This window comes from Euprymna scolopes, chromosome 43, assembly GCF_053919585.1.
Source record: "Euprymna scolopes isolate OS-2025 chromosome 43, ASM5391958v1, whole genome shotgun sequence".
NCBI classification, from domain to species: Eukaryota; Metazoa; Mollusca; class Cephalopoda; order Sepiida; family Sepiolidae; genus Euprymna; species Euprymna scolopes.
In genome coordinates, this window is record NC_136524.1 from 8,445,616 (window position 1) to 8,589,794 (window position 144,179).

The window sequence follows — 144,179 nt, forward strand, 5'->3', positions numbered from 1 at the left end:
ATTGAACAGTTCATTTAGTCTAAATGTAATTCAGATAATATAGGCCACCCATTAATGGGGGTAGAGGGAAGCCGATGTACAGAAATCCATTGAGAGGAAGGTTCTGAAATGGTGCATATTTCCTCCTGATTATCCCATATTATCTGGAAGCTCAAATGAAATACTCAACAAGTGAAAAATAGCCAATAAACATGATTAGATACAAGTCTACAAGTTAAGTTGTTTCTTCAAAAAACGGTCAGTATCTTCTGCTTTATAGTGGGTTTCTGTTACTGTTCTGGTTGTAAATATCATTATATGTATGTGTGTGTATATATATATATATATATATATATATATATATATATATATATATATATATATAAGGGAGATTTTTTTTTTTTTACATAGGCGTCACCACTTATCAAGGCCGATAGGCCACACAAGGATAAGGGTTAAAGAGTGTAGAGTAGTCAAAAGGCCAATATAGTAATCGATAGTAATGGAAGTTCGGTAAATTTGTTAACTTAAGTGGAGCAGCTCATCAGAAACTTGTTCACGTTGGACTTGAAGACAACCATATTATAGACAGCTGGAAAGCAAGAAAACGGAAGACAATTCCACAGGCGTGCAGTTCTAAGAAAGAAGCTTTGATCATGGAATCTATGTTTAGGTTTAGGCACAGATAAAGAGTGGGGAAAATTATTGATAATGTTTTCAGCTAGTCTAGTGTTTCTTGTGAAAGTTTGGCGACGAGGGACCATAGATTGAAGCTCAGTTGAACACTTTCCATGAAAATAACGATAAAGCAGAGACAAACTCGCAACATCGCTTCTGTGAGATAGAGGTTGCAGCGAAGAGAAAAGGACATCTACCACCAGGCCACGAAGTCTATTTTGAACCCTATCAAGGCAGGACAAGTCTTTTCTAGCAGCTTCTGCCCATATGTGGCAACAGTATTCCATCCTTGGACGTATCTGGCTCTTATATAGATAGAGAATTGCATCAGCAGTGAGATATCTAATGGATCGATAGAAGGATCCGACCATTTTTCCAGCGGCCTTAGCAACAGATTTGATGTACGTATTCCATTTAAGATCAGGAGTAAAGGTCAAGCCCAGAAGCTTGTCAAAACTTGAGGCCTCCCCAAGACAAGAGCCATTCATTTCAATTGATGCCAGATGGGGATCAGAACGTTGATGATGTAAAGATAGAAGCTTGGTTTTAGATGCATTAAAAGTAACCAGCCACTCCTTTCCCCATTGTACTACGTGATCAAGATCAGAGGAGAGAGAATCGGAGAGAACTTGGTCGTTTAGTCTTAGATGTGCTACCATAGATGGTAGTGTCGTCAGCAAAAATGTCTACGAATGATGTAAGGATGTGATTTGGAAGATCATTAATGTAGATCAGGAAAAGAGTTGGGCCCAGGATGGACCCCTGAGGGACTCCAGCATTTATACTGTGAGCTTCTGATTTTTGCCCATCAACTACTACTCTTATGAACCTATCAGAGAGAAATGATTTAATAACTGAGAAGATATTTCCAGCTATACCATAGCTGGAGATCTTGTGAAGTAAACCTTTATGCCATACCCTATCAAAGGCCTTTGATATGTCAAGAGCAATTGCCCTAGAAAGGTTGCCTCTGTCGAGAGATTCGCTAATCCTATGAGATATAACTGTAAGCACATCTGCTGTAGATCTAGTAGAATGGAAACCATATTGTGTGTCACTAAGAATGTTATTTTTGCTGAGATGGTTGATTACTTCTCTATTTAACACAGATTCCAGCAACTTACTCATGATGCACAGGAGACTTATTGGCCTGTACTGAGAGGGGGATGAACGATCAACTGAATTCTTAAATACAGGGCATACTGATGAGATTTTCCAGGGTGATGGGAAGCAATTCTCCTTAAGACAACGTTTAAACAGTTTTGTAAGTATGGGTGCTAGTTCTGGTTGTAGTTTTTTGAGTACTATAATTGGAATACCGTCAGGGCTGGCTGCTTTACTGGAATCAAGGTTTTTGATTAGCTTGGCAACATCATGTACAGATATTGTATATCACATAGTGTGTTTTCTGATACAGGAGGAAATATTGGGGGTTGGCAGCCTTGGTCGCAAAGGGTAGAATTGGCTGCAAAGTTCTTGGCAAAGAGTTTGGCTTTGTCTGATGCTGATGAGATTAACTCAGGTCCATTGATGATAGTTGGGATAGAGCACAGGCTTCTGTTCAGGATTCTGTTTGCTATTTGCCAAAACTGGTGTTGTTGGTATGAGAGGCGAGGGTGATGAAATGCACTTGTGGGAAAAGTTGGCCAGCCTGTGGGCAACTCTTCCCACACGGAACACAAAAAAATAGTAAAAATTAACAATGACAGACACGTTTTAAGAAATATGCTAAAAGATAGGCTTAATGGGAACTCTTTACAGATGAAAAAAAAACAAAAAACAACAAAACACTGACAATGTCATCAAAGCTACTATGGGTTTGAAAGTAAAACTGAAAAATTGAAAAAATTACCCCCAAAATGAATTAGTGCTCCTCTCAGCCATGTGTCAAGGGAAGTAATCAACAGTGGACCAGTTATTCCACCTACAGAAGAGCTCTCCAGAAAAAAAAGCTAAGAATTAATTTCATACTTGGGTTTTAATTAGAGACAGAGGTGACCAAATGTCCCCACTGGCTAAATCTCCTACCATGTCTCCTTCTCCAACATCAGGGGTCTACATTCGAACCTTCCAGAGGTTGAAGCCCAATTACAGGAGACTAAACCAGACCTTTTATTTTTAAGTGAAACTGGAATTGGACAGACTATTTCCCTAAATGAGTTCGTAATTAAAGGATACTCTAACCTAACTTCCAAATCTGACCCCCAAGATCGCCATGGGCATGGAATATGTGCCTATATAAAAGATGGCTTTCCATATGGTAGGAACATCTCCAGAGAAGATCCTAACTTACCCTATATGTGCTTCTGAGTAGCACTAGCTCACACTACTGCATTTATATTTACTCTCTATCGCTCCCACAACAGCGGAGTTACTATCTTTAAAAGCATATCTGAGAAAATTGACCAAGTTCTATCAGCATATCCTTCAGCTAACATTCACGTATGTGGAGACTTCAATGTTCACAATGTGGAATGGTTGACTCACTCAAACAAGACTGATGATGAGGGGAAATTCTGTCATGATTTCTCCATTGCTTATGACCTCACTCAGATTGTTCATGAACCCACCCGTGTGCCCGACAATGACGGCCAGTATGCAAGTCTCCTAGACCTTTTTCTCACAACTTGCCCTGAACTATGTTCAGTTTCCGTTCTGTCTCCTCTTGGATCTTCCGACCACTCAGTTGTATCAATTAAGATAAAAATGAAATGTAATAAGTCCTCAGACGTACCTCTTCATCATACAGTATATCGATACACTATGGCTGACTGGGATAGTTTCCGTACATTTATATCGGATCTTCCTCTGCGTTCCATGTTTAAAAAGGATGTGTCGTCTATAGTATCAGACCTGACGGAATGGTTAATTATAGGTATAGACAATTTCATACCCTCTAAAAAGTTCCAGCAAAAACCTTACAGCCAGCCATGGTTTTCTCCAGAATGCTTACACTGCATGAACTTCACCCCCTTTATCCATTAACAAGTAAATAGCATGTCCCTAAATCACTTTGAGGAGTGTAACTAATCAGTAGATATAATCCCCCACAAACTAACCCAGTAACACTAACAACGCGGGGTCGCAGAAATACCTGGATTAGAACCTAGGCGCGGAGAAAACCCTCTCAGGGCTGACGGACCCAGTAGGTCTTTCCAGATCATCCGTCTAGGAGAAGGAAAACTCTGAAACTAAACCAAAGGGGAGAGAGGCCTCTTCAGTCTTGGATGACAACCTTCCTAGAGCTGGTGACTCAAACAAATTCAACGGTTTGCAAACCTAAATTGCTTAAGGAGTAGATAGGCTCTGTCTATCTCCCGGCTTCCATACTCCTTCTTTGCCTATTAGTCAAGCGCAGAGACACTATCTCAGTGATTCGACAGAAACACCCAGCGGTAGATCTTGTTTCCTGGCTAGGGCAATGAAGCCGTTCTTCCCCATTCCCAGCATGCCCCACCCCTAAAACTGAACATTTGGGAGTGCTTGAGTATAAGATATGCCTGAGCGGTTAGATTGGGTTGACCTTCTTCTAAAGGGTTGAGGGTACCGGATTGACAGTTCCTGGCTGCTGTTCCCGACTGGTAGTACAGGAGCCCTAACTCTTTGGTAGCGCTTAGAGCGGCTGCTCCATCAACAGTTGAATAATATCGGGTTGTTTGCAGTGCCATGACGCGCATGGAAAGGGACCCTGCACTCATCCCCGGTGGGCTTTCCTGAGGCCACAATCCTAATTGGAGAAAGGTCAGCTGATGGTCTACTTGTGATGCATGTCTGAAGCTCTGCATAACCTCTTGTTTAGCTCCCCCTTACCGAAACTCTTAAAAAAAATATGACGACAGTACAATCTAAAAATAAGCTTAAACCAGGATTAGGGACAAACAAATTCAACTTGCCTCCTCCCTTGAGGCTCTCATTCACAAATATCCGTGGGCTTAGAACTAACTTAGCTGATGTTGAAGCATTTCTCTTTACAAATACCCCGGATATCTTAGCACTAAGTGAGACTAACCTACACTCCTCCATTCCCTCTAACCACTTTAACATGCCTGGATATCTCCCACTCTGCCGTAAGGACTCTGACAGACATATGCACGGACTTGGAGTTTACATTCGTAATACCCTTCCCTTGACTAGAGAAACAAACCTAGAAACAGATGATCAAGCCTTTATGTGCTTTAGACTAAACGTGCAACACAGTATTAGCTACTATTATTTTCTCTACCGCTCTCCCTCGACTCAGGACTGCTCCATAATAAACAAAGTATCTGACAGCATAGACACGGCACTGTCCCTCGACACTAGTGCACAAATACATGTGTTTGGTGACTTTAATGTCCACCACAAAAACTGGCTTGGATTCTCTACTCACACAGATGCAGCGGGCAGCACAACCCATAGCTTCGCTATATCTCACTCCCTATCACAAATTGTTATGTTTCCAACCCGTTTCCCTGACCAGGAAGAACAACACGCATCACTTCTAGATCTGTTTTTGACCACAGTTCCCGATGACTGCATAGCGAAGGCCCACAGCCCACTCGGGAACGCTGATCATGCAGTGATAATGGTTGAAATCGCCCTAAACTCTAGACCCAAAACTGAAGAGCCAGTGCTCAAAACAACGAGATATTATAATAAGGCTGACTGGGGAAGCCATCAGGGAACTAATTAGAGATGCTCCATGGAAAAATATTTTCTCTCTCCCTGCTGAACAGTGTGCAAACGAGACCACTGACTGGTTCAAAACTGCAATCGAAGCGCATGTTCCCATTCGGAAATTTTATAGTAAGCCCCACTCTCCCCAATGGTTTACGTCGACTTGTGCAACTGCCATTACTCAAAAGCAGCATGCATACCGTAGGTTTAACCGACATAAGTCCAGTTCAAACAGACTGAAGTATATAGAAGCTAGAAATAACGTTAAGAAAGAAATAGCGACAGCTAAGAGAGAATTTACGGAAACCACTAAAAAGCGCATCGAAGCACAAAAACTAGGAACTCGAGACTTCTGGAAAATCTACAACAGTGTAGTAAATAATGGGCAATCAACAATTCCCCCACTAACCAACAATCACGAGGTTGTCTCCTCAGCAACCGACAAGGCTAACATGCTTGCCAGTCGGTTTGCCTCAAACTCCACACTGGACCCTTCCAACCACCCCCTACCTGACTTTCCTATGCGGACAGACGCCACACTAGACGATCTGAAAACCACCCCTGCTCAGGTGCATGCTATCATAAAAAACCTTGACACCTCAAAAGCATGTGGACCCGATCTTATCCCAGCTGTGCTATTAAAAAAGTGCTCAGCCGAAGTAGCTCCAGTTCTCTCCAAACTCTACAACAAATGTCTTAATGAAGCTTGCTTTCCGGGCTGTTGGAAAACTGCTTCTGTTGTACCAGTATTCAAGAATTCTGGCGAAAGGACAGACCCATCAAATTATCGCCCCATTAGCCTCCTCCCACTTTTTGCCAAAATATTTGAGACCATAATTAACCATGCTCTAGTCCATCATCTTACAGATGCTAAACTACTGACTGACAAACAATATGGATTTAGACAAGCCCGTTCCACAGCAGACATCCTCACCGTGATCTCTGAACGTATATACCAATCACTGGACAAAGCGGGGGAAGGCAGAGCGGTAGCTCTAGATATATCTAAGGCTTTTGACAGGGTATGGCATGAGGGTCTCCTCAGTAAAATCAGATCATACGGTATCACTGGTAGAATACTTAACATAATTAAATCCTTCTTAGATAAGAGAAAAATCCAGGTAGTCCTCGACGGTCGCACATCTAAACAATATGATATAAATGCGGGAGTGCCCCAGGGTTCTATCCTTGGACCTCTATTGTTCCTGATATTCATAAATGACCTCCCCGACAACATTGCCTCTGAGATGGGTATATATGCTGATGACACTACACTCTATGGCAGACACGACAGGAAGACGAATGAACACATTTCTAAAGAAATGGCAGAAACACTAGAGGAAGACCTCCAATCTGTAGTGGAATGGGGACAAAAGTGGTTGGTCGCGTTCAATGCTGCCAAGACTAAACTAGTTTCATTCAATAATTACAAGAAACCCTCTCTACCACCAATAGCAATGGCCAACGACTCTTTATCTGAGAGTCCATCTTTCAAACTCCTTGGCCTAACGTTCACAGGAAACATGAGTTGGAACAATTACATTGAAGGCATTGCCAGGGCCGCTGCAAGAAAGGTAGGCTCTCTCTACCGTGCTAGAAAACTACTAACACCCGAAAGTATTCTGTACCTCTATAAGGCCACCATTCGCCCATGTATGGAGTATTGCTGCCACATCTGGGCTGGTGCATCTGCTACTAGTCTCTCGCTCCTTGACAAGGTTCAAAAGAGAGTCGCAAATCTGATAGGCCCCGAACTGGCATCTAAGCTTCAGCCTCTGTCCCATCGACGAAATGTTGCATCCCTCTGCCTGTTCTACAAGTATTTTAGTGGTGAATGCTCTGATGAACTGCAATCACTTGTGCCCCCACGACGCGAGCACCCTCGACAAACCCGACAGGCTACTAGATCCCACCCCCACACTGTAGAGGTCCCTAGATGTAAAAGATCTTTTTACTCCAATAGTTTCTTCCCCAGAACCGCAAGACTCTGGAATTCCATTCCAGGTCCCTGCTTCCCCAACAGTACTGACGTGCAGAAGTTCAAGTGTAACGTGAACCGACACCTTGCTGCCCAAATCCCTACATAGTACCCCAGTAGTTGTTGCCCCTGATAGTAGCCCCCTACACCAAAGTGGCAATTTGCCTTGTTTGGGGTGAAAATGTAATAAAAAAAAAAAAAAAAAAAAAAATCTCATTCATATAATTTTGTTCGATATATGTTTTATACATGTTTTGTTGAATGATATACCAAACAACTCCTCAAAGATCCAAAGAATTTATTTTGAGAAAAGGACCAAAGGTAGAAGTTATGGAATTCTTTTAAGACTATAAGAGTACAAAATTAAAAACCTAATTATATATATATATATATATATATATATATATATATTCAGACAGATGTTGTTAAATAGTACAGAGTGTTTTCTTTTGTTTTGTTTTTTCCATGTTTCAAATGGTCTTTCTTATGTCTCAGTCAAATTGTGTCAAAAATTAAACTAACAGTTAGAAACCAAACTAATGATAACCAAGGAAGCCATCCCCACCCCATCAATAGATTCTATCGCAACCAGCTACACCACAACTTTAAATCAGATGAAAAGATACTATTACATGAGGAAGAATGCAAGATAGTCTTTTTGGAAAAGAGGTGTTCCCACATAATAGTCCCTCATGAAAGACATTCCTGCTGGAACCTACTACATCTCTTCCTTCACAAGAATTTTGTCATTCTGATTTTTTTTATGTGAATTTATAGAATTAATAGAGTTGATCGTATCAATGAAGTTGAATGAGTGCCACTCATGTGTGTATGAGCCAGGAGGTCTCACTTCCCTTCCAGATCAAGTCATGTAAGTGTTGTCTGCTGCCCCTGTAGGTGGTTGATACACATTATTTTCTTTTTTTTTATCACAAGTTTTGTCATCAATTTCAAAAGATGCTGATTTCACATGGAGCTGGTGTCGGTTCACTTTTGTCCCGTTTCATGTAGGATTTTGGTTCCTCATACAGCGTGGAACAATGGAACAATAAAAGTATCACTCTAAAGAAAACAACACTACAGCTTTATTTTAAAACTTTTATTGAAAAAATCAATTCAGGTAACTTGATTATGCAGTAGAGCTGACATCTATTTAATGTAGCCGCTTTCAGCCTCAATCACCACCTTGATACGGATCCAGAACTAGGAGTATGCCTTTTCCACAAGAGCTGGCTGGGGGTGATCAGGCTGGCTTTGGTATTATGGGAGGTCATGGTGATGTTCTCGATGTATGACCAAACAAAGTAGTCCAGCAGGCTCAGGTCAGGGGATGAGGGGACCAGTGAGAGAAGGGCACAGTCGTAGCACTCCTTATAAAGCCAAGCCTGGGTATCATGAGCTTGTGGGACAGTGCCAAGTCATTCTGCCACATCCGGGGTCTGCTAGCGGCCACCTGATTGCACCAGGGGATCACCACACTCTTCAGCACATCCAGATACACTTTGGCGTTGACTTTCAAGCCGACTTTGAAGATGTGTGAGGTGGCATGATGTGGCCCTTACTTGAAATCACACTAAAGACCATAACCGTGGCCCGAAACTTTATTGAGGTGTGCCCTCAAACATTAAAACGTCCGGATTTGCATTTTGAGGGTGCTGGCAATGGTTCTGCTGTCATAACTTGGATCGGTAGAGGGCATAAGTTTTACAGTGGCATATCTCTGATCTCGCTTGTCTTACTCTCAGACATGATAGAAGGCTTCTATCACTCTTGGGATTTGTACACAACTGGCCAACTAGTAGATGGGGTGCAACAAAAAAAAAGAAGAAAAATGGTTTTCATCAAATGGAAATGGAACCATGTCGTCTTTTCTAAGGTGACAATTTTATTGTTCCACCCTGTAGATATTTTGTACTTGGCCAAACTTCCACTTTTTGGTGCTTTGGTCTTGAATGAGGATTTGTTGTCGTTTGTATAATAAAAGTAGATCTCTAACAGTTTTGTTGCTTGTGTGCATAGGTAATGTTGTTGCTTGTGTGCATAGGCAATGTGTCCTTTACATTTTTGTTGAAGAGTTGTTCACCAGGACTAAGCAGTTTATGGTCAATTGGCATAGTTCTGTGCACTAGCAAAGTCAGTTTAATATGCTCGCTGGCTCTTTTGGATTTCCTGAATGTGATTTTGATTGTTAGAACTTGTCTTTCAAAAACATCCGTTGCATCTGAGGTAATGTGGTGATGATGCTGTATGTCTGAAATCCCAAATCTGATATGAAATTCCAGTATTCAGCATTGTTGTAGTGAAAACCAGTCAAACAGTGGATGGTATGTCATATTCCAGAAATATTTGTTTAGTTGCGATCACAATTTTTTAGCTCAAACAGTGTTCTGGTAGTTTCCATACCATTATGTATTTACTGTAATAATCTGGAATGACCAGATAGCTTTTGCCATCCAATGAGAAGAGGTCTGCCCCTAGATAGTTCCATGGTTTGGTTGGCACCTTATCTTGTAGCAGACTTTTGTGCTGCTGATTTTTGGGAATTCCTGACATTGTTTGCACATGTCAGTTATGTCTCTATTGATCTTGTGCCAGTCTGCTGAATGTCTGGCTTGCAGGATTATTTTGTCATGCCCATGTGTAACTGTTCAAGAGTTTTCTTATGGAGGGGTTTTGGGATAAGGACGCATTTTCCTCTTAGCAGCATACCGTTTTCTACAGAGAGCTCATCTCTGAAACTTCAGTACTCACGTAGATTTATGGTTACTTCTCTCATGGTATCAGGTCTCTCTAAATGATCATCTCGATGAATTGGTTGAGCACTGGTTCTGCTCTCATTAGGCTATGCACACAGGAGATCTTCTGCCAGGAGAACTGTGCATGGTCTACCTGCATATAAAGGTTGATGGCTTCCTTGCTCACAGGATTAGGAAACCAGCTCAATGAATCCGGTAAAATGAGTATCCTTCCAGGTCCATATTCTATTGTGAAATTTTATCCTTAAAGCTTATGATATAAATTTCACCTGTCTGTTTAAATGTATGTATGTATGTATGTATGTATGTATGTATGTCTGCCTAAAACTTTCGATAGAGGTGACAAATTTTCACGAGATTGGTATCGTTTGGAAACTTGACCCTTCAGATGACAAATATCAAAAAATTGGCCAAAAACATTAATTCCTTCACCCTTAACGGCGGTGGTGGTGGTGAAAACAGACATATTACAGTATTAAGCAGAAATAATTGGGAGTACTGCAATTCCACAGTCCTTTACACGAGCTGTCACTGCTTCTACATAAAATTGTTTCCTAATAATTTTGGGAATGATAAAACCCATTTCAAACAATTTAGATCATTTTGACCTAGTTTATGGTCCAGCAAGCAACAAACACACATCTCTTTTTTTGTTATAAATATCTACATTGTATATGAAGAGCAAAAAACCGTTTAATTATACTCACATACAAAACAAATAGGTTGGATCATGAAAGTCATCATTTGACAACTTTATTTTATTTAAAAAAAATTATTATGGCATTTTTTTATTTATGAATCACTCCCACCATCACCAAAAGAAATGAATTTCAATGTTCAATTAAACAGCATTCATAGTATTATTAGTTGTTCTATTTTAACTAGGCAATAACGAAATATTTTCTTCATTTGCATTTCAGAACAAATATGAATAAAACAAAAAAAATGAAAATTGTTGATTTTGTACATAAAGATGAATTGTTAAAAAGAAATGTGAAAATTAGTTGTGATGAAAAATGAACATATAAAAAATATGGCAAATATTATTGCAAAAGTTTAAAGTTGTTGCGAAATGCATGATTTCACGTGATTTGAGGGAAGAAGAATTATCTCTTTTGATAAGATGTTGCCATCTTAGGTTAAAAACCGACTATATCTATTGCTAGCAGGAGGACCTTCTGTTGCCCGGGATTGAATGATGATCAATGAATGCTTCACACTTCCATATTTTTATGTTCATCAAAATCTGTGAAATTGACCATTTTTCAATCAAATCGATTGATTGCCTGCTCTAGTTGGGGGCTCATCATGGTGCACTGGGGAGGAAGCTTCACATAGCTCTCACAGTGATTTAGTTCACAATACATTGTAGTCTATATTGCACCATATCTATTGTTTATTTTATAAAATTATTTTTTATATTGCACCATATCTATTGTTTATTTTATAAAATAACTGTATATATATAATGGCTTGAATTAAAGTTTAAAATGCAAAAGTCAAGTATCTTGGTTCAATTGTGCTCGAAATAAACATTCATTTCCAACATGCACCTATTATATCAAAGAACCTACTGTTGATGCCAAGCCTTACTGCCTGTGCAGTGATAATAGCTTGAATTTAAGTTTAAAATGAAAACATCAAGTATCATCGTGCAATCATGCTTTAAACAGAAACATTTATTTCAAACATGCCCAATCCACCTCCATCGCCGTTTTCTGATGATTAGGCCCATATCTTCTTGATGGCATCTCCGTAGTAGTTCTTCATTGGAGATCTCCTCAGGCCAGAATATCCTCAGTATTCGTCGAAGGCAGGTGGCGTGGAAGGATCAAAGCTTGATGAAATCTACTTCCTTTGTTTTCCAGCATTCAGATCCATATAGGAGTGTTGATACTACGCAGCTCTGATAGAGTTTGAGCTTGGTGTTGGTGTTGTATTGCACAGATATCCAGATGTTGTTCATTCCCCTAAACATGCTCCTTGCCTTGCTCAGTCTGCTTTGTATGTCCTCCCTTGTGCCGCCCTCAGGTCTAATGATGTTGCCCAAGTAGGTAAAGCTGGCTGTCTGGCGCAAGGCCTTTCCATTCACCTGGTCCACTTTCACTACTTCTTATTACGTTGTATGGACCAACCTCCAAAAAAATTCTATCTTGAGATGCAACCAAAATATCCTAGGCTGTTTGAGCCTTGGGTTTGACTTCAACAAGAAAACTCTAGGATGTAACATGGATTCAGTTACACACGTAGACTTAAAGTTACACACACATACACGCACACAACCACACACAATACCTACATGCACACATGGACACGACCTGATTTGTATGTAAAAATATTTGTACCTTTGTATGTAAAAATACATATACCGATATACATATATTCATATATTCTTATATACAGATACCTTTGTATGTAAAAATATTTGTACCTTTGTATGTAAAAATATTTGTACCTTTTGTATGTAAAAATATTTTTGTATATGAACTCTTTGCTTTCTTGACAAACAGAAAATTCAAGCATATTCTTATATATGAACAATTTTCCTCTCTTTACAAATAGTACAATCCTGATATCCTTCATATATGAACCATTTTTTCCATAAAAATGGGACATATATATAACGTGGCCATTACGTTTGAACCTTGTCCGTAGATTTCAACCACTATCTGCCTGATACTTTGTCGCAAATAAACAAACAAACAAAAAATAAAAAATAACCAAATAGAAATTCGACTCAGCATTTAAAAAAAAAATGCAAATAAAATGCAAATAAAAAACATTTATTTGTGGTTCTTCCAAAATAATGCATTTCATTATCTTTCAGAAATCTTTCCACACACACGTGTTTTACAACATTCTACCATATTACATGTGCTTTTTAAAAGTCTCTCTCTCTCTCTCTCTCTCTCTCTCTCTCTCTCTCTCTCTCTCTCTCTGCTGCCTCACAATAGCCATAGCCAGCACTTTTCTGTCATCATTTTGTCATGTCCATCTTCCCCGGCATGCACATTGTTTCTCCTCGACCACATAGTGTATTTTTCTCTCCTTTTCTTGTCATGCATATCGCTAAAACGGCTGCTGCTGCTGCTACTAATATTTTCACTAGTCAGCTATCCTATGGCTACTGCTGATTTTCTCTCATGTTATGTCACTCATATGGACTTTCTAACCTTTTCACCTTCGTCCATTCTCACATCATTCTATTTTTATTTGTATGTTAATGAAGATGACTTATCGTAAAAAAGTTGTTTTAAATGTTAAATTTTGTCTCTTTGTTCTACATTTTGGTGACCTCTGTATCCAACCTGAGAGGGTGGGGGGGGGGGGAGGATACAGCTTCCCTTGTTACATACTGGGGACTTGATGCCAGTAAGTGGCGATTAATTTAGCTAGTGTGAATTTTGACATGGGATAATTAAAATCTGTAAAACAGAACAGTTCTCAGGATTAAATCAAAGACATGTGACAACGCAGAGGTCAAACATTGAAGTCATAGGAATGAGACACAGCCAATAATGTAGAATAATCTAAGATAAATGTTGCTTCAACATCTGTCCATCTGTGCCACTCATTTCTTAAGTAAGCAAGTCAAGAAGCAAATAATAATTTAGTTACTTCGTCTCTCCCCTCAATCCATTCACTCAAATAAAACCTTGAAGAAACTCTTTGTGTCATCTTTCTGCATAAAAGAAGCATAAAACAATGACAAAGAGAAACAGAAAAGTCAGTCAGTAATGAAAAGAAAAGAAGAAAAAATGGTAATTCTCATTTTACATTTATATCATGCTTATATATTTTATATCTATATCATATATATATATATATATATATATATATATATATATATAGAGAGAGAGAGAGAGAGAGAGAGAGAGTAAAACTCCTTTAATTTGAACTTCCTCTAAAGTTGAATTTCCTCTCATTTGGACTTCCTCTCATTTGGACTTCTTCTAAACCTGGACTTTCTCTAAACTTGAACTGTCTCGTCATTGAAATTGTATTAGCATATTTGATGCGGAGTTGCAGTAAAACTTTTTACATGGTTTAGTCAGATATTGCGCAGAAATGTTAATGTTGGTACTATGTAATTAATGTAGATTAGCTATTGATAATTAATTTACACTAACTAAATTTTTTTTTTAGCTTGCTATATTTGAAATAGTGTAAAACAACCCATCACAATGGGTTTAGAAAAAATTCTTGAAACCAAACGGTTACCGACCAACCACGCTGTTCTTAAATCACTTAATGCAAATGATGTTGAAATGTGGGCGCAACAAGATGAGGAAACTACTGATCAATATCCTGAAGGCAGTAATGGTGATGAAAATAGCAACAGCTCCCATTCTCTTGACCCTAATGTAAATAACCAAGAACACTCTGATGAAGCAATATCATGGGATGATGCAGAAAAGTCTATGGAGACGGTTATGAAATTTCTAGAAAAAAGTCCTTACTTTAGTGACAAGTATGTTTTGCAAGCAATGTCACTCTGAAGAGATATAATCATAAAGAAGCTACAGAACCAAGAAATTGTAGATTTTCATGATCACTTATGGAATACAATGGCAGCGCACGAGAGCTCAATCGATGAAAATAGAAACTGCAATGAGTCTCATTCAATGAATAAATAAAAAAAACTGTATTTTACATAAATGTATGATTTCTGTAGATGATAACTTAGGTAATAAATACCTAACAAGTAAGAGTAGATTTAATTTGTTTTCAATGTTTTTGTTCCTGGTAATAATATTTAAAAATTCTTACTTGCAATATATCGTAAACTCAACTTAACATATACTTGAAGTATCATATAGCAATGAATTTCATTTACTATTTCTTCATTCTTAGAAAAGTAAAGTTAACTGTAGCACATTTTTTTATCACGAAACTTGAACAGCATCCTCTAATTTGAACGAAGCGAATGTTCAAATTATAGGAGTTGTACTGTGTGTGTGTGTGTGTGTGTGTGTGTGTGTGTGTGTGTGTGTGTGTGTGTGTGTGTGTGTGTATATATATATATATATATATATAATTATTTTATTTTTTTTTTTTTTTACTATAATAATTAAATACCTACAGACACTAGTGTTTCATCCTTTCGGGATTCTTCAGTGCAGGGTGTCACGATTACTACCAGTCAAACGATTCGAACCCCGCGACACGAGACATCTCTGGCTCGATTAGTGGAGGCCGAATCCATTCGGCTACTATTAACCGTGTGAAATAGCGTTGAATTTTAAACATTTTAATTTAAATGTTCATTACGTCAGACAGACAGTGATCAAATCGTTATACGATGATCTACGCATAAGAGCTATATATATATATATATATATAACAACTTTCATTTGTTCCTATTTACTTTCCTCCCCAAGAGGGCAGACACAAGGTTGGTTTTTAATTTTGGGGAAAATCCAGCTCCCCCAAAATGAGCCCTGTAGATGTAAGAGGTAAGAGACAGAAAGCCATTCTTTAATAAAACAGAAATCATCTAACTCCTCTACTGTGGCAAATAAGTGAATAAAATTTTGATTAAAAAAAAAAAAATTAATTTACTATTCACAAACTCACGTAATAAATAATTAAAAATAAATAAATCACAAACTGTGAACGTGTATCATCTTCATATTAGGAGAAAGAAGAAAGAAGTTAATCTTCTATGAATAGCTTGAATTTATTTTTCTATAATTTGAATTTTTTTCTCAAAACAAAATCGAAAAATGCAAGAAATTTTTATCTGCATTTTTATTTCACTTTCTAATTTTAAATTAACTGAAATTCTCCTGGAAACTATATGATAAATTTTGCTGGGAATTGTTCCATGTGGTTTCTTTTCCAATGGACATATTTCTAGTTTCCGATATACTGACAACCTCGCCTCCTCCCAGTCTTTCTAACATAAACATGGATTTAAGCAATTAAAACAAAACAAGGAACTGTCACGTCTGGGAAAACAGATTTCCTTAAATTTCCAAATTTATAAAAAAATAATAAAAAATAAAGTAACACAGACAGGAATTAGAATACCTTGACCTCAATCTAAAAACTACAACTGACAGTATTTATTTATTTATTTATTTATTCATTTATCTATTGTGGACCATTATCCTCATCTTCATAGTTGTTGTTCTTTCACCACGTTTCAGCCAACTCTGGCCTTCTTTGGGGTCCATGGTACAGTGGATAGAGGCGTTGAGTATTTATGATTCCAGGTGAGCATTGTCTAAAGGTAGCGGTTTCAATCCAAGCAGACCAGAGGATTTTTTTTTTTTAATTCAATTTCACCCCAAACAAGGCACATTGCCACTTTGATGTACTACTATCAGGGACATAAGCTGCAGGGGTACTATGTGGGGAGTTGGGCAGCAAGATGTCGGTTCACGTTACACTTGAACTTCTGCATGTCAGTACAGTTGGGGAAGCAGGAACTCGGAAGGGAATTCCAAAGTCCATCTGTTCTGGAGAAGAAACTACTGGAGTAGAAGGCTTTCTTACATCTAGGGATCTCTACTGTGAAGGGGTGGGATTTTGCTGCTTGTCGAGTTTGTCAGGGGTATTTACGTTGAGGGGGTACAAGTGCTTGCAGTCCGTCAGAGCATTCACCATTAAAATACTTGTAGAACAGGCAGAGGGATGCTACATTTCGTCAATGGGACAGAGGCTGAAGCTTAGATGACGATTCAGGACCTATTAGGTTGGCGACTCTCTTTTAAACCCTGTCTAGGAGTGAGAGACTAGTAGCAGATGCACCAGCCCACTCTGTTTTTCCAGAGGTGGCAGTTTCTCATTTTGCTTTAATTGCTTAAGATTAGTTGGCCAAAACGTGGTAAGATAACAACAACTACGGAAAGTAATTAATGGGTATACAATTACAAGATTCAGAATTACTATCCTGTCGTGGCTGATCACCTGAAGAAGGCCAGAGGATAAGTTGGCTGATTCGTAGTGAAACATCAACAACAACTATGAAGATGAGGATAACAGTCCACAAAAAAAAAAAATAATAAATAAATAAATAAAAAAAAAATAAATAAATAAATACACAAATTACTCATCTCAAAGGATTCCAATAAAAATAATATATACAACTGACAGTGCTTCTAGAATAGTACTCATAATAGATGTGAGGATTAAATTTGTATAGATTGGTCATTTGTAACATATCATATTTCCTGTTTGTTATTTTGTAATGCTGCAAGAAGGAAAATATGCTCAAAACTTTCAAATGAAATTATTGCTATCAGGCAATACCCCGTTTACTAGTAATACTATATGATCTGAGGTAGCATATTTTTTCCAGTATATCATCATACAGTGCAAAAAATGGATAAGATAATTCCTAGGATGATGGTATCACGACCACAGAACAGATATTATACTAACCCCTTCTGCTTTTTGGAGAAGGTAATGCCTGAAAGGATAGTATTATGATAAACACACATATACTTCACTGCTATCACCAAGAACAAGGTAATACTTGAGAAGAAGGTATCATGGTGGATGAACATATATTACACACCTTCTAAAGGAGGAGGAGGAGATAATGTATGGCATATTGAAAATAGAACGCATACTATACTGCCCTCCCCTAAAGAAGACCATAATGCTTCAGTAAATGGTCTATTGATCAGAAGACAAATATTACACTACTTCCTATCTCCCCCCCCCAAAAAAAATAAAGGAAACGGTAATGCCTGGGATGATAGTATCGCAGTAAACAAACACATACTACACTACTACCCCCAAAGAGAAGGTAATACCCAAGAGGAAGATTGTGAACCCTTAGCCATCCCTAATCGGGATCTTCTTTATCGCATATGAGTCAAACCTTGGTCACGAACCCCAATGTGACTTGTGCTTGTTCTTCGCAGAGGACTCAGTCGATCTGGTCGGAATCACTTCGCCTTTGGGTTGATAGGTTGCTGCTTTGTCAGTCTGTCACACTGGAAATGAATCAATTTTATGCACATAAAAGAAAGACAGACTCAGATATATATATTGTTATGTCTCTCAAAGTGACATCAATTTGTCGTTTTCAGCAAACAATCAGATTTATATGTCGGTTTCATAAAAATAATAAAATTCATAATGTAGCCCTTCCCTTCAGCAGGGTCGGCTGCTGTTGCCCAGGCATACGATAATACTTAACTAATAAAACAAGCTTATTTGCCTCGCATTTTCCAGTGTTTTGGGAGTCTCAACCTCCCCCAATGGGGAGTCCTACTGCTCTCGAAGACGGTCATGTCACAAGATATCATGACAGACAAATATAGATTACATTACCTTACCTTTAGATGACGATTATTTCAAAACATTTTTAAACATCTTTTTCACCTTAGACAAGGCATATTGTCACTTGGAATGTAAGGGGCTACTATTTGTGAATGTGTTTAACAGGAGACTGTGGTTAGTTGAGCAGCAAGATGTTTGTTCAGATTACATTTAAACTACTGCATGCAGGGGATTCCAAAGTCTAGCAGTTCAAGGGAAGAAACTATTAGAGTAGAAGACTTTCCGGCATCAAAAGATGTCAACATAAAAGAGGTGGGATTTGCTGCTTGTCGAGTTAGTTGAGGGGTATGCATATCGAGGGGACACAAGTCCTATAACAACAAGGGGACACAAGTCAGAGCACATTCCATTACTTGTAAAACAGGCATAGGGATACAACATTGTAGCAATGGGATAGAGGTTGAAGCTTAGCCAATAGTGTAGGCCCTATTAGATTATTCGTTTTTGGACGTTAAGAGTGAGAGACCAATGATAGATGTACCAGCCCATTGCCGCCCGGACCAAACTACATGAAATTAAAAGATAAATTGTAGCAAAGTATATTATTATATTCCTAGCTAGCAGGAAGACCCAACGTTGCCCAAGATTGAATGATGATCAATAAATCCTTCCCGCTCCCATATATCTATTGTGATCGAAATCTGTGAAATCGACCCTTTTTCAATCAAATTGATTGATTTCCTGTTCTAGATGTTGACCCATCATAGTGCACCGAGAGGAAGCTTCACATGCCTCCGCGTAGTGACTTAGTCCACAATACATTGTAGCCTACATTGCACTGTAGAGAACCTACTGTTAATTTTATAAAATTATTTTTACACATAATGGCCTGGATTAAAGATTAAAATACAAAAGTCAAGTGTCATGGTTCAGTTGTCCTATAAACAGAAACATTAATTTCGAAAACAATCCTGTCATATCAAAGAACCTACTGTTGATTTTATATGCCTGGTTTTTCTGCTTGTGCAGTGATAATGGCTTTAATTTAAGTTTAGAATGAAAAAGTCAAGTACCATGTTGCAATTGTGTTTTAAATAGAAAACATTCATTTCGAACACGCCCCTATCATATCAAAGAACCTATTGTTCATTTTATATGTCAAACCTTTTAACTTGTGTGACAATAAAGTTTCTCAAATGCACTTGTGATATTAGGCTGTGTAAGGTATTAACTTTGGTGAAAATTACCTGTTTCTTCTTTCATTGGATTAATTCAATTATTGATACTTATTGAAGACATTTTGATACAAAACCTATCTCAGAACCTTGCCAGGCGAATAAAGTACCTTCATGCGAAATTTCATTAAAATCGGCCCAGATGCTTTTGAATTCATAGGAAACACACACAAACACAAACAAACAAACAAACGAACAAACAAACAAGCAAACAAACAAACACACAGACACACTGTTTCTTTTATATAATAGCAGAGATAACAAATAGAGAATTGGCTTATTAGCTTAGCTTTGAAACTTTTTTTTTTACTTATATGTTTTTATGAATTTGTATGTGCAGGATTAATTCCTAAAATAATTAACATTAAAAATAATAATAAAATAATTAATCATTATGAATTCTAGAACATAGTCGTTAGTCTCAAGAGATTGCAAAGTGGACTATATTTAGTTCAACTTAGTTTTATATAAAGGAAGCAAAGAAAGTGTTAGTAACTTCCTGAAAATTCAGTTAACTCCAACATTTGCGATATTTTTCCAAGGGATATTAGACATCAAATAATGTATATTTTACACATAAAACAGGTTTTAAATTGAATAAGATGATAGAATGGACGAAAGTTCTTGGGTTAGTAGATGTAGAACAGTTGAGGTATCAGGGCCAATTGGCAGAGGACAGAGGAAAGCCAAAGAAAAGTTGTGAGAAAGCAATAAATATGCATTTGAAATAGAGGTATATATATATATATATATATATATATATATATATATATATATATATATATATATATATATATATATATATATATATATATATATATATATATATATATATATATATATATATATATACCTATCTTTCAAAAGACCTGGTCAGTGATAAATTTGTTTGGAAGTCAATTTCAGCATGTAAAACAGATAAAAACCTTTGTGATGTTTGTATCTTTTGTCAGATTTCATTTGCTGACTGGTGTATCTGTGTTTCATCCTCATCACATTATTGATGCAGCAACTCATTTTTTGTTGCAATTCAAACCCGACAGCTTACTTCTTGACAAACGTGTATGCGAAATGCTAATATCCTCAACTCTTCTACTATCTCATAAAACTTCCATATATTTTTGGCCAAAACGAGATTGTGGACTTTTTTGGTGTGTTTTGGGACAGTAATTTGGACAATCCGAGAATTCAGCATCATTTCTACCTGTATGAGTGCATTTAAATTCTAACCATTGTTTCTGACAGAGCAGCATCAAAATAACACTTATCAAACCATTGTTTTCTTTGAATAGTATTTTTGCCATCAAAAAGTTAGGTTGATAGATTAATTCAGAAGTAAATTTCTAAAAGCTGTCAAACATGTAAAATGGTCATTAAACTAAAATTGATGATGATAGCACGAATTCAAATTTTTCCATTCTTTTAAAACTTGCATAGTAGCTTAACTTAAACAATGGTATTTGTAAAGGCATCAATTATTTCAACTTTTAGCTTTGAAATGTGGATGAAAGTTTGAACATGAGTCAGATAGTTTTTATTGTATGCATCTATGAATAGACTTGTGCATTCGTTGAGCGACGGGTATATGTTTTACTGGACACTATATCTAGAAGTCCATAAAAGGTTTCTTATCATCTCTTGGGGTCTTTTTCACTAGGGACCAGAATTAGCTTTTAAGGACCCACATATGTTGGCTAGGAATTAAAAAAATAAAGAGAGTTTGGTTAGAGGATTGATGCCAGCTGGATTGTAACACAAGCATGCATGTTCTCTAGGAAAGATTTGGAAAGATGTTGTGTTCAGTTTTTTTTTTTTTTCTTTTTTTTTTTTTGTACTACATATTGGCTTTCTCTGATAAGCTGAAAATGTTGAATGATTTTTATCGAATGAAATATCATATTTACTGTGCCGTTGCTCTCAACAGCTTAAAAATACTTAATTATAACGTTTTCTTTTATAGTTACTACCAAATATAATTTTATGTAAAAATTTTGAAAAAAAAAAAAAAAAAATAGTAAAACTTTTAAAAAATCAATAACATTATTGGAGCTAAAATGATTCAAGAATTTTCGTTCGTAACATTTTCACTAATAATTGCTTTCAAGTAGATATTATTTGTAAAATAGTAAAGAAAAAGACAAAATACAAAAAACCTTACACAATATTTGAAGATTAAACTGTTTAAAAGAATTAATTATAACTTTTTCTTAAATGATTACTAATCAAATAAATATTTTGATAAAATAATCAGAAAATACCAAAATTGAAGCCAAATTAAAAAAAATCCAAATGCAATTTTTGAAGGTCAAACTGTTAAAAAAAATTCTTTTTTTTAAGCCAGTCTGGCAACCCTGCCTCAAAACTAGTAGTGAAAGCCACGGGAACGGCTATTACCCCCGCTCCCATATATTTTATCAGTAAAAGTTTAGCTTGGGTATTTCTCTTCTTATCTAACTTAGGAGTGTTCGTGTGTGAATTGTTCTAATGAATATATCATTTCTTTTCAAACACAAATGAAATGAAATTAAAAAATCCATCCATGCATTTTATTTATTTACTAGCAGGGAGACCCGACATTGCCCGGTATTGAATGATGATCAACAAATATTTCACACTCGCATATTTTTATTGTCATCGAAATCGGTGAAATCGCCCATCTTTCAATCAAATCGATTGATTGCCTGCTCTAGTTGAGGACCCATCTCCATGCACCGGGAGGAAGCTGTGGTGACTTTGTCCACATTACAATGTAGTCTACATTACAATGTAGTCTACATTACAATGTAGTCCACATTACAATGTAGTCCACATTACAATGTAGTCTACATTACAATGTAGTCTACATTATAATGTAGTCCACATTACAATGTAGTCCACATTACAATGTAGTCTACATTACAATGTAGTCTACATTACAATGTAGTCCACATTACAATGTAGTCCACATTACAATGTAGTCTACATTGCAATGGAGACTACAATGTATTATGGACTAAGTCACATGAAAGTTTAAAATGTAAAAGTCAAGTATAAGCATCAGTCGTGCTTTAAACAAAAACAACCATTTCTAATGCACCGCTATCATATCAAAGAACCTACTGTTGAGTTTTATATGCCTGGCCTTACTACTTGTGAGGTAATATAACTTCTCAAATGCACTTGTGGTGTTAGGTTGTGTAAGGTGTTAACTTTGGTTAAAACTGCATGTTCCTTTCATGTTTCTTGCATAGGATTATTTGAATTATCGATTGTCAATACTTATTGAAGGAATTCCAATACAAAACCTATCTAAGAATGCCACTCATAAAGTACCTTTCTGTGAAATTTCATAAAGATCGGCTCAACCATTTTCGAGTCCATAGGAAACCAACTCACAAACGCACACAAAGTTCCTTTTATATAATGGTAGAGATTTTTATCTATTACTTATTTTATTTTATTTTATTTTATTTATTTATTTAAAACAACTTTTTTCCAGCTCTTTAAACTGCAGAATAAACATTAACTTCGCATTTACTTTTATTCGCAAATAAATTTACATTTATATATATATATATATATATATATATATATATATATATATATATATATATATATATTTTTTTTTTTTTTTTTTTTTTTTTTTTTTACAATTGTGATAGAGCGTTAGTGGGTTAGTGGAGCCTGATGGCAGGAATGCCAGATTGGCCTTTTTCAGGCCAAATTTAGTGAGTTTGGCGTTTTTTGAAGTAGTTTGGACTCCAAAAATTGTATTTGGCCTTTTAAAAAATTTGCCTTCAATTTTGGCTCTGTTTTGCTGATTATTTTACAGAAATATTTATTTGAATGTAATTATTAAAGAAAACGTTATAATTAATTTGTTAAAAATTTTATCTTCTATTGTGTAAGACATTTTAAATTTTGGCTTTTTCTTCGCTATTTTAGAAAATATATCTATAATTCCTTGACAGAGTTCAAAATAGACTTTGTAGCTTAGTGGAGGATGCCCTTTTCTCTTCCCTGCAATCTCTTTCCCACAGAAGAGACGTTGCGAGCCTGTCTCTGCTTTATCATTATTTTTATGGCAAGTGCTCGACTGAGCTCCAATCTATGGCCTCCTCCCACCAAACTTTCATGAAAAACACTCGTTTAGCCAAAACCACTATCAATAATTTCCTACACTCTTTATCTGTGCCTAAACCTAAAAATAGATTCCATGAACAAAGCTTCTTTCTTAGAACTGCACGTCTGTGGAACTCTCTTCCGATTGCCTGCTTTCCAGCTGACTACAATCTAATTGTATTCAAGTCCAGCGTAAACAAGTTCTTGATAAACCGTCCCCCTAAGTAACCCAATTTACAAAAGTCCCACTACTTATGTTTACTATGCTATAATCATATTGACTAATGTGTACCCATTAACCCTTATCCTTGAATGGCCTTGATAAGTAGTGATTCCTGTGTAAAATAAAATTCTATATTATGAGTGAAAATGTTACAACTAAATATTCTTGAAGCAGTTTGGACTTCAAATGTTTTATTGCCTCTATGATTTTTTTAATTTTCAGATATTTTTTCCAATGATTTTACGCAAAAATATATTTGGTAATAACTATTAAAGAAAACTAAATTAAATATTTTTTTAGCTGTTGAGGATAACAGCACAGTATATGTGATACAACCCTTCATTAAACAAAATCTCCATTTACAAGTTTCTTTCGGCTAATTCAGAGAAAGCCAGTATTTAGTATGAAAAGCTAAAGCCATCAGTTTTCTCTATTATTCATTGAAGGTGAAATATTAATTGGCTAACTTGAATTACCATCTTATCAAATGTAGGAGTTCAAAGTATGTTATTAACTCATAAAAATATGATGTAAAATACATCCTTATCAAAAGAGGTTGATTTTTTTGTTTCAAAGTGACAAATAATTGGGAATTAACTATAAATTACACCTATAAAGAGTAATTATTTCAAAATAAATTCTTAATCAAGTGCTCGACTAAGCTTCAATCTATGGTCCCCCCTCGCCAAACTTTCACAAGAAACACTTGTCTAGCTGAAAACACTATCAATAATTCCACTCACTCTTTATCTATGCCTAAACCTAAATGTAGATTCCATGAAAAAAGCTTCTTTCTTAGAACTGCACGCCCGTGGAACTGTCTTTCGTTTTCCTGCTTTCCAGGTGACTACAATCGGATTGTCTTCAAGTCCAACGTAAACAAGTTCTTGATGAGCCGTTCCACTTAAGTTAGCAAATTTACCGAACTTCCATTACTAACAATTACTATATTGTTCAATTGACTACTGTACACTCTTAACCTTTATCCTCGAGGGGTCTTTGGGCCTTGATAAGTAGTGATGCCTATGTAAAAAAAAAAACAAATAATTAAATATTTGTTCCTAACTTTTCCAAAAACATGGTCTTATTTTGATTTCGATTTCCGTATATCTTAAATGCTCTCATAAAAGTTAATTCAAACGGTGTGTACATAAAATGTCGGTTCATTTGATTTGCAACAAAAATTGACAATAAATTGAAAATAACAAGAAGTTGTTTGGTGGGTTGAGGAGGAGGGGGGAGGCATCGATAATCATATCACATTTTATCTTACAATGTTTTAAAGCTTGTTCTAAACTAATTAATCACCTGAATAGCGCATTCACTTTATGGGCCTAATCCTACTTCAAATATCCTATTTTAAAATTAATTTTATATAAAAAAAACGGCATCTAAGCTGGAGTGAGACAAATTACAAAAAAAACAAACAAACAAAAAACAAATAAATAAATAAGTAAAATTAGATAAGGGGTAGGTTATTAAACCTATTTTAAGTGTAGCCTGCTCACTATTTACAGGATTGTAAAACCTAAAAAAACAAGCAAATTCATCTCGAAGTGGGAGTGGGAACTAGTGGGAGATAAAAGAAAAATAGGGTAGAGAATGAACAATAGATCTCCAAAAAGTTATTTTAAAAAATTACTTTATATATATATATATATATATATATATATATATATATATATATATATTATTTTTTTTACATAGGCATCACCACTTATCGAGGCTCAGAGACCACTCGAGGATAAGGGTTAAGGGTGTACAGTAGTCAATTGAACAATATAATAATTGTTAGTAATAGAAATTAGGTAAATTTGTTAACTAAGTGGAACAGCTCATCAAGAACTTGTTTATGTTGGACTTGAAAACGACCAGATTGTAGTCAGCTGGAAAGCAGGAGAATGGAAGCCAGTTCCATAGGCGTGCAGTTCTAAGAAAGAAGCTTTTTTCATGGAATCTACCTTTAGATTTAGGCACAGATAAAATGTGGGGGGGGGGATTATTATAGTGTTTTCTGCTAGACAAGTGTTTCTTGTGAAAATTTGGCGAGGGGGGACCATAGATTGAAGCTCAATCGAGCACTTGCCATGAAAATAATGATAAAGCAGAGACAAACTCGCAACATCTCTTCTGTGAGATAGAGGTTTCAGAGAAGAGAAAAGGGCATCTCCTACGAGGCTACAAAGTCTATTTTGAACTCTATCAAGGCAGGACAAGTCCTTTCTAGCAGCTCCTGCCCAAATGTAGCAACAGTACTCGATCCTTGGACGTACCTGGTTCTTATATAGATAGAGAATTGCGTCAGCAGTAAGATATCTACTGGATCGACAGAAGGATCCTAACATTTTTCCAGCGGCCTGGGCAACAGATTTAATGTATGTGTTCCATTTCAGATCAGAAGCTTATTAAAACCCAGTTTGGATACCGTGAATGTTCTGAACTTATTACTCAACTAGACTTGCATGTGGTCGTGTTAGACAAAGGCTAAAATAAAAATTCCGAGTTTTACCTTTCACTGAAGGTGAAAAAATCGATCATGACAGTTTAGAAGATAAAGAAGTTCATTACATAAAACTTTAATCATAACGAATCCAGCGGTTCCTACATTACGATTTAGTCTGTAAGTTGTTGAATAAATCCCTAAATAAGTCCATATATTCTTATAAACGTACAAAATGCACTTAGAAGTGGTGTATATTACATGCATATATTATTCTTACTATTTTCAAATATTTGCCACGTAATTAATTGGAAATCGTGAGACAGCTAAAGATTTATTTTTCTTTTCAAACAATGTCGATTTGTATTAATTTGTTGTTAGTATACAAAATGCTATTTGAATTTTTTTATGAACAATTGAAAATAGTCGACGATTGATATGCAAAATACAAAAATGGCATAGGAACAGAATAGTTAACAACGCCTTCTCCCATGTTGAGAATGAGTTTCAAAATAATAGTACTATTCAAGAACCATTTTTAACATGAGAAGGGAGGCTTTTTAAAAATATTCTGTGCCTTCTCTTTATCAAAGAATGTTCACATAAAGATATGGCCGACTATCAGATTGATTTGAAATATACGTATAATAATTATAGAAAAAGAATACTACTGATAATGCTAATAATGCTAATAATAATAATAATGCTGCTGCTGCTGATAATGATAATAATAATAATAATAATAATAATAATAATAATAATAATAAAAAAAAAAAAAAAATGGTAGATTTGTAGAATAACACCTTAAACCATCCTGCTGCAAAAAACACTAGATTATAATTCATAAGTAAACACTTTGAATTGAAAACTGTGCTGTCACTCTCTCTCTCTCTCTCTCTCTCACACACACACACACTTGCGCACAAAAAAAATGAACGTTTATTAATTTTAATTTCCCCACGCATTTATACAAAAATAAGTTCTTCCAGCAATGGCATAATTTCAAATACGCCCACACGCTTTTCTCACAGCAACAAAAGTAAAATTAACATATTTTTAGCGGACGTAGTTCAAGACAGTACCACGTGACACAAGCGACCAATGAGAAAATTTAGAAGATTGTCTTTTTTAACGCTTTTCCAAAAACCAAATACCAGCAGCAGCAATCTTGTGCTGGAGCCGGTTCAAAAAGTATTTAAACGCAACAAAACATTCTTCTTTCTTTCTTTTGTCCTCTCTTCTCGCTCTGACATGACATTAGATCATGCCTCCCATTTTCACCTTATCGTCGTTTTCAAATCTGCCGAAACCATAATTACACACGCCACGCAGGCACTCAAAAATCACACTTATGCACACACGCACCCATTCCGTACATTTTCTATAAGAATTAATAACAACGGACTACTTTCCTCATGGGACTTTTGAATAAGGCGAACTTCGCCAGTTAAAACGCAAACCTTGAAATAAGGACATTATTTTCACACAAGACTTTCACCTTCTAATCTTATTAATTTAATGAAAGACTTTCATCTAACATGATCTTTTAATATTAATAATTCCACAAAGGATTTTTCATCTGTCGCAGTTTCAAAATCACCGCCTCCATTTTTTCTCTCTCCCTCCACCTCCGCTGTTCTCTTCACCTTCCCTTACCTTAAACAAAGGACGTTATTGGCTAATGCGAGCTAACGTATGAACAATATCTGGGTTCAGTGAATACATTCACCTTCCCTTTCTTTCCATTGTCGACTTCGCTATGCATGTCGAAATTCAAATATATCAAACAAAACGCCAATAATTCAGGCAATTGCCTTTTTACTTTTTAGACGAAATTAATTTAAATGGAATCAACAAACTCCCAAGCTACTTTTGATTGCATAAATTTCGTTCTAGAATTAATTAGAGTCGTTTGTTTGTCTTATTGGGAGTGAAGCCTCTAACATCATGCTGGTCAAATGAATACAGCCAGCCTCGGCCAACCAGGCAGTTTTGGCCGGGCGCCAGACTTGGCCAGGGGAGTAGGAGGAGGCTACCAAAGTGATGACTGATGCTACCTGTCATGTTGACCGAATCCACCAGCTGAAGGATTCCCAGTAGCAGCAGTTCAAACAGCTCTTATCAAGGGTAATAAGTTTTTGTACTAATGCGATTCACTATTGCTTGCCTCCTGAGACCCTCCAGCAGCAAACTTCACTCCCAGTCTCTAGCACTTCCAGCTCACTCCAACAGCTCATTCCCGCAGCCTTTCCAGCCCTTGATGCCCCCAGCTCACCCCAGCACCTCCAGCTCACTGCTGCAGCCTTCCAGCAACCTTGCCTGCACCTCACTCCTCAAGCCTGTGACCTCGGCCGCACCTCGCTTCTCCGACCTTCAACCTCGCATGCACCTTACTCTTTCGGTTTGCAGCCTCGCCTGCTCCTGGCTCCCTACCGACCGTCCGTTCCTTAACACTGACTCTACGTTCTCAGTGTCATCCGTTCCTTAACACTGACCCTACGTTCTCAGTGTCGTCCGTTTCTTAACACTGACCCTACGTTCACAGTGTCGTCCATTCCCTAACACTGATCCTACGCTCTCAGTGCCGTCCATTCCTTAATACTAACCCTTGCGTTCTCAGTGTCGTCTGTCCCTTAAAACTGACCCCTATTTTCTCAGTGTCATCCGTTCCTTAACACTAACCCCGCGTTCTTAGTGTTGTCCGTTCCTTAACACTGACCCTACGTTCTCTGATGTCTAGCTTATCATTCCAGACCCAGCGAGCAACCCTAAACCACGCTACGTCTAGAATACCTGTTCCAGTTCTCCAGAACTTAGTCTCCAGTGACGTGCGACCTTTCAGACAACCAGCATCCAGATCATATGATTCCTTTGCAAATAAAAGGCGAACCCTCGCTTTTACCAAACAACCTGTGTCTGTCATTCTTTTTGCCTTTTTGCTGTTTACCTTTTTACTTGTGTCTATCTTGTTAGTTGTTGGGTCGATTGTCCCTGGATGACCGCCCCGCAACACACCAACTTTGAACATTCTAATCATAATTATTTCTCAAGAACTTTCACCGATTCGACCTTTGCTTGTTCATCTTGTTATTTTTGTTGAAAAATAAATGCGGTGCATTTTAAACGAGAAGGAGGTGTCGTTTTGTTTTATTCCTTTTTTTTTAATTTTTTTTTTTTTTGTTTGGGGAAGAGAGATTTAATTTCACTTAAACTTCTTTTCGCCTACAAAACATTTGCAGAAATTCTAGATTCTAAGTTATCAGTGATAACATGTAAACACTTTGGATTGAAAACATTTGCAGAAAGGAAAAAAAAAACATGGGGATTTTGCAGTATATACAAGAAAATGAAAAAGTAGTAAAAAAAGCAAATATATAACAAATAAATGTCATCAAAGGCGAGATAAGTTACTCTTCTACTTTTGTGTTTAAATGTATTTGAAAACTTTTATTTGATTTAAAAAAAAAACAAGTTGGTAAATTAAACGAATAACAGCATAGCCGACAAGAACATGCCATATTTGGAGCGTCAGTAATGGCTAAAAATTCAAAAAAATAAAACAAAATAATGATAGAAATTCATCCAATAAGCGTCACTGTGACATTTATTGGATGAATTTCTATCAGTATTTTGTTTTATTTACATCTCTGCACCCCATGTTAATTCACCCCCCCCTTCCCCCAAAAAATGTGATTCTCCAATTTTTAAGCAATTACATGCAAACAGCCTAAAAACTTCGTGGTAAACATAAAATAAAATAACAAAACATTAATTTCACTTAATGCACAATTATTTTTACTGTGCAATAATAACACCTGGCCTTTGGACCATTATCACAGTGTAGTATCTGTTCTGATACTGCACGGTCAGTAGAAGAGAAATCCTTCATGACGGAGACAATTTTTATTTTTGTTCCTACCCAGAGTGACCCTTTTTGGGAGCTAGATTTTCCCCACATTAAAAACCGTCCTTGTGTCTAACCCTGCCCTCATGGGGAGGCGAGTAAATAGGAATAATTTATATCAGTTTGAAACAGGTTAAACTTTAAAAAAAAACGCTTCTCATGTACATTTTGTCTCCCTGTTTCTACTTTCGTGAGTTCACTGCTAGTCCACTGCTACAAAATCGGAAAAGGGCATCTGAGTGAGAAAAAACAAAAATAAAAACATGAGAACCCCAAAATTTCAAAACGATAAAAAAAAAAGACAGGTACGTATGACTATATTTTAAATTATTTTTCCTTAAGTCTTCCACCCGTGCAATGCCAAATAAGCACAATTAGTTGATAATATTCAGACATACCATAGACAACCAAATGAAAGAAAAAGTAGCCAAAAAAAAAAACAAATATTATAACAAACTAACAGGACTCGGTAACTGACATTGCCCCGTGGAAGCTGGTTCACTCTCTCGCAAAAAAAGTAAACTATGGTTGTTGCTATTGTTAGTGGCCACTACTGTCGATGTGTCAGAAACTTCGTGAAAAATATTGAATAATTCGACCCTCTGTCTTTCCAAGCTTACAACTACTCGAAAAATGTAATTCAAACCATAATTTTTTTTTAATTAAAGGAGCAAGGGCCAAGGTTTCATTAAAAAAAAACAAAAAAAAAAAAAAAACAACGTGATTAAAAAAAAAGGTTTTAAACTTCGGACTTACAGGTAAATTTCTAAAAAACACTTCTTTTTTTTGTTTTAAATTTTAATATATTATTTATTGATCTTTTATCTTCAATTTATGATATATAAAACTTTGGTGAGTAAATTAATTATTTACTTTTTAATAGACATTTCAAAATGGGGGGAGGTGAATTAATTCGACCCCCTGTCTTTCCAAGCTTATAACTACTCGAAAAATGTAATTCAAACCCTAATTTATTTTTCAATTAAAGGAGCAAGGATCAAGGTTTCATTTAAAAAAAACAAAAAAAAAAAAAACAAACAACGTGGTTTAAAAAAAAAAGGTTTTAAACTTCGGACTTTACAGGTTTTCTAAAAATCACTTTTTTTTGTTTTAAATTCGAATATATTATTTATTGATCTTTTATCTTCAATTTGTGATATATAAAACTTTGGTGAGTAAATTAATTATTTACTTTTTAATAGACATTTCAAAATGGGTGGGGGGGCGTGAATTAAAAAAAAACGTTTGTCTAAAATATTATATTCGGTTTATTGGAAAGAGCATAAAATTTCACATTGACCCTGAAAATATCGTAAAAATAGAATCATTAGAAAAATTTTGATAGATTTTTAAAGTTTAAAAGTTGAAAAATACTGAACTCGTAAAATTATATTAATTTCATTACTGTTTAAAAAAAATATATATACATATATTTCTATTATTTCTTATACAACTTTAATAGTTTATTTTGGAAGAATAATCCATAAAGAAAATAAACAACCCACTTTTAAAAGAGAAATTACGAGTTTTTTTTATATTTTATTTGCAGTTTCATGTTGGGGGTGTAAAAAATTCCTACAAAAATTCTGATACACCTACCACTGCTGTCCCTGAACAATTGTGGACACTGACTGCCGTAGCTGAAATGTAATAATTTGGCTTTCACTGCGGGTACTGTTTGGATCTAAAAAAAACAAAAAATAAAAAAACAGCAAAAAAAACCCAATTAAGGTAATGCGTAAAGCAGAACTAATTAATAAAATTAAGAAAACTGGTCCATTAGAATAATAATAGAAAGCAAAAAGAGAAGTTTTAGATGCTCACTCTATATGAACTGAGTAGAATGATCGAAATCAGTGGTAGCAGTCCTATCTGTTCCTGTTTGTTGTTCAAGTCTTCCTCTTCTTTTCAACTCTTCCACAAATAGTATTAAATTAAATTCCAGTTTTATGTCGTCATTTTTTAAATATCTAAAATTACAACTTTTTTCACTTCACTTCTTTGAGTATTGTCATGTTATTAATGTTATAGACATCCCAAACTACCCCTGTCAAGAACGGCTTTCAGAATAGATACGACAAACCTCCACATCTTAAGAACAACGTTCAGAATAGACACCCACAGCATCCCCATGTGAAGAATGGCTGCTGGAGTAGACAACCTCTATTTTTTTGAGGGAGGGGGAAATTCTCCCAAATTTAACCGTGATAATTGTTGTCAGCATACCCACCTGCAAATGTTAAAAAAAAAAAAAAAAAATTGAGGGTGGCAGTGTCGGTAGGAGAGAAGTAGAATTGTTTAATGCACATGCATACAAATCTGGTAGTCAATGATCCCTAAAAGTACTTGTCTCCGCAAAATTAGAATGGGATTTCTTAATCAGCATAGTCGCAAACCCATAAAAGTTGTCATTCTAAAGAAAATTGTGGAGGTGGACCTAATGTAAAATTACCCCCTCCTCCCTGCAAATTTTTTTTCCTCATCTAGTGTGCCAAGTATGGGAGAACTGTATTTTACCCACATCTAAAGCAGACCTGTGTCTTTGTCCTCTGCCATTAAATAACTATTCACTATTGAATATTACCTAATCAATATTACAACCTTGCATTACCCCCCTCCTCCCATTTATAAGCGACTTTATATCCGCCATTTGCCGTTTAGGTTGCACCTGTCAAAAATGTCACTCCATAGATAATAGACACCCCACAAACCATTAAAATTTTACCACACAGCAACAATACACCCCCAATTTAACCCTAAAACATATACCCCTTAAACAACACTATGTTAAAGACCATATACAATCTTATATATCATACTATATATAACAAGCTTCTCTTTTATTCATTTAGAATTCAATAAAGCTTCCCCCAACATTCTATAATTCCTCTTAATCTTTTTTGTCCCTAATGAACCCTACGCTAGATGCCGCATCTTCCCCATGCTACCTAGCACCTTCTCTACTCTTCTGATGAGAAGCATTAGGCTTCGAAATGCCCTGGCATAAAGAGTCCCTTCTATCCCCAAATTTTGCTTGTTGCTTGTATTCCATTATTCAATAAATGATCCATTCTATACCTACCAATATATAGTTTTGTGACTTCATTTCATATTCTTGTTGTCCTATTATATATATATATATATATATATATATATATATATATATATATATATATATATATATATATATATATATATAAATTCCCAAAACAGTGTTTTATGGTAAACAACTGATGATCTCTGAAAACTTAGGACTATTATGAGTTTGAGAAAGTAAGTTTGTTCAGCGATTGTAGGCGATTAAATTGTTTTGTTATTTTTATATATAGCTGGTAAGTGAGAAAGTACAATGAATGCGTGTGAGATCATTGCTTCTTTTATTCAGGGGCAAACTACAGAGACATCGTTCAAGGCAGTGTAAACCCTAATTAGTTCCTCATGCAACATCTTCCCTTTTCTGAAAAAAATAAAAGAATAAAAAAAAACAAACAAAGATCTGGTAAAAGCTAACAGACAAAAATAGTGACCTAGGCATTCGTTGGGCTTGACTACCCTCTTGCCTAACAGGGATTAATTTGCCCTTTTCACTTTGGACTCAATTCACCATGTATAGTCCTTGAACCTAGCCGGATTTCTTACTAGTCTTCCCGACCGTGTCCTCCTCATTCTTTCTGAGTTTGGTTTTGATGAATGCAGTTTATTTGCTTATTGTCTCTTTTGCAAAAAAAATAAAAAAAAAAATGGTTGCATTTATTCGGTCCTTAGTGACAGAAAATGCTTAAACTGTAATTTATTTTCTAATTAGAAATATTTTATTTTATTTACTCATTGTCTCTTAAAAAAAAGTGTTGCAGCTATTCAGTTACCAGTTAGTGATGGAGAAATCGTTCTAGACTGAGGCAATTTTCCCTCCAATCAAGAGCGCACTTTCTCTTAGGGAGGAGGGTTGTATTTTTCTCGTTAAGTAAGTTAGTTAACGTCATTTACAAATTTATCCAAATAACTATTTCGGTGCTTAGCTATTTATAACCAATAATAACATAATATAACTAATAACAACTATATTTTTTCTGATGAAATTAATTTGCCAAGTTATTTAGATAACTTTTTAAAAGCGAATAATCACATTTTTCATTGGCTAATCAGAAAAAAAAACAACTTCATCATTGGCTGTTTGAAAGATGAACTTTATAATTTTTATAAAAATCTTCCCTTTCAGCGTCCAGACAAAACAAATTTGTCAGTATATATTAAAATAACGAAGTTTCTTCGTATATAAAAGAGGAAATTCGTTTCCTTGTTCTACTGATCATTTCAACGTCTTAAATCGTGCTAAATTATATGCAACAAAATAACATTGTTTCCTTAGTAAATGCTAATTATCTCCCTTAGATAAAGACAAAACCCTAAGCAAGCGATGAAGTACTGTTCTTGCTTTCTACTCTCCCACTTAATCATCTTGTTTAAATTTTAATTCTGGTTTGAGTAGATTCTCTCTAGTTGTTAACATTAAGTAAACAAATTTACCGAACTTCCATTACTATCGATTACTATATTGTCCTTTTGACTACTCTACACTCTTTAACCCTTATCCTTAAGTGGCCTATCGGCCTTGATAAGTGGTGACGCCTATGTAAAAAAAAAAAAAAAAAAAAAGTGTTTTTGTTTTTCTGGACATTAGTTTCTGTGCTGGTGATAACAGACTTTTAGCTGGTGTATTCCTCTGATCCAGCATCACTTGGTAGGGTTCAGCCTTATCATCCATCATTTTCCGGAAAAGGTTCTTTCCTGTCTTTACTGCAGATTCTACTTTTCCATTTGCCTTATTGTAAGGACTGACAGGTGACAGGTGTGTGTATAAAACACCATTTTCTTGCAAAGGTTGAAAATTCCTAGCTACTGAACTGGGGTCTATTATCAGTAACTACCTGATCTGGTATTCCATGTAATGCAAAATGATGTTTAAGTTTAGTGATCACCACCTTTGCCTGTGTAGTTGAAAGATAATCAATTTCCCAGAAATTATTCATGTAATCAACTTTGAAGAGATAGTCCCTATCTGCAAACTTGAAGATATCTGCTCCTACTTTTACCCAGGGTCTCTCAGGAATCTCATGGACCTTAAGGACTTGGATTGGCTACCTCATATTTTCTACATATGGCGCATTTTGAAACATAGTCTCTGATGTTATTGTTCATATTTGGCAAGTACTAACATTCTCTTGCTCTTGTGCAACATCTTTCGATTCCCAGGTGTGTGGAGTGCAATATTTCTTTCAACACACCCCGCTAGGCAGTTGGGAGCACTACTCAGTTTCCTCTCAAAATTAACTTGTCTTATACAGTCATTTCATTCCGCATATTAAAATATTGTCTCACCTCTCGGTCAAGATGTACTTTGTCTTTTGGCCATCCTTCCACAATTACCCACTGTAACATCTACATGTTTCTGTCTTTGTGGCTAAGCGTAATTCCAGCAACCTTCTCTCTGTCACAGGAATATATTCAGTTTCCTTGACATTGTTATCATCTATATATTCGCTATTCACTCCATGCATATATGCCCTTGATAGTGTATCTGCAAGGAACATATTTTTGCCAGGATGGTACAAAACTATCACATTGTAGGCTTGTAACCGCATCAACATATTTTGCAGTTGCTTTGGGCATTTCCCCAATTCTTTTTTCATTATTGCTTCCAACGGCTTATGTTCTGTCAGCACTGTGACCTGTCGAACTGTTGACCAAACATATATTGGTGAAACCGTTCACATACGTGTACTACTACTAACAGTTCTTTTACAGCCTGCGCATATCTGGTCTCTGTGTCTGTAAGCGCTCAACTGATATAGGTTAAAGGTTGACCTTCTTGTAGCGATGCAGCATCCATCACTTGTATCACACTTTTTTTTGACCAACAGTTTTTGCGATCATAGTAACCCAATACTGGTGCTTCACTCACCAGTGTTTTGATTTTTTTTCAAAAGCTTCTTCATGGATTTGCGATCATGTCGATGGTACATCTGTCTTTATTGAATTTCGAATTAGAGATGTGATCATCAAAGATGTGAGGTAGAAACTTTGTCAGATAATTTATAAATCCTCCCAATCGTTGCACTCCCTTTATGTCTTTTGGGCAGGGCATATCCCTTATGGCTTTTACTTTATCAGAATTAGGATGTAACCTTTCACTCGTTATCATGTACTCCAGGAATAATATTTGTCACAGATTAATTTTTTCTGCATTTAATCGCATTCCGCATTCACAACATCTCTGCAACAGCTTCTTGAGCTTTATGTCATGATCCCTAGTGCTTCTTCCATGGGTTTCACTTTTCCCATTACAACAAGATCATCTGTTTTCTTGACAATTCTCTCTAAGTCAGCCACATTGTTATATAGCACCCGCTGAAATATCTCTGGAGCCAGAGCAATGCCAAATGGTAATACCTTCCATCAAAACCAACCATATGGGGTAGCAAATTTTATCAAGCTACTACTGGCTTCATCTAATTTTAGATGCCAAACTCCATCCCACAGATCCAGGATCAAGAAAACTTTATTGTCAACAAGTTCTGGGAGTAAATCATCCAGTACAGGTAACTGGAAGTGTGCTCATTTATTTAGTGATCTTGGGTCTATACATATATGTAAATGTCCATTTTTCTTGACTACTAACGCTAATGCGCTTACCCATGGTGTTGGCTCATTTACAGGTGCAATCGCTTTTTTTTTTACGAGTTTTTCCAATTCAGTTTTCACCTTGTCCTTAACTGCTGCTGTTATTTTCCGTGCTGCTGCAACATTTGGTGTTATGCTTGGATCCACCATCAAGTGTACCTCTCCTCAGTAATTCACCCAGTTCCTCCTAAATACATCTTTAAATTCTGTTATGATGCTTCTCAGGTGCTGGCTGCTGACTTTATCCAAGTGAAATACTTTGGCAACCCTCTTGAACCTATCATGATTGTGATGAGTGCCATCTGCTGAATCGCATTAGCCCCAAATAGGGAGTAGAAATCCTTCTTTACAATAACAAACTTTACTTCATATTTCTGTCCAGTTTTGGGCTTTATCATTTTCACCCGGCACTCCCTTAATGGCTTGATTTCTGCTCCATTCCACATGACAAGAGTTTTATTTTATTGCTCAAGTGTTTTGCCCCTCACATGCTTATCATTCAATATATTGTCCTATGCTTCACTATCAAGCTGAAAAGCAATTGGCTTTCCTCCTTTCACCATCATCTCTGCTTTTATTACCGCTGGTCTTACAGAACTGTTTTTTTGTTTTTTGTGACCATGTCTACATGTCCATAGTCTGAACCACTACTAATGTCATCTTGTTGTTTCAACTGAACAGATATTCTTTTTTCTTGTGGATCTGCATTTAATAACAAAGTGGTTCTTCCCATTGCATTTTAAACATATCTTTCCAAATACAGAACATATAATTCTCTGCTCACTTCATGTTGATGTTTTTTTTTTCTTAGTTTTACAATGAACTCTGTTCACTTCCTTCAGTCTCAGGATTTTGGACTGTAGCATAGTATTTTCTGACAGCTTACATATGTCTAAATCTAATTGTCTCATTTTAATAATTCCGCTTGTGTATAGGGATTGTGTATTCCAATAATTATTTGACACAACTGTCACAAAAATTACACATTTTTATCGATGCACAAAGCAGCATAATAAATGCTTCAACAGTTTCTGATTCTCTCTATTTCCTTGTATGGAAGACGTAATGTTCATATGTTTCGTTTGTTTCCCCGATAGCATATTTATCGAATGCCTGAATTATTTCATGGGTAGTTCTCTTATCTTCAGGAGTAAAAAATTGAAATCCACTATAAACATTCAACGCTTCATCTCCCAGCATGTGCAGCAACAGTGTTGTTTGATATTTATTGGATGTTTCCCCAGATACATAATAATGCCATAATTCTGCCATTTCGTCTTAAAAAGTCTCCAATTTGCCGACAAATTCCCTTTCGCAGATAGGTGTAGAGAAGGTCTTATTCCAGCAACAGGTCCTTTTGTTTCTTCCATGCCGCTTTCAGCTATGACTTTTTTTAGTCTGCGTGCACATGAGCTAACAAAACAATCAAATGTTACTTATCTGCATTTGTCCTCTTAAAATCCATTCTCTATTACATCACTCATGCTTGAAAATCGTTTGATATCACCACTGCCACCATGCTTCATTATTATTTATATGTGGATGGTAAACAATGGAACACAATAAACATGTGTCAGATCATTGTTTCTTTACAGAGATACCGCTCATAGTGGTGTAAACCCTAATTAGTTCCTCATACAACATAAATGACTTACTGACAAAATAATTTTCCAACAAAGGACTAACAATTACATTTTTATAAAAAATTTGTTTATATAATTCTCAAGGTTAAAAAGCTTCAAAGATTATATATATATATATATATATATATATATATATATACATATATATATATATATATATATATATTGTTAAGAGAAACATTTTCACACCCTTCATATATATCAATTAAGCAGACACCCCTTCCCACACCCAATCCTTAGCAGACGGAGTCAAAATGAGGCTGGCCGAGCGACCTAGATTTCTACACCCACACAATGACCTTCAACTGTCGCCAACAAGAAAAACGCGGGAGAATCAAGGCAGTTCGACGAAGGCGGTGGACACGGAAACATGTGTGGGGGCATTCTGCTCGAAAAATGGAAACACCGCAGTTGATTCGCATGGTGAAAAAAAAAAAAAGAAAGAAAAACATCTTGTCGACTCGTATCGTGCCACAAAGGAACAATATATACCCACCTTGGCACTAATCGATTGGAATTCACGCCGTGCTGATAAGGAATAACATATATCCACCTTAGCATAAATGGATTGGAATTTACGAGAATCGATCCTTCAAACCAGCACCTCATAAAAGGGAAAGAAGCTTCGGGTGAATTGAACGTCGACTCAACAAAAGAAGTTAAGTAACTCTTTCTAAATTGTTTTTGCTCGATCAATTATGTGAACTGTTGAATGCCCCATGAAAAAAAAAGGAAAAAGAAAAAGAAAAAAAATGGGGAAAAGAAAAGCAACCCTCGAACTAAGGTTTTTTTCCTAAATGCTGAACCCCCCCCCTGTTGATCGGCCCATAAGTAACATATCATTGACTATAAAAAAAGAAAAAAGGAAGAAGAAAAAAAAGGGGGAAAGAAAAGAAAATAAAAAAATTAGAGGAAAGAGGGAAAAACTATCTCTATATCTTGAGACTTTCAGTGTGACCCCCCCCTCTCTGAGTATCACTCATATCTCGTTGATTCTCATCGAAGAGAACAAAAAGAACCTTCCTAAGACAATCGAAATATCACTCACCCCCCCTCTCCTTGTCCCAAATCATTGTCTGCATGTATATATTCTTTTATTCTTTTTTTTTTTCATGTTATTTCAGTTATGATTTCAGTTGCATGTTCTGTTTTCGTAGTTACATTTTACCCGGTTCAATTTGTTTAAATAAATTGTTGATTTAATAACTCTCATACCCGTGTCGACTTGAGTCTCTTTTGTTTGCCTTACATTGCCGCCCGTGAATGCCTCGAGTATATTCCACGACGATTCTGGTCTGAACCTGGACACTGTACCATAGAGACCACATAATTTGCAGTCGGTACCCGTCAAACTTTTCTTTTTCTTAAAACGCGTGCCCGGCCTTGGGATTTTCTCTGAGAACTCCAACCTTGGTACCGTACAGGGAGGTTCTCGTCAAGAAACAGGCTCGTGGTACCGTCACAATATATACATATATATATATATATAAGAGCCAATAGTTAATAAAACATGTTAAAAAACACTTTGAAAAAGAGTTAAAAACATATTTAATCAAGGAAACACTTAATAAGTGGATAGTCCTTAATTTGCAGAGTTTCGAAGAAATACGTTCCTTCTCATCAGGAGGTAGGAATTAGCAAAATGCGGGATCAGATTTTGCATACAAAAGTATTTGATGAAACTGCAAGTAAGTCAAAGATCTTACTTGATAACAGAAAGTGAAGCAGAGGGAATATAGTGCAGAAAAAAGTGATTTCACGTGAATGGATAGTCAGGTGAAAGGTAAGGTGTCCAATGACGGTAAAATCCAAAAATGTAAGTCCAAGAAAATTAATTTAATTTTCCATTTGCACAAGTAAATTTCAAGGAAATTGTGTAATTGGAAGATGATCCAAAATAATCCAAAAGGCTGAAATCTGTGGAATAATTCACAAATATGTACAAGGAAAAGGGGGAAAAATTCCAATAATAATAAAAGAAAAAATATAATATATATATAAAAAATATTATATATATATAGATATATAAGAACAAATAATTAATAAAACATTTTAAAAACAGTTTAAGGAAAGTTAAAAACATTAAATATTAAATTTTCAAAAATAAAACACAAATTAAGTGGATTGTCCTTAATCCGTGGAGTTTCTAAAGAAATACTTTCCTTCTCATCAGAGGGTAGGAATTATATATATATATATATATATATATATATATATATATATATATATATATATATATATATATATATATATATATATGAAGTTAACCCTGTGCTTTGGCAGATTTGTGATTTTAGGGTATTTGAAAGCCAAGTTGTTGAATCTTTTACACATGAAGTATTTTGACAATACCTTCTTTACTGCCTGCCGTGCCTGGCGCACCCAAAATCTGGAGAGCCTCAATTTAGTTAAATTTGCCCCAATGCCAAGATGCTTACATTGATCATGACAATCATTGATCACCAGTTCTGTTAATGATGATGATGTTTAGCCAATAGAATAGGATGGATCAATTCGTATTCATAAATTGAAGTTTGGGCTATCCTGCCATCTGTTCTTAATATCCCTTCTGCATCCAAGAATAGGTTGAGATCCTTGATGAGCTCAGGAGGGTTGTCCTTGGAATCCTTAAGGTAGGCGTTTTCCTTCTGGAAGGTTTGCTGCTGCATAGTTTTAAAAAGATGTACCCTTGCACAGTGGTCAGGATCTGGGGTTGGATCATTGCGTTTTAGTATATATTTAAATTTGAACACAAATGTTGTTTATCAGCTTTGACAACTTTTAGATGATATAATGGGTTCTACCTTAGAGTCTGAAACCGTGGTGTGTAGCACCGACAATTGGACTATCTCCTTGTTTTTGGAGCTCAAGCAGTCCAGACTACATTTAGGCCCATGGATGGGGTTTTCTGCTAACCATTTGGGACCTAATGTCCAGTATTGAAACATTTGTTGGAACTTATCCAGAGAGATCCCTCGTGACAAAGGATCCGCTGGATTTTCAGCTGAGGGAATATACTTAAATTGTATGTCTAGCGAATACTTCTGTTTGATTTCCTTCCTTATTTTATGCACATCTTTCAATCGGTTCCTGGTGTACTGGCTTTTTGTCTTGATGTTTTCAGATAGTAACCATAAGACCACTTGGGTGTCAACAGCAATGTATATATTATTTATTTTTACATGACTGTAGGTTGGGCAATCTTTTCACAGCTAGGTAAGATGCTAATAATTCCATGATAGGTAGTGTTTTTGCTTTCATAGGTGCCACCTTTACTTTAGTGAATACAAAGTTAAATTTTCCATTCTGCACTCCATATACCACAAATTCATAGGCATTAGGTGATGCATCACAAAAAATGCACAGAGTTGCTGGGCTGTCCTGGTTAATTGCTTGTCTTGGAAATTTCAAGTCACTTAGGCCTGCTAGATCCCCTGCCAAGGAGGACCAACGTTCCTGTAAGGGGTCCGACATCACTTCATCCCAGTCTAATTTTAGGGACCATAACTCATGCAGGAGTACCCTTTCTCTGACCGTCACAGGGATACACAGAGATAAGGGATCAAAGACTTTAGCTGTTTGAGACAACACACCTCTTTTGCTATTTACACTGTTGTCAATCTCTGTGTTAGAGATTTTCATGGTGTTTAATTTTGGGTTATATTTTTAACCTAGGACCTTTTCCCAATCACTGTCATGTTGAACAATTCTGTCATCCTTCTCCATTTGCGATTTGAATAATTCACAATTTGAGTTGCATGATCTTAAATCAAAGCCACCTTTCTGTAGACGATGAACTACTTTTATGAACAATTTGTGTAGTTCTTCTGGAGAATTGCTGGTTTTACAAAGATTGTCCGTGTAAAAATAATTTTTATCCTTTTGGTGCGCATGTCATCTTCAAACTGCTTCACATGATATCGTAGAACATACAAGAGTATGAAGAGGCTGGCATTAAAGCCAAAGATTAATGTTGTATATCTAAAGCAAAGGAGATTGTTCCCTTCCTTCAGAAAAAAAAAGCAGAATTTGTTTAACCCTAACCCCTAACTTTATTTTGGCTGTGGTAAATAAATTCTGTGCATTTGAATTTTTTTATTTTTTTATTTTTGTGAAGGTAGAATTCCACGTTTCTTTTTTTTTTTTTTAAAAAACAATTAAATGTGGTTTTACGACCTTGCCATTCGCCCTTAGGGTTAGTGGTCAAAATATTTAGTTAATTGCTCTAAATGTTAGAATGACCCGGAAATATGTTAAATTTAAATATAGGGGTCAGTTTCTTATTCGTATTTTAAAGTTTCTTTCATCCTGCTGTTTCTTAGCGTAATCACATGTAATCGCTTAAAAAAGTAGAATCTAAGTTTTTTAGGGGGGCAGAATTGGAGGATGTTAATCTAAAAAAATTAACAAAATTAATTCTTAATTTATATTTTATTAACTTAAACTTTAAAAATTTAAGTTTAAAATACATGAAATGTAAAATTAATGCTGGTAAATCCTGACATAAAGGTATTTTTAATAAATAAATAAATTTTTAATAAATTAAGTTTCTAAAACAACAAAAAAAGAAAAAGGAAATTTTAATTGATAAATCTATTTAACTTTTTTTTTGTACAGCGCAATTAATAAAATCCAATGTATATTAATATACATTATTAAACACACACACACACACACACACACACACTAACTTATTCTTATATGTTTAATTTTTCGTTTCTTTCTTTAACGCAACACGTTTTCATTCATAGTAAATTTGCCATTCATAAATATTTTGGCGCCAAAATACCTTCACGTGTTGGAGCGTCATAAAAAATTTTAAATTCTCTTATTACACTTTTACACTTTACTTTTATAAGTTTTCTTTATTTAATTAAACAAATAAATCTCGTATGTTTTTTCTTTTATGAACCCCTGTATTTGCTGTTAATATTTTTTGTTTTGTTTTTAACTCTGTAACCAATCGTAGTGTTTGGCTCGTTATTTATTTATTATCATTATTATTATTATTAATAAAAGAAATAATAAACTGCTTTTATCCATGTAAGAGACGCCATTTTTTTGTTGTTGTTGTTGTTGTTGTTGTAAATCATTAATGACAAAATACGCATGCGCAAACATCTTTCCCGAAATTAGTGCGTTTTTTTCTCTTCTCGTATTTCCCGACAAGTTCGTATTCTTTTCAGGGTAAGTAAGTCTATCTCACCACCACTCATATTTTACTAGTTGAACAAAGTGCAAAAGAACAGAAAAAAAAAGAAGAAAAGAAAACAAACACGTAAATTAAGTTTTTATTTCTCATACCCTTAACATGGTTATGTGAACGCATGCGGCAAACATGTGAACGCAACAATTACTTCACGTAATTTTTTTACGATATTTGTCCGAAAGGTAAATTCCATGTTTTCCCCTCAATATCGTTACTTAACGAAAATAAATGAGCATCGATCTCACCCGTTTTTCATTTTTCCCTTAATCATTTAAACGAGACCTCCCGGTTTATTTGTTTGAAATGTTTACATTTTCCAATCGATTTCATTGATTTTCCCGTTTTCAAAGTCGAAGTGACTTGTTAATTTACTATTTAACTACGTTTACCAGGCGTTGCCCGGGTGCATGATGACTCTAGATAATAAATAAATAATAAGGTAAAACTATACAAACACCGTGACAGCGAATTAACCCTAACCCTAAACCTAACCCTAACCCTAAACCTAACCCTAAACCTAACCCTAACCCTAACCCTAACCCTAAGGCTGTCACGGTGTTTGTATAATAATACCAATAATAAATATTGTAATGTTTACATTAAAAAAAAAAAATCTGTAAAAAGAAAACACCTATTTCATTATGATCGCCATATCTGAAATCATGAATTGTGAGCGTATTAAAAAAATCTCTTATATTAAGCCGCAAAACTTTTGGCGGCATTTCTGTAATATATTTTTAAAATTGTTAAATTCCCATTTATATATAAAAAAAAGTTTGTAATTAATTGTCAATAATTGTTTTTATTTTTAATAAAATTAAATTTATTAATAATTAACTAAATTACTGAAAACAATTTTATATGCCGACCGTGCTGAAATAAAATTATTTAGAAACCTATTCTGAACATAAAAGTGGCCGTGTTAACTATTCCTTATGTGTACTTAAACAATTGGTGCAAAGATGCAAAGAACGTTATTTGGAAATTCGTTTTTAACATGGGGAGAGAAGTATGTTTTATAATTATTCTGTACGTTAACAAAAAAGATACCGTAAAACTTGAATTTAACTTTACTTTTGAACCATTATCGAGATTTCAAAAATATGAGTCAGAGTCAAAGAAGAGTCATATCACAGCCATTTTTCTTGCTCTCGCAAAACGCTCGACATTACTTTTTTTCAACGCGAATAAACGTTTTAAAATAAGTACCAACACTAAAAACGGCGGACCTGTACGAGAGTGCTCCTCCATAAAAATACGTGTTTTACACCTTTTTTTTTTTTCTTTTTACTTTTTTTTTCCGACGATTATCATAGATTACAAACTTACTAATCATATTAGTAGGAAAAAAAAAAAAAAATTTAATGACTTTTAAAAAGTGGGGGAGGTCACTTTCTTGTAACAAGGTTCTCCTTCATTACTACCTGACTGACTGGTGACTGCCCATTTCTGTGTCACCTGATTAGAACGTTATAATGAGAACGTGACCCCCCCTTCTTAAAAGTCATTAAATTATTTTTTTTCAGAATTTGTTCTGCTAATATACTTAAGTTTGTAATCTATGATAATCGTCTGAAAAACCGTAAAAAATAAAATAAATCAAAAACACGCATTTTTAGTGGGTGGGCACTCTCGTAGGTCCACCCTAAAAACTTATTCATCTAAGAAGAAAAATAACTTACCTTGCCTTTGATAACATTTATTTGTTATATATTTGTTTTTGATCATTTTTCGTACCTTTGTCTATTATAAAACAAATCCGAAAAATACTATAAAAATAGCACGGTACCTGCATAAGCACTAAAAAATGTAATAAATATAATACCGTAAAGATGAAATACTTAAAAATCATATCTAAAACAATACGGTCCGTATTCTTCTGCATAAGTGCCAATTCCTCATCCATCTCAAATCCGGCCTAAAATATAATTGTGAATGTCTTTTTGAATAACACCGGTTCGCAATTTCCGATTTCAGATAAAATTTTCATGACAATATTTTCCATTTTACCAAAAATCCATTTTGTTTCCCCTGATTTCACATTTAATTTTAGTAGTAGTGGATATGCAATAAAAAAATAATTCAATTATTTATCCAAATTACGTGTAGACAAGAAACGCAAACATACAGGATTCTTTCTTATAGTTTTATTAAACAGAAGATACTTTTCTTTGTACTTTTCTCATCTTGTTACATTTAAGCCGATATAACTTCCGACCGTCCACAGGTGCATCTTTTTTTATCTGTCCGATCCGAGAACTTTTTACGAAATTAAAGGACTGCGTTAGAAAAGTGAAAAACTTCTTCACACGCAAAGAAGAATGGAATCTCAGAATGATTTTTTTTTAAATTTAATCCGCGGAGAATAATTTCGCACGTTTCCCGAATTCAACACGAAAAAAGATTTTCAAGTTGTCCAAGAAGGTTCCCAAGTCCGATATAAAGAAGCACCTGATGGTTAAATCGGGCGAAACGTTATGAAAAAATACATAAATAACTATTAAAAAAGAAGAATGTTAGTACGAAAAATTCAAATAATAATATTTGAAAAGAAAAAAAACATGGTCGGAAATAGAATGTTGAAATAATTAAAAATGAAAAAATATGCTGAAATGTTATTTTTACTGATTTCTTTTTCGGTTAATTCTATCTAAAAAACTAAATTAAAAATAATTTGAAGAAGATAAATATATTTTCATTAACTTTAGCTAACACAGCGAAAACAGTCTGTCACCCCACTATTTTCACGTTTGTAGAGCAAGGGATTCCGTGTGTGTGTATATATATATATATATATATATATATATATATATATATATATATATATATATATATATATATATATACACACACACACATGTAAAGATGAAAAATAGAACACACTAGTATATGTGTGTATATAGTGTGTGTGTGTGTGTCTGTATATATACACGCACACGCCACACACGCAAAGATGAAAAATAGAACACATTGGTTTGTTGTATTTTTTTTTATCCTTCCATATATATATATATATATATATATATAAGTACACTGGTTTAGAGCCTTTATAACCCCTTTTTCTGTTTGTTTTCCTTATTGAAATTAACAAATAAATTAAATTATATATACTTATAGTCGTCTTAAATTGTAATATATATATATATATATATATATATATATATATACACACATATATATATATATATACACACACACAAGCTAGGCGATTTTTTAATATTGGAAATTAGTTTATGGTAAAAATGGGTATTCTATTTTCTAGTTAATTTCTTAAAATATCTTTAAGTTTATCAGATTTTTTCAGCGCGTGAAAATCGGAGATACTGATCCGCTGAAGACGCTTAAATTTTTCTATTTACATTTCGCAAAAATATTGCATTATGTTTTGTGGTTTTTCATAAATGCGGTGTTTCTGTTTTGTGACAAAAGAATTACAACGAGTGCTTTTTTGTTTTTGTTTTTTGTTGTTATTTTTTTTTGGCGGCACGTGTTATCGGTTCCATATCTAGTTACCGAACGTTAAAGACACGATTTTTATGTTTTGCAAAGAGAAACTTTTTTATTAAGTATTTTTCCATTTTTATTTTTTCTTGACAAACGATGTCCGAACGAATCGCCATCGTCTGAATTCAGAACGCATCAGATATGATCTCACGTGTCTGTGTTTTCGTCTACGTAAATATAAATACACATTGGTTTAGGATTAAACGAATTATAATAAATGATGATTATGATGATGAAAATGTCTACATTTTGAATTATTTTGTCTCGAGTCACTCACGGGGCAACGCCGGATAAACAACTCTTAGGAGAAGGTTTCCAAATTCTTTTTTCAAAAACGCCATTTCTTCGGTTTATCATCATAGCATCTGCAATATTTTGGTGTAACTAAGAAACGAATACTCATAAGATTGACTTGAGGGTAATACTGATTTATTTGAGTCTTTTCCTTGTTTTTAATTTCTTTAAAAACAAGAGAATAACTTGAGTGTCTTTATATTTTTGTAAGCAAGTTTGAATATGTCGTTAATATTAAGCTTACGATATTAATTTGTCGAGATTTAAAAAGTTGTCAAAATATATATATATATATATATATATATATATATATATATATATATATATATATATATATATATATATATATATATATATAAACAAATAAATATTATCCAAGGCAAGATTAGTTACTTTTCTTCCTAACTGGATTTTTTTAATGTTTTTATTTAATGTAAAATGCTTGTTCGGTTCTAAAAATGAGTAATGTTGAACGCTGCCAGAGAGCAAGAAAAGATGGCTGCCATGTCTTTGAAGACTCGATATTCACTCCAAAATAATAAATAAAACAGAATGGAATGGTGGCAGAAACCCACCCAACAAATGTTACGGTAACATTTATTGGGTGAGTTTCTATCACCATTCTGTTTTATTTATTCATTTTTTTTTTTTTTTTTTTTTTTACTGAAACCTATCGGTAGGTAGACAGATATTCATGAAAAAGACATTTGTAAAATTATTCATGAAAAAGACATTTGTAAAATCTAGCGATTAGGTTTAAGAATCTATTATTTGAATTAGAGAATTAGAGGAAGTAATTAAATTTTCAATTTTTCACAAATTCAACTAGTTTTTTATATAAAAAATTAAAAATTCAAACAGTTAAAAAAAGTTATTTAAAAAAAAAAAATCACAAATTATGCATATATGTTATCTTTATTGGTTGAATCCAATTTTAGCGTTACAAATTCCAGAGAATTTTTTGAGGATCGGCACTATTGCTAAACGAATTATTTTGTGCTAAATAGTATTTTTTGATTAAAAAATAACCATTGTAAGCATAGAACAAAATATCGGAGCCGGTGATTTTGTTTAATTTAAGGGCGGAGGAGACGAATTTTCACTTAAACGAAAAAATGATTAAACAGGATTTGTTTTTTTCCTTCAATTTGGGGTGGGGGTGGTTGTGGAATTTTCCTTTTATTTAAAATAAAACAAATGAAAAAAAATTATTAAACAAGATTTGAACAAAATAAAAAAAAAACAAAACAAACATCATTAAACATTATTTTACATTTGTACAGATTCGGTAAAATAAGTTTCGAGAAAAGCGTAATGCACATTGAAGGAAAAAAACTTAATCTTGTTTAATAATTTTCTCGTTTGTTTTACTTTATTTTAAATAAAGTGAAAAATCCCCCCTCCCCCAAAAAAAGAAAGGGCAGGTGACTCTCGAAGAAAAAAATTGACCAATCAGATTAAAAGATGATTTTATGAAGAAGACAAGAAGCGGACATTTTTCTTTTCAATTTTGATGATGGCGATAAAGTAAACAAAATCACCGGCTTCGATATTTTGTTCTATGCTTACAATGGTTATTTTTTTAAACAAAAAATACTATTTAACGCAAAATAATTCGTTTAGCAATAGTGCCGATCCTCAAAAAATTCTCTGGAATTTGTAACGCTAAAATTGGATTCAACCTCTTTATTTTTGTTTTCTGAATAAATTTTGTTTGCTATACATTGTTTCAACTGAGTTACTTTTCCTTTTGCTTATGTCATGTGACCTAATATGTCCTACCCACTATGTAATCTTATTGGAACTATTTTTACCCTTATTTTTCATGAATAATTATTTTTCTATCTTATTGTATTTCATAATTTTGGGATGTGTTACTATTTGCGGCATAACAATTTCGTAGGTACCATTTGTTTTACTTGAAATTCAATATTTTTTTGTTATAATATAGAAGCACCCATTTTTCATTGTCAGTGGAAAAAAAAACGTTTGCTCCCTACAGTATCCAAATATTTTCCATCATTTTAGATTTTTTGAATATTAACTGAAAATGTATTTTATGTAAACAAAAAGCAGTTTTACTAGAGTTATAGTTTTAAATATTAAATTGGTGCAAATGTTGTTTTTTGACATTCAACTTCAACTTTCATAATAAACTTTATTAATCGAAATAAGAACCATTTAGAATTGACACATTTTTTCCAACAAGAAACAAGTTTATTTATCCATTAGCATAGAAATCCAAAGTTCTGGAAGTGGTGAAGTCATTCGAGTTCGGCATCATCTCGTCTTTTGGTGCATTTTTCGCACAGGAAGTTGTCGAGATGCTTGAAAAAGTGATAATCGGTGGCCGAGAGGTCCGGTGAATATAGTAGATGAGGCAGACTCTTGTAGCCCAATTCGTTCATCTTCTGCAGGGTCAGTTGAGCAATACGCGGGTGAGTGTTGTCATGGAGGAGAATTGGTCCATTCATATTGAACAATCTCAGGCACATACGTTGGAGCTTCTGGTGCATTTTGTCAATTTGTTGACAGTACTTTGCCGTAATTGTTTTATCCGGATTCAAGAAGCTGTGATGAATGAGACTGGCCATAGCCCACCAAACAGTCACCATAACATTTTATTGGTGCAATTTCGGCTTTGGGAAGTGTTGTGGAGCTTCTCTGGCATCCAACCACTGTGCCAAACATCGCCAGTTGTTGTGGAGGATCCACTTCACGTAACAATCCGGTCATTTTTGCTGCACAGAAGGAGCGTAGAAGACACCTCAAAACAACGATTTTTTTTATTATCGTTCAATTCATGCGGCACCTATTTATCCAACGTTTTTGATTTCTTTATTTGCTTTAAATGGCAAACGGCTGTTGGGTGGTTGACCTCAAATTCAACAGCAACTTCTCGTGTGGTTTTGTGAGGGTTCGTTTTTCAAAGGTTCGTTATAAACCACAGTCGGCTGGCTGCGACCATCTTCATCTTCAAGGCTCTCGTCACCATTGTGAAATTTCTTGAACCACCGTTGTGCCACAATGTTCGTTAGTGGTTCCTGGGCCAAACAAATCATTGATATTATAAGCTGTCTTGGCAGCTCTTCTGCCCAGTTTGAACTGGAACAAGAAAATTATGCGGATTTGAATTTTGTCCATGCTGTTGAAAAACCTGCAAAAAATGAATGAAAAGATTGAAAACGGTAACAAATAACACGATTCGATAGAGCGAAAAATGCGCTTCAAACTGATATATAACATGGCTATATATATCAATGAATTAATTCAGAAATCATATATAAAACAAGTAACATATGTGAAAAAAATGAAATTGTTTTTGCATGAATCTAATATTAAAAATATGCACAATTTTTTTTTTTTTTTTTTTTAAATGAAAACGCATCATGGATGTTAATTAAAAATATTTAAAATTTTAAATTTCTTATATACTACGAAAAAAGCCTCTAACATTCATGTTTAAAGAAATCAATACAACTCAAAGAAAAATTAATTTCTTGAATTAACTATTGTTTGTCTATAAGAAGTTATTTTAACTAAAACAGATATAATTACAAAAAAAAAAAAAAATTCTATATGATTTTGATAAGTTCCCAGGAAAATTTTAAATGCAATTTTATATTTCTCTTGTGTGCATGAACATGGAAACATCAGCATAAAAAGTTTTTTAATGAATAAAAAATATATGTATTTTTAATGAATAAAAAATATATGTATTTTTAATGAATAATAAAATTTAAGAATAAATCAATTAATGTAATTGCTAAAATTTAATCAGTTATGCAGTTACTACCAAAAAAATGTTTTAAACAATATTTTATAAAAGTTTTCAAACTTTAAGTAAAAAACATGGAAATAAACATCATACTAACCCTAACCCTAACCCTAACCCTAACTCAGCACCATAAATCCTGTTGTTTACACTTTGCCTCATGTCCAAACAGACCACACTGTCAATTGTGGTGGGGGTTTCTCCAATTATTCTAGCAATCTTGCTGACCATTCCTTTTATCCTACCAGTCTAAAACACTGTCCCTTCTCCATCTTATAATAATCTTGGGAAAATGAAAAATGTACTTGGGATACCTTCTACCCTTCTAGAACTTGCTTCTGTCTCCATCTCTTTCTTTCCAATTCCTTCCTTAGGGTTTGTTTCAAACACCTCTTTCTTTCTCCTAATTCTCCAAGTTCTCTTTATGCCTCCTCACGTGTTCCCAGAGTCTCCTATTGTTCATAGTGAAGCCTTAAAATCCAATACTGCTAACCTTTCCAAGCCCCCCCCCCCCATATGCAGATCTTAATTTCATTAGTTTCTAGACATCCTTTATTGTTATTCACTCACTATCAAACTGCCTCTTGAGCTATTCCATGAGTTCAGCCCTGGGTTTTCCCAATATGAAGATCCTGTTAGTTTGAAAATCAACCCTATTGTTGTTAATAAGGCTATCACTCTCACTCTCTCTCCAAAATTTTTTCTGAATCACCAATAGCCATACTTGGAGTCCTTACCATGTACAAAACTTGGCTGCCCTTTACTCAATTCCTAATCCCTTTTTGGCTCTTTTCCAGAGTTTTCCCATCATGGCCACTCGTTTTGTTAGTCTTAGCCTTGCTTATTCACAAATCAATAGCAAGAACAACAACACTGGCAAGATCAATAATGAGAACAGCAATTCTAATGGTTATTGAATAATTTATTATTTTAATTTCAACTCTCATGTTTATGAAGGAAACTAGCAGGGAGACCCAATGTTGCCTAGGGTTGAATGAGGATCACCGAATGTTCCACACTTCCAATACTTTTATTGTCATCAAAATCGGTGAAATCACCCATTTTTTAATCAAATTGATTGTCTGTTCTAGTCTACACACAGATTTAATCCACGACACATTGTAGTCTACATTGCACTGTAGAGAACTTGCTGTTCATTTTATAAAATTATTTTTATATGATGGTTTGAATTAAAGTTTAAAATGTAAAAGTCATGTTTCAATCGTGCTCTATACAAAAACATTCATTTTGAATGTACCCCATCTTACCACAGAAACTACTGTTGATTTTATATGCCAATCCCTTCTGCTTGTGTGGTGATAAAACTTCTCAAATGCACTTGTATTGTTAGGCTATATAAATGTGTTAACTTTGGTCAAAATCAGAGTTTTTGATTATCAATTTTCGATACTAATCACAGGCATTCCAATACAAAACCTATTTAAGAACACTCCCAAACACATAAATTACATTTGTGTAAAAGTAAAAAAAAAATCACCCAGTAGTTTCGGAGTCCATAGGGAATGAATTCAAACACATGCAAAGTGCGTCTTAAGTATAGATGAAAAAGCTTCTAATACTGTTTAATCACAAATTAATTTCTCTATTTAATTCTTAGGTCAAGTTGAGTTTTGACGTTATCTTTTAATTTCATTGTAAAACTGATTTGTTTTTGTTTTGTTTATTTCTGGAAAACAATTTCTTTATAAAAGAAGTAATTTAAAACGTATGCGTAAGCACGTGGGTTGCTAATATTGTTGTGGCTGATAAGTAAAAATATATGAAACTGTTTTAATTTGAATTAGCAAAGCATTAGCATGATTAGCAAAAAAAAAAATCTATCGTGTGTTGTATGATGTGTGAAAATGAAACCTGTTTAGTGAGAGGGTTTCATGGAAAGAAACAATATGAACATGTGTGTGTGTGCGTGTGTATGTATTTATATTAAATGGAATTAAATAATATAGATAGATTCTTTAGAAATATCAGAATAGACAGAAGAGTTATAAATGATCTTTAAAGTGTTTATAATTCTTATATATATATATATATATATATATATATATATATATATATATGCTAGTGTATGTATGTGTGTGTGTGTATATATATATATATATATATATATATATATATATATATATGTACTAGCAGTTCAGCCCGGCTTTGCTCAGACATTATGTACTGTTCATAACTTTGTGTGTGTGTGTATATATATATATATATATATATATATATATATATATATATATATATATATTAAAAAGTTTGACTCCTGTCCAGGTGTAAAATTTCAAGTATTTAGACGCAAAATTAGTTGTGGAGTTTGGTAGAGTCTGCAAAGGTCAACTTTTTCGGCTTTGATTTCTTGGCAGCCAAATTTTTGCCTCAAAACTGATTAAAAAGCTTGATTGCATGTCTGAAGACCCTTTATGTAAAATTTCAAATGTTTAGATCCAAAATTTGCTGAATAATTTGCTAGAGGTTGCAAAGGTCAAATCTTTTGAACTTTGACACCTTTGCAGCCAAATTTTCAGCCAAAAACTGATTAAAAAAACTTGTCCTATGTTTGAATACACTTAATGTAAACTTTCAAATGTTTAGATAAAATCGGCTGAATAATTTGGTAACTTTGATCCCAATTTTGACCCCCTTAACACTTATTGTTTTGGGCTCAAATCAAATCAAAAAGTTTGATCCATGTCCAAGTAGCCGACATCTAAAATTCCAAGTGTTTAGACCCAAAATTGGTGGAGGAGTTTGGTAGAGTTTTCAAAGGTCACATCTTGGAACTTTGCCCCCTTGACAGCCAAATTTCTGGCCGAAAACTGATTAAAAAGATTTTTGAAAATCTCAATACCCCTTATGTCAAATCTCAAGTCTGTAGACTGAAAATTGACAGAGTAATTTGGTAGGAAAATGTACACACACACACACACACACACACACACACACACACACACACACACACAGGATTAAATCTGGACAGTATAGAGAGATGTATGCAGAACTGTATGATCATATTGAAAGAATGGATGCGAGTTCTTGGGTTACTTGATGTAGAACAGTTGAGGTTGCAGACTCAGTTTAAGGAATACATGCTAGGAAGTGATAATGAGAAAGAGGGATCAATAAAAACGTCAGAGATAGATTGATTTGTAACTTAATTTCTAAAAAACTCCCCAACACATGACAGCATGTAAAATGGATGTTAGACCTATAAATGATGATGAGAAAGTCATTAGAAGTAATAATAATACTAATAACCCCCCCTCCCCCGAAAGCTTTGACATTTATTACAGTATTTAGTTACTTTTTTAATTTTATTGCAGTGTTTATTTTTATTTCATTGCAATGCTTATTTTTATTGTTTGTTTTTGTAAATTTTCTTCTGTTTTCCTGTTTAGTACAAAACATTGTAAACCTAAATTCTTTTGCATTCAAACAGATTTATTTGGGGGGGGGGGACAGGAATCAAAATGTTGACTTGAATGGTTTTATATAATAATTTTGCAAATAAGAAAGAGAGCAGAAAAATCATCTATATATATATATATATAAAAGCGAAAATGTGTGTATGTACGTATGTATGTATGTTTGTTTGTGTGTCCGCTAAAAACTTTCGACAGACATGACGAAAATTCACAAACCCGGTATCATATCGAAGCTCAATCCTTCGCTCGAAAAATATCGAAATCGACAATTTTTGACAGGGAGGTCAACAAAAACGGTCCTCTCGTGACGACAACCGCTTCTACGCATGTGCCAGATGACGTCATGACCTGATTTACTTTAAATAGTTGAAAAACTGACTAAATTTCATGTACGTTGTGTTAGCTCAGTTGGTTAGCGTGTTGCTTCGTTATCTAAACGTTTTGGGTTCGAATCGTGGTGTGAGATGTCTTTCTTTTTTTTTTTTTTTTTTTAAATTTAAATATTGAACCAGTGTTATTTAAGCCATTTTTCATGTGACGTTCATTTTTCTGTTTTTTTTTTTTTACTTCGCTTATCCACCCACGACCGCACTCCCAAAAACACCTGGGTACCCACCGATTTTTTAAATTTTAATATCGAAACAGCCATTTAAGCCATTTTTCACGTGTTCGTTTTTTTGTTTTTTCGATTTTTACATTTAACATCGTTCGTTTGCCTTACGTTAGTTTTTTTTTTTTTTTTCAATGTTTTGATTACCCTCCTCCCACCCGCTTAAGGTTTAACGTTTTCTTTTTTTACTTCGCTTATAACAAACAAACCTGGTCATTGACCTCATTTGCTGAATAGCTATTGCTCTACGACTTCCGTGCGTGCACCTGTCAATTTGGTTCTTACTTAAATAAATTCAAACATCTTTCAGTAACTCATTCTGGCTGGCCAATTTTATTTTCAAACTTCGCCTCAGGGCTTCGGGTTCGATCCTACCAACTTTATCCCCCCCCCCCCGGTTTCTTTTTTATTTAACAGCGCACACACACACCTCCAAACACTCGGGCAACGTCGGGTACCCCCGCCAGTTTATTTTATAAAATTAAATATTTACACCAGCTAGTTTAGGAGGAAACATATCACCATCGCCGCTTAACATATCAGCATTACATCATGGAACCACGTAATTTTAAGTTAGAGATTTTTTGTTACATCTGTTTTATCATATTTCGTTCAGTGTTTGTCTGGCATGTGTTGGGCAGCTTTAAGAAATTAACATCCAAACTAACTTGTGGGCGGATTTCGATTTATTTCGCTTTTTTTAAAATACATTTTTACTCCTTCCATGTTTTCATTGGACTCTTCTGCGAACTGAATCTGCTACCTCAACTGTTTTACATTTATTAATCCAAGAATCATCACCCATTTTTTTTTTTTTTAATGTGGCCATACCATTGGAGCCTTCTGTTCTCAATAGTGTCCAAATTCTATCTACCTCTAAGTCATAGAACTAAACTTCTCTTTAAAACTCACATTTCACAGTAGCCACTTAGTCTCCATGGCAGTTTATATTATTGGAGTGAATACAAGTAAAAAAAAAAAAAAAAATGGATAAAACTTGTGGAGAACGCTCTGTTTTACAGTTGTTTTAAACATGGAATGGAAATTTAAATTTTGTTCCGTTTCAATCTTCATTTTTTTTTTTTTAATTCCGCATGTGCCCTCCCCACCCCCAAGCAAAAGTAATCGATAAAATAATAAAAATTAAGTCGACATTTCCAATGTGAACGGTGAGTTAGACTTATGAAAAAAAAAATACCAAAAAGGTTATACGAAATTGACTTTTTTTCGTTTAAAAATTAAATTATTTCGTTTTTTTTTTTGTTTTTTTTTTAATGTATAAAGTACGATTAATGAATGTTATTCATTTATTTTCGATTTTTTTTTAGGGGGGGTGGGGGTGCATGCACAATTAAAAAAAATAATAATTAAAACAGAATGAGATTTAAATTTCTTTCCATTTTTAAAAAAATGTATTATGTATATATATAAATGTTATCTACCTCTGCTTATATATGAAAAGCATTTTGTGTGTGCCTGTGTGAAGGAGAGATAGGGAGAGAGAGTTTGTCCCTATAGACTCCAAAACAGTTGAGACGATTTAAAAAAAAATTACACACAAATGTACTTTGTTTCTGGGAGTGTTCTTAGATAGGTTTTGTATCAGAATGCCTCTGATAAGTATCGATAATCGAAAAATATCCAATTAAAGAAGGAACAGTCTAACTTGATTAAAGTTAACACCCTTATATAGCCTAACATCACAGGTGCATTTGAGAAGTTTTATCACTACAAGCAAAAGGGTCTGACATATAAAATCAACAGTAGATTGTTTGATAAGACAAGAGGCGCATTCGAAATGAACCAGAATACTTGACTTTTACATTTTAAACTTTAATTTAAACCATTATATAAATTTAATTTTATAAAATGAATTGTAGGTTTTCTACAGTGCAATGTAGACTACAATGTATTATTGACTAAGTCACTGTAGGGAGGTATGTGAAGCTTCCTTCCTGTGCACCGCTGTGGGTCCTTGACTAGAGCAGGTAATCAATCGATTTGATTGAAAAATGGTCGATTTCACTGACAAAAGTATTAGAAGTAGGGAATATTTGTTGATCCTTATTCAGTCATAGGCAACGTCGGGTTTCTCTGCTAGTTAACAAATAAAATAATGAGTTATTATTAGAAAATGGTACTAATAAAAAAACACTTTGATCCTATGTGATAAAGTTGTGAATTTATTGTTGATAAAATAGAACGCAGCTGTCTGAAAAGCTATCCTAGGCATATGAAGTATTTTCTGAAAGAAATTAATTTGAAATAAATCTTATATATTTTAACAACATGGACCAATGATAAAGAAAATAAAATGGCTAGTCAGAATCAAATAATGTTAGGTGCACTGCTATTTAGGTCTAACTTCGAAAATCCAACTGACTTAATTTCATATTTCAAAAAGGTTTGAGAATAATTTGAAAATACAAAAGAAATAATAGAAATGTTAAGAGGTTCAGCGATTAGAACAAGAGTCCATGAGGAAAGACCAGACAAGCCTCAACGGTATGGTAAAGTTAAAGACTATACCCCACCCCCCAAAAAAAACATTGAAGAATAAAAAAAAAAGTAATATGCTTTTACGAGTTGCACACAAACGTACATAGGATTGCTCGATCTTATTTTCTTTTTAGAAATCCGATTATTTTGAAAATCTATATTACACCCTCTTCTATTGAGTAAAGTAACTAAACCTCAGGATTCCAACACTGATAATTGAGATAGTTTATTACTTTAGTTACTTGGCTTTGCGCATATTCTAATATTAGGTACAAAATCGCCTATTCACTGCTGCCCAGAATTGAGTACACTTTTCTAAAAAATATTAAAAAATAGCTAAATAGAAATTTTAGATGGCAAACAAGTCCTCTCTCGGATAATATAAATGAGAAGAGAGGTCGTTGGGGGGGGGGGCAATTACGTTAAAGTTAAATAGCAACCATCTCTATCCTCCTGCTATGACACTTTTTTTAATTCCTGAGTTATTTCTAAAGAGAAGTAGAGCAATTATTTTGATAAGAAAGTTAAATCCTCATAAATGATGTAACTGACTAAATTAAATGGTGCCAGTGAAACGCTCACTAATCTGATCAGAGCAACCATTACCCTCCCCCTCCACCCCATTTAATTTGTTGCTAAAAATAGCATTTGCAATGTCTATTCAGAAACCTCAAAACATTTAAAAATGGCTGTATCTTACACAGCCGTGCTTTAAACATAGTCAATTAGATATAGGATATTCTCAGGTAGGAAGCAACAAAAATGTTTTCCTTTTAATTTATGCCTTTTTTCTTAACAAGGAAGTCACAGGCCATTCGAGGACAAAGATCAATAAATGCGACATGTTTGGCAAGACAACGCTGATGATCGGTAGTCGTGGAAATTAGGTAGAATTTGATTATTTAAAAGGATGGCCCAACAAGAACTTGTTTATATTGAACTTGAAAACGACTGTTATAGTCAGCTAGGAAGCAGCTCTGTGGTATTGTTTTCCACAGGTGAGCAGTTTTAGGAAAGAAATTTTGCTCTTGGAATTTTTGTTTAGCTTTAGGTACAGATAACCAGGGAAATTATTGATAGTGAGTGTTTGTTGTGAATGTTTTATGGAGGAAGGCATAGATTAAAGTTCAGTCAAGCATTCTTCATTTTAAATAGCTAAATTTGCAATATTAAGACATCTTCTCTTTGTGAACTCATTGATAAAAGTGTTCACTTGCTAACTTCAGAAAAGGTAATCACCTTCTGTTAACATAAGAAATTAATGAAATACTGTTAAAAGTAATGAAAAAAAAATACTTCAATACTTATAATATAAACACATGTAATTTGTATAACCAAAATAGCAAATTGTTGAAAATAAATTTTTATTTATGATGTAATTAGGTTAGCAACGAGAAATATTGTCGATTTATCAAATGAAAAAAGTATTTCTTCATTTCTTTTTCTCCCTTACATTCCCTCTTTGTCCTGCTCTAACCAAATATGTCAATCTGTTCAACAAATCCCTAAACTCCATCATGAAAAGTCTTGTGAAAAAATACACGATTGAACCCAGAACTCCAACTTCCAACGTAGACTCCCACTACTATGTCTTGTTCTCCAACATCAGGGGTCTACGTTCCAACCTTCCAGAGGTTGAAACCCAATTACGGGAGACCAAACCAGACCTATTCTTCCTAAGCGAAACTGGCATTGGATCGACTATTTCCCCAGATGAGTTTGTAATTAAAAGATATTCTAATTTAACATCCAAATCTGACCCCCAAGATCGATATGAGCATGGAATATGTCCCTACATTAGAGATGACTTTTCATATAGTAGACATCTCCAAAGAAGACCCTAAATTGCCTCCGAGTTGTGTTTGTTCACACTACTGTGTATACATTTGCCCTCTATCGCCCCCACAATGGCGGAGTTACTATTTTTAAGTGCATATCTGGGAATATTGACCACATCTCTGCTAATCCTTTGGCTAACATTCACATCTGTGGAGACTTTAGCCCACTCAAAACAGATGAGGGGCGGGGGGTTCTCCATTGCTTATGCAGATCGTTCACAAACCCATCTGTGTGCCCGGCAACGACGGTAAGTATTTAAGTCTCCTAGACCTTTTTCTCACAACTTGCCCTGAGCTATGTTCATCCTCTGTTCTGTCTCCACTGGGATCTTTCGACCACTCTGTTGTATCAATTAAGATAAAAATGAAATGTAATAAGTCCTCAGACGTACCTCTCAATTGTACGGTATATCGATACTCTATAGCTGACTGGGATTGCTTCCATACAGTTATATCGGATCTACCTCTGCTTCCCTGTTTAAAAAAGCCAGTTGTGGGTTTCTCCAGAATGTGCTGCTGCCATTGCGCACAGAAATCACTTTTTTCATTGCTTCCAATGTAATAGATGTACTGAGACTAAAGCCGCATTAGGGACTGCCAGCAACCACTGTAAAAGAGTAATAAAGAGTGCTCAGTTTGTCAAGTCCAAAGTAGCTGATACAAAAATATTTATAACAGCGCGCTAAAAAATAGCAGATATAAAAATACTGACATAAATACAATAGCAATAATATTAATACAACTAGATCTAATAGTCGAGGAAGGAAAATAATTTGGTTATTCCCCCCCCCCCTTCAACCTAATAGTAAAAAGGAAACTTGGGAATAAATTTCTTCATCTTACAAATAAACATTTCCCACCTAAAAATACCCTAAAACTTAGCTACAGCTGAAAACCTAGAGAAAAAAAATAAAAATAAAATATCAAGGAAAAACAGTCCAACTATCGACACTATGAATGAATAATAAAGCATATACTACCGACACCTTACTCTCAGTAACTATTGGAGGCTAATCGAGGCGAACAAAACATCTTCAATCAAATGGAAAATTCTTAGAAAGGCTAAAACATGTAGTTTGCTAACTTCACCCTGTTACCTATGTTTAGCAAAGAAATATGAGATTCTTAGTTTTAAGGATTGGAGTAAATTATCTATATATATATAAAAGCGAAAATGTATGTATGTACGCTTTTCCTCGATGTCCACAAAAGGCTTCTTTTAGAGAAGCGCTTGCTCATTTCACAACTTCTTAAAACTTTTTATATCATCTATAAATTGTAATATCTCAGAGTTATCCACGGAGCTCGCATGTCTATTTAATTTTATTGACTTTCAAACGTTAATTATTCGACATTTCCTGCATCGACACGTGTTACATTCGGTTTTCGGTATAAATAAAAAGCAAAACTCGACTCTAATCACAGGCCGAAAGCCAGTTGTCTCAAGAGAGCTAAGTAACGTTTGTTCAATGTCGACTTCGTCATATCAGACTGTAGCTTTCATTTCGCTCCTCCTAATAAACAGGGAGCGGGTTTTTAAAAACAAACAAACCGATTTATTCACCTCATTCAAAACTGTCCCGCACAAAATGCTTACTGCTGAATACCTATCGCCGTCACGTCAATCAAAAACGCGCACCTGTTTTTTTTAACACTACTATTTTCCAACTGTGCGTCGTGAAGGCTTTGTTTTTTTTCACGGGCACCTGTTTTTTTTTTTTTTTTTTTTCCCCCATTTTCGGGGTTTTTTTTTCACATACCCCGAAAAACACCTGGGCAACGCCGGGTACCCCTCGCTAGTTATATGTAAAAGTTGAATTGGCTGCAAGCACTTTGGTAGCTACGCTTTAAATAAACTATAAAAAAAACTAATAGCAACTCCCCACCACCACCACAGTAGTAACAGAAAACTAACCTCTCATTCCCAGTATCTTGAAGGTAAAAGGAAATTGGATACAAAGTGGTCCCTATACACCACTAATTAATAATTATACTCACTACAAACCAACACACCCCTAATCATAGAAGATGCTAACATAAAGCAACTTAGCTAATTTTAAGGTAAGGATCATGCCCTATTTAACCTCCAGCTCTATCTCAAATGTCCATCGACCAAGCGGCAACACATTTTGCCAACAATTATATTAAGATGAGTGCACTTTACATACTCAATAATTAAACATCCGAAAACGTTCAACTAAAATAGTCTATGGGCCGAGCACGCCTTTAATTGGAAAAAACTTAACATTCTAACCAGGAAAGTAAATGAACTGAACACTCCACTAAGATGAATAAATATATACTATTTATGCATCCATTTATATGCCAATAGTTCTAGGGGTTGGATCTTGAGTCAATAGTCTAAAGATCCAGCCCCTAAGACTAAACATATTAACCTATCAAATATATATGTGCTATAGTATTAGAGAACGATTTAACTACCCGAATGAAAATAAAAAATGACAACCATCGAAAATTAGTTTTTTTTATATATATATACATTGTGACGTAACCCATAAATGGATTACGTAATTGATTGAAAATTGAAAAATTTGATTTCGGGCTAACGAGAAATGTATCGTTTTTTTTTTTAAATTTTATTTTACCAAAGGCAAATGAACATAGTTTCGAAGAGAAAAAAGACAGTGGGAGAAGGAGAGAGAGGTGAGAAAAACCTTTTGACACGCAAGCTAGCGAGATGACCGGGTCATTTGCCATCGACCTGTGCGGGTTGCTAGGCAACGAAGAATAAAGGAAAGAAAGGGGCTAAGAAAGATACTGAGAAGAGGCAGAAAGAGAGAAAGAGAGAAAGATGGAGAAAAAAAGATAAGAGGCCTTTTTGGTACAGCAGTCGTCGCTGGCCGTGCTGCCAGAGGGATGTGCAAAAGTCCCACCCCAGCGACAGAAGCAGCCTGGGAGAAACTCCATACCAGCGTGCGTCTTAATCCGGAGGGATGGATATTAAAGACATTTTGACCAACCGCTGGGAACGAAAAGAAAGAAAAGATAAAAAAAAAAAGAAGAAACTCAGTATTCATCTCCGTGAATATTTCCCTCTCTCGTATATTAAGACATTGAATTCATTTTGCCATCATTTGTTTGCACTTCAGATACACTTTTTGTTTTGATATATTTCTCGTTGGCATCTTCGAATAGTAGACAAAATTACCCCTCCCCATTTTTATAATTTTTTTTTTATTTTCACTTAATTGCATAATTCCTCTCCTTCCATAGTTAGTAATTGTTTTATAATAAAATTTAATTTCGAAATATTACCCCTGCGTGTCGTGTTTTCCGTTATTTTCATACGCTGTTCGTCGTCTATTTCTGGTTTTGAAAGAATCTCCCCATATTTTTATCGCAAGATGTACCGAACCCAGGGTCTACGTGTTTTAATGTTCATTGTATTTAATGAATGCCTTATTATTTTTTTATTACGGACTCACGAATGTGTTATAAATCTCTGCTTGCATTAATAATAATGGACTTCATAATAATATATAAATACCTTTGCCATAATAGTTACTCCAAACATCACTAAGGAAAAATAAAACTACCAATACACCATATTTATTTAAATTTTATTAATAGGCCCATATATCCCTTTAAAATAACTACTAACCCGACCATAAGGACATATACCTTATATATAAAGAAACAAATAAGTAAATAAATAAAGAACCTTAAAAGCTAAAAACAAATGAAAGAGGGAAGAATAAAAACAAAGAAAATTGATATATACATGAGTCTCTTATATCCGGCTTAAACTATAAAATAAAAAATAAATGAAAACAAAAATAAAAACACTTATCAATAGGAAGTTGCCAGCAGTAAAGAAAGGACAACCATAAAACAACCTAGCATATAGGTAGTAGCGACGATAGGAATATAAAAGTACTTTAGATCAAAGCAAGAAAAGAAGCCACCAGACTAATAGAATTCTAATACCTCCCAACTGTCAACAGTTTAAATTACATGAAACAGCACCCCCCCTCACTCCTACTCTGAAAACTAAAAACAAATGAATGAATAAATATAAAATAAAATAATGAATAAAAATGACACATGTTAAAAGGAAATTAAAGTCACTACCAATAAGATATACAACCATAAAAACAACCTATAGAAAATTTTAAATCAAGGGCAATAAATAAATGCCAAGCTAAAAGAATTACCTATCACCTCCCTACTGATGATGGCTTAAACACTGGGTGGAGCATTCCCCCTTTCTCTCACCTTCAAAAATATTCTCACATTCACAAATTGTCCCCCCCCCCCGAATGTAGATCACACCCAAATATCTTATAAAAATCAATGTAATCTTGAGACCTGTTCCAATATGAATTCTTTTTTGGTCTAATAAAGTGTTGTCCCTGAATTGGGACTCCACTGAAACATATATGCACATGTGTAATCAATAATATTTGTATAATAAATAGACTATATACCAACTCTGTCCTACATTGAGCACTCTTTAATAATCACGCAAGTTTTATTGGATTTACATCAAGGAAACCAATCAATACAACCGGTGTGTATATATATATATATTTGAACTCTTTGTGATGAATCTTCATAGTTGTTGTTTCACTGTTTTGGCCACATATTCCCAGTACAACAACTATGGAAGGCAGTAATTACTAGAGATACAGGTGCACGACTCGGCATTCCTATCCTGTTGCAGTTAATCACCTGAAGACGACCAGAGGATGAGTTGGCCGAAATATGGTGAGACAACTATGAAGATGAGGTTAACAGTCCACAAAAGAATGCATAAACAAAACACCAGATTCAGAAGGCTGAAGGTTATCACACACACACACACACACACACACACACACACACACACACACACACACACACACACACACACACACACACACACAGTAATGCCCAAACAACAACAAAAAAGCACATTATGTTCTTTTAGTCAAATGAAAAAAAGATGTGATTTGTTTTATTTCTACTTATTTTTTTTTTTTTAGGTTTAAAATCTGAACATGTCACGCTTACAGGATGGCTGGTTCCGCGAGGAAAATGATCTTTGGGATGGATATAGCCTTTCAATTAAGGTTGATGAAGTATTGTATCATGAAAAATCAAAATTTCAAGATATTTTAGTTTTCAAAAGGTATGTGCACAGCTTTAAAAATATTTTTTATTTTCTTAAAATATAAATGTCTTTTCTGTTGAATGTCTTTTTTTATTTTTTTTTTTGAAAATTAATTTGTGTTGTTTGTCATAAATTTGAATGTAATCTTTAATTATGTGACAATAAAAAATTGTCATTGCCTGAGAGAAGTTATTTAGAAGAAAATGCTGAAAATTTCAGATTTAATTATGTTACTTTGTTCTATTTTTTTTTTTTACTTTACAAAACATTTTTCCATGAAAAAATATCCCTTTGACCATTTTCTTTTTAATTTTTCAAGACTTTCAGGGTTCATTTAGGTGTACTTTACATAGCATGCATGGCAGAGTTTTCACAGGCTTTAAAAGGCCTTGTTTCTTTTATTACCTTGAAATGCTTTAAAAATATGGAAAATGTCTTGAAAATATGAAAAATTCCTTGAAAGGGCAATAAAATCGTATTCTTCATATTCAGTCAAAATTTATGTCAGAATATTTAAAATAAAATTAAAATAAATACATTCTTCTAAAATTGCATCATATTAATTCCGGTATTGTTAATAAGAGTTACACCTCTTTATCATAAAACTACCTGATGTTTCTATTTACTTGCTTCCCCAAAAAGGGACACTTTGGATAGGAACAAAAATAGGAGGGTAGTGGTCTTAAGTATTTCGTGATTGTATTCTTAGTATCACCTTCCCTAAGGATTGAACCGTCAACCTTCAGAAGACTGTCACTTGGAACTGATATATTTAGTCCTTATTTAACTACTAGCCTGGTTGCCCAGATGTTTGTAGGTGTGTGCTGAGCAAAAAACAAAAAGTTGTAGTAGGCAGGCAGGCTCGAACTCGTGACGCCAAGGCAGAAAAGAAAGTGGAGGTATGTTAAAGGGTATTGGGTGAGCAAAGAAAAATAAAGAAGGAAAAAGTAGGAGTAGGAAGCAGGCTTGAACCTGTATCGCGAAGGAGGAAAAGAAAAAAAAATGTGATATGGTTGCTGTTGTGCCGCAAAGGAGGAAAAGAAAGTGAAAAAAAAAAAATGTGATATGGTTGCTGTTGTGCCCAACGCCAAACCGGAAATGACATAGGTTTAAATTAAGGCGAAAAGAAGCGATAACTTTCGAAAATATTGGTGAAAAAAGCGACCCCCTCCCTGTAGAAAAGTGCCCAGTTGAGGGTGAAGGAATTAATGTTTTTGGCCAATTTTTTTATATTTGTCGTCCCAAAGGGTCGAGCCTAAAAACAATACAGATCTCATGAAAATCTGTCACCTCTGTTGGAAGTTTTAGGCAGACATACAAACATATATACATACATTTAAACAGACAGGTGAGATTTATATTATAGACTAGCAGGTGTGGCCAGCGTTGCGAGGGTGTTTATCGGTGTGTGGGTGTAAGAAAAAAAAGACATGTTAGTAGGCAGGTAGGCTCGAACCCTTCGCCTTGAGGCGAAGGCGGAAAAGAAAGTGAAAGAAAACGTGATATACCGTGACACTAAGAGGGCAGAGGAAGTGAGAATCGTTGAAATTAAACGATTAAAAAGTTAAGTGAATGAGTTGACACAGGCGCATAAACATCACGTACTTAACTTTGGCTGCAAGCCAGTTCAGCTTGAAGCTTTCTGTGTATTTAAAAAAAAAAAAAAGGGGGGCGTGTCCAAATGAATAGCAATTGTTTGATATGATAGGTTTTCCCCACATTGATCCAAGCTGATTGCTTTCTGGATATTCCGGCATGAAAGGCTGAGAACACGACTTCGCTTTTGATTTTTAGTTTTGCTTTTTTATATGAAAAACACGAACAAACATGCGAAAGGCCAGAATAGCAGAAATTTTATAAAATAAAAGTTGCTTAAATAAAAGATAGACATGATGTCCCTTTGCAAATTGCAGCTATTTTAATCAAAGGAGTATAAAAAAAGTTCGAAGAAATAACCCACCCACCCCCTCCAAAAAAAAAAGGCTTTGCTGGACACACAAAAAAAGAGCGCACACATTTTCGCTTTTATATTATAGATTACACCACAGATGTTTGCAAACAATTCTAGTATGAATATTAAGGAGTTTTAAAAAACATTTCATTTCAATTTATTTCATTCACCTAGGTGTATATGATATATTTTTTATATATATATATATATATATATATATATATATATATATATATATATATATATCATAATGATGTGTTTGTTAAAAAAATAAAATTTATTTAAATTTGGGCTTTCTAAATAAATATTTAATTTCTTATTTAGAATTGCACTTATTTGAAAAAATATGAAAATATAAAAAATGTTCATGATGTACATTAGGTACCTCCAACGTACACCACAGTTTTAACCTCCCCTATATGTAACACGATGTAACTGTAATTTAATTTATTACGGTCCTAACTTTTTTACCATTTTAAAATAAGAAGCTTCAAATAAACTGCTGATATTTAAAAAATATTTTTTACAGCATACAAAAGTAATGAAAATGCGACACAAAAATTGTGTTTACATTATCAACGCTTTAAAATGTTCTTATGTAGTGATGTTTTTGAAGCCGTAGACATACACGTTTTAAAAATCTAGCACAAATCAAATAGTCATATCTTCCTGAAATTTTCGATATTTATTCATTATCAAATAAACTTACATAATAAAAGTAGGTTTTGTTAAATATATTAGGGGAAATATTTTTATTTCATGTTACGAAAACTAAACAAAATGAATGTAGGTCGATAAAAATTTCAACATTTTTTAAAGCTGGAAAGATCAAATAATTAAAAAAGTTATTTTTAAATATATATAACATCCCGTCATTTATTTCACAAGTTGTAAATAAAATTGGACGTAAAATCAATATTATGTTAAAAAAAAAAACAAACACTTTTTCTTCATAATTTTTTTTTCTTGGCAATATAATTATTTGAATTACAACAACAAAAAAAAGTCTTCAGTGAACGACACGGGTTATCACTTCTTGGCCTTTTGGTCAAGATCAAAGTGTAGTATCTGTTCTTCAGATGCTGCACTTCATTTTCTTGTTCTCTTTCGGTGGAGGAGAAATCCTTCACGACTGAGACAATTTTTATTTTTGTACCTTTTCTCCACGTTAAAAAACTACCCTGGTGTCTAACTCTGTCCCGTGGGGAGGCATAGTAAATAGGTACAACAACAAAAAAAAAAACAGAATTCTAAAAACTAATTATTTTTAAAAAGCTTTAAATGATATTAAATTCAAATATTATTTGATATGAAGTTTAAACAAAGATTTTTTTATAACAGATAAAAAGTATGATTTTTGAGATAATAAAAATTGCAAATTCAAAATCGACCCCAAAAAAGTTTGTTTGGATTTTATTATTTAAATTGATAGAGGGTGATCTTTATTTTTTTTTGTTCCTTTTTTATCAAAAAAGTATGGAGGCCTGTAAGCAATATTATCTTTAGATACATGTTTCAACAGAAGGCGTTAAACTTAATCCTATTTTATTATCTCTCGTCTGTGTAGTTCGTTAATAAAAATCTATTTTTTTACAAAAGTTAAGTTTTATATTGTGTTTTATCCATAGCAAAAAATAACGTTACTTCCATTAACCATTATAATGCCAATGCCGATTCATAGAAATTGACACAAACACACAAAATGGTGATGTTGCTGTTAATGTGTACAATGCTGACATTTTACAGAATGGCGATGGAGCTGCGTAATCTACATACTTGTCATGTAACAATGTCATGATCACGTAAATTGATCAGCTAGTTTTTTGGGTATTTTTTATTAAGAAAATCAAAATTACAGTTTTTAATGAGTTTAATACTAAATTGCATTCATTATAAGATGATTTTGATCTCAATTGAGTTGTCTCTCTTATTTATAAATCATGGGTGATCAAAACACTACATCTCGCTTTGTTATAAAATTTAATTTTCTTAGTTTAAAAAACCCAAAAAAACTACTAGATCAATTTATATAATTTTTGGAATATGACATCCTTGTTCTGTGTCAAGTACATACATAATTTTTATCTTTCTGTATTTTTTTTTGAAGTGTAAATCGAAATATGCACCAAAATTTACTTATATAGTGATATAGAACAAGGAGATAGAAGCAACCTTAGTCGAAATTAGTGTTCCCAATAATACTGGGTTATGTAGAGCTGAGAGAAAATACCAAAGTCCACAAAAATACAAAGTCTTTGTACAACATGAAAAGAAACTGGAATCTTAGGAAGATCTCTATCATTCCAGGAATTTAAAAGGAGCAACTCATGAAAAAGAATTTCAAAAGATTCTTTAGAAATATACTTAGTGAACCAAGTGCAAGAGAGATACAAACAATTGCACTAAAACGGATGGTTAGAATCTTAAAATATATCTCAGTTGAAATGGATGAGATAGCGGAGGAATCTCTGCCAATCGGTAGGATGCCCCATCCCCAGCTAGAACAAACTAATAAAAAATGGAGAAAATAATAATTCAAAAAACAAAAAAAACTATGCTGCTATGAAATAATGTTTTTAAAAAAATGTCTGTATATGAAAATATGATGTAAAGTTTGCTGATAATGATAGTTTTGTGAAAAGATTTTATTGGTCATGGTGATTTTTTTTTTTTTTTTTTTTTTTTTTTTAAGCATTCTGAGAATTTTTTCATATTTTTCATAATGAAAAGATAAAAATGAATAGTTAAAATGAAGATGAAAAAAAAAAAATAGAATAATGGCAATAATAGTTGATCTGAATTAAATGATCATTCTCTTTTGTGAAAATCGCTACGTTTTTGTACATCAAAAACAAACATTTTAACGAAATGAAAACATATTGCTGACATAATATTTTGTGAATTAAACCAAGACCGTCTTAAAAGACAAGATGGCCGGTGGGCAAAAATAATTTAATCTGCTGACGTCATCACGGATAGTCCCTTTACCGGTGTCAAGCATTGCTTGACTCAAGCAACCAACTGTTGTCACCGGTAGATATCGTAACGTATTGTAATATTTCTATTTTTATTAAAATGCCTTCACGGTGCATCGTTCCGAATTGCAGAGGAAATTATCGTAAAGGACCGAAAGTTACAGTATTTTCATTTCCGAAAAATAAAGAATTATCTTGTCTATGGATTAATGCAGTAAAAAGAAAAGATTTTACACCATCTCCATTCAGCAAAGTAAGTTTTAATGTGCTCCCCCCCCCCTGTATTTAACACGATGTAACTATAATTTAATTCAAGATTATCATCCTAAGTTTTTTACCATTCAAAAGAAGAAGCTTCAAATAAAATTGCTAATATTAAAAAAAAAATTTTTACAGCATACAAAACTAAGGAAAATGCAAGACATACCACGTTCTTTTGAAGTGACGATTTTTTTAAGCTGTTGACACACGTTTTAAAATTCTAGCAAAAATTAATTTTCCTGAAATTTTTCAATATTTAAAAATAAATTATGCCGGCTGATAAAATTTTACAACTTTTTTTAAAGCTAGAAAGATAAAATTTAAAAAATACTTAGATATATATATATATATATATATATATATATATATATATATAATATGAAACTAAACTAAACTAAAAAAACGCGCGTTCACTCGTGGTGTTACAATTTATATTATTAACATATTTTAACAAACTGAAAATATGGATATAAAAAAATGATTTTGCATGTTATTTTTGTTATGTGGCGAAATAATCTTAAATAAGAAACATGATTTTTTCTTTAGGTTAATTATTTTTTTACTGAGCAATACTTCATGAATTTATTAATGTTTTAAAAAAATGGTTAAATATGAAGAATAACTCCACCTTTGAGAATTCCTTTAAAATTACCACTTTTATAAGTTTTCGGGTGCGCTGAAAACGCAAATAACATTTAAAATTAAGGCAAACGAGTATTTTTAATATATTTTTAAAAAGAAAAAAACTACTTGTTTCCTGGAATTTTAAAGGATTTTCCGAGGGTAAATAGTGGCCACAAAGTGGATGGTCAGTTTACGTTAAATTATTATAGAAAAGTGATCCCCCACTTTTTTAACTAACATTTCTTGGAAACTACTCGTTTGCCTTAATTTTAAATGTTATTTTCGTTTACAGCGACCTCAAAAATCTATAAAATTAGGAATTATAAAGGAATTTTCCAAGGTGAAGTAATTCTTCATATTTACCAAAAACTGTTTATGACTATTTTAGTCAACAACAACAAAAAAAAGTTCATTAATAATTATTTTTCTATCTTATCGTTTTTTTGTCATGTAATTTTGGGTTTGTATTACTGTACACATAGATTCGAAAAAGTTGTCAAAAAACAAATATATAACAAATAAATGTTATCAAAGGCAAGATAAGTTACTTTTCTACCAAACTGGATATATTTTTTGTGTTTTTATTCAATGTAACATGTTTATTCAGCTCGAAAAACATGCAGTGTTTACCGATGTATTGGACAATTCAAAATGGCGGCCGACTCTCTCTTAAACACGGTAAGTTCGAGAAAAGGTGTTATAAATAATAAACTAGACAAAATACTATTAAAAAAACACCGAATATATGTCAACCTATGTCACGGTAATATATATTGAGCGAATTTCTAACAGTATTTTGTCTAGTTTATTATTTATAACACCTTTTCCCGAACTTACCGTGCTTAAGAGTCGGCCGCCATTTTGAATTTTCCAATACATCGGTAAACACTGCATGTTTTTCGAGCTGAATAAACATGTTACACTGAATAAAAACACCAAAATTATATCCAGTTTGGTAGAAAAGTAACTTATCTTGCCTTTGATAACATTTATTTGTTATATATTTGTTTTTTGACAACTTTTTCGAATCTATGTGTACAATAATACAAACCCGTAATTTTTGTAAAAGTCAAACATATGGTACGGTTTTCTTTTAAATTATTTCTTTAGGTATGTGAACTTCATTTTCGACCTGAAGACATACGGCGAGAGACTACAGCATTTGATGAAAAAACCGGAAAGTCAATCACTGCTAAATTAAAAAATCCATGTCTTAGAGATGGTGCTATTCCTAGAATACTACCAAACTGTCTCTCCTATTTATCATCAACCACTTTTAGAGAGTCCCCTAACGCAAAGAAAATGCGTTTAGAAAACTCTGCCCTTAAGCGTGCCTTATGTGAAAGTGTTGCTGACGAGTTAGAGTTACAAAAACGTAACACTTTCCATAGCATCGATGATTTGGAAACAAAATTGAACTTCCTAAATAAAAATTATTGGACTTTTATTAGGCAGGAAAATACTATTATGATATATCATATATACAGATGCCCATGCCCAAAGATAAAAATGTCCCTTGTAATTGAATCGGACTTGGCCGTTGCAGTATTCTGCAATGATGTTAAAATGAGTTCTATAGGAGAGTATAAGGTTCCTAAACATGTAACCGATAAAAATACTCTACAGATTTTGATGGAAAACATGAAAAAAATGGACATCGAAGAACAGCAAACCAAAACGTCAAATACAATTTCTTTATTAAAATTAATCTTGTCATTTTTGTTAGTACAAGATGAGTCATTCAAATATGTCAATTCAATTAAATTCATTTATGAACAAATAAATATAATGACAATGAATAAGGTTAATTATTCAAGTGAAATGATGATATTCTCTTCTTTATTATATAACTGCTCCCCTAGAGGGTACAGACTGTTAAGAGACACTAAAAATGTGATTTTACCATGTTATTCAACTATCAGGAGATTAACCTTATCAATGTCTATGAATCCTGTAATTGAACAACATAACAATTTCCTCATGTATATTAAAAATAAATTCAAGTTACTAATGCCGAAAGACACCACAGTATCTTTACTTATTGATGAAATACATCTCAAACCTTATCTTGATTATAAAGGTGGTAATATTGTTGGTTTAGCTAACAACAGCAATGAACCTGCCACAAGTGCATTTGCTTTTATGCTTAGCAGTGTATTCTCACAATATAAGGATGTTGTGCATGTTATGCCAACTAAATGTCTTCGAGCTGAGAACTTATTTGACATAATCAAACGTTTAATAATTGGCTTAGAGGAGATAGGCTTTAGAGTATTATGTGTTATAACAGATAATAATGCAATAAATAAAAAAGCCATGGCTTTCTTTTGTAGCCCAGCAAAGCTTTCAATTGTCTATCCACATCCATTTATAACGTCTAGACCTCTTTTTTTCTTATTCGACTCAGTACATATACTAAAATGAATTAGAAACAATTGGCTTGGCCAAAAAGATGAAAGTAAATGCATGATGTTCCCAAAGTTTTGTTATAATGGAAATCATGAATTGGATAACATCCAAAATGCTCCATTTTCTAGTTTGCATAAACTTTATGCGATAGAATCTCAATCACTTTTAAAATATTGTTATAAGTTGACTGCAAAGGCCCTTTCTCCCACTACTTTTGAAAGGCAAAATGTTAATTTGGTTTTGCAAATTTTCAACGAATATACTATTCAAGGTTTGCTAACCTTAGGCAAACAGGAATGCTTGCCAAATTATGCAGAAATCGCAGAATACATACAAATATTTTATATTTGGTGGACAATACTGAATGTGAAAACACCAAATAAAGGTTTTCAGCTTCGTAATAAATATGCAAATCCACTTACATTAAATGGTGATAATTACAGATTTCTCTCTATGTTCTGTGACTGGTTAGAAACTTGGAATAGCATACCTGGAAGAACTGGTAAGTTAACAAAGGAAACATATACTGCTTTGCACCATACAACTTACGCAATTTTAGAATTAACTAAATATTGCATTAGAGAACTGAACATGGTGTATATATTACCAGGAAAGTTTCAGACAGATAACCTTGAGGCAAGGTTTGGCCAGTATCGGCAACTTAGCGGGGATCAGTATAATATATCGATACGTCAAGTGTATGAATGTGAAAAAAAACTTAGAATGTTATCAGTTTTAAAATTGAGTTTACCACTTAACCAAACTATTGATTTGAAGAATTTACAAGAACTAACTGGGATGAAATGACAACAGAACAACAGTTAGATGTTTATAAATTTAACATAGATGTAACAGAAGATGATATTAATCGGTGCAAAGCAGTACTTCCTGTTATATTATACTTAACAGACTATTGCTGTCATGCAGTTTTTAAAAAATTGAAATGCAATAGTTGCAAAAACTTAATATCTGGGAGAGATACTATTGAAGAAATAGCTGAAATAAACAGCTACTTTCAGGGTATTAACAGAGGTTCTCTGTTATACCCAAATGATACAACTAATAATATTGTGTTATATAATTATATAGTCATAAATAAACTTACCAAATGCGATTCTTTCTTTCATTCTATTCATCAAAGAAAATTAGCCATGTATATAACCTTAAATATTTTGGCTGATCAACATCTTTTATTTAATGTTGACTCGTGTGATACAACAAATTGAAAAAATGCTCATATGGAGTTCTTCGAATTCCCTCATAAATAATTTTTGTCGCAAGGAGAATGACAACATTAATAAAAAAAAAAATTTCAGAAAAATTCAAACTTTTAATTAAATTCCACAACGGATTTTTATAATGTCTGATGTATTTAATATTTGAAATATTTCTGCATTAGTAACTTTGTTTATACTAACATTATTTGTTTGATTTTAATTTTAACTTATCGTTTGTTCTTCAGTTAAACTAATTTATTGTTCGTTTTTCAATTAAACTAATTCATCGTTCGTTTTTCAGTTAAACTAATTCATCGTTCGTTTTTCAGTTAAACTAATTCATCGTTCGTTTTTCAGTTTTGATTTAAAAAAATATTGTTCAAATGATTTAAAAAATATTCATTTCGATTTTAAAAAAAATTAATTTCGATTTTTAAAAATATTGTTTTTTTGATTGTGGTTCATTTTGATTAAAAAAAATTCATTTTGATTAAAAAAAATTAATTTTGATCAAGAAAAAAATTCATTTTGATTAAAAAAAATTCATTTTGATTAAAAAAAATAGTTTAATTTTAATATTTGTTTATTGTCTTAACTCATATCAAATATTTTGCTTGTGTTCTGCTTCAAATATTCATAATCTTACATGCATAATTTTTATTTAATTATATCAAATAAACTTCAAGTTTACTACAAATCAAATCGTGTTCCCTAATTTTTTTAAAATGTAATTTATAAGTAATTAAAGAACGCATTCTAATCTTTAAAATCTATAATACAACGAAATATTCAATTGCTTATAATACTTAAACAAACAACTTGTTTTTTTTATTATTTTTTTATTATTAATATTAGATGAGTTTCAGTATAACTCATCGTGTTCTTTCTTTATTTCTTTATTTTAATCCAATTTTGAAGTTTTGTAACGCTGTCTGTAAAAATTACTGTTCATTATTGACAGTCAAGAGTTCCACATATCTTGCTTGTTGGGACCTCGGCGATGACGTCATTTTTTCAGCTGGCCGGCCATCTTTATAACGAAGGCCACGATTAAACGCAAAAGAAAAAACAAAAAAAAGAAACAACAGACTACATTCCCCTTTTGATTGGAGTGATAAGAAAAAGGAATATAAAAGTAATGTTTTTACTAATAAATATTAGATGCAACTTATATTGTCTGCCTTTTTTTCTGTACACCCTAATTGTATATATTTACAAAAATTAACAGAAGCAATTGTTGGTAAATGAAATGTTTTTTGAATAAACTAGAATGATATATTAACAGCTCTAATTGTGTTATATACTATTTTTTTTTTTTTCTATTTTTTACTTTTTTTTTTTACTTCAGTATAAAGTCTCAGAAATCCTAGGTCTAATACTTGAATTCTTTATTTGTTTATCGATACATTTAAATTGTTTCTTTAATTTTGTTGAATCTGATATAGCAAAACATTTGGAAATGTGTTGGTTCTTGATGGAATTATCCAGTGTACAGAAAGGGATGAATTTGCCTATCAAGAAATGATTGCTCATCTTCCGTTGAATTCTCATCCGTCTCCAGAAAATGTGAGTAGACATTTTTATAAATTTTTGATAAGCCTTTATATTTCTTAAATTTACCTACACCAAAAAGATTGTTTTTAATTAAGTTTGTTCATTTATTTGTCTACCTCCTAACATCCATGTTACTTGACCAATTGCCACCAAACTTTGTCACTGATGTCAGTTCTTTTCACCATAGAGACTCACTACTTGGACCATATTGTAGCCAATGAAGTTTTATAACGGACATATGTTATTGCTTTGTATATTTTTATAAAACAATTTTAATTAGCCTTTTCTTACATACAAAAAAGTTCCGATATATTTTTCATTAACCTTATGTAGTCACGTGGAGTACTGGAACAGACATTAACACCACCTGCAATGAGCACCTCCATGGATATGGACTACTATCCATGTAGTAGTCCAAAAAATCCAAATCCAAATTATCAATTCTTATCTCAAAAATTCTGAAACGTTCCTTTTTGAATTCCTCTGTTTCAAACGTCAGATACAGTAGAACCCTAAGATATGATGGCCCTAGGATGTGTTTTTTTTTTTTTTTTTTTTTTTTTTTTTCCAGGTTACAATGGGCCCTGTCGGTGGGGCATTAGAATACGCCGATTGCCCCCCTGCAGAGGGTAAAAGTCCCTCAATGGGGGTCCTGGATATGACCTTAAACTATATCCGATGGTGAGGCCCCAGCTTGCGGGCTCTGGGGAGTGTGGAGCCACCCTTTAATTGCCATTGTTCCCAGGTCCACTCTGACCCGGAGTGGTAGTACCTGTTAGGGTCCCAACTATGGATTAAATAGAAACTGACTTGCAAAAAACAAATATATTCTATTAAAAAAAATTTCTTCAAAATCACCGGATTCGGCATTAAATAACCTGAAAAAGGTTGATATGCCGTAAAACAAAAACAACCAACCAACCAACCAACTAGGTTACAATGTAGAATATGATGTTTTTCCGGACCCTGGTTACAGTATTTGCCCCGCCTTACAGTTTTATTTATAATGTTATTTGATTATATACATTTGTATTATATACTATATTGTATTTTGTTAATAATTTTTAATATGTACCGTATAAAATTTTGCTTAGGCTCCACCATACTGTGTTTTCACTTTACGATCCCAACCCCAGAACGGATTAATGCCATATCCCGGGGTTCTACTGTACAACAATAATATCCATAGAGTGTAATAGATTAACAGTAATTCCAAACCAAGTTCTATTGGTTAAGCAAAGGTTTGTCTTTTGTCAAGGAATTTAAGAAAGTATTTTTTAAATTCCAAGGAGAAACGACTACATTGAGATTTCTAGAACCAATACAGGTGACATTTTTGACACCACAATTTTGATCATTGAACTTCACTTTGAACAAGATTTGGTTCCTTTTTGCACTTCTAGATCTTTGAAGTAGGATTAGGAATGTTTTAAGTAAAGATGTCTATTGAGTAAATATTGCATTCTGGTGATTTGTAATGGTCGAATGGTGAAAGAACGAAACTATGCTTAAGAGTGGGATAGATACAATGATCACTGGCATCTCATCTACTCCCCATACTTTTGACGGCCTTAGCTTTATTTGAAAGTATAATTTAATGTTTTGCTCTAAAATAGTACAAAGTGTAGTATCTGTTCTATGCATGTTGAAAGAATGGATGAGAGTTCTGGAGTTAGTAGATGTAGAATAGTTGACGGAGAAGGTTGAATTCACAGGGGAGACTAAAATAAATATGGACGAGAGTGAAAAGAATTGTCATGAACAAATGAAGGATAAATAAAGACCTGGCCAGAAAATGAGTTGGTTTGAAATTGGCTGTTTTTTATTTTATTTTATTTTATTTATTTTATTTTTTTTTTTGCTTTTAGGTATTTTTTTTGTTTTATTTTTTAGGTTTTTATTTTTAAATTTCAAGTATTCCAATGAGCTCAAAGTCAAACATGACACACCCCTCCTTTTCAAGCCTCATTAAATTGACATCCCCATCAAACACAACACTGTTATGAAACATGCATTTAAATTGTTAGGGACTGAATTTGAAATGTGCTCTGAAAGCTACACTCATTCCATTGTTTTATTAGTGGCCTGGCAAGGCCACAGGAGAGACAAACGAAGCAACAAAACTGACAAATGTAGGGGAGACAGTCTAAGCAGCAAAACCGAAGCTGTCTGCCAGGATACTATATATACAAATGTAGAAATATTTGGGCATATTTTATTGGTTTAAAAATATAAGTTCTTTTACCAATTGTCATAAAATTTTAACCATAGAATAGTATTATAATCTTCTAAAAGCCTGCAAATTTTCATGTAGTTTCGTCCCATAGAACCAAAGATGTGAGCATTTCAATATTCAATTTGACTATGAGTATAGATATATCCATATATAGATATAGCACTTTTTTTGGCAATTTTATGATCGAAATCTCAGCGACTTTTGATGTAGTGAGTTATGTGACATTTGCCCTTAAGGTTGCACATTATTGTTTCAAAAAGTCAGGAATTACTTTTCTATATCAATTTAACATAAAATGGGCACCCAATTTGTGGCCACCTTTTTAGAGGTTTCTGTTATTTTTTTAATTTAAAAAATTTTTTTTTTTTTTTTTAGGGGTGGTGTTTATTGTTGTCGATAGACCAACACAAAAACTACTTTAAAAACTTGTTTTAAGGTGTGCTAAAAACGAATATTGCATTTAAATTTTCCATACATAAGTATTTTTCTGGATATTAAGCAAAAAATATGTGCGTGCTTGCGCATACAACCCTGACCACCACTTATGACAAAGAATTACATTGTTTAATACCGGGAAAAATACTTACGGAAAATTTAAATGCGATATTTGTTTTTAGCACACTCAAAAACCTATAAAACAAGTTTTTTAAAGTAGATTTTGTTGGTCTACCAGGCCACAAACACTACCCCTAAAAAATAAAAAAATAAGACCCCTCCCTGACTCCAAAAGGTGGCTATAAAGTGGGTGTCCGTTTTATGTTAAATTAATATTGAAAAGTTATTCCCCACTTTTTAAAACTATGATGTCTTTATATCTTGAAAACTATTTGTTTCCTGGAATTTTAACTGTTATTTTTTTTTTTTCAACACTCTCGAAAACCTTTTTGAAATTTAAAAGGATTTTTTGTGGGGAGAAAAATGCTGCACCTTTACGAATATTTCATTCATTATCATTTGTTTTCCTAGTTTTGCATATGAATTACAAAATATCTAATATTTTCCCAAAACGTCTGGCCTTGATGGAGGGAAGACAAAAACTTGCTGCTATGGTTTCAAATGGTTTAAAATAACAGCAAGGGGAAATTTGATTCCAAATATTTCTCATATGTTTTATCTCCCCTCTTTTTTCATACCTAAAGTAAATTTCACAGAGTATAAGGATTATTTGATACTGGAGACGTTCATAATCGTACCCTATCTCCAAAACAGAAATACCTGCATATATGTATACAGACTTATTTTATTTGTTTAATTTGATCGCTTATAAGCAAAAACATAGCAACAAGGTTTCATGCCTTGTATCCATCCCAGATTTTATATAAAAAAGAAACAGCTAAAGAAATTCCTAACTATTCTTGAATTGAAAACCATACAATTGAAAAATAAAAAATATATATATATGCACATATATAGTCCTCCACATATAGTACTGTTTTGCTGTATCACAGCTCATCAGTATGGCTAGACTAACACCCATCCCTAGTCAAGGATTGAACCTACAATTAGTTGATAGTTGGCAGTTCTAACCTCCAGCCTAGAGGATCAGTGCCCATGGGATCAGTGCCTGTAAACGACCTCATCAAATGTTCATTTATATAGATATTTGCCCAACGCTTTTATGTACATCCTGGATGTCCATACAGTCTGTGTGCATTAAAAAATTTATAACTTTATTTGCATCTTCAATTTTTTTTATTACAAATGCAAATTAAGATATAATTTTTTTAATGTAAACTCGCTTTATGGACACCCTGTACTACATGTGAACCTGTGTACATGTATCACTGCTGTTCCAAATCACATCCTAAGATCATTCGTAGACATTTATGCTGACAACACTACCATCTATGGCAACACATCAAAGGCTGTAAATGACCAACTTCTCTCTGATTCTTTCTTCTGATCTTGCGCATGTGGTACAATGAGGAAAGAGGTGGCTGGTTACTTGTAATGCATCCAAAATAATGCTTCAATCTTTACATCATCAATGCTCTGATCCCCATCTGGCATCAATTGAAATGAATGGCTCTCATCTTGGGGAGGCTCCATGTTTTGACAAACTTCTGGGCTTGACCTTTACTCCTGATCTGAAATGGAACACATACATCAAATCTGTTGCCAACGTCACTGGAAAAATGTGGGATCCTTCTACTACTCCAGTAGATATCTCACTGCTGATGCAATTCTCTACCTATCTAAGAGCCAGGTACCTCTAAGGATGGAGTACTGCTGCCACATCTGAGCAAGAGCTGCTAGAATCACCTTATCCTGTCTTAACAGAGTTCAAAATAGATGCCCTTTTCTCTTCCCTGCAACCTCTTTCCCACAGAAGAGACGTTGCAAGCCAGTCTTTGCTTTATCGTTATTTTCATGGCAAGTGCTCATCTGAGTTTCAATCTATTGTCCCCCTCGCCAAACTTTCACAAAAAACACTTGTTTAGTTGTAACCACTATCAATAATTTTCCCCACTCTTTATCTGTGCCTAAACTTCCATGAACAAAGTTTCTTTCCATTAATGATTATATTTGTTGATTCCATTGGCTGCTTCATTCTATAGCATGTCTATTAGTTCTACCTTTTCTTCACTTTGTTTAATTCAGCAAGGCATTTCTTTGCAAAACTGAAATATAAGTTGTTAGACAAGTCAGTCTCCATAACATTGGGTGAGATGTCTTTTTTCTTTGCTGATAGCATAGATGTATCTTGAGCAAATCATTCTGTAACAGCCTTTTCATGATACGGGCCACTGTAGTTATTTTCAAGGAAACCAGTTTTGAATCTGGGATCAAGGTATGTTACTAGAATTAGATATTATTCTGTAAATAGTTATTAAATCTAGCATTAAAAAGAAGTTTTCATCCTGAAAGGGTTGAATCTAACCCATAAAACCGTCTTCATTCTTGTACCCTTTAAAAAAATAATCAACAACTTAAATTTGCGTTATAAGAAACGGTTTCTTCTCTACTGAATTACCTCAATATTTTTAATATTTTTTCTAACATCTTTCATTGGTTGGGTTCCAGAGAATGTGATTTTACATGTTTACTGCAGTATGAAAAAAAAAAAGCATTTTTTTGTTCAAATACTCTTGACAACATATCATATTGGCTGTTCCATCTTGTATTGACATCCGGAATAAATCTAAGTTAACTTTTTTCTGGTACTCCTTGCAAAAGCTGCAGGTAAATGATTGAAGTGCCTAACTATTTGTTTACAAATAGATATCATGACCTTCATGAATCTCTGTGTAAACATGGCATGATAAGGTGTCCACTATAATGTGTGTATGTAACGTGATCAACCTGAGGGATAACTATGCTAAGATAGCTTTAATAGATCCCGGGCAACAGTGGATATCCCAAAGATTTAAAGTAGAAGAGATGGACATATATTTTATTTCATTGTCAAAAAAGATATATTTTATTTCATTGTCAAAAAAGATATATTTTGGTTTATTGTTTGTCAAAAAAGATATATTTTGGTTTATTGTTTGTCAAAAAAGATATATTTTGGTTTATTGTTTGGAAATCAGAGATATATTGTTATTCGAAAGATAGGAAATGTTAGAATAATAGTGTTGACATTGTCTGGCTCGACGGACTCAGTACCAGGTGTTCTGACTGACAGCTGATGAACTCTGGGGGTCATGAGAAAAGATATCATATTTTGGAAATATTGCTGAATTGCACACCTGCAAATTTGAATTCCCCAATGCGTGTCGTAATTTGATTGGTTTGAGGAATTTTCCACCCTGAACACACACCTGACTATATAATGCTGAGGCTGCTCGAAAGATTTCAGTTTGTGCGTGAAACTTGAAGTAACAACACAGCTCCCTGAAGACGTGACCAGCACACCCCTCCTCCAACCTGTCTGAGTGCTATCTCCGAATAGAAGAAAGATTTGAGACTTTTAAAACTTATTAAGAACTGAACAATATATTTGTAAAAAGTCTGTAATATATTTTATGAAATTAGAATAGAATTCAAGCGTCTGTTGTCTTTTTTGTCTACGTGAGTTTTGTTAGTCGTTTTCAGCATACCAGGATTCAATGTGATGCCTCACAAAGTACCAGACAACACAAGCCAAAGTTTTCAAGAAGATCAGGAGTCCTTACGTAACTTCACCCGCGGGGGTGTTACATGTAGGAAACATGTTAAAGCTGCATACTTAGTTTCTACTGCTACCATATTAGCTGCGTTATCTCTTCATGTCGATTTTGCTAGAAATGTCAAATTCTTCTGTCTTTTTAATAGCTTCACTAACGTTGACTGCAGTGTGTGATACTTTAAATGAAGAAATTCTTAAAAGTGAACTTTTCTGTTCAAAGTTTTCATTGATCCAATAAGATGTCACACTTAAAAAGATAAATTTGCCGTACCAACAAATCAGCCATTACTAGTAAGAGATAAATAAGTAGCAGTGTTAATTTCTACCTGTATCCTATTTCTAACCTTCCCAGGTTGACAAGAAAGTTCTTGCGGTTTCTAACTTTTAAATTCAGATGGACATATCTAGGCTCAAACAAAAATTTATTGATCAAAATGAGCACTATCAGAACCAATACACTTTTGCCAATGCAAAATAATTACCAGTAACATAAAAAATCTTGTATTCTGGTGGCGATGAAGTCACTGATGGTGCTTTTGATATCACTTTGGTTTTTGAAACATTTCTCAGACAGGAAGTTGTCGATGTTTAAAAAAAATGGTAGTCGATAGATGAGAAGTCTGGAGAGTATGGCAGATGAGGCAGAGTTTATGACTGGGCGGTATTTAGAGGTAAAAATAGGAACTACTTTCTCTATAGATGGTTGTGATTGTGATAGTGTTGCTCCTAGGATGAAATATAGGATTTTATTATAATGAGCAAATGTGTCTAAAATGGTTGGCTAATAGTCTAGATATAATAAATGTGGCATCTGTTATTGCAAACCTACAGTACTTTGGTCCAGAAGGGAATTTCTGCAATCAAAATATTATATAGGAGATATATGGATATATCTATACTTGTAGCCAAATTGAATATTGAAATACTCATATCTTTCGTGCCGTGGGACAAAACTATGTGAAAATTTTTGGTTTATGATACTATTCTATGGTTAGAATTTTATGACAATTGGTAAAAAAAAAAATACAAAAAAACCCTATACTTTCAAACCAATAAAATGTGCCCAAATTTTCCTATATTTGTATATATAGTGTCCTATACCCAGCTTCAGTTTTGCTGTTTCAGTTGTCTCCCCTATGGTCTTGCCAGGTTACTTATATATTTTAATTTCCTTGTCAGTTTGTTCAAGCTGAGAATAGGGCATTCTACCGGATGGAAAACATTCACCAGCTATTATCTTGCATATTCCACAAAGAGATTATTTTAAAATTCTGACCCTCCCTTGAAATGCAATTGTTTGAATCTCTCTTGCACTTGGTTCACTGGGTATATTTACCCGGTTGTTTTTTTAAATTCTTTTTCATGTTCCAGTTGCTCTTATAATTACTAGAATGATGGAGATCTTTGTGAGATTTCAGTTTCTTTTTATGTCATATATATATATTTTTTTTTTTTGCATGTTATATGTATTTGTTTGTGTATATGTATATATGTGTACGTATATATTCATGTAGTATACATTTGTGTGTGTGTTTATATATATATATATATATATATATATATATATATATAAACTACTTCATTTACTCACATAAAATTAATATACGAAAGTATAAATTTATGCGTAAACTTTTAGTATTTACTTCAAAAGTGCTCAATACGTAGGTAGAGCTAATTAGTAAGTTATAAAATATATATGGCAATTAAGCTACACTGAATATTCCGCATAAGCCTGAAGAGTCCTAAAGTGGATGAAACGCGGAATATTCAGTGTCGCTTAATCGCCATATATATTTTATAACTTACTATATATATATATATATATATATATATATATATATATATATATATGCCTAACGCACCCATTTAGTTAAATATCCCAATTGATTTAATCTACCACTAACAACTAGCTAAGCCTATAATACCAATTGCCTACTTAAACCAAGCCAACCAAATCACTAAAATACCCTCAATAAAATAAATACCCAAACTCTGATGTTTTTTTTTTCTTCTAACGTGTTTCTGTGGTACTATTTTCGTACTCAACATATGGATGTAAATAGTTAACTATTCTTATTCCCGTACATATAATAAATTGGGACAATATTCAACTACCTGAAGATCCCAACAATATAATTTAATGAATAATTCTCTCAAATTACAAAGAATTACTGAAAAAATGGCATGATTTTATAAAGATAAATTAGAGTCTCAAAAACACTATAGTATTTTATTTAAAGAAAATTATTAAACTAAAAGAGATCGCAAGTGATTTTAGATAGAATTTTGAAAATCTTTTGGAAAACCCCTGGAAAATGATCTAGATTAGGATACCCCCTCCCTTTTGTATAATAAAATAAATAAACAAAACAAATATATAAGTAAATAAAAATAAAAATTACAAAATAAAAATATATAAATAACTTAAAGCACTATATATATATGTGTGTGTGTGTATAATATATATATATATATATATATATATATATATATATATATAAACAAACTAGAAGTTAAAATACTATATGATAAGCTTCAGAAATAAATGTATAAATTTATTAAGATACAAATTAAAAAGAAAAACAGTTTTATTTGATATAACTAGAAAGTATATAAAAATATGAAGTCTAATTTATGCCCCTTAAAAAGATAGATCTGAATCTTTTTATAAAAAAGTTGACATAAAATTCAAAAAATAAAAAATAAATTTTTTTTTTTTAAATTGAATTTTCAACTCGAGGTTGGAGATAATATAGCCTAATTCCAGTAAACTTGTTCCACGGTCTATCCAATTTCAAATTTTCTGAAATATGGTTTTCCGATATCCTCATCGTGATTTGTCACTTGTATTCGTTTGTACTACCTCCTTTTTTTTTTATTTCCTCCTTCTCTCTCTAAATAACTTTACAAATCCCTCCCTCTATATCTTTACCTTTTCTTTCTTACTCTCTTAACTCTCTCTAATCTTTTATACATCCTCCCCACCAACACTTTTACCCACCCCCACCTCCTTTTGTTTACAGATAACAGATGTTAGTTTTTTGCCTTCCAATTAAAAATATTAAGAGCATTAAACCATGCTACAGACATGTTAAAATATTTTTCTCTAAAAGAAAACTTTTTTAATTTTCAAATTTTGTTTCTTGCCTAATGAGATCAATAATGACCAAAATGGTCTGCACATCGTAGCAAGACATGACAGAAAGAAAATTTTAAAAATTATAATTTATATATACATTTATATGTATATGTTTATTTTTTTTCTGTGGGAGAGCATATTGGAGTAAAAATAAAAAATATTAATTACAAAAAAAAAACAAAAAAACAAATCTATCCTGATCTCATAAATTTATTTTAACCCAATAGGGACTGTAAAAAAATAATTTTCAAAAGGGTTGAAATAAATTTATAAGATTGGGCTACATTTTTGTCTCTTTTTATATTTTCTTTTTTTATTTTATTTAATTTTTTTTTTTTTTTTTCAAACAAAAAGATAACTCAAACTCTGACAGAATTAATTTAACATCTTAACATATTTAACAATGAATCAATTCTTGTTTTTTTTTTTTTTATTTATTTTTAGTAGAAATTGAACTTTTGCATTTTGTCTGTATAATTTTTTTTCTTTCTGAAGGTATTCAATGTTTTAAAAGAAAATCTTAAGCTTCATTTATGACTTAAGCATTTTCTTTAAACAGCTGTAAACTATTTTAATGTCTTTGTGTATACCCTTTTTTTGGAACATGATTTGAAAATTATTTAAATCCTCAAAAATACACATATGTTTATATTGTGAACATTGGTGTAATTTGTTTTCTGGGTAATTACATAGTTTTATCCTGAAGATATCCAATGTGGCTAGATGAAAATTTATTTCTTTATAACACTTAAAATAGACATTGCCTTAAAACAGCTGTAATATTATGCTCAGTGTTTGTATTTGAAAATTATTTACACTGTATCTATTATATATATATATATATATATATATATATAACTATATATATATATATATATATTTGTTGTTGTTGGTTTCCAAACGATAGATTCGGTTAATATTGGGTTCCCCTCGAACCTTGATTTTTTGTTTGTTTATTTTAGAAAGTCGTCCATAATTTGTTTGGGCGTATATATAACATTTTTTAAAATTTATTTTTATTATTTTTAATTATTTATTATTTACGTAGATTACTGTTTTAAAAATAATAAAAATAAATATTATATATATATATATATATATATATAAAATGCCAGATAGTGAGTCAGCTAAAAAAAAAAAAAAAATCCTGATCAGATGGAGAAATTGCTTGAAATACCAATGCTAACAAGTCTGGACTAAGCCCCCCTGCATAGTACAAACTACTTGATACTGTGTAGGTGGCCCAGATAACAAAAACTATGTTAAGAACCCGGGGTTGATATCAGAAGGTTTCAAAATGTGTGATAAAGCATTTCAAGCTGTCACAAATTACTTAAGTGCTCATAATTTATTGATATTTCACTTATCACTCTTTTTTCTCAACATGATGTCTGACTTTAAAAGAAGTTAAGAGAATTCATGGAAGATTTAAATTTTCATAAATCATCAGACCCCCCCCCCCCCCAAATGTGTTTTGGCAAGAAACAAAATGTAGAATCTGTTTTGATACTGCACTTTGTCTTTCCTACCTTTGGTCAATGAAGGAGAAGAAATCCTAAATTTATGCTATTTTTATCTCTAGATTAAAAGCCAACCTTTTGTCCAACTCTGCCTCCGTGGGGAAGGAAGTAATAATTTTTATGAACCAATCATTATAAATTTTGGAATATATGTTCTTACCAACCTGCTGAGTCACATTGGCTTGTTGTTGTGTTTGTAAAATTTATGATTTAGAGGTTGTACCCACTCAAACTTGCAAATATTTACAAAATAACATTTAAGATAAGTTTAGGTACAAAAAAATTCAACAAAGAAAACAAATTAAAAGCTAACCGTTTTAACTTTGTTCCAGTCAAAAAGGAAGTAAATAGGTTAGGGTTAGGGTTAATATCTTTGTAAATTGTTAAAGGAAATAAATACGGACTCCAAAAATATCTTTCTAAATTCATTTTTGTAACATTAACACAACACTCAATAAGTTCCAGACCTAACTAAAACAATAACTTTTAGGCAAAATTTGACTACATTCATCAACATAGTCTTGTTACTTTTCTAACAATTCGATGTCATGAAAACATGGCTCTGTACTGTAAAGATACTTAGCTGATCTTGGGTCCCGGCTTTTATGAAGTTCATCTCTGGAACCAAGATTGGCTAAGGCTTGTTTTTGCTTCTGCGGTGGACTGTTGTGTCTGGTCAGTATCCGTGTAGGGCAGGGTAAATTCTCTGGATGGTGCCAGCCCAACTGTTCCAGAGTGAATGCCGAAACAAGTTTAATAGGTGAACAGATACGCTTTCAATTAAAATCAAATTCACTTAGAAACTAAGCACAAAATTATTAAAAGTGTACTTCATTTTTTTATGCTTTGTATTTTCTACTTTTAATTTTGTACACTTAGATAGTTATAAGTGCTGAGAAACTTCCATAGCTCGTTCTTTGTACAAGGAGTAAGGCTAAGAGGCAATATTACTCAAGTGGAAGGAAATCAAATCACATTGGCAATATTATATACCTAATGTGCTTCAACAAGTCATATCTTTTTTATTTGTTGATCAATTTTTAAAAGAATTACATTGATGAAAAGAGAATAGAATAAGCATTCCAATGATGTTAATTTATTTTTCTTTTCTGCATTCAATGTTTTTAGGCTCCAAGTTAAAAATGAAAAGAAAACGATAAAAAATTACGACAGCAAAAAAGGGAAACACTTTTTTAAATGTTTTCATTTTATACGTTACATTTGGATACACATGCGCGGGGTTAAATTTGATTGGATATGGTTGAAATTTTACAGCCTATATAAACAAAGAAGTCCATCTCTACTGGACTTTGATTTTTTTTTACGACCACAGGAAGCAAAGTTACGATCAAGCAAAGTTGACAAAGAATATTTCAAAATTTATAAGATAAATCAGCATATATCATCCATTTTCATATAGATAATAGTTTCAGAATTATTTTCATGTATATGTAAATATTTGATAATTATTAATTGCGCGGAAATTTCTTTAAAATGTTATCTTTTATAGAAATTCAAATCCATTTAAAAGGAAACGACTTGCTTTTCGCTAATTATTGCTGTCAGCGTATTAATGAGTTTGTATTCTCTTAAAAATAGAAAACTGTTTTTTTCTGCTTTCAAAACGAAAGCAGAAAAAAGTTTATTTTTTATTTTGAGTTTGTCAATTTAAAAAAATTATCAAGTTTTTCAAATTTTGATTTCCAAACAATACTATTTTGTTGTTTTTAACGCTTTTAGTACACATGTACTAAAAGCGTTAAAAAAACAACAAAATGTACTAAGTACATGACCTGATTTTAATGGTAAAAAAAACAACAACAAATAAAAGGTATTTGTACACTTATGTTACCATGCTGAAATAATAACCTTATAACATACTTTCACCTAACAATTAAATAAAATATATTGTGAAACTTGAATTTATTTTTAACTCATTGTCAAAACCATTTTTTCGAATCTGTAAAACAAAACCCATTATTTATTTTTTTAACTGAAGATATCTAAATAATAATAATAACAATAATTAGGCAGTTCAATAAATAATTTCATTGTGATGCATTTTGTAAATTTTTACCTTGTTTCCACCTTAACATTTTTCTTTAAAATGACTGTCTTTAAGGTTTTGGGGTATGCTGAAAACGAATATCACATTTAAATTTTCCGCAAATAAGTAGCTTTCTGGATATTAAGCAATGTCATTTCTTATGTTATTGCTGGTGGGCATCTTGGTACATGTGTTTGCGCATAGTTTTTCGGGGTTACCTTTGCGCGCTCGTGCGTACCAAGATAGCCACCAGCGATAACATAAGAAATGATATTGCTTAATGTCTTAATCATCGCAATGCTACTTATTTGCAGAAAATTTAAATGCGGTATTCGTTTTCAGCATACCCTAAAACATAAAGTAATCATTTTAAATGTTAAGGTGGAAACAAGATAAAAAATTAACGTTTTATTTCTTTGTTTACATAGTTGAATTTTCACTAAAACAACAGAATAGAAATGACAAAAATTACCATCGACTGGTGAATATATAGTTGTTGCTTATCAGGATTCCTGGTATCTTGGTACTGTGAAAGCTACATCAAGGATTCATGTAGAGTACAATTTATGATCGCATATCAGAAAATAGGGGTATATTTTTGGCCAGATAGAGTAGCAATACATGTAGCCGTTAAAATTCTTTGGATAATCATAGATTTCAAGGGGTTTCTGCTAAAATAGTAATATTTTAAAAACCAAAGCACTTTAAGTCTTCAAAATACCACCGTTTTGTTCAGAAATGAATATACTTTCAAATGAATTAGTAAATAATAACATACACTATATATTTTTAGAGTTTTAAGCAAATAAAGAGATAAAAATGTGAACATCATAAAACGGCATTTTCAGTAAGATTTTGTAACAACCTCCCCCCCTCCCGATTTCTAAACATTCGTACCGTGTTTCTGTAAAGAATTTTTTAATGAAATTTGGAAATTAGCCAAAAGAGATGTCATTTTTAATAATTTTGAGTGTCCGAAATTCATTTGACCACTCGTTTTTTTGTTGTATTAAAAAAAAGATTTCAAAATGATGAGTATTGAAAATTTTGGAAAAAAATTTTCTTCGGACACTCACTATTAAATAAAACAATCTTTTTACTATGTTTATTCGTTAAAAAGATGATTGAACAGTGTTTTTTTTAGTGGTACGTAGCAATTTAAAAACATAATATCCAAAAAAATCATTATGAATTTGAATCAAGACTTCTGTAGTACTAGTGATAGCAGCAGCGATAACATGGCGTAAACAGACATTTGTTTTTGTTGTTTATTTTTATTCCAAATCGATTTTTTTTTTTAATTGAAAATCTGGTTATAAAAAAAATTCTTACATGTTAGAGCTATTTTGTTATCAACCATACAAATATTTAAAAAAGTTGGGTAGTAGTAAATTTTAAAATATTTTAACAAGCGAAAATGTGAAATATGATGTTTTGGTTCACGTGTACGATTACGAATGGTAACACACTTCTAATTTTCATCCCTTAAAAAATGTTTTCAGTGAATTATTATCGAATGGAAACTAATCTACCCGATTATTAAAAAAATAAAATTTAAATATTTGTAGGAGGTGCTCAGTTAAAAAATAACAATGGTAGGAAAGGACATGAAATGTAATTAAAAATCAAAATAACATTCAAATTCAAATTTTTTAACAATTTGTCAGCTTTAGCAAAAACTTTTCTTTTTTTATATTTAAATAGAATTTAAATACTTGATATTTTTCCAAGCATCATGTTTTCTGTTAGGGGGACGTCACTTTTTTAAATAACATTTATTTTTGTCTGTTTGTCATAATTCTTGTAAAGTTTCACAATGGGTATCAAACACCCTCTTAAAAAAAACGCTTAATTCTGTCTAATCCTAGGTACGAGTGGTAAGCCTCCTCCTAAAACCTTTAGCCTTAACAATAACACTAAGTACAAGTGGCAGAGCTCCCCACTAAACAAACTTCCCTTGTGAGCTCATATAAGCGTATAAAAAAAAGCATAAAAAACGTTTAAAGAAAGTGCATATGATTAATCTCCCATAAAAAAAAAATTGGTCAACTGTCCTAAAATGCTAGGATCGTCTTGAAATGGTGAATTATTTTACATTTATGTGAAACCAACCCCCACTCTAAATTCTAAAATTGTTTTTGTTTTGTTTCTATCAAGTCTTCAGGATGTTCACATAAACCCAAAGTCAGAGTGGTAACCTCCCTACCTTCTCATAATTGCACAAAGACCCTCTTAAAACAATGCATAATTGCCTTTTAGAAAACAAACAAACAAAAAAAAAAACACCCAGGATTTATCTATCGTAGGAAAAAGGGGGGGGGTAGCTGCCCTTAAGCGCTCGAATGATTCAAAATGGGAAATCATTTTACATTAAATGACAATGACCGATTCTACGCATGCGTCAGATGATGTTGTGACCTGATTTACTTTAAATAGTTGAAAAACCAAACAAATTTTGTGAACGTCGCCTTAGCTCAGTTGGTTAAGGCCTTGGTTCATTATCTAAATGTTTTGGGTTCGAATCGTGGTGTGGGATGGGTTTTTTTTCTTGATTTTTTAAATTTTAATATCGAAACACGCTTATGTAAGCCATTTTTCACGTGTTCGTTTTTCTGTTTTCATCGTTCGTTTGCTTTACGTTAGTTTTTTTTTGTGTTTTTATTTTCCCGCTTAGTGTTAACGTGGTTTTCTTTTTTTACTTCGCTTATAACAAACAAACCTACGTCATCATAACGCTCAACGACTTCCGGCCGCGCACCTGTCAATTTGGTTCTTAAATAAATTCAAACATCTTTCACTAACTCATTCTGGCTGGCCGATTTTATTTTCAAACTTCGCCTCAGGGCTTCGAGAATGGCTTGAAAAATAAATAAATGGTGGTGAAATTACCAAGTTTCTTGAAATGTTGAGGTTCGTAATTTAGCCCACTTTTTCTAAAGAAAAATGTCTACGGAAAAGCCTAAATTTTGGCACTTGAAATTCTCATAACTTTTGAACTACTGATGGTATTTGCATAATTCAAACGGTTGTAAGCATCTTTTACATAGCTCTTTTCATGCAAGTTGATAAAATAATTATCTAAAAAGAAAAAAAATCAACTTTTAATGCTAATTTACTTATAATTTAAGCTGCACTTCCTCTGTATGTTCATCCATATTTTTAATTTTTTTCAAATGTTAGAATTACATGAAAACTTCTGGCATCAAATGGTGCTGATGTTGTGGAGAACAGATGCTACACTTTGGTCTTAGAAGTCTAAGGACCCATAAAAATGTTCCTTGTGTTTAGGCATTTTTAAATGAACGAAAAAAAAATCTATAAATGTATAATAGTGTGTTAACAGTTTTTTTAATAAATAATTGTAACTTTTAATTTATTCATGCCAACAATATTGTGGAGTCTGTGTTCGCACTTGACATTTATATAAAGGAAAAACGTTTTATTTTTAATTTATTCAAAGCAGTAATATTGTGAGGTATGTATTTGGCTAAGCCTGAAAGGTCTAGTAAAACATAGATCCAACGGGATTTCAACTTCATCAATACGTTACTTCCCTCCCTCTCCTTCCACACACTATCAGTTAAGTTTACAAATTATCCATCCTGTATCATACATAAATCAATGTTTTTAGCTGTCTCCTCGTATTTCTACAGGACATATTATGCAGAGATTGGTCTTTCTATTTTTATTTGCCTCTCCACATGGGCAGATCTTGACACAGGGTTAGCTAATAATGAAGAGAAAATTGAAAAATCCATCTCCCAAAAAAGGGATATTAGATTAAGACAAAAATTTAAATTTCCTCAGTCTAGAAAAAAATTATCGATCTAAGAACTGAATATAACTGGGATATATATATATGCGATGGGGGACGGCTTGTGAAATTAATGTTCTGCTGTGTAGGGTGGGAAGGGAAGTCTGCTTATTTCAAGTCAATGTTCATATTTATGGCACTTCAGCCCTTTTTGAGGATTTATAAAAAAAAAACAGAAACCTACCTTTTTATATTTTTGTTACATCTCTTGACCATGTCTGCTCACCTGGAACAAAAAGCTCATAGCAACAACGCAAGGCTTATTGTCTGGTCAATTGGGATTTTATTGGTTTCACAGTTGAATCGTGTGCCTTATTTCTCTGCCTATACTTAGGAGGGTGGGAATTTCTCTATTGATTCATCTTCCATACATAGCTGCCTCTCGTCGCTCCCTGAGATGCTCAATCTGACGACTGTGTTTGTCAAACTCGAAACTCAAACTCAACTTTCAACTCTCGACTGACTCATTGACTGAAAAAATCCCCATGTGCATTTCTATTTATATCAGGATATATGTGTGGGGCTGTAATTCCCGTTAACCGCTTGCATTTAAAATACATTCACTGACTTGTCTCACAATACAGCTCTGTCAACAGAAGTCCTGGGCTTGATCAATGTAGCAATACACATGAAAAAATTGAAATAGCTTGAAATATTTCAATATTGGTATGCATAGAAAGAGCTTGATGAGCTAAGAAAGAATCTTTTTAAATTTTTAAAATCTGATTAAAATTAAGGAAGTTATGGCTATTTTTGTGCCTCACACGTTTGGATATTTTTCCCTCTTTAAGACCATATGCGTTTCGTCACATTTTTTGCACTACTTTTTCAGTAAAAATGTCATATCTTTGTTAAAACACAAGACTAAGAAATGAAATTTACCATATAAGTGTATTTTTGTACAAGGAATCAGAATATGCAACTGAAAATCTCCCAAAGTTTATGGTTTCCAAATAATCTGCAGTAAATGTGCATAAATATGCAGCAATTCCTTAAAAATGCCATGTATCCATAAACAGAAAAGAAGTTGGAGAACTCAAAGTTGAATTGTAATGTGCTTTATGTACAAAAAACTTAAATCTAAACATAAGACCATTTAAAAATGAATATATTGCAATATTTCTTTGGTATTATTGTAGATTAACACCTTCTGTTTAATCCCACTCAACTCCTTCTGACCACCCCTCCAAAATGTGATTCTACCTTTTTAGGAAATTATGTATAAAATGCCATGAAAAACTCTAATGAAAGGTAAACAAATTATTTTAGAATTGAATGTAAAATAATTTCCTATTACAGGTCATTCTAGCATTTTAGGGCAGTTAACTTTTTCTTTCTATGGGAAAATATGCATGCTTTTTTTTTTTTTAGGATGATTATGTGTAGTTTTAAGTAACTTATCTTGCCTTTGATAACATTTATTTGTTATATATTTGTTTTTTGACAACTTTTTCGAATCTATGTATGAACGAGATTTTGATACTTATTTTGATTTTGAAAAAAAAAACATTTGTGGCTGTTCGCAGTAAAACATTGTTTTAATTCGTTGTTCAAAACTAATTTAAAGAATAAAAGTGCATGCAAACTTCCTAATTGTAGTTTTTGTTTTTTTAACCATGTTTTTAAATTTGACGAGCGATGTAAGAAATTGCAACAGATTCATAATGCCGAATTGGTTGGGATTGTTGTTATTATACATTCTGAAAACCGAATAGTTCTAAACTAATGTTATTCTGATAACAAAATAGCTCTCATTAAACATATAAGAACATTTATATTCATATTTTCATGTTTTTCTTAATTCGTTCTTGAATAAAAATTAAAGAACGCGTGTTGTTTACACTGTGCTGTGCTATGGCTGATTCTACAGGCTGGAGCTGCTGCTGTTGCTTCTTTAAAATACTAACTTCATTTGACCAAATTCGAGAAATAGAAACAATTTTTTTTTTTCGGGTAGGTCCTTTTAAATTATCAATTACCGTGGTCCTACTCAACATAAAATAATACTTTTAATTGATAAAGATAGTAAAAAGATTGATTTACTTACTACTGGGTGTCCGAAGAATTTTTTTTTCAAAATGTTCAATACTCGTCATATTAAAGTCTTATTTTTAACACAACAAAAAAAGAAATGGTCAAAAATATTTCGGACACTTGACAGTATTAAGATTAACACCTCTTCTAATTGGTTCCCAAATTTCATGACGAAATTCTTCATACAATCACGGTACGGACCTTTAGAAAACGGGGGGTCATTACAAAACCTTACCGAAAACGCCATTTTATGACGTTCACATTTTTATCACTTTATTTGCTTAAAACTCTTAAAATATATAATGTACATTCATATTTATTAATTCATTTGAAAGTATATTTATTTCTGAACAAAACAATAGTAATTTGAAGACTTGAAGTGCTTTGGTTTAAAAAATATGGCTATTTTAGTAGAACTACCTTGAAATCTGTGATTATCCAAAGCGTTTTTTCGTCCGTGTGTATTACTAATCAATGTCATTGGTAATCTTTGTTAATCCCTTTGCACTTCTTGGCACAAACAAGTTGTATTCACTTAGTATTGTGTTAACTGTGCTATTTATGTCATGGACTTCATAACATTGAAGTTCACATTAAACTTTTCCCTCTGAGGGAAGCTAGTTCAACCCGCCTAGGTTGAATGCCTTTTTTTTTTTTTTTTTTTTGGTTACTGACTGAGAACAGATGAAGTGTAATATCATAACAGATACTATGCTTTGCTCTAAAAGCGAAGGAGGTTGGTCGGGCTGTTACATTCAGTTTGAAACATAATTTTTGCTGCTAAATGAGCAGATTAAATGAACGTACCTCACTTCAAGTCTTCTCCATCACTAGAAGAATCTGCGTCGGTACATTGATCTGTTTTGCTTCAGCTTGAAATATCAGAACATATACTACACTTTGCTTCTAGCTAAAAATGTATCCTATTTCAAATCCTTGTAAGCATCACTAGAAGAGTCTGTGTCTGTGCATAGACCTCTAACATTTAAGTTTAAAAATACATTTATATCTACTAAACGTGCAGGTCGAATGGATCCATTCTTCATTTAATTATCATGTCAGGAGATTTAATTTGTTGCTTTTTGATCGAACATGTTTTTCTATTATCTTATTACTGTTACAAATAGAATTTTTTCTTATTTCTAAAGGTTTTAATTATTGGTGGTGGAGATGGCGGCGTTGTAAGAGAAGTTGTAAAGCATCCCTCTGTAAAGAGAGTTGTCCTATGCGAAATTGATGAGGTAAGTCATTTTTTCATATCTCTATATAAAAGGAATTTTGAGTTAGTTCCCTATGAACTCAAAAACGGCTAGGCCAATTTTTATGAACAGTCACACAAAAGTACTCTGTGCCTGGCAATGTTCTTAGATAGGTTTTTTTTTTTATTGGAATGCCTATGATAAGTATTGAAAATTATTAATCAAAATAATCCGATGAAAGAAGGAACAGGCAATTTTGATCAAAATTAACACCTCACTCAGCGCAACTTCACAAGTGCATTTGAGAAGTTTTATTAACACATAAGCCGAAAGGCCCAACACATAAAATCAACAGTAGGTTCTTTGATATGACAGGGGCATGTTTAAAATGAATGTTTCTGTTTAAAGCACAATTGAACCATGATATTTTACTTTTTTATTTTAAACTTAAATTCAAGACATTATTACTGCACAAGCAGTAAAGTCCAGCATATAAAATCAACAGTAGGTTCATTATAACAGGGGCGCATTCGAAATGAACTAAAGTAGTCAATCAATCGATTTGATGAAAAAAGGTGATTTCACCGATTTCAATGGCAATAATAATATGGGAGTGTGAAATGTTCATTGATCATCATTCAATCCTGGATCTCACTGCTGGTATCTAATATTAATATGAAAATATACTTATGGCAAGTAAACTACAAGAAAACGTTTCTTTCATTCCTGGGTAAATTCATCAAGCTAGTATTGTGGATTTTTATTTAATGATTGCTTATTCTTGCTACTAACCAATGAAGTTGGTTGTATTATCCACTCCTTACCTATTTATTTCCGTCAGCCAATGTGTCATTCCCTTTTAGTGCTCTACACATTTAAGTGGATCAAATGAACAAAAGGTGACCCTAATAAATACTGAAAAATATATATGTATTATATTATTTATGCTGTAATGTGTGTGTGTGTGGGTGTATATATGTATGCGTCTGTGCTGCTTCCCAGACAACACAAGTATTGCTGTAATATCTCTAGTTTCATCTCTAATTCAACAAGCGTTTTGACAAGACTTTTAAAGGTGCCGAATGAAGTCCTACCACAAACAACACCAAATACTGGCAAGTTCCTCTGTCACCTCTGTGAACGATTTTGCAAGAGTGTAGCTGGTTTGAAGAGCCATCTACGTGCGCATGGATGCTCTACATCAATCTGGAGAGATGGCAAGCTTCTGTCGAGAAGTAGCGATCATCATCATACATATATATATATATATATATATATATATATATATATATATATATGTATATATACACACATACACACACTCACTAATTTTTTCCAATAAATTTTTTTATAACGTCAAGTGTGTGAATTCCATATAGAAATGTTGATTGAATAAAATAAAATACGCATCAAGTGCGTTTGAAAGTCAAATGACAACGTAATATTAGGAAAATAAACAAATATTTTACTTGTTTGAAATTTATAACATAAATATATTTCAGAGCCAAACTCCATCCTCAGTAAGTTTTTTTTTTCTTTTTTTTTCTTTTTTTTTCTTTCTTTTTTGCCATGATGTAAACTTGGAGAAAGAAAAGTCTGTTTGTAAAGAACCACGAGTTGTATCTCAGCAGTTGTATTTTGAAATGTTGGAACAGTGTGTAGGCAACGCGAGAATAACGTCAAGAATTCCATATAGAAATGTTGATTTAAGAAAAGTTTAGCTCCGAAATATATTTGTTATGAATTTCAAACAGGTAAAATATTTGTTTATTTGATATTATGTTGTGATTTGGCTTTCAAGCGTACTTGATGAGTATTTTATTTAATTTTTGATATCTACAGACTGAATGTTTGTGCAATCATCAGTGCAGGACATGATAATTACTGCTAGTTAAGGGATTCGAACCTAGTGAACAAAGTCAATCTTGATTTTGCGGGCTCATATTTTTCCCACAAGTTACCAGCAATTAACATTTATGAAACCATGTCAGCAGACTGTCATAATCCAAACAAGTTTGGAATGATGTGTATATGCTAGTTGACTGCTTTTCTTTTCGATTCACTAAATAATTGGGCTTACCTTCAATCTCTTAAAGGTGCTTAATAACTATAATTTTTTTTTTCAATGTGTGGGTGTGTGTGGTTGGGTTGTGAGAGAGAGCAATTTCATCGCATTATGACTTTTCAGTGTGGCTAGAGAATGTACACCTGCACATCAAGTGTCCCTAACGACTGTTATTCACAAGTGATTTTGTCAAAATCATATCCTTCCCAGTTTGTAAGAAAGTGGCATATTAGAAATACCTAAATCTGAGTTCAGACTTGATTTATGTAAGTTTACTTTTCATCCATTTTGATTCATTTTGTTTTCCAACATAAACAAAAGGGGTTATAGTTTCTATTTCCTAACTTCAGACGTAGCTGCTACCGGAAGTGGTGGCAAGGCAAATCAGTTTGTTCACTTTTTTTTTTCATGCTTATATATTTTCTGTGCATGTATGCTTTTTTTTTTTTTTTTTTATCATGTTTTTCTGATTATTCTTCTTTATTTAAGAATTATTGAAATTTGTTTTATTCTTTAAAAGAATTATTGAAACAATTTTTTGCGCTTTTTTTCTAAAGAATTATTGAAAACACTTTAAAATCTTTTAAAACTATTTTAGGTATGTGTTTACATTCTTTTTATGTTATTTGAAATTTTATTATTTTGATTTCAGTAATTTTATTTTTATACTTCCATAAGCATATTTATTATATAAATTCCAATAAAATCTTTACTTTTTAAAATTCCACAAAAAAAAAAAACCCACTTATTTTTATAATTTCGTAAGCATTTCTTATAAAATTTAAAATAAAATAAAAACTGTTTTTAAAAATATTTGTTATTAAAAGTGCAAATAAAGACTAATTGTGTTATTTTCATCTGTATAATTTTGTTAATTTTTATTGTATATTTTTCAATAATGTCCTTTTCTTATATTTTAATCTAATAAATTGCTTCACAATAGAAATACGGAAGAACAATAAACGTGAAGGAACTGTTTACCTTGTCACCGCTTACTGTAGCAGCCACATCAGAAGTTAGGAAGTACGTTAGTTGACTATAACAACAAAAGAAATAAAAATGCACATCAAATCTAAACACATATTAGGTCGTTCAGTTATACATATTTATACATGGGATCCATGCGTTATATGCAGGCTACGTTGTAAGGTACATAGGACTCAACTCCTTTTTTTCTTTAACAACATATATACTTTATTTTCCCAAATAAAATGTTATTCTGAACGTGTTCATCTTCTGACACTTGGCCTCTCGAATGTCTCTAATATGATCACTAGTTTGTGCAAGTGCTTTTTTATAGTCTTTTTCTTTGCGCACGACTCTGTATTTGCATGCACGTGTCTGCGCTCTGTTACATCAGAACTCATGTGGATTGTATAAGTACTTGTATTTAATTGTAATCTTCCAACTTGCTTTTTACCTCCATTAACCTTATAGGTACATCCATTATTCAATCATGCTAATTTCACACTTGAACATAACAGATAGAACCACTTGTTGAGATTCTTCAACATATCTAGAACTATTAATTGTGTTTAAATACAATCTATGTTTCACCCTCTTTGCAAACTTTTAATGATGTTTTTTTTTTTTTACTTTTAGGAAGTTGTAGAAATAAGTAAAAAATACCTACCAGACATGGCTGTTGGTTTATCTCATCCTAAACTGGAATTATGTATTGCCGACGGTGTAGAATACTTGTCAAAATCTCAAGGAGAATTTGACGTCATTATCACGGATTCACCAGATCCAGTTGGTAAATACATTTACTTTTATTTATTTCAATACCTCAAACCAATTTGTCTTTTTTTTTTTTTTTTTTTCTTCTCTCTCTCCTATTCTTTCTTTTCATCTAACGTTATGGATTCAGATGTGTTAAAAAAATTTGGGTGAAGTGGATACGTATACTGCAAGCTCATTCTCTGATAGTTTTGTAATTGGTCTCATTACTGATTTATTTGTTTGCTGTATTAATACCAAGAAAAGTATTTTGAAAGAAAAAACATCACTTGAACGGTCAAAGGGGAAGCCATCCCTGATTCCAAATTTTTAGGAAGGGGGAGTAACTTTGAAAATCCATTAATTTGTTTTTATCCAAAATCGATCAGAAATTTGTGATTCAGATGTAGGAAAAGAATCATATGCTCTTTTCTCTCTCTTGATTCTGAGAAACCATTGAGTGAAATGTAAAAACAATGAAATTTAGATAACTCATCCATTTTAGAATTTAAAAAATAAAACATTTTTGAGAAATTAAAATTATTTTTTTCTTTTGTTTTAGGTCCAGCCGAAGGTCTTTTTGGAATCACATTTTATCAACATATAATGAAAGCTCTGAAACCTGGTGGGATTATGTGCAATCAAGGTTTGTTTGTGTGTGTGTGTGTATATAACATTAATCAGAAGTGACTCTTCCAGGGCATTCATCGTCAAGGCCAAATATCAGCTGATGTGATATTGTAAACAAACACAGAATTTGATGAACGACATTATCATTATTATTTTTTTATTTATTTTTTTAAATTAGTCCACCGGGCAAATTATTTCTTGTAATATATAATAATCAATAGAGGATTGATTCTATAATAATACATATACAACATGCAGAAATTAAAATATGTTTAAACGTATTGTATGACCAGACAATGCCGTGCGTCCAGCTAGTACATGCATATATAAGAGGATTAAAGAAATGTATAAGGATTCTTTTGATATAATAAAAAGCTCAACATGAAGGTGGAACTTAGACACAAGAGAAAAAAAAATATTAATAATAGAAAAATATATGCTAATACGTATATAGATTTATTGATCAATTTGGAACAAGGGAATACAATAGTGTGTAGGAGTTATGAATTCCTATTGCATCTTTATCTTGTTACCTAGATTGCCCTTCCATTTCTGATAAGAAGCATTATGCTTCGAAATGCCTGGCATAAAGAGCATTCATAAATCATACACGCTATATTGTATTCCTTTGTTTCAAATTGATAAATCTATATACAGCAGTATATATTTTTCTGTTATCAATATATTTTCTTGTGTGTGTATATATATAGCCATCCACATATCTTATTGTGTATGTGTATATATATATATATATATATATATATATGGTTTTTAAATAAAATGCTAGGCGGAAGTTTCTCGAGAGCTCTTTCGGCTATCATCTCTTCAGGAGTAAATCGATAGCAATCTAAATAATATTGTAACGAAAATAAAGAGTTCTATTGGGGAACTTATTTAATGTGCCAACGTACGGGGACATTAATTAAATTTATTTACGTTTAAAAAACGATTAAAAATGTTGGCACAACGAGGGAGAAAAAAAAAAAAAAAAAAGCGGGAGAAAAAATTCAAAGTTCCCCAAAGAGAAACAATGCGTTTGATGTTTCTTTTTGCCGGCACAAAGAAGGTTGACGCACCGCGATAGAGACAGCCTCCAAAATCTTTAAATGGTTTTTGGAGTCCGCTCTATGTAGCACCTCGAACCAATCTATTTTATATCTATCGGCACAGCACGGGTTGTCAACCAAATTGGCCAGCATTTGATGATTTGATGAGGCCAATTTGGTTGACAACCCGTGCTGTGCCGATAGATATAAAATAGATTGGTTCGAGGTGCTACATAGAGCGGACTCCAAAAACCATTTAAAGATTTTGGAGGCCGTCTCTATCGCGGTGCGTCAACCTTCTTTGTGCCGGCAAAAAGAAACATCAAACGCATTGTTTCTCTTTGGGGAACTTTGAATTTTTTCTCCCGCTTTTTTTTTTTTTTTTCTCCCTCGTTGTGCCAACATTTTTAATCGTTTTTTAAACGTAAATAAATTTAATTAATGTCCCCGTACGTTGGCACATTAAATAAGTTCCCCAATAGAACTCTTTATTTTCGTTACAATATTATTTAGATTGCTATCGATTTACTCCTGAAGAGATGATAGCCGAAAGAGCTCTCGAGAAACTTCCGCCTAGCATTTTATTTAAAACCATATACAAATTCTGTATCTCTAAACATTTATTTAAATATATATATATATATATATATATATATATATATATATATATAATCTTTCAGGGAGATTAGCCGCCCTCCTCACCAAACAAGTCTGGTGGGGGAACCAGTTTAGTCGCCGGTGACCCAACCATGAGGCAGGTAGTACTGGGTTACATGGTACCAGTAGCATATGACATGACCTGACATACAAGACCTTCCAAAGGGCGAATGAACTCTTTTTCTGGGTCAACGGCCAACTAGCACTGTGTATATTTGTGTGTGTGTATATGTGTATTGGGGTGGAGAGGGCTCCCATAAGCCGTGGTGAAGGCAACCTTTCTAGGAGAAGCAAATCTCTGATTTAAAAAACCATAAAGCGGAAGACCAGTACCCGCATTAAGCTGGTCTGCAGTTTAATTTGTTGCTGGCTATCTTGCTCTTGCTTGTTGCTGGATCTCAACATTTTGAACCGAGAGAGAGACTTAGCTGTCGTACAAAGCTAAGACTCTGTAACATCATCTTTGTATAGATACTCCCTCAGGTATTTGGGCTCATGGATTTTAAATGTCTGAGGGAGTGGCACTCGTCTGACAAGACGTTGCAATCATCATATATATATATATATATATATATATATATATAGTCATCCACATACAGTACTGTTTCGCTGTTTCACAGCTCATCAGTGCGGCTACAAGCAACTACCTCAAGCCAGGATCAAAACCCGACTGCCCATATGACAGTTGGAGCTTATCCCCATCCCCCTTTCTCATGTCTTAGAATTAAAGGGTAGAATCTCAAATGTTTTTTGTAGAAGAAATATGCCTCTAACAAAATATTAAAATCACATTTTAATACGCATCTAGTTGTTACAGCGTTAAATAAAACTAAAACACTTATCTAACATTTATTTCTACAAGCAAATACACCCTAAGTAAGGAATATTTGAATAATTTAAATTGTCACAAATGTCAATAAATATAAATGCCATATATCTTTTATTTATTGGAGGAATATTTAACTGATAGTAATAAAATATTTTTACACAAGTCATTTCCATTAAAAAAAAAATTTTTTTTTTTATTAGTCATGGCAGACACTTATTTCAAAAGAAATAAACAATAAATTTTATATGTAGATGAAGAAAGTCACCACAGAATTTCCATGGCATATTTATATCTTTCGATGCTTTATTTTTTGCCAATAAAGGATAATAAATAAATCTGTTGGTGTTAAATAAAAGATCTAAAATTCGAGAAATCTATGGTGCTTCCACCATCAAATTAACACCAAAAAAAAAAAATTTGTTTAACTACAACCATTATCAAAAATTTCCCCCACTTTCTATCTGTGTCTTCACCTAAACGCACATTCCATACATGAAGTTGCTTTCCTAGAACTGTTTGTGGAACTCTGTGCCACTGGCCTGTATTTCAGCTGACTATAACATGGTCGCTTTCAAGTTCAATGTAAACAAGTTTTTGTTAAATCATCTCCTTAAATAATCAAATTCTACCCAAATTTCTACCACTAACAAACACTATGCTGTTGTGTCAGTAACCACCGTGCACTCATTAATCCTTATCCTTGAGTTGCCTTCAGAGGATCTTTTGTAACGTTCTTCTTTTCTTCTGTTGATATCAATTCTTGTATTTTACATCTCTTCTTTCCCCATTTTATCTTTTGTTTATGAAATACTAGCGGGGGTACCCGGCGTTGCCTGGGTGTTTGTAGGTGTGTGTGTGGTTTTAAATAAAAAAGAAACCGGGTGGGTGGGGTAGGGGGTAGGATTGAACCTGAAGTCCTGAGGCAAAGTTTGAAAATAAAATCGGCCTGCCAGAATGAGTTAGTGAAAGATGTTTGAATTTATTTAAGTAAGAATGAAATTGACAGGTGTGCGCCCGGAAGTCGTCGAGTGTTACGACGACGACGTCAATGACCAGGTTTGTTTGTTATAAGCAAAGTAAAAAAAGAAAACAACGTTAACACTTAAGTGGGGGAAAAAAAAAACACAAAAAAAAAACCTAACATAAGGCAAACGAACGATGAAAACAGAAAACGAGCATGTGAAAAATGGCTTAAATAAGCCTGTTTCGATATTAAAATTTAAAAAAATCGGTGGGTACCCTGGTGTTTTTGGGTGCGTGGTCGGGGGTGGTTAAGCAAAGTAAAAAAAAGAAAAAAACGAACATTACGTGAAAAATGGCTTAAATAATACTGGTTCAATATTTAAATTTAAAAAATGGAAAAAAAAAAAAGAGATCTCACACCACGATTCGAACCCAAAACGTTTAGATAATGAACCAACACGCTAATCAACTGACCTAACACGATGTACTTGAAATTTGTTCAGTTTTTCAACTATTTAAAGTAAATCATCATGACGTCATCTGGTGCATGCATAGAACCGGTCGAGAGGACCGTTTTTGTTCTCCCCCCCCCCTCAAAAATTGTTGATTTCGGGGTGTAAAAATGAACGTTTTTGGCCAATTTTTCGATATTTTTTGAGCGAAGAATGGAGCTTCAATATGATACCTAGTTTGTGAATTTTTGTTGTGTCTGTCGAAAATTTTTAGCAGACACACAAACATACACATACATACACACATTTTCGCTTTTATATATATATAGATTTACATTTATTCTGGTGTCTGCATTTAATTTATTTCTCTTTAATCTAATCAGGTGAATGTCTCTGGTTAGACAAAGATTTAATCCAACGTGTCTTGAAAACTTGCCGCACAGTATTCCCAATGGTTTCTTATGCATACACAACCATACCAACATATGCAGGAGGGCAGATTGGATTCATCTTGTGCAGTAATACAGTAAGTAAACACCCTCCCCCCTCTGCCTCATTTCCTAATTCTAATGGACATCCTTTTCCTCTTCATTTCCTAACCCTAACTGTCACCCCCCCCACCTCTGCCGAATTTCTGACATCCCCTTCCTCCTCATTTCCTAACCCTAACTGACATCCCCCTCTGCCTCATTTCCTAATTCTAACTGACATCCTCTTCCTCTTCATTTCCTAACCCTAACTGTCACCCCCCCCCACCTCTGCCGAATTTCTGACATTCCCTTCCTCCTCATTTCCTAACCCTAACTAACATCCCCCTCTGCCTCATTTCCTAATCCTAACAGACATCCTCTTCCTCTTCATTTCCTAACCCTAACTGTCACCCCCCCCCACCTCTGCCGAATTTCTGACATCCCCTTCCTTCTCATTTCCTAACCCTAACTGACATCCCCCTCTGCCTCATTTCCTAATCCTAACCCTAACTGACGCCCCCCTCCCCTCTACTTTACTTCCTAACCCCCTCCTTCTAATTGATCTTTGTATATACTAGTAAATCTACGTGTTCTCTGAATGCAAGTGTACCAAAGGGAAATGTTTAATAGTTATGTAACATCATGGGAGGTGGTTATTTAAATTATTTATTTTTATTTTTTAAGAAAATGTATACATGTACAATATCCTTTTCTCTGCTTATTTAATAGTTATACAAGTGCATGTAAAAAGGGTTTGTGTGTCGTGGGGGGGGGGGAGTATTTGATGATTATTATTATTCATTTTTTTTCCCCAGAGCGATTTCTAAAAAAAATTATATATGGACCATCATTCCCTACAACTTTGAAACCTAACCGATGAAAGTTGTTAACCTACGAGGCTTTGAAATATTTAACACCGATTCTCCTCGTATCCTGCTCTGCCGTCATACTCAGCTAGTGTTAACAACCAGCTTACGTTAATAACAATCCGCAGCTGCTGTCCTCTCCATTGTTGCACTGGTGTCTTCAATGGCTTGACCATGTTAGTCATTGGCAAGCAGGAGAATTGGTCAAGTATTTCTCTCGTGCCCAGGCAGCTGAAAACTTGGGCAACTATCATCAACTACTTGGCCTTCGGGACAAGATCAAAGTGTAGGGCATCCCCACCTAGAGACTGACCCGCAGAAGCGAGGTTCCTTTTACAAACCTAGTGGAACGGGCAGTCTATCAACTAGACGGGGTTGGGAGGGTCCTACTAATCACCTTTTGTTTTTTTCTTCCCCCGCCCTCGACACAAATGAATTATTGTACCATTTTATTGTTATCTTTTTTGTTTTTACACGTCAATAAAAAATGTTTTAAAAATTGGGAGTTACTAGGACGTCCCCCAATATGAAAGGGTGAATGCGGTATTATGGTGAAAGAAGATACTAGCTGGGAGAAACTTTTGACTTTGTTTAGTTCTGGAGTGACAAGGATGACCAACGACCCCCAAAATCCCCCCTTTTGAGTTGGCCATGTGCCTAAGTTTTTTGTTCATCGTTAATTTTGACTGTATTTTTTAACATGAATAAAAGATTTAATATCTCAAAGTGTAGTATCTGTTCCGACAGATGCTGCAAGCTATGACTAGCAAAGACCAGATGTGGGGGCAACCCCACATGCTTGACCATTAACCAGCTCCCATTTCCCACCTCTCGGGAGCTGGTCCCCTTTTTCTCTTCCCCCTCCCTTCACTCCTCACATTAAAAATCGGCCTTGTGCCTAATTTGCTCGGTGGGGGAGCAAATAAATACCATCTGTTCTTCAGATACTACACTTCGATTTCTTGTTCTCTGCCAGTGGAGGAGAAATCCTTCACAACTACGACAATTTTTATTTTTGTTCCTTTTCTCCACGTTAAAAAATGACCCTGGTGTCTAACTCTGTCCCATGGGGAGGCATTGTAAATAGGAACTATCATCACGGACGACCTCAGCAAAATTTGTGGCCTGCAAGTTGTTGGTCTATGTATAAATATTTGTAACCTTTTATATATTTTTAATTTTCAATAAATGAGAATGTAAATATATAACTTACTAATCATAGTAGGAGGTGATAAGCAGTCAAATGGATTAATCCTAATCTTATAAATACAAGACTCGTAAATTAAAAAACTATCCATTTTGAATTTGGAAACAGATGAATTTCACAGGTAAGGAATTCATTTTTATAACATGAATAGGTTAGCCAAATTAATTAAGAATAGGAAACTAGATCTAATATCTGTTACATTTTTTCTTAAAATTAAGGGAGGTGGTGTTTGATCAACACTGCTGGGGAGCCATGATTTAATATACTGTTTTGATTTTAAATTCCCAAAACAGTGTTTCATGGTAAACAACTGATGATCCTTTAAATTAACATTAGTACTATAGTGAATTCGAGAGAGCAAGTTGATGCAGTGATTGCAGGTGATTAAATGATTTACTGACTAAATAGTTTTCTAACGAATGATAAAAAATAAAAATTAAATAAGTTTTTTTTTGTATAGTTTCAAAAGTTAAAAAACTTCCAAGACTCCCTGTCTCTCCTTCTCTCTTCCTCTCCCCCTCTATCTCCCTCTCCCCCTCTCTCTCTCTCTCTCTCATATATATATATATATATATATATAAAGGTTAAAAATATCCAAAAGTAAAAACCATTGAATTTCGACACTGTTGTTAATAGTGTTCAATTAAAAAGATCAAGATATTATTATGTTCAATTTAGGTAAGCAAAATTACCATAAGTTGCGACGATGAATTTACTGTTTCAGTCTTAAGACATTGTCAGACAAGTGACCTGGTCTTATTTGAGGCCAGTCATTTAATGAATATGAATACCAGATAAAAAAATAGAAGAGAAAAGAAAACAAGAAAAAAGTTTTTGAAACTGTTTTTTAAAACAAAACGACCAGACATGCATGATCTTTTTTAGAAAAGAGAAGCTAGTTTAATCAATTATAATATTTTATAATTAAAACATAATTATAAGACATTTTCGTTATAATTGATTAAACTAGCATCTCTTTTTTTTTTTTTTAAAAACCTGCATGTATGATCACTTTGTTTTAAGAAAAGGTCTACAAAACTTTTTTTCTTTCTTCTTTTTTCTTCCATTTTTCCCAAAAAAATTTTATTCGGTCTCCACTTTTTTTTTTTATTTGGTTTATATTTTCATTAAATGCCAGTTTTGAAGATGTATTCCATTCAAATTCCATTCTCAAGATCTTTTATAATTGTTTACATCCAAGTTTTCTAGATTCATCCAATTTTATTACAGCTTTCCATCGCAAGGTCTCTGCATTTTTTTATCTAAAAGTCACTCTTTTTACAATGACCAAACTGATTGTCAGGAGTTCATCAAACTTTAATCTATTCATCTTTGCCAAAAAAATATCAGAATTGATATTCCACACCTGATCTGGCCTGACATATTCATCTGATCGATGCTCTGTTTTTATGATAACAAAGAAGAATGAGGATTAGGTGGAAGCCTAATGTTCTCCTCTATAAAGCTGATAACAAATGAATAAGGACATGGGTTCAGCACTCATCTCTATAAAACATAAGTCACTTAAACATACATACACCTCTCTGGAAGATCTTGAAGGGAGATGTCCTGATGTTAGAACTGGTAACAGTTTGAGAGACTTAACCTATCCTAGGTTTACCTTAATAGAATTAAACTTGCAATTACAGCCATCACCTAACCTATCCCTAAGGTAATAATGCTGTTGATTAGTTGTGTATTTCTTAAATCTGGTGAACTGGTCATTTTATTAGGTTTATTTGAGCATTAACAATTAGCATCACAATAATTAGTTTGTTGCTATAAATTTTAACATACAAAATATACTAGTAACTTAACTTCATATTTAACTACATGAAAGACAAATAATACACCTGAAGAAGACTGAATGACACAAGGAAATGTAGTCAAAAATAATAATGGATCTAAGAAAGAAAATCAATGAAAATCATGAAATTTTTCACCATTTAATTAACGTGAGGATAAACAAACCCTGTAAAAGAACACACATTTTTGTCATTCATTAGCGAAAACAGTAAATACTTTCCTGGGACTTATCAGCAGATGATTCAAACACTACTGAGGAATAGCAGATGTCTACACTGGTTGCTATAATCTTGAAAAAGTCTTTTCAAACCTACTTATTCTTAACATAAGGAAGCTTCATGTAAATAATTCATGCATGCACAGTCATGAAACAGTTGACAGATAAAAATCCGATAACCCCAATTTTGACCCCTTAGCAGCTCTTTTGTTGGGGCTGAAAAGTAATTAAAATATTTTATACATGCCTGAATACCCTATATACCAAATTTCAAGTCTGTAGATAAAATATTTGTTGAGTATATAGGTTGTTAATAGGCATTGTCTCACTTTTATAGAAAAAATGACAACTTCAAATACAAATCCTTTTTACCAAAATAAATAGGATTGACATTAAATAATCCAGAATGATTGTCATAAAATAAATAAATTGATCAATCACTCATGTCTCTGCAATAAAGCCATAAATGACAACTTTTTATTTATTTTTTTAAGGTAAGGAACTTTTCTGAGCCAGTCAGGACTTTGTCAGACAGCGAACTTGAGTCTATGGAACTGAAATATTACAACACACCCATTCATAAGGCTGCGTTTGTGTTGCCTCAGTTTGCTCGAAAAGTAAGTTTTGTTTATGTATATATATATGTGTGTGTGTGTGTGTACTGGAGACGTGATATGTTGGTTTTTCCTTTATTCTGTTAAAGAATGTATAAGAATTAATTTCAGCCAGAATAACTATTTACTTACATCTTGCACGTCTTAAAAATTTATTTATAATGGAAAAATGATTTATGATTATGATGGACTTTTTTTAAAAACTTTGCCAAAGCCTTTGACGGTCAATCACCACTTACTCTTACATAAACTCAACACCTATGGCCTCCAAAAATCTATTATATAAATCTCAACTGTCTGTTTGTGTTTGTATGTATGTATGTATGTCAAAAACTTTCGACACGCGTCTGACTGGGTTGAGACCAGTACCATCTGAAAGCGCGATATCTTGGTCAAATAATAAATGAGAATTAGAAAAAAAAAGGTCAATTATTTTGTAATTTTGTAATAAACTTTTAAATCAAAGGAGGATGTAAAAAATTGTGCCTTTTGAAAACTGCGCATGTGCAGTCAAACATTATTTTTTGAATTTGTTTAATTAACAGAATTTCCAACGTTATTTTGGATTAGGAGGTTGCGTCGTAAGCTATAGTTTCCACGTTAGAGTACACAGTTTAACGGTGGTTTTTTTGTTTTTTTATATATATGGGTTGTTTTATAATTTTAAATAGCAATTTCTTGATTTCGATTTTTTTATCACAGAAAAAAAAAGTGTTAACATTTTATCAGGGTTAAAAGATTTTTATTTGCCGTAGCATTTTTCTTATTTCGAGGGTTATGTAATTGTGATTTGTTTTCTTTTGACTAATCATTTTTATAATGGTTTATTTCGTTTAAAATGATGTTTTTGGTCCCCCAACAATTCACACTTGTCCATTCGTCTGTCTGCACTTTTCTCAATAACTGCGCCTTGAAATTTTTTGAAACTTTGCACAAACATTAAACATAATATGAGTAAAAAAGTAACAAACTGATTTTCCGTGAAAACTCCAGTTAAAAATGGCTAAAATTGACACTTGTGCTTATTTAAAAAAATTAATGCCTTGAATTTTTATAAAACTTTCTGAAAAGTTGTAACTAACCGATTTCTATATAATTTTTTTGTCTATACTTCACAATAACTCTTGGTTGTACCCCAAGGGTTCTTTTAGAGCTTTATTAGCTCTAAAAGAACCCTTGGGGTACAACCAAGAGTTATTGCGAAGTATAGACAAAAAAATTATATAGAAATCGGTTAGTTACAACTTTTCAGAACACTCCATTTTTTGGACTATTTTACCATATTTGTCCAAAATTTTCTGTGTATGTCTATTTGGCAGTTTTGCATGGTGCTGAACTCAAATTTACATATGTTAAGGTCTTGGGGACTTTTGGGGTTAAATGGGGAGGGGAGAATAATGAACTTGGGTATTTCTTTTTTTTTTTTTTTTTTGCATGGGGCAGAACTCAAATTTACATATGTTAAGGCTTAAAATTGCACCATTTGTTCATTTTCATCAGGATTTGATGACCTCTGGGGACTTTTGGGGCTAGATGTGGGTGGGGAGGATGCTGAACTTAGTCGGGTTTTTTTTATGCCTCATTCACTTTGCATGCTTCACTTTTATTTGCCATAGCATTTTTCTTATTTCGAGGGTTATGTCCTTTTCTCTTCCTGTTTGTCTCTGCTTTATCGTTATTTTCCTCTGCTTTATCGTTATTTATATGACAAGTGCTTGACTGGTCCCCCCTTGCCAAACTTTCACAAGAAACACCCGTCTAGCAGAAAACACTATCAATAATTTCCCCCACTCTTTATCTGTGCCTACACCTAAACGTAGATTCCATGAACAAAGCTTCTTTCTTAGAACTGCACACTTATGGAATTGTCTTTTGTTTTCCTGACTTCCAGCTGACTACAATATGGTTGTCTTCAAGTCTAACATAAACAAGTTTTTGATGAGCCGTTCCATATAAGTTAACAAATTTACCGAATTTCCATTACTAACAATTACTTTATTGTCTAATTGTCTACTGTACACTCTGTAACCCTCTTTAACCTCTTGGCCTTGATAAGTGGAAACTCTTTTTCTTTTTTTTTCTTTTTTTTTTTAAATTTTTTTTTATATATATATATATATATTTTTTTTTTTTTTTTTACAAAGGCATCACCACATTATCAAGACCCAGAGGCCACTCAAGGATAAGGGTTAAAGAGTGTACAGTAGAATTTGGTCAATATAGTAATCATTAGTAATGAAAATTTGGTAAATTTAATAACTTATATGGAACGGCTCATCAAGAACTTATTTACTTTAGACTTAAACACAACCATATTGTAGTCAGCCGGAAAGCAGGAAAACGGAAGACAATTCCACAGGCGTGCAGTTCTAAGAAAGAAGCTTTGTTCATGGAATCTACGTTTAGGTTTAGGCACAGATAAAGAGTGGGGGAAATTATTGATAGTGTTTACAGCTAGACGAGTGTTTCTTGTGAAAGTTTGGCGAGGGGGGACCATAGATTGAAGCTCAGTTGAACACTTTCCATGAAAATAACGATACATCAGAGACAAACTCGCAACATCTCTTCTGTGAGATAGAGGTTGCAGCGAAGAGAAAAGGACATCTCCTACGAGGCTATGAAGTCTATTTTGAACTCTATCAAGGCAGGACAAGTCCTTTCTAGCAGCTCCTGCCCAGATGTGGCAACAGTATTCCATCCTTGGACGTACCTGGCTCTTATATAGGTAGAGAATAGCATCAGCAGTGAGATATCTACTGGATCGATAGAAAGATCCCACCATTTTTCCAGCGGCCTTGGCAACAGATTTGATATACGTGTTCCATTTAAGATCAGGAGTAATGATCAAGCCCAGAAGCTTGTCAAAACTTGAGGCCTCCTGAAGACGAGAGCCATTCATTTCAATTGATGACAAATGTGAATTAGAATGTTGATGATGTAAAGAGAGAAGCTTGGTTTTAGATGCATTAAAAGTAACCAGCCACTCATCATATAGAGTTGTTTTGTTTATGGCAAATGAGCTATACAGAAATATTTGTTTCATTTAAATGGAGTAATTTCACTTTTGAAGAAGCAAAATTCCTTCAATTGATAGACATTGAATAAATCTACTTTTGGAAAACCTGTAAATAGAAAAGGCATGATTGAATATGTTTTGGGGTTAGGGTGGCTAAATGGTGACAGACAGGGACTGGAATCTTGGGTATTCCAAATTCGAATCCAGTTCCAGAAAAACACTTTCGTCAACCCACACCTGACCTTACAGAGGGAGTTAGACACAAGGTCAGGTGGGGGTTTTAAATATATTTGAGGTAAAAGTGGACTTTTTCTAGAGCTTTCCTACAGATGTGAACTCTTGGCTTTCTGATCGAAATCTGCTTTTTATTTATGAACTTGCTGCACCTGTAACATGCAAAAGTTTAATTGTAAAAGTGGACTTTTTTTTTGTCTGATTTATTTGTTTATGAATGAGAAGTCAAAACATCAAGAATTTGGTTGAACTTTAGCGAAACTGAATGGGAGCGGGTTAGGGTTGAGGTCAGGTGTGAACAGTTTAAATAATTGAAGTAAAAACAATAAGAAAAAAATACAACCGTTATAAATTTTAGGATGCAAATTTAAAAATTAAAAAAAAAAAGATTACTTATAAAAGGATGGTAGGATTACAAATTTTGCAGTTATCCTGACAAATTCTTTAATTGGAATTCTTTTTTATGTTAAATATTTGGTGCTTGTTTAGAACTAGCGTGAGTACCCGACGTTGCCCGTGTGTTTGGGGAGGGGGGTGTAAAGCAGAACAAAAAGGAAACTTAACCCTGTTTAAATATAAAAAAACTGTTAAACTTTTAAAAAATAAAACAAAAATACTGATTGTTAAAAATGGGGAAATAAAAATCTTTTGTAGGTGTAAAAGATAAAAAGGGGGTGGGGGGGTCGATAGCAGGTAGGCTCGAACCTGGAGCCTTTAGGCCAATAGGTTGACAACATACACCTGTGCTAGGGTGATGGCAGCAATGTAAGACGTTAAATCTTGCGATTAAAAAGTGAATGAATTCAAATTGAGGTCAAACATCACGCTATTCTGTGAGACAGTTTTTAAGTGTGTGTTTAATGAGGTCAAATCCGCACTTAATTTTACTGCGGGATAGTTCTTTTGAATTTGTGTTTTTTACCCAACTTTGCCTGGTTTTGTTTCACCAACATGTTGGGGAAAACCAGCTCCCCCGTTTATTAGGGGAGTGTCCAAATAAAAGCAATTGTCTGATATGAGGGTTAAAACCGACATTAACCAAACATCTATTGCTTTCTGGATGCTACCGGACCGTAGGCCGAGGACCGCACCTTACTTTCACTAGTCTCACTTTTATACGAAAAAGTTGAATCAACGCAAGAGGGGCCGAAACAGCAAGAATTGTGTAAAACTCGATGTAAATAAATGTAGCTGCGACGCACGTTTGCAATTCGTACATATTATGATCTACAGGGTATATAAGAAGTTCTAAGTGATTGTTCCACCATCCCAAACCAAGCTAACCTATCCCCCCCCCCCAACCAACCAACCAACCAACCAAACATTTTGCCTTTTATATTTATAGACTAGCCCGCGTGTTTGGTGGTGTGTGTTGAGCAAAAAAAAAAAAAAAAAAAAAGTTGTAGTAGACAGGCAAGCTGGAACTCGTGCTGCGAAGATGGAAAAGAAAGTGAAAGAAAATCTGACATCTTAGCCAATGTCTCCATGACGCGACTGGAGGTCAAAAGCGTTGAAATTAAATGAAGTCAATCCAACGGTGACGATGACTTACTAAAATGTCGGCGAAAAATAAATCGACCCCTCCTTGTGCAAAACGACCGAGTTTAGGGTGAAGGCATTAATGTTTTTGGCCAATTTTTCGATATTTGTCGTCCCAGACGTCGAGCTTCAAAATGATACAGATCTTGTCAGGATTCGTCGCCTTAGTCGAAAGTTTTTGCGAGACATATATACATTTAAACAGACAGGTGAGATTTATATTATAGGTTGCACTTAGTTATAAATAAAAGAAAAAAAAATCTTTATGTACATACTCACCACAGAATGATGTCATATTCCAAATATCATGTAAATTGATTTAGTAGGGTTTTTTTTTAAATTAAAAAAACCAAATTTTCTGAGGAAGCAAGAAGACCAAAATTCAATGGCTACAATTCAATTCAACTACAGAGATTTTGTTTGTATTTAAAATAATTAAAATTTTTAATTGTAAAATTTGATCTACTTGATCAATTTGTGATGTTTTTGAAAATGACACTGAATATTTTACTGTATTTATTTATTTAAAAATATTTATCTACCCATTTTTTTTTTCTTTTCATCAGGCACTGGAAATCTAATACAACACTGCTTATCAATGGTTTCAATCAAAACACTCAACCAACAACAATTGGATGAAATCATTTTATTTCTGTTTTGAACCAAACAAAATCATTGATTTTTTAAAAATTCATTGTTAGAATAAGTTGAATATTCTCTTGAGGTGACTTATTAAACTCTTTGTATAAATCATGTTGTGTTTCATGATATCTAACTTCAATTTCAGCATTCTATTGAAATTGTTCTTTTTTTATAAAGATATGCAATTATTTCTTCCTATTTCCAATGGAAATTTTGAATGATCAAAAAAAAAACAAAGCAATTTTTTTTACCATATACATTTGTGTGTGTTTACAATAATTAGTTACAAGGATAAAATTATCACTTTTAACTAAAATCGCTAAGAAAAAAAGCTACACAAACTTGTATTTACTATACATAATAAATGTTTCAAATAGTCTTTTTGCTCTTTTTTTTCCTCCTTTGTTGCTAATTTTTTTACTCATTTTTCTATATATACTTGTATTTGTGGCGACGTTCACCCTAGAGAGCCAGTTCCATCAAACAAGTTCACCGAATCCCATATAATGGCCAAGCATGCGCGGCGGTCCAAGGCTGTTTCCATTATGAGCATAAGCCATTTATGGTTCCATCGTTGGAGCTTGTAGAGGCGGGGGTCAGGGATTATTTCAGCATTTTGTTGCACCATTCTGAGCCAGGTTTTGAGTTTGCCACCACGGCGCTTCTTCTAGCCTGGTGGTGGTGCTTAGTCGATGGCTTCACTAATAGGGTCACATGGGTTTCGATGAAGTGCATGGCTGAACCAATGAAGACGTCTGGCAATGAAGGATTGTTGAAGGAAGCATATCTTGCAGCATGCCCATGAATTGTTGCCAGTGAATACGCAGACTGTGACGTAGGCAATGATTGTCAAACACTTCCAGCTTGCAAAGGTCATTTGCATGCATGGGCTAGGTTTCGCAGCCGTAAAGTAGAATAGTGCAGACTGAGGCCTGGTAGATCCTGACCTCTGTATTGAGCTTTATCTCTTTCCAGGACTAGAGCTGCAATCGCAGTCAACAGAAGGCAAGACAAACATTGCTGATACAGTTGTGGATATCTTTTACCCTCTGATCTGTTGCAGCGATGATGGAGCCAAGATATTTAAATTGATTGACCTCTTGGATGGTTTCTGTGTCAAGGACAACCAGCTGTCTTTCTGTTGGAAAGAAACCAAACTACTCTCCATATATATTTAGCATTCATCTTTTTGGTTTTCTTCAATTTGAAATCAGAAAAGTGGGAAGTGATTCTATTTTTTTTTTTCTTTTTCAGCTTAGACATCACTGTGCTGGGCACCAAAATTTTTTTATTTGGTTCTTCACAATGTGAAAAACAATTATGGTTTTCATTCCAGATTCGTGGCATGTCTGTGATAGGGTGTTAGAATACAAGATGGACAAAGAATAAATTAAAATTTTAAATGTTTAGAAAAAGAATAAATTAATATTTTAAATGTTTAGAAAAAGAATAAATTAATATTTTAAATGTTTAGAAAAAGAATAAATTATTATTTTAAATGTTTAGAAAAAGAATAAATTAATATTTTAAATGTTTAGAAAAAGAATAAATTAATATTTTAAATCTTTAGAAAAAGAATAAATTAATATTTTAAATGTTTAGAAAAAGAATAAATTATTATTTTAAATGTTTAGAAAAAGAATAAATTAATATTTTAAATGTTTAGAAAAAGAATAAATTAATATTTTAAATGTTTAGAAAAAGAATAAATTATTATTTTAAATGTTTAGAAAAAGAATAAATTATTATTTTAAATGTTTAGAAAAAGAATAAATTAATATTTTAAATGTTTAGAAAAAGAATAAATTAATATTTTAAATGTTTAGAAAAAGAATAAATTAATATTTTAAATGTTTAGAAAAAGAATAAATTATTATTTTAAATGTTTAGAAAAAGAATAAATTAATATTTTAAATGTTTAGAAAAAGAATAAATTAATATTTTAAATGTTTAGAAAAAGAATAAATTAATATTTTAAATGTTTAGAAAAAGAATAAATTATTATTTTAAATGTCTAGAAAAAGAATAAATTAATATTTTAAATGTTTAGAAAAAGAATAAATTAATATTTTAAATGTTTAGAAAAAGAATAAATTAATATTTTAAATGTTTAGAAAAAGAATAAATTAATATTTTAAATGTTTAGAAAAAGAATAAATTAATATTTTAAATGTTTAGAAAAAGAATAAATTAATATTTTAAATGTTTAGAAAAAGAATAAATTAATATTTTAAATGTTTCGAAAAAGAAAGAAAAAACCCCTGAAAGATTCTCTTTTGAAAAAGAAATATATATTTTTGTTTTTTTTGGATGAAGTGAAGTTTAATTTAAGGTTTAAAAAAAACAAACTTATTTTCATTAATTCCACTCCACATTACATTTTCAAACAATCCAACGACATATTGGTGATTATTGCAGGGGTGAGTCTTCTGCTTTTTAACAATATTTTACTTTTTTTTTTTAATCCTGGACAAAAAGGCAGATTATCTATTATTTATTTTTTTCTTTTAATTTGTGTTTGTTTTTTTGGGGAGGGGGGGGGGTAGATGAGTCTTCATAATTTGTGTATTCATTTTATTGCGGACTGTTATCATCTCCATAGTTGTTGTTTCGGCCAACTCATCCTCTGACCTTATAAGGCCATAAAAATCCAACCTTGATTGCTCTTCGGGGCCTGTAACACAGTGGATAGAGGCGTTGAGTTTCTGTGGTTCCAGATGAGTAATTTCTGAAAATAGTGGTTTCAATCCTACCTGAAGGGGGCCAGGAGATTACTTGGCCAAAACGTGGTGAGACAACAACTATGGAAGGCAGTAATTAATGGGGATACAGTTACAAGATTCAGTATCCCTATCTCGTAGCAGTTAACTACCTGAAGAAGGCCGGAGGATGATTTGGCCTAAATATGTTGAAACAACAACTATGAAAACAATAAAATGAATACACATGGAGATTCTTGCTTAAATCGCTAAAGCCTCCTATGGATGTGAATTTTTGTCTTTCTGGTTGAAAATTTTTTTTTTTTTTTCTGAACTCATAACGCTTGCAGAAGTTTAAATGTGATGTGAACATAGACATGGTCCCGAATCATAGCTAATCGTATCAAAACACCTTATTTGAGTTGAACAAGAGTTAGAAAATAGAAAAACTAATTTCTGTTAAAATCATTAAAAGAACTCATTTTTTGTTACTATTTAACTACATTTTCCTTTCTTTGTCTCTTTATCTTTTCTCTATTTTTCTTCTTCCTCTTCCTGTCTCTCCATCTTTCCTTGCCTTCTTTTTTCCTCATGTGACAGTGCTCTCTAAAAATTGAAAATTTTTGTCGTGAAGCTTTAAACTTCAAACTATTTGTGGTAGGGATAAGAGTTAGATGATTTTTTCTTCATCAAAAACAAAACTTCCTGTCTCATTCCCCCCACATACATACCAGGTGCCTTTCTCTTAATTTTCACACAAATGTAATTTATATCTCTGGCAGTGTTTTTAGATAGGTTTTTTATTGGAATGTCTGCAATAAGTATTGACAATTGCAAAAATCCGATGAAAGAAAGCCTAAGAGATTTTGACCAACGCACAGCCTAACATCACAAGTGCATTTAAGAAGTTTTATTACCACACAAGCAGAAAGGCCTGAGCATATAAAATCAACAGTATGTTCTTTCATATGACAGGGTAGCATTTAAAATAAATGTTTCTGTTTAGAGTACAATTCAAGTCTATCTAAAAATAATTATATAAAATCAACAGTAGGTTCTCTACAATGCAATGTAGACTATAATGTATTGTGGAGAGAGGCATGTGAAGATTTCTCTCAGGACACTGATATATATATATATATATATATATATATATATATATATATATATATATATATATATATATCCCTTCACTGCACTTCTTGAATAAAAGGTTTTTACTTGTGATTATAGGTTCTCAGATATCAACAAAGTCATTCACCACCCATACACATCTGTATATTTATTTACCCTGGCAGTACATGTTTTTCAATTGTAAATTATACTAACAACCACTTTAACATATTTGGGTAACTCCTACTTTGTCACAAGGATGCAGACAGATATATGCATGGACTTGGAGTAACACTGTCCCCCTGACTAGAGAATCCAAACTAGAACCAGATGACCAAGCTTTCATGTCTAATCTTGCAAAAAAGCATTACTTATATTTTCTCTATCGTTTCCCTTAACCCATAACTGTAATGAGCCATGTAACTGACAGCATAAATACAGCACTCTATTTAGATACTCACACCCAAGTATATGTATTTAGTGACTTTAATGTCCATCACAGTAATTGGCTTGGTTTCTTGAGTTACAGACACAGCTGGTAGCAACGTTTTTTTTATGTCACAGACTTTTACGCTACTGACCCGCCTTCCAGATGGTCAAGATAAGCAAGCCTCACTTTTAAACCATAGTTTCCAAGGATGTTGTGATAAATACTAACAGTCCACTCTGAACGCTAATCACCTTGTGATATTGGTAAACATTACCCTAAATTCTTGACCTCAAATTTAAGAGCATTTGCTCAAAATGACAAGATACAGGGTGAAACGATAAAATTGTCACCTGAAAAAGATGACATGATTCCATTTCCGTTTGATGAAACCAGTTTTCTTTTTTGTTGTTGCAGACCATCTACTAGTTGGCCAGTTGTGTATAAATCCCAAGAGCGATAGAAACCTATCATGTCTGAAAGTGGTACAATGTTTAACGAGCAAGATTGGAGATGTACCATTGTACGACTCATGCTCTCTACCAATCCAAGTTAGAATAACAGGACCATTGCCGGCACCCTCAAAATACAAATCTGACTGGTTCAATAAAGTTTCCAGCCACGGTTATGGTCTTTAGTGTGGTTTCAAGTAAGAGCCACATCATGCCACCTCACATCTTCGAAGTCAGCTTGAAAGTCAACACCAAAGTGTACCTGGATGTACTGAAGAGAGTGGTGATCCCCTGGTGCAATCAAGTGGCCGCTGGCGGCAGACCCTGTGTGTGGCAGCAACAGGACTCTATCTCGGCCCACAAGTCCAAAGAGAGTCAGGCTTGGCTTCATAAGGAGTGTTACAACTATGTACCCTTTTCTCACTGGCCCTCCCCTCTCTTGGCCTGAACCTGCTGGACATGGGCATGTTGAGAACATCAACATGACATCCCACAACACCAAAGCCAGCCTGACTGCCGAGTATTTGCCAAGCTCCTGCCGGCACTTGTGGAAAAGGCATGCTCCCAGTTCTGGGCTTGTATCGAAGTGGTGATTGAGGCTGAAGGCGGCTACATTAAATAGATACCAGTTCTACTACATAATCAAGTTATCTGAATTGATTTTTTTCAATTAAAGTTTTAAAATAAAACTATAGTGTTGTTTTATTTAGGGGGACAAATTTATTGTTTCACCTTGTATTTCAAGAAGGAAATAATCAGGGATCACATCAGGATTGCCCCATAAAGTTTTTTTTTTTTTAATTCTGTGGAATGAGGCTACAGTTTCCACACAGAAGATCTAACGCAAACCCCACTTTCCCTAATGGTTCACTTCTACTTGTGCAGCTGCCATTGCTCAAAAGCAGCATGCATTCCATAAATTTAACCAAAATATAATAGACAAAAGTTTATAGAAGCTAGAAATAATTGTCAGAGGGAAATAGTTGCAGCTAAAAAAAGGCATACCGAAATCACCAGAAAAAACATTTCATCAGAGGAATTAGGAAAATTTGAAGAATATTCCATACACTATTCAACAACCATGACGTTTTCAGGACAACTGAGAAGATGACCTGCTTGCCCGAAGATTTATCTCCAACTCCACATTGACCCAACAAATCAGTCCCTCTCAAATTAACCTTTGCAGACAGAAGTCACACCCTGAAAATCATTCCTTTTCATGTTCATAATATAAAAAATCTAGACACCTTGGAGGCATGTGCGTGCCTAATCTCATCCTTACTATACTTTAAAAAAAAAAAAACCCACACTCCACTGAGGTTGCTCCAGTTTTCTCAAACTCTACAACAAATGTCTTACCGAATCTTGTTTCTTTGTCTGCTGGAAAATTGCTTCTATGGAATCTGTATTTAAGAACTCTAGTGAAGAAACTGACCTACTCTATTCTCACCTAATTAGCTTCCTTCCTTTTTACACCAAAATCTCAATCAAGCACTAGTCCACGACTATAGATGCTTTTCTTTCTGACTGACAATATGAATTTAGGCAAGCTCATTCTACTGCAGATATCCTAACTGTAATTTTGGAACATATATACCTGGCACTGGACAAAGCAGGGGGAGGTTAGAGCAGTAACATTTGACAGTCTAACACCTTTGACGAAGTCTTGCATGAAGGTTTTCTCATGAAAATGAAATCATATGGTATTACTAGACAAATAATTAATCAGATCTTTTTTAGACAAGAAGAAAATCTGGGTTCTCAATGGTCGTATGTCAAAGAAGCATTATATGAATACGGGGGTTCAATCCTTTGAACTTTACTATTCCTCATATTCATAAATGACCTCCCTGGTAAAATTGTTTTGGAGATATTTGCTGTAGACAACATGCTCTATAATAGACATAAGGAGGAAAATGAATGAACAAATATCTAAGGAAATGGCTGAAAGCTTACAGGAAGACCTCCAGTCTCGTAGAATGAGGTAAAAAATAGATGGTAACATTTGATGCTACTAAGACTAAACTTCTTTCCTTTAACAATTACAAGAAAACCTACCAGCCACCAATTGCCATGACGTTACCTGAAAGATCCTTGTTCAGACTCCTAGGCTTAACATTCACATGAAACATAAATTGGAACAAATACATTGAAGACACTACTAAGGTTGCTGCAAAGAAGGTGGCTCTCTCTATCATGCCATAAAATTACTCCCATCTGAGCATATTCTAAAGCTCTACAAAACCACCATTCGTTCATTCTCTCACTCTTAGAATCCAGGATAGAGTCTCCGACCTAATAGGTCCCGCACCATCAGTTACACTCCAACTCCTGTCTCATCACTACAATGTTGCATCCCGGTGCCTATTTTGCAAGTATTCTAATGAAATGTGCTCTCATGAACTTGCAGCACTTGTGTCCTCCACACGTAAATTCCCTTTACCCTAACCCAACAAGCAGCAAAATCCCACCCCTACACTATAGAAATCCCTAGATGTCAGAAGGTCTTCTACTCTAATAGCTTCTTCCCTCAAACTGCTAGTCTTTGAAATTCCCTGCCTGCTCTGCTTCCCTGACTGTACTGACATACATTAAATGTAATGTGAAGAGACATCTTGCTGCTCAACTCCCTACATAATATTCCTGTAGATTTGGTCCCTAATAGAAGCCCCTTGTATCTAAGTGACAGTTTAAAAAAAAAAAAAAGAATGCAGTCTTCTATTTCAAGAAACTAAAAATATATCTAAATTCCACATTCATTTCCAAAACGGGCATCATCCTTTGTACTGATTGTGTTTCAAAGCCAGTTCATTATACCAGCTCTCCCTCTCGGGCTTGAGATGCCTAAGTAATCGGGTGCAGTGTAATCAACTACCTTCCACTTACCCAGGTATAAATAGGCTTCTAGATATCAACAAAGTAACTCCTATTTGCTTATACATTGCCCATACATCTCTTTCTTTGTTTATCCGATAGAAAACACCATGTTAATCATTAACTGTTTCACCTGGGTAAACTCAGCCCATCTTGAGGGGTGCAATCTTAAAAACACTAAGACCAAAGACTTTCTTCATCTTCTTGTATAGTCACTGTCCTTTGCATAACTTCAGCCAGTACTCATTAGCGCACTTGTAGGGAGGGGGGGGGTCTTGGCATTGTTGCCGGCTTCTCTGTACATGGATAGTGTCTTCTCACAGGGCTGTCTCTTGAATTCCAGATGACCTGCTCCTTTTGAAGTGATGGCAGGCTCGACCTCTTCTACCCCAGCCTCGAACCAGTCTTTGTTCTTCTTTTCCCTTTACCCAAAGGTGTTAATGGCAGCTTTGTACATGGCATCGTGAATGAAATTCCATCATGCCTGGGCGCAATCTTTTGACAATCATTATCAATAGTTTTGAAGAAATGTTCTCAGGGTTCATGCATCAGCACACCTGATGTATCAACACAAGAGGCAACTTCTGCTTGGAGCGATGGATCAGCCAAGGATGAAGACATAATATAGCGCTTGTTGATAGGCAGAATCTTTATTTTTATTTTTATTTATTTTTTTAAAATAAACCTTAGTTATTATTTATTTTTTCCTTTTTATAGACAGTAACATGTTTTAAAAAAAGTCCGACTTGTGATCGCAACGAGCAATGAACAAATGACATGTGTTGCATTTTGCTTTTGAATAAAAAAACACAAACTTTAGTTGTTTTTTATTTCCCTTTGTTTTTGAGATGAAAAATTCTGGTGATATTCACTGTTATAGAATATTTTAATAAACTTCAGAAAAGCATACAGATTACATTTTATTTTTATTTTACATTTTTGTTGTTAAATACTGTAAAAACCTAAAAGTTAAAAAAAAAAAAAAGATGGAAAAGATTTTACAAGTAGATATTTATTGATAGAAATACATTCATAAAAACTACAAAACAATAAAAAAAAAAAATTACATTTCAGGAGTTTTGTGAAATTTAATCCTTAAAATAAATTTTATTTAAAAAGCAAAAAAAAAAAAAAAATGTTAATGCTTTCTTCAAGTTTAAAAAAATCGACTTAAAAAATCATAGCTAATTTGAAACAAGATAACATTTCATTATTTAATTACAGTTAAGGTAGCAACCCTCCTGTTATACAAACTTTCTTAAAAAAAAAGACTGACAAAAACCATCTTAAATGTCATTTGACATCAGTCTTTTGTACACTTGCTGACCCAAAGGCTTTCTTTGTACATGCACCAAGTGTTGTCTTGCCTTTTGTCTACCAGTCGCCATTATCAAGGAATTATTTATTTTTTTCTCAACAATAAGTTGCATTATCTCTATATGTTTAACTTTCAAACACTTGGGGATCTACAGCCGTTGGCCAGTTATTGTAGGGAATGCCTGCACATGAAAAACTTATGAGACAATACAATGTGATAATTTTTAATTTAATGTGTATAAAATATAAAAACAATAGTAAATAAATAAAGTGGAAAAATTAGCGTTTTAATTTGCTGTATCAGTTAAATCCTCATTACGTTTAGCTACTAAGTACAATGTATGCTTTGATTTTCTAAGTACAATGTATGCCTTCGATGTGAAAGTGTCTTTTAATAGTTATTTCAACTTGACACACTGTTTAATCATTGATCTTAATGGGTACATCAACCTTTATATATTTTAATGAAAGTAAAGACTATTTTTTAATGTAAACTTTTTATTATATAAAACCATTCTGAATAAAAAAAAATTTCAAATTAAAGACTAAACAAAATATATTTTAATTATAACATTTTATTAAAAATAAATCCATTCCAAAAAAGAATTGTTTCAAAGTAAAGACTAATTTTTTAATGTAAATTTAAAAAATTAAACTGGAATTTATGTAACTATCAATCAGAAGGGACTTTTCGTCGGTATAACACTTGTAGATCTTAGCAAGAATTTCACTAAACAGATAGATTAAGTAAAAACGGAGCTGCCTCAGTATAAATAACCAGTATTAAATTTGAAGTGTGTAAAAATAAGGATAAAAATGGAAACTTTCACATCATAGACTAACCTTTTCCAGGTAAAAGCTCAATACTTGTTATCATACCACAACAGAGCATAAAAAATCGACAATTTTAGGATAGATTCTAGTGATCAAGATTTTAATTTTATTTTACTGATCAATTTTTCGACTCAAAACTTTGGCACATTTTTATGGGCTGTTTCACTCATACACAATAAACTGAAACATATATATATATATATATATATATATATATATATATATATATATATATATACTAGAAGAATACTCGTCCAAGTGTGAGTGCAAAAACAACAGTTTTGCACTATTTTTATATCACTACGAAGGTTAAAACGAAGACATCAGGATATTTATGTCCAGAATTCTTATTTGAATTTGATCAAAATCCATTGCATAATTTTGATTTTACAAAATGTAAAAAATTGAATGTTTAAGCTCAAGGGGTTTTCATAAGAAACTGAAATGAAAGCAATCTTGCTTGATTGGTATCTAATGACTAAAGATTAAATTTAATGCAAATCTGAAAATTATTATATTATACCCCTTAAAACCCTTTAAAATACTTTTGGCAATATTTATTAATTGATGTCCAATAGCTATTGTGAAAATTTCACAAAAGTTGGAGGTTAAAAGGTTTTGCATCATTATGCCTTGCTTTTATTTTTTGTAAGGGAACATAGCTGTGATTCAAAACTTTTCTATTTAAGGAATTAATTTTCCCTGTCCTGGGACGAGTACATAGTATGCAATAATATAAAGAAACTTCTTTTATATATTTCAGATCGATTCTTACCAAAGAAAAATAAAACTCAATATTAAAATATTTGAACCTTTAAATAGTGACTTTTAATAATAAAAAAATGCAATAGTCATATATGAATAAATAGATAAATTACAGATCAGAGTTTCAAGAAAAACAGAGACAAGAAAAGTTGATGATGAAAATAAAAATTAAATAAATTACATTATTTATTAATCTATCAAAAATTCAAACAAGAAATTATAATAAAGAAAAATTCCATAAATATTGTAATTTATTCAATGTTTATTTTCACCATCAATTTTTCTAGTGTCTTTACTGTTTAATCTAGTATACTGAGTTTTTTTATTATCTATCTATCTATCTTTCTCTCTCTCTCTCTCTCTCTCTCTCTCTCTCTCTCTCTCTCTCTCTCTATATATATATATATATATATATATATATATATATATATATATATATATATATATATATATAAAACATGTCAAAAAAACTCTGAAATGAGTTAAAAACATATTTAATCTGAAAAGGAAATACTAGATAAGTGGATAGTCCTTAATCCGCAGAGTTTCGAAGAAATACTTTCCTTCTCATCAGAGGGTATATATATATATATACTGTGTGGTGTTTGTGATAAAGAATCCCAGAAATATTTAAAAAAAAAAACAACATCAATTTGTATGTTCACCTAAGGGATAAATAAATCTGTGCTGTTTTAGAAAAGCTTGGATGTAAGGGATTAGCATGTTTATTTAAAAAAAATATAGAGATTTTTATCTTTTATGTCTATTCTCTATATATATATCTCAACTTTATTTATGGTCTGTTTACAATCGTGAGCATACATTATCCTGTATGAGTCCTATTTTTCTTTTTATAGCTGTCTTTGTTTATTCTTAGCCCTGTTGTCTAAAGTAACTGTTTATTTCATTGTATTGCTAAGAACAAAAACAACACTTGCTCTTCATTAACACTAATAATAACCCTAAGTCCGGGTGGCAAAAAAGAAAAAAGGACGGAAACCGTGCATAAGTATGAGTAATGGAATAGTTAAAAATCAATTTATAATCTAAGGGACTGTTAAAAATCAATTTATAATCTAAGGGACTGTTAAAAATCAATTTATAATCTAAGGGACCGTTAAAAATCAATTTATAATCTAAGGGACCGTTAAAAATCAATTTATAATCTAAGGGACTGTTAAAAATTAATTTATAATCTAAGGGACCGTTAAAAATTAATTTCACTGAAAACATAATATTAGTATTTAATATATAAAATATATAATTTATTGAATAAATGCTGAAAATCCCATTAAACATTTTTGTTTTGTGTGTGTGTGATTAAAAAAACATTACATGTTTGTTTGCAAAGAGAACTCTACTAGTGATGGTCCGATAATCCGGTTGGGAAGGGGTAGGTGTGAATTCCTACTACTGAACATTCTTAAATACATGTTTACAGTTTGAAAATTATGGAAGCCCATATTGAAACAATGATACAAACCAGTGAATCCGATTAGAAATATTAGGAAAACAGCAGGAAAATGTGTTCAACGTTATTGTTAGCAACATAAATCCTTTTAAAAGAAATGCTGATAGGAAATTAGTGGAAAGTAATTTAGTTTTGCTTTATCTCCTTCTTTCTGATCTATTTGTATTTAACAAAATTGATATTTAATAGAAGATTTCGAAGGTTTAAGCTCAAGGGGTTTTCATAAGAAACTGAAATAGAAGGAATCTTGCTTGATTGGTATCTAGTAACTATTGAATCAAAGCAACACTCACCCTAGGCAGGTTAAACCAGCTTCCTCCAAAAGAGAAAGTTTCATGGGAGTATGAAATTCACAACTGGTCCCCAGTTGCATATATATATATCTGCGTTAGGGGAGATGACGTTAGGCTTTTGTTGCTTTTGCAGAGGTGTCGACGTCCTCCTACGCACTTGGTATTCCCAAATAGTCACCTACCTGGTACTGCCCAAGCTCAATATTGCTTAACTTTGGTGATCTAACAAGAACCCATGTGTCAGTGTGATCATGCCGTGTAAGATATAAGCATGTTAAGTTACCATAAAAATTAATAATGAGTAGAGTAATGAGAGACAGGAACCTTGTTATTCCAGGAAATAAGGTACCTGGCTGGATATGAAAAATTTAAAAGTAAGTTCTTTGATTTTTTTTTTTTAATTATTACTTAAACGTTCACCAAAAGCCACTCGAGGATAAGTGATAATGAATGACGGGCAGTTCTAGGAAAAAAAATTGTGCTCACGAAATTTTCGTTTAGTTTTAGGCAGAGAGTAAAGGAAATTGTTGACAGTTGTTGTAGCTAGATGAGTGTTTATTGCGACTATTCTGTAGGCGGAGATGAGGGGTCCATAGATTGAAGTTCGGTCGAGCACTTGCCATGAAAATAATGATAGAGAAGAGATAGAATCGCAACGCCTCTTCTGTGAAAAAGAGAAAATAACAAGCTTCCGGTTCAACTCATTACTTCCTGGAATAAAAATATGTCTGACTCCTTATTAGCTTACTCAACTTATATATTTATATTTTTTATTAAATATTTTTCAATGCAAATAGATCAGACATGAGTAGGTAGAGTCAAATAAAGTGTTTTCGACTATTTTTCCTTTGAAACAATTTATGTTTAATGTTTATCAAAAATGTTTACAAGTTTCACTGCAATGTTCATTCTGTATGATGTCCTACCTAACTAGTATTCCTGGTGAACCAAGTGCAAAAGAGATTCAGACAATTGCACTTAAGGGAATAGCGAGGATACTAAAAAGAGCTCTCGGTTGGTTTCAATAAAAAGCAGGGCAGTGTTGGCAGCTGGTTTGGTTGCCCATGCCCAGCATTACAATCTTCAAAGAAAGAAAATTAAAAAATAAATGATTAACAAATGAAAAAAAAAAAAAAAAATGAGCAAAGATGTATTATAGCTAACAATGAAAAACAACAAATGTTCAATGAATAATTGTTACCAGACAGAGCCGGATAACTCCTTTTAGAGGCTCTAAGCAGTTAAGACTTTGGTGCCAAGTGTGTCATTCAAAATATAAACACAATGGACCATACAAGGTATTATCCATCGAAATAAATCTAAACCAGCAGCAAGAAAGAAAACTTTTGTTTACATTTAAACGTTTTCTCCTGATTTTTTAACTGCAAAGTCTTTGCCCAAATCCTCAGAACTAATCTTATATAACACATTAGCTTGTATATTGCATAACTTCATTTACCTACTCAACATTTGGAATGTACGGAGATTTAATAGAAAACTTGAATATCTATGAACCTTGCATAGAGAGCAAATCCAAGGAAGTGACCCCTTAATTTCTGAGAACTTTGACTGAAGTAAAATGAAACCATAATAAACCACACAAAATTTAATCCCTGGAAAGAAAACTGACCTACTGGAATTAATTCATTAAATACTGAGGCACCATTGAAAATTCAGTTATAAAATTGTTTTGATGCCCCCTTCCCTTAGTGCTCTAAGCAAATGGTTAATCCAGCCCTGTTACTAGACACAAGAAAAGTTAGTTTTCTACCTACCTGTATATTTTGTGCATTTTGGAAGTGTTTGAAAATATTTCTATTTCAATATAAGATTTTGTTTAAATCAGTTTTCGTGAGTGTTAATCCAAAATGGCAGACGAATGGACGGATATTTATTTGATGGATTTTCACCTTTTGAGTGAATATAATAACCGTTTCAAATGCAATAAAATTTACTTTTTTATTTATTTAACTTTTTTCACCCCAATAAGGCACATTGCCACTTGAAATGCAAAGGGGCTACTATTTGGAATCACGCCTAACAGAGGACTGTGAGGAGGTGAACAGCGAGATGTCTGTTCACATTATATTTAACCTTCTGTAAGTTAAAACAGTCTGTGAAACAGGGAGGGAATTCCACAGTCTAGCAGTCTGAGAGAAGAAACTATTAGAATACAAGGCTTTCCGGCATCTAGGCACCTTAACAATGAAGGGGTAAGATTTTGTTGCTTGTCAGGTTAGTCAGGGGTGAGTACATTACAGGGGCACAAGTGCTATGAGTTCGTCAGAGCACATTTCATTAAAGTAGTACATTTTAGCTAATAGAAAGGAGAAAATGATGAAAGAGAAAAAGCAACCAGATTTCGGTTATTTCAGGAAAGTGGCATACTCAATTTTAAATTATCACTCAATTTTAAATTATCACTCAGTTTTAAATTATCACTCAATTTTAAATTATCACTCAGTTTTAAATTATCACTTAAACGAAAGACGATTTGAACGAAATAAAAGCATTTTCAAACAATTTAAAGCAAAACAAAACTATGCATGTATAAAATTACCTTTTCTTGTGTTTGGTAATAGTTATTTGTTAAATATTTGTTCTTTTTTATTACCTTTTTGTTTGTTAACTATAATACACATTTGCCAAAAAAAATAGATGTATGGTAATGTATAGACACAACGGCCTAGAAAGCAAATGGCTGCTGAGTAATTAGAATACATCCAACAAGTCTTGTAAATGATGCTTATGACAATGATACCATGCGGACGGAAAGAAATAGCAATATTCCAATTTGTTATGAAGTGTTGTTAGAATTTCGAAATGATTAAATGTATTTCCAAGTGTTGGTTAATAACCAGTTCTTAGAAGTGTGAAATCTGTAATTTACCATGCGTATTGAACCGTTATTTGCAGTCAATTGCTGGTGGTTGTAGATGAAAATGCTCAAAATATAGATTTCGTCGTTCAGTACGAAAATGTCTTATTTTCAATTTTTTGGGGTGAAGCAGATTTCCCTTATGAACAATTATTTTTATAATTTATATGTGGAGTAAGGATTTCTTTCAGTTTGGGTTTTATAAAAATCGAACCCAGTGGTCATTTTCTTTCTAGGCCACTGTGTCTACACATTACCAAATGCATTATTATTATTATTATTATTATTATTATTATTATTATTATTATTATTATTATTATTATTATTATTATAATAATAAAATGGGAGAGTATATAAAAAAATTAAATTAAGTACATTATATATGCGAAATAAGATGTCTTCTTTACGCTTTATAAAACTATGGCCATTGATGCAGCATCAACTACAATAACTCGACATTGTCATCTTGCGTCATATTTTACTCCTTTCACATACAAAATCTTCTTTTTTTTAATGATAAAATCCAATAACAAAAGCTGCCAACGATATCAACAAAATGGCGTTCACGTTCAGTGTTATCCGCCATTTCTTCTTTTCGCTGATGTCGGTCGCTTTCAAAGCTAAACGCCTTTTCTCTTCTTCTGTCATTTCCGGCACCTTGTCCATTTTCTCAATACCGCAGATCCATTTGAATGCAACTGTGTACCATTTATCATTAGAGGTTTCATCTGGAATGTGAAATCGTAAAATAAACGACATTTTCAATGATCAACAGAAATACGACGTGAAATTACAAGGGGGAAAGTGGAGGAGAAATAAGACTGCTTGTCCAGAATTCTTCTTATATTAAAAACAAAAATAAAGAAACATATGTATGATGTAGGTACACATGACGAAACGAAAATACTATATTCCAAAAATTATGTAAATTGATCAAGTAGTTTTATTTTTATAAAGAAAATCAAATTTATGGTTTAAATGATGAGAGAGACGATCTCGCAATGCCATCTTGAAAACAGTCTGAACGAAAAAGGGGAATAACTCCAAATAATTCAAACTTGCAAGATTTTAGAAAACCATTCTTAATATGGGGAGAAGAGCACTGGAAAATGCAAATTTGATTAAAAATGATTTTCTTTATAAAAATCTGTTTCAAATTTTAAGAGTATCAAGAATGGCAGGAGAATCACCAATGGAATAAGACAGACTAACCCACCACCATCACCATCACCACCGCCACCACCACCATGATCATCATCAATTGTCCCCAGTTGAACGTTTCTTTTCCATGTTTGCTTGCTTTGGGCGGCTGGATGTTTCTTTTCCATGTTGGTATGCATTGGACGGCTTTAAGAAAGTGACTTACAAACTTACTTATCTTTGGCCAGTTCTTTATTTATCCCTCTTTCAATATTTTTATTACTTCCTCCCATCTTTGGCCTTTCCCTATGAACTGAACCTGCTACTTCGACTGTTCAATATCTATCAACCCAAGAACTTTTAATGTAACCATACCATCAAAGTCTCCTGTTCTGCACACATTTCCCTATAATGTCTAGATTTATCTTCCTCTTAGGTCATCAGGACTAAGCCTGCCTTTAAGACTCACATTACACATCCATCATATCATTCTTATATAGTTTTCCTTCATGCAATGCATATCTTCAACTCTCAATGGTCCGGTTTCACTTTCATAGATATGTGTATACATGCCTGACAGACTCTTTCCTTGGTTGACAGTGGTAATGCTCTGCTGGTTAGTAATGACAGAAGGGGATGGAGTAAGTTCAGGGATCCTCTAATTTTTTCAATCACACTAGCACATGCTCCACACGATGCTCCAACGATATCACCAAGGTAGCAGAACTTTTGATAGCCTCAATAGTTTCACCATCCAAATATACCCAATATTTGAGTTCTCATCCGTTTCCATTTCTTACATACAAACTGGTTCATCATCTCTCAACTTACTAGTAATTCCATTGCACTTCTTGTGTACACAAGCATCACAAAGTATTGAATTGCATCAGACTCCCTTTCCACAAACTAAGCTGGGGAACTTTTCTTATTTTAGTGAGCTTTCTAATACTACAACCATTGATCATCACTTGAGTCTTTGTAAAATTCACTTGCAGACTTTTACTTTCCATGGCATTCTTCCGTTTCAGTTAATAAACAGGTCTTCCATTGTTTACAGCACTAAATTAACATCATACAGCATTAAAAAAAAACAGTATGAAACGCCCTTCTAATAAACAAATGAAAAGCAACAAACCTACCAGGTACCTTCAATAAGTTTCCAGACTTTTTTTTCGATGGGCATATGAAACTCTAGTCCCCTTCGAAGTAGTACACTACTCAAATGCACTTGTTTTATTGTTCAAACAACTTCTGGAAATCCTCTTGTGTGAGCATATCAATGACCCTTGCCACAGCCTCTTTTATCTCCTCAATTGTTTCATAATAACAACCTCTAAGGTTTTCTTTGAGCTTAGGAAATAACCAAAAGGTCTAGACTATAGGAAGGGTGAGGAACTGTCTTGATGCCCATCTTGGTCAAATAGTCTGATCTTCTCTGAGCATCCTTGGGACAAATTTGACAGAAATCTTCCGCATCTTCAGTTCATCACGAATAAGTTCCTGTATTGACATCAAACTGTGCACCTTTTGTCTCAACACACAAGGTCCTGTCATGATTTCTCCATTGCTTATGATCTAACACAGATTGTTCACAAACCCACCCTTGTGCCTGACACTGACTGGCAGTATGCAAGACTTCTAGACCTTTTTCTTACAACTTATCCAGAACTGTGCTCTTTATCTATGAAATTCTTTATTTGGCCAATAAACTCTGGTGTTCTGACTTCCTTGCTCCTTCCACATCTCTCATCATCCATCAGAGATTCCCTGCCTTCCTTGAATCTCTTATGTCACTCAAAAACTGATGTTCGATTCATGCAATATGGTCCAAAGGCAGTCTGAAACACTCCATACATTTCTGTGGCATTTTTTCTGAGTTTAAAACAGAATTCTGTTACATATAATTCTTCTAAAGTGCCCTCACGTCCGGATTGCATTTTTGAAATTCACCAGCTGTGACAATCGTGGTTTAGTAGGATGTATTCCAATTCCTGCTGTAGCTGTTCATTTGAACCTGAAATCATAGAAATTGATCAGTCATCTCATAGCAATAACATATTGAATTTTTAAGAGCCTGTACAATCTTAAATGCTTGTACAAAAAAGTCTAGAAGTTATTGAAGGCACTTCGCAGTATGGAACCCTGGTATACTCCTACTTTAATATTAAAGCTGTCATTAAAAATTTGATGTTAATTTTAACACGATTTTGAGCATTTTTGTACATTGCTTGAACAACTTAAACCAACAACTGATTATTATTTTTTTAATTTTTATTTTTAATTTTTATTTTATTCATAGTTGTTGTTGCTTTGCCGCATTTCGGCCAGCTCATCCTCTGGCCTTCTTCAGGTGATTAACCACGGCAGGATAGGAATGCTGAGTCTCTTAACTGTATCCCCAGTAATTACTACCTTCCATAGTTGTCATTGTCTCACCACGTTTTGGCCAACTCATCCTCTGGCCTTCTTGGGTAGAATTGAAACTTTGGGGCTCGTGGCACACTGCATAGATGCATTGCGACTCTACGGCTCCAGGTGAGCATTGTCTGAAGATAATGGTTTCAATCCTACCCAAGCAAGTCAGAGTATTAGTTTGCCAGAACGTGGTGAGACAACAACTATGGAAGGCAGTAATTACTAGAAATACAGTTACAAAACTCAACATTCCTATCCCCTCATGGTTAATCACCTGATGAAGACCAGAGGATGAGTTGGCCAAAACGTAGTGAAACAATAACAACAACAATAAAGATGAGGATAACAGTTGGCAAAGGAATGAATGTACCAACAACTGATTTTCTTCTGATTTATTCCGTGTTCACCGGACAACCTCTCTCAGCACGCTTTCAAAAACTTTTTTAAGATTCACAAAAGCAAAATACATTCATTTGCATTTATCTTAGTTATCCCATGCTGTTTTATATTTTATGTAATTTTTTTGCCCCTCTTTTTGTCTCTTCGTTGTGAACGTCACCAGACCATTACTGTCTGTGGCAATTTGCATTGGACAAAGCACATTTTTAAAATTGTCAAGAAAGCCGGGGTGGGGGGGGGGCATAGCATCACTTAATAAGACGTTTGTTGGCCGTTTCCCAATTATTTTTTATTTATTTATTTTTTTACATGGAGGTCACCTTTTATGAAGGCCCAGAAGCCACTCAGGGATAAGGGTTATTGCGTGTACAGTAATCAATGGGATAGAATCATTAGTATAAAATTATAGTTTGAGCACATTTAGAATTTTATCAGTCTGGAACCCATTTCTTTTCATTTTTTAAAGTAATTTTCTGCCCACCCCACCGATTATTTTCAATTTTCTCTTGATGACAATCATCATCCAATAGACATTCTCCTTATTTAGCCTCTGAGCCTTCAGAATTGGCCCATCAGTAAAAAAAAAAGAAAAAAAAAAGAAAAAGACTCCTCCTTTCTTGTCTGATGCAGCACCACATCAATGTTCCATAGCCATGTTAGAATCAAGTACTATGGGCAAATAGCTTCACTGCCTTGTGGGTGCCTTGGGAAAGGCAAAGGCTAAGGGAATAAACCCTGATAAAAAGTCTGGGGTCCCGATAAGCAGATGGTGAAGCACTGCAACACCTTTCCAGCAACTCTTGCAAATGTGCTGGCTCGAACTGTATTGGCTTGCCTTTTCCTTCGAATTTGTCTGCAATGCCAAGAGAAGGACCCTGGTAACTGGGCAAACTTGCCCAGGCCTTCATCTGGAGAGTCAATTCTAGCTTCAAACTGTATAGACACAGAAGATGCCGCAGCGCATCAAACTAGATGCAGAATGGCGTTGTTTAATAAGATAGAACGTTGCCATCAATAGTGAGAGTTTTAAAGTTAAAGTAGGAGTGCACTAGAATTCTGTACTGAGTTTGTTGCTTTTCATTTGTGCTTTGAAAGCAATGTACAAGGAGTTTTGTACATGTTGTCCAGAAGAGATGCTATATACTGATGATTTAGTACTTTAGCCTATAAATTCTTGATCACTTTGTACAATGGGGAAAGGAGTGGCTGGTTACTTTTAATGCATCTAAAACCAAGCTTCTATCTTTACATCATCAACGTTCTGATCCCCATCTGGCATCAATTAAAATGAATGGCTCTCGTCTTGGGGAGGCCTCAAGTTTTGACAAGCTTCTGGGCTTGACCTTTACTCCTGATCGTAAATGAAATACGTACATCAAATCTGTTGCCAAGGCTGCTGGAAAAATGGTCGGATCCTTCTATTGATCCAGTAGATATCTCACTGCTATATCTATATAAGAGCCAGGTACGTCCAAGGATGGAATACTGTTGCCACATCTGGGCCGGAGCTGCTAGAAATGACTTGTCCTGCCTTGATAGGGTTCAAAATAGACTTCGTAGCCTCGTAGGAGATGTCCTTTTCTCTTCGCTGCAGCCTCTTTCTCACAGAAGAGATGTTGCGAGTTTGTCTCTGCTTTATTGTTATTTTCATGGAAAGTGCTCGACTGAGCTTCAATCTAGGGTGCTCCTCGCCAAACTTTCACAAGAAACACTCATCTAGCTGAAAACACTATCAATAATTCCCCCACTCTTTATCTGTGCCTAAACCTAAACATAGATTCCATGATCAAAGCTTCTTTCTTAGAACTGCACGCCTGTGGAATTGTCTTCCGTTTTTTTGCTTTCCAACAGTCTATAATATGGTTGTCTTCAAGTCCAATGTGAACAAGTTTCTGGTGAACCGTTACAGTTGAGTTAACAAATTTACCGTACTTCCATTACTATCAATTACTATATTGTCCTTTTGACTACTGTACAATCTTTAACCCTTATCCTTGAGTGGCCTCTCGGCTTTGATAAGTGGTGCCGCCTATGTAAAAAAAAAAAAATTCCTCTTAGGTAATCTTCTGCTCATCCCACTCATTGTTTCTAATTCTTTCTTAGATGGCAATCATCAACCAATAGACATTCCCTTAACCCTTATCCATGAATGATTTCCAATCTTGATAAGTCATGACCCATTCATAAAAAAAGAAATTCCTCGCTAGTCTAATGAAAGCACATACCTGTTTCGTTAACAGAAGTTTTACTTTCTTGGGCACTTGAAGAGTAATCCATGGTAGTGGTTGATTCATGAGCAGATACATGTCCAGATACTGTTTTTAATTTGGTCATCTTTTTAAAGGGCATGTTCATTCCTTTGGTCCAGAATGTCATACCTTGTAGCTGATAAAAAAAAAACGGTAAAAATATAAGCAGGAAAGAAAAATCAGATGAAGAATTTGGAAACATCTATTGTAAGAGCCACAATAGATGATAATAAAAGAATTATTGAATTCGAGGCAAAACATTGAAATAAATTGGTACTCCACAGAATGTATCTATATACAGAGTGGAAATTCAAACTATATTTTATTTAAAGTAAAAAAAATAGTCACTAAGAATAAGGAAAGAACATGGCTGCTACATCACCAATATGACCATCTTCACAACTAAACGTTACGAAGAACTTCAGAGACAAGCAGCTGTTTCTGTGAACAAATAAAACAATTGATAGTCGATGGGGATCAAAGAGTCCTTTCCAATGCTATGCAAGAATGAATCTGTATTTAAAGTTGAAATAAAAACTTATTTAAGATAAAAAAAAGAATTTTTCTTGTTTTAATTAATAGAAGTGAATGGCAAAGATACGTTAAAAGAACTAAACGTACAGAAGAATACAAAACAACTTTCCACACAGGGGTAAAGCATTCCCCACTTGCAACCAACATTTGTGACCTGCGTTAAGAGGCTATGCGACAACTGAGTATTTAGTTCTTTCTCAACGCAAGAACTGTGGCACTAGAGTCGGAAAGTAGGATTGAAAATGTCAGTGCTCCAAAGTAGGAGCACTCTGAATGCTGTGCAGCCTCATCGGTATTCCTGGCAGAGCGCTTTTTTATTTAGAAATAAACTAACCCCTTCTCAAAGAGAGAAGGTAAAGCCTGGGAGGATGAACGTCCTAGAACTGCACGGAACCAGCAATCAACAGGGACAAAATCATTACAGGAATGGTCTAATCTCTGTTGATTCTGGAATCCAATGGCTAAAAAGCCGGGGCAAATCATGACCAATTAATTATACAATTGTACTTCATGGGGTTTCATTATTCTGTTTTTATTTCATGGAAATCGCTCCAGACAAAGCATGAAGCCACAAGAACGAGATATAATTATACCCCCACTCCAAATAGAAGATGCCTAATAACATTAGCTTTGAAAAGATAAGAGGAAAACAGTCAGCAGTAAGAGAGTTTCACAAGCTTGCAGTTTCCATGTGGTAGAGACATCTCCAGAGAAGATTCAAAATATCCTTATATGGGCTTCCAAGTAGCACTTACAGAACCACATTCATATTTGCCCTCTATCACCCTCACAACAGCAGAGTTACTATCACTGAGAGTATCTCTAAGAAAATCGACTACATAGTCCATTCAAGCAAGACAGATGATGACAGGCGGTCCTGTGATTATTTCTCCATTGCTTATGATCTAACACAAATTGTTCACAAACCCGCCCGTGTACCCGACACTGACTGGCAGTATGCAAGTCTTTTCGACCTTTTTCTTACAACTTATCCTGAACTGTGCTCATTCTCTGCCCCTACTGGAATCTTCTGACCACTCGGTTGTCTCAGTTAAGTCCTACATCATCCAATATATCAATACTCTATGGCTAACTGGGAAAGCATCCAAACATTTATATCAGATTCCATGTTTAAAAAGAACATGCCCTTCTCTAGTATCAGACCTTACTGAATCATTAACTATTGGTATAGACTGCTTAATACTCTGCAAGCAATTCCAGCAAAAACCTAACAGCCAACTGCGGTTCATTTCTGAATGTGCTGCTGTCATTGCACACAGAAACCACTATTTCCGTTGCGTTCAACGTAATAGATGTACTGCAACTAAAGTCAACCACTGTAAAAGAGTAGTAAAGAACACAAAAGAGTTCTATGCTCAATCTGTCAAAATTAAAGTGGCTGAGCAGCGACTTGGTTCTGATGAATTTTGGCAAATAACAAACAGGGTCCTGAATAGAAACGTGTCCTCTATCCCTACCATCATCAATGAACCTGAAGTAATTTCGTCAGCATCTGACAAAGCAAAACTCTTTGCAGCAAATTCTACCCTTTTGTTACTAGGGCTGCCTATCCATATTTTCTCCTGTGACTGATAACACACTATGTGACGCACAAATACCTGTGTGTGATATTGCCAAGCTTATCAAAAATCTTGATCCCAATAAAGCAGCCGGCCCAGATGGCATTCCAATCCTAGTGCTCAAAAAGCTTCAATTAGAACTAACTCCCATACTTACAAAGCTGTTTAAACATTGCCATAAGGAAAAATGCTTCCCAGCACCTTCGACAACTTTACCAGTCTACCTCATATTTAAAAATTCTGGGGATTGGTCATCTGCCTCTCAATACAGACCAATCAGTCTCCTGCGCATCATGAGTAAGTTGCTGGAATCTGTGATACACAGAGAAGTGGTCAACCACATCAACAAAAATAATCTACGCAGGGACATGCAATATGGTTTCCATTCTACAAGATCTACAGTTGATGTACTAACTGTTTTATCACATAGAATTAGTGAATCTCTTGACAGGAGCTTCGTTTCCAGAGCAATAGCTCTTGACATATCAAAGGCTTTTGATAGAATATGGCATAAAGATCTGCTTCACAAGATTTCCAGCTGTTAAACAGCTGGAAATGTCCTCTCAATTATTAAATCTTTACTCTGATAGGTAAATAACTGTAATAATCGATGGGCAGAAATCAGAAACTCATAGTATCAGCAATGGTGTTTTTCAGGGTTCCGTCACTAATTTTTTGAATTGCAATATAATCCATTCACATTTCAGATCCCAAATTCTTCATTTGAACCTTATGAAATACAACTTCATTAATTGATTAATTATTTCATTTTTTTTTTTTACTTTCACTTTATTTCTGTTTAGCTCTATTGAAAAAAGGTTTTTAGTTCACAATTTCTTATATATATATATATATATATATATATATATATATATATATATATATATATATATATATATATATATACGTATTCAAATTTTTTATATTCAGTGATACATTATTTACTAATATGTATCCTCTGATGAACAGAAAAAATAATGCTCGCATTAAAGTAAAATGCATAAAATACTGTTTTAATGAGGATAATAATATATATATATATATATATATATATATATATATATGTGAGTGTGTGGGGGTGTTTGTTGTGTATATATATATATGAATGTATATATGTAATTGTATGTATTTATATATATGTATGTATGTATGTATGTTTGGGGAAGAGAGGGCTCCCGTAAGCCGTGGTGAAGGCAACCTTTCTAGGAGACGCAAATCTCTGATTTAAAAAACCATAAAGCAGGAGACCAGTACCCGCATTAAGCTGGTCTGCAGTTTAACCTGTTGCTGGCTATCTTGCTCTTGCTTGTTGCTGGATCTTAACATTTTGAACCGAGAGAGAGACTTAGCTGTCGTACAAAGCTAAAACTCTGTAACATTATCTTTATATAGATACTTCCTCAGGCATTTGGGCTCATGGACTTTAAGTGTCTGAGGGGGTGGCACTCGTCTGACAAGACGTTGCAATCATCATGTATGTATGTACATGTGTATGTATTTCACTTATCATTAATCATTTGCTTCGTTTAATAACTCCCGCTGATAATTTAATTCTTAAGTAATAACTTGTATATTTCTTTTTTTTTTGCTTTAAATTTTGGCGCCTTTTTAATGTCATCTTATCTGGGTCATTTTGACATTGGCTTTTCTATTCTAATAATTAACTCAATCTCTATTCATTTTTTTTCTTCTTCTTCTTTACTCATTCTCCCAAAATTAGCCCAGCCTTGACAGTTGTTTTGAATTCTTTTTCCTACGCACATCTTTTCCTTGCCCCCATTTGTGAATCATTCTACAGATTTCTGTCTTTTGGATTACTTTGGACCATCTTCCAATTTCGTGATTCCCTTGGATTTTACTTGTGGAAATGGAAACTTAACCAACTTTTTTTTTATTTTGATTTTTGGATTTTACCGTTATTGGATATTTTACCCCCGTCACCAGATTATTCATTCTCATGAAATCACCCTTTTCTTCACCCTATCCCCTCTCCTTCACTATTTGTTACCAAGTAAGATCTATGACTTACTTGTAGTTTTATCAAATACTTTTGCAAGCAAAATCCGATCCCGCATTTTGCTAAATCCTACCCTCTGATGAGAAGGAATTTCTTCAAAACTCCGCGGATTAAGGACTACCACTTATTTTGTGCTTCCTTTTTATTTAAAATTAAATATGTTTTTTACTCTTTTTCAAAATGTTTTTTAACATGTTTTATTAACTACTTGTTCTTATATATATATATATATATATATATATATATATATATATATATATATATATATATATATATATATATATATATATATATATATATATATATAATAAGAATTACAGCTAAATTTACCAAAATGATCCAAGATGGTAAAACTAAAGTAAATTATAAATATTAAAGAATTAATATTTATAAAGTAATCTCAACCAGATGTAAAAGCTTGATAAAACGAAATAGGAGATAGAGTTTATAATAAAAACAAGTAGTTAATAAAACATGTTAAAAAAACACTTGGAAAAAGAGTTAAAAACATATTTAATTTTAAAAAAGAAACACTAAATTCTAAATTGGATTCTGCATCTTTGGATTTTACTGTCTTTGGAAATTTTACCCTTCACCAGACTATTCATTCACGTGAAATCACTTTTTTATTCACCCTACTCCCTCTGCTTCACATTTTGTTATCAGGTAAGACTTATTACTTACTTGTAGTTTCATTTAATACTTTTGCAAGCAAAATCCGATCCCGCATTTTGCTAAATCCTACCCTCTGATGACTATCCATTTATGTAGTGTTTCCTTTTTAAAATTAAATATGTTTTTAACTGTTTTTGAACGTGTTTTTTAACATGTTTTATTAACTACTTGTTCTTATATATATATATATATATATATATATATATATATATATATATATATATATATATATATAGTGTTATAATGGAATAAATCCAGAGGAAATCCGGGTATGAGAGCTCAATGTGGTAAACAGAGCAATAAGATAAAAATTATAACACAGAAATTACATAATTGTCGATGCAATAATTTATTTCAACCTTATGGTATTTTCAAGCATCTAAATCAGACAATTACATTTTTGATACTGAAAAAAAGAAAAGAAGATTATTTTTATATTATATTATATATATATATATATATATATATATATATATATATATATATATATATATATATATATATATATATATATATATATAATTCTATTTATTCACATAAAATGTTATAAGGAGATATAATATTCTATGCATCGATTTTTAGTATTTACTTCAACAGTGCTTAATTCTTGAGTATAGCTAGGTAGTTAGCTATGAAAAAATATATAGCAATTAAGCTACACAGAGACTTCAAAGTTTCATTTGTACCGGGAACCGTTAAGCTAAAATGTAATTTAGTCTGACGACTTTCTACAGAAGCCTCTGTGTAATCAAATATCTTTTCATAGCTTAATATATATATATATATATATATTAAGCTATGAAAAGCCTCTGTGTAATCAAATATCTTTTCATAGCTTAATATATATATATATATATATATATATATATTATTTTATTCAATTTAGGCAAACAAAATTACCATTAGCCGTATGTGCATGTGTATGCATGTGTCTGTGCACAGAAATATGATGTCACAAACTCCTATTACAAAGTGTTTTCTAGATAAACTAACAATAACCAATATATATTCTGAAACTACATTAACCATAGAACTTAGATAAGTATATTTTTCGTTTGAACAAAGGTGATACCAATAATATTGTGGGGTCTGCGATCAAACTAACTTATAATAATTAAATTTAAATTTCTAAATATTATTTAAGAGAATAATCTGTTAAAAAAAATGCAAAACAAAAACTGAAATTAAAATAAATCTCCTGGACAACGCTAGGTAAATGCAAGTCGTATATATACTTACTTCAGAAGTGTCCTTCGGTTTTGTCAAAATGCTGATTATAATGGTCCCAATTATTGTGATAACAAAAAGAATTATTCCAAAATGTAAGTAATGCACATTTGCAATAATAGCTGGACGTGGGTCATCCTCGCCACATGGAGCATTTGGATAAGAAAATTCCCAGATGAAACGAATCATACCAACAACCAAGCCAAGCATTAGACCAAAAAATGCACCCTGAAAAAAAAAATAATTAAAGAAAAAGACAATCATTTTAATAATTTTATAATAAATAATTGAGAGTAATCTCCCTTATTTCTGCAGAGTTCGTAAAGATTTTCAATGTCCACTTTCAAGAACTTTTCAAGGCTTTTCAAAGTTTTTCAAGGCCTTCTCCAGACAAAATCCAAGCTTTCAAAGTAAAATTTGATATATTAGCAATGATATAATAAACCAAAAAACTTAATAATTAATAACAAGAGAAACCATTTTCATTTATCTCTTTATTTCATGAAGTAATTTTAAAAGTCACACAGTTATTAATGATCTAAAAACAACATGGTCTCTGAAAGAAATAAACATTATACCAGTCGTGACAGGAGCAACTGGCCTAATAAAAAAGAACCTTCAAATATACTTAGAAGCAATCCCTGGAAAACCAAGCTGTAAGGAAATACAGATAGCAGCCATAAAGGCAACAGTGTCTATTCTTAAAAGAGCCCTCGAATATAAATTTAAACTATAGTAGAATCAAGTGGAAGAAAAAAGTGGAAGGAGCCCCTTGATCTCTTCAAACTAACAGAAGTAAAATTTTAAAAAAATTTTACAACAAAACTGGTCAACTATTTACAGCTTTCGTTCATTTTGTATTTAGTGTCAGCCATGTGTGATTTCAAGGCACTTTCACTCATTTTGATCAAAACTCATTTCTTTTGACATACACAACAATATGCCTGTTGACAAGCACATTTGCATTCCCTGATCTACTTATAATTGACCAATCAAGCGTGATTAAATGTTATTTTCTCCATTGTAGACTGGTCTATGTTGTGTTTGTTATACTTTAAAATTTTTGATTTCCAGTATTGGGGATACAAGAGTTACGTCCCTTTATCAACAAACTACCCAATGTTATTATATGAAAAACATCAGATAGTTTTGTATCCATAATAATATAATGCAATTTCAAAACAATGTATTTCGATTTTATTTTAAATATTTAAAAACTATTTTAATAGTATTTTTATTAATACTTAAAAAGAATTTAAGAATATTTATTTCAATTTTATTTTTAATATTTTGATACAAATTTTTACTGGAATACGATTTCCAAGGCCTTTTCAAGACATTTTTCATATTCTCAAGGTTTTTTTTCAAGGTAATAATAAAAATAAGGCATTTTCAAGGCAAAAGTAAAAATTCAAGAACTTTTCAAGCCTATGTAAACCCTGACTGATTGCCTCCCCTTTGCAGAACTCGTCTGTAAGTACTACCACTGTAAAAGTTTGTATTAAATAAAACTTACTCTTTACTTGCTCTGCTGTTCTTGTTCTTATCAATGGCTCTCAAACTTTAAGCAATCCATGTAATAAGATGGGGAGAAAGGCAAATTAGGACGATGGAGTCTCGACTCGAAACAACATCATAGAAAAAACAATCTATTACTAATGGAGATTTTGTATTTGTTTGTCTGAAGCCAAAACTATGCTACTATATTTATTGATTATATTCAATTATACTATTTTTAATGATCAATTTAGTTTACTATACTATTTCACACTAAAGTACTAACTTTCAATGTTGAATTCAGGGAGCGATAGTGCAGTATGTATTGTATAATACCGTTCTCCCACACATTACCTCCTCCTTTCGAGTCTAGTGTAGTAAATCTGGTCTGTTATCATTGATACTCTCCTTCCAGCATTGCCTTCTTCTTTGAGGAGTAATGTAATATATGTTCACCATCCTCCTAGGCATA

At 33.3% G+C, this 144,179-nt stretch overlaps 2 protein-coding genes and 1 pseudogene across 4 annotated transcripts in view; 2 read left to right on the top strand and 1 right to left on the bottom strand.

Moving 5' to 3' along the window:
• The first annotated feature begins 43,575 nt into the window (after positions 1-43,575).
• Positions 43,576-115,230, top strand: LOC145268166 (spermidine synthase-like). 3 transcript variants are annotated; one of them, XM_080123376.1, is made up of 9 exons: positions 43,576-43,699; positions 64,661-64,806; positions 75,671-75,791; positions 95,829-95,921; positions 99,547-99,700; positions 100,226-100,309; positions 104,624-104,766; positions 109,301-109,423; positions 114,776-115,230. In XM_080123376.1, exons 2-9 carry the CDS (start codon positions 64,676-64,678, stop codon positions 114,788-114,790), a joined length of 864 nt encoding a protein of 287 aa, XP_079979502.1. In that variant the 5' UTR covers positions 43,576-43,699; positions 64,661-64,675; the 3' UTR covers positions 114,791-115,230. The 3 variants fall into 3 exon arrangements, with proteins under 3 accessions (XP_079979502.1, XP_079979503.1, XP_079979504.1); XM_080123377.1 differs by having other exon boundaries at positions 43,670-43,903; XM_080123378.1 differs by having other exon boundaries at positions 43,679-43,790.
• LOC145268466 (U2 spliceosomal RNA) lies at positions 67,768-67,900 on the top strand (annotated as a pseudogene).
• Positions 115,231-130,353: 15,123 nt separating the features above from the next.
• The window catches only part of LOC145268168 (sodium/glucose cotransporter 4-like), a 141,715-nt gene continuing 127,889 nt past the window's right edge, over positions 130,354-144,179 (bottom strand). Inside the window, exons 12-14 of the mRNA XM_080123379.1 lie at positions 142,223-142,438; positions 136,154-136,313; positions 130,354-130,702 (exon numbers count right to left, since the gene is read on the bottom strand). Coding sequence (XP_079979505.1) covers positions 130,485-130,702; positions 136,154-136,313; positions 142,223-142,438 — 594 coding nt within the window. The 3' untranslated portion in view covers positions 130,354-130,484. The remainder of the gene's footprint in view (positions 130,703-136,153; positions 136,314-142,222; positions 142,439-144,179) is intronic.

What these genes read in the sequence shown, in the direction of transcription:
- LOC145268166 (XM_080123376.1), top strand. Translation starts at nt 64,676, where the DNA reads ATGTCACGCTTACAGGATGGCTGGTTCCGCGAGGAAAATGATCTTTGG. An exon ending in CTCATCCGTCTCCAGAAAAT is followed by an intron (nt 75,792 to 95,828) that starts GTGAGTAGACAT and finishes TTATTTCTAAAG; the next exon opens with GTTTTAATTATTGGTGGTGG. An exon ending in GGATTCACCAGATCCAGTTG is followed by an intron (nt 99,701 to 100,225) that starts GTAAATACATTT and finishes CTTTTGTTTTAG; the next exon opens with GTCCAGCCGAAGGTCTTTTT.